Here is a 144,179-nt window from a genome sequence, read left to right as displayed (position 1 = left end):
CAACTTTTCAAAACTGGGGATATTTACAACCAGGTGTACAAGAATATCATCTTAAATAGTTTAAGGTATAGAAAACGTGGTTCACCCAACAATGTACATCAAAACTAAAAGAACATTGATCATGTGTCAGTCACTAAAAATTTGAGATGCTAATATTGCAAAATGTCTTTTTGCAGTTTATTAGAGAAGTTATATTCTATAATTTAGATGTACTCAAGTACAGCATACATGACAAACGCTTTTTAATATAGAATTTTAAAAATGGTTTCTACTTCAACCATCAACATTAGTCGTTTTTGCTTTTTAAAGTTTTATTAACATTATTTTTAGTAACAGTAAAAAATAGGCAAGTGATAAAGAAGAGCTGTTGTTGTTCCCGTGCTGAATTTTACAGCTTATTAAATAAGGGTTTGTCAGCCTGAGCTCGTTTTCTGTCATACAATTTGGTTTTTTCCGGGGTTTAAAAAATAGAAGGAAAAAGAAAATAAGCTTATGTCGGCCAGTGTGACGCCTCGGGGGAAAAAAACGCCTTTACGTAAGCAGTAAGCAGACACACCCTCTTGATAACGCGTTTACTGAATGCACTTATAAGCGTTTGAACAGTGCTCTAAGTTTGCTCTTACCTGTACAATATGATGTCATATAGTGTCCTTCCTTGCACGTTTAGCATGTGTGCGTATAAAGCTCTGTGTTCAGGCTCATCCAGCACCGCCATGTCATTGGTTATAATACCTTGGAGAAACGCGCTCGTGTCTTGTCCCTGAATTTTCAGCAGGCTCCTGTGCGGAAGGTAATAGCACACAAATTGCCCCTGGGAGTGTTTAGGATTACCGGTGTCCTGGCTGTACCTCCTGACACGGATCCCAGCTGGAGCTAACACACTTGAGAGAAGGGTTACACACAAACCTCCGGGTTTTTTCCTGGCGTAAACACCGAGCCCGGAGGCGGACGCCAGCACTCCCCGAGCAAAGCACAAAACCCCCATGATGTACAGTGGCACGGGAGTGTACTGAGTCGTAAAAAGACTGCCTACTCCACTAAAAACGACAGTGGACAGCTAAATACCAAGGATATCACAGCGTACTCTGCACAAACAGCTCCATTTTGAAATCCCACAATGCATTGCTCGATAGCACGTGTGTGTCAGTGAGCGATATTTGTTCCCGTCGTTTTCTCGTGAGGTATGGGACGCTTATTGATAGAATAAAAGCTCTCCTACTATCTCTTTATAAATAGTTATCAGATTGTAAAACATAAAAACGACACACAGAACAGCAAAGCAGCAAAAATCAAAGTTATTAAAGTTGCTTGTTTGCGAGTTTTTTGCATATTCCTCAGTAATGATATCATTTTCAAATTTTGAGTGATAGGTAGACAACAAGAACAGCTCGAGCTGATTTAATTTTGTCAAACGTCTCACCAAATGTAAAAATAATCAGTAAAAACTTTGTATTACACACATTTTTTTTATTACAATCTTCAAACTTCACAAAGGCCTTGAGGGACATGAGTACCTAGGTTGGCTAAATATATGACAGATAGTGCTCAAGGTCAAAATCGACTTTGAAAATAAAATGTAAAGAAACCATATTGAGTAATATAGCATATGAAAGGGCATGGAGAGAGCTGTACAACCCTCTGTAGAATGACACCATAACAGGCTGATACCAGTTTGTAATAAAAACATCAAAGTTTTAGTCTAGGCCAGGGGTGTTGAACTCCAGGCCTCGAGGGCCGGTGTCCTGCAGGTTTTAGATCTCACTCTGGGTCAACACACCTGAATCAAGTGATCAGTTCATTACCAGCCTCTGGAGAACTTCAAGACATGTTGAGGAGGTAATTTAGCCATTTAAATCACCTGTGTTGGATCAAGGACACATCTAAAAACCTGCAGGACACCGGCCCTCGAGGCCTGGATTTCGACACCTGTGGTCTAGGCCTTGGCCTTCAGGGGGAGTAACGCTCTGTGAATGTTCTTGTTTTAATACTATCGTGGTGCTGTGAATCTGTAAGTCAGCGGAGTAGCCAGCTCCCACATTGTGATGTTGATCTTTCATTAGCTGTGATTTTATAAGACAACAGATTAAAATAATTAAATGTAGGGCAACTAATATTATTTGGGCAAATGGAATGAGAGATAGTCTGAAAATTTCCTATATGTACCTTAATAGATGCATATGCACAGTCTGTAGAGCTTAAGGTTTGGCATTGATTACATAAAAAGGAGAAATAGCCTTTATTTTATTTGAATGCAGTTTGCCCAGATTAATATGAGCACAAATAGAAATGAAACTATGTCAGTAAGTAAGTGAATATACTCATTTATTTACTTAAGTAAGAATATCTAAAAGCTAAACAAACAAACAAAAAAGGTATCTCTTCAGCTTAGGTTTAAAAAGGTTCAGAGTCGATGCTTGTCTGAGGTCACTTGGGAGAAATTCCAAAGTCCTGGTGCAATGACAGCAAAGGTATGACCCCATTTTAAGATAAGGCTCAACCAGCAGATGGTCAGAAGTGATTGAGAAGGACCTGCAGTAACATCCTAACTTTCTTCAATGCTCTAATTTTTAGTCAGACTTCAATAAAAAAAACAACTTTAAAACGTTTGCACTTTTAGAAACACTTTCTTTATTAGCACAGAGTGACAAAAGCAGAGTGCTGCTGTAAAGACAGAAATCTGAGGTTTCAAACAAGTTTATCTTTGTTTCATAAATAAAATACTTGAACAGTCTTTTAAGGTTTGAGGCACTTTGTTGTATGAAAACAGCGAAGGCAGGATTAACCATTATTATGAAAGCAATTATAGAAACAGAAAAAAGGTAATAATCTCATTTAACATGCCAAGACTTAGGAGCTTATTGAATAGCTAAGGACAGGATTTGTACTATAGCCTATGTCTATGCTGTATGTTCCCAGCTGCAAAGCATGCATCATCTGCTTCAGATTGCATAAAATCAGTATTTAGTCTATTTTCTATTTACTTACCTCTTTCTGTTCAAATGTGACACTGCAAGGCTTTGGGACACATTGATTGGCGATGACACTAAAAAGATTTAAAGCTTTCAGTGTCAAACAGTTATATGTATATAATTTTACATTTAATTTTCTTGAGGGGACACTCATCCATACTACATCCAGAAATACTTCTAATTTTAAACATGCATCTTTCTAATAATAATAACATTCATCATTCTTCAGAATGAGCCATTGTGCATGTGTACAGTGTCTTAGACTGCATTTTCAGGTTTAGATCCACTTGTGTCCTTTCAAAGTAAAATTTCTTCAAATCAGTCATGGTAATTCGCTTGAAGCAGTCTGTTTATGCTTTGACATTTTAATTGGAAGTAGATGAATAAACTGAGCAAGCATTTGTTAGCCTATAACCAAAATCTATTGCAAGAACAATATGACACGCTACAGTAACAAAGAAGATTTATGATACTGGAGTTAATAATTCCTTCGTGTTTATTTTCTATTCCCCCAAATTGTCTTCCTACTTTGTACTTCTTTAAAATAGTGAGACTGAAATTTCACTTGTTATCGTCCAAAGTTGTATCTCACACAAACACATCCTCCACCTGGGTCACTTTGAAATTCTGGGGACTTGATAGTTTTCACTGTTATCTACTAAAGGAAATTTATCACTAGATCCAGACAGAAGTCTTCCCATTTTTTACAATGGATGCAGCCTTCTCTGTGGCTGACTTGGGTCTTGCTCCTTGTTTCTCTTGGACTGTATTAACTCGATTCTGCTCAGCCATAGTGCCTCCCGACACAGGACTACTGGTTCTGGAGGTTTGTTGGTTGTTTTTGGTTTGGTAGGTTTGAAAAGCCATATCAAGCTGCTCTTGTGCAACCCGTAGATGCCGGTGCAGACTTGCAAGATCAGAGGGGATATTCTCATCTGGGCTGGTGCACTGCTGCTCCTGGGCCACATTGGCCATATTCTGCTCATGTGTGATGAGGCTGTTGGGGATCCTGCTAGGCTTTTCTGTCTTCATCACAAGATTGTACCCTGGAGGGGACGCTGGGATGTTACGGGAGAATGGGTAGCCGTATGACATCCGCTGGCCACGGTTCCTCTTCATGCGAAGAGTATCCCGAAAAGTGCCAATCCCCAAGTGAAGCATCTCACAGACATTTAGCACGAGACAAAGACAGCTTACCACATACATAATTAGGAGGAAGATTGTTTTTTCTGTGGGCCTGGAGATGAAACAGTCCACTCTGTGTGGGCAGGGCACCCTGTTGCATACATACGAAGGATTAACTCGAAAACCATAAAGGAGGTACTGTCCAGCAAGGAAAGCAATTTCAAAAATAGCTCTTGACATGAGTTGGAGGACATAGATTCTCATCAGGCCTTCTTGCATTATTTTTCTGCGGCCATCGTATTTTGGTGGGTCTTTGCTAGTACTGCTTACTGGTTCAGGTTTGGCCTCCTGCACCTCCAGTGTATCCTCATAGATCATTGGCTCCGCATCGTCATCTTCCTCCTCCTCTAAGACTTCCTGCAGATGGTGGCTCTCTCTCCATCTCAAGTGAGGAGGTGGCTTTTTGCGAAGTCTTTGCTGCTTCCTGCGCTCCTCCTCTGAACTTCGGGCAATCTTGTGGATGGCATAACCCATGTACATGACAGAGGGAGTGGAGATCATGATGATCTGGAAGACCCAGAAGCGAACATGCGAGAGGGGAGCGAATGCGTCATAGCATACGTTGTCACAGCCTGGTTGCTTGGTGTTGCAGGTGAACTTGGTCTGCTCGTCCGAGTAGATGGACTCACCTCCGACTGCTGTGAGCACAATGCGAAAGATGATGAGCACAGTCAGCCACACTTTCCCCACGAAGGTGGAGTGGTTGTGGATCTCTTCCAGGAGGCGAGTGAGAAAGCTCCAGCTCATGTTGCTCTAAGAAGCTTTTCAACTAGAATCTGTTAAAAAGAAAATAAGATAAGTAATAATTAAATGTAAGTAAGGAACTATTCAAGAGATGTTTTGGACTGATGATGTGAACATTTTACATTTTAGCAAACTGTCATTTAGAACTGTAATGAACTCGAGTCTTTGACTAATCAACCCATTGTATTCATTGTGTGGTGTTCTCTAACTAAAATGGTTTTAAGTGACAATTAAATTAATTTTTTTTTACTCTGTATAAAGATACAATTACCAAAAATATACCAAAATATTATTAAAAAAACCCCGCAGCTTTTTAGATCCCAGGAAGACGATGACAAGAAAACAAACCCAGAAGTAATTTACAGTCCCTGAACAGCAAAGCATCTGAGTTTCCTTAAACTTAAGACCAAATTATAGTCTTAAAATATTTTCTGTTAGTGAAGTTTTTGCTGAAAAGTGTGGCGTCATTTTTCAAGAGAAAGGCAATTATTGCAAATTAATTTTAATTTTATAATGAAGGTGTTTCACTGATTTTGTTGCTATCTCAGACTTAAACAGTCACTTTGCAAGCATACTTGCCGAAACATACAGTGTGGACCTGTGACCAGCTCACTTGGCTACTTCTTTTTGTAAAGGCTATTTCTCTTTTCAAGTGATTGCACAGCCACAAATAAACAAAGGCTTGTGTTGATGCATAGGGTAAAGTCATTAGGACATCCTGGAATAGTTTTTGACATGGTTGAAATAGTACAAAATAGCTCAGGGAAGATTAAAAGACAAAAAGAAAGCATTCCATCAGCCAAACAAACAAACGCGCCATCAATCATTTGATTAGACAGAACAAAACCGATTGCTACAAGAAAAGAACTCGAGCCAGTTCGGAAACCAAAGAGCGCCTCTTCAGAAACATACTGCAAGCTTTGTTTTAAAACTCCACGCCAATGATCCTACACAGAAATGAGATCTCACAGTGTCATACTCTTCTCATAGCCTGCATCACAACTGACTCAGTGAGGCAACTGTAATGGAGGGAAACAGCGTAGTACTTCTGTCCCTTCATTCATGGTTCACGGTGATCTCATGAATGCAACACTGCATTCCCTGGCGTGTGATGTGCCATCTCTGCTGCCATCTGAGAGAACAGGAGAGGCTTGTTGCTCTGCCACGAGGCCTCCCCTGCAGATCCAGCACTGCTGACGCTGGGGAGGGCTACGGCGTCATGGAGGCAGATGGCACCTATGGTGGGCAGTTCACTTCTGCCCCAGGATGGCATGACAGAAGGGCTGTTTCATGTAGGATGCAATGAATTTGCTGTGTAGCTTAACATCAACCTTATTCGTATAACAACTCCTATACATTTACACTCGCTGCTGATGTGTTTTGAAAACCGTTTTAGAAAATTTTATATAAGTTTTGTGCAGTTTTGTTTGTATTGCAGAGCTGCAGCAATTTCAGCCCAATGAGCCCCTTGAGCTTTAAATGTCTGTAGAACCTGATAGATTTTCTTAGGTTATTTTTTAGGATTAATATAAATTGGCCTACATTAGTAGTAGAGTAACTATTCTTATTAATTACATGTAAAAATTAAGGTTGGATATTTAATTTAATTTAATTTAATGCTGTAATATTTTTCCAAATCATTAAAAAGAGGAAGAGCTGCCATGTTTTTTGTCAAATGTCCCAGAATCTGTTTATTGTGTAAATAACAGGGAGGTATTTAGTGAAGCAGTTAGAGGTAGTTATATAGGACATTACACAAAATATTTAAAATGTGTGGTTTATGCATCTTGACAATAATGTTTTACATAAAACCATATTATGAATGGGAACTCTGGCTAAATTAGAGTAGTATCGTAAAATATTTTTAGTGACGAGCTTCCTCTTGGATTGGGACATATTTTTTGCACTGTACAATATAAAACAACTGCTACACATTTTTCCATTTAGTTGCTTTGCATATGTCAGAGTGTTTGATATTTGAAAGACTGCTGCAGTAGTGTCAAAATGTCTTTCAGCAAGGTTTTTTTTTTCTGAAACACGTCCACGCAAACACATCCATGCTGCCATGATGCAAGTCTGTAGTTGAAAAAATACTAAAATATCTAGTTGGTTTAGACTAGAGAAGAAAGTCGGCTAGAAACAACTCACCTGGAAAAGTTGCACATGTTTCCCCCATCCTGAAGGTCTCCTTTGCCCTCTCTAGATATCCCCTCCACAGTCTGATCCATGGAATACCACTTCCATCCTAATGTCCTGGCCTTCTCCGTCTTACTGATCACTTCCAGAATCACAAAAAAATAAGAAAAATGACTAAACCTGTTGAACTGGAATTTCTTTTCATCCCGTTTTTCCACTCTGTTAAGAAGTGAAGTCTCGCCGCTGTGAATGCCTCACATTCTAGCCTGTGTCTGGTTTCTATTACACCAGCCTCCTGCCCAAGAAGGAAGTATAAAAAAAACAGAGAGGCAGAGAAGAAAAAATCCTCCTCTGGCAACTGACCCTCATCCAAGGGTTCAGACTTGAGGATATGGTACTGCAGATTGAAACGAACACCCAGCTGAGGGAGGACGTTAATCTCAACACAGTCAACCTCCCCCCAACGCTCGTGTGCAACATTTGTAACACAGATGATGGAAGTATCGCTCTCTCTCTCTTTCTCTACTTTTTCTCACTTTGTCATCGTCTTTATCACGTTCTGTTTCCGACAACATACAATAAGCACCTCAGCTTCTAGCACCTTTATATTTTAATGACTGATAAACACTTTTAGTTCTCTCAAAAGATCATTTAAGACATCACTACATTTTCCTCTATCCCACTCTTTCTGTCACATACAAGCATATCAACAAAAAATAAATGCAGACAGGCAACCTCTCTATTATCAATTACATAACAGTTTACAGTGGGTGACGGTCATGAAAAAACAACTTTGGGGAGGCCAGTAAGTGTAAGGACAGCAGTGTCACTGAGATATAAGCCACCTTGCCTCAATACAGATCCGCTAGAATGTAACCAGCAGGTATGCTCAGTTATATCAAGTGTCATAATATTTAGATCTTCTGTCCAGGCAGATGGCCAGATAGAAGCAGTGGACAGGTCGCAGTCATTGCTGCGGCTACACGTCTTTTCCCAACTTGGTGTTTATACTTAAAGCTTTCACCTTGGTCTGTGAAGTGCAGCGGCATACATTGTTACTAAAGAGACGTAATGGCCTTTATTTTATCATGATAAAAAGACTTGTGCTATATGAACAGAAATCTCACACACATACACGTGCATTACATTAATTGCTTCAGAAATGAAACACCAAAATACAGATGATGAAGTGATTCATGGAAGATTAGAAGTAAGAATTCTTCCATCAAGTTTTGGAAGAGATTTAAACTCGACTACTTTTAATAGAAGACAGATAAACTGGTTAGTGTCTGGCTTGCATTAATGAAATGTGCCTGGTCATTGTCACGTTGGCCATATTATTATAAAGTTACTTTCACCAGATCCCCAATAACTCTTTAATTATGATCTGTGTACAGCTATAAAGCAGAGAATAACGTTCAACAACATCAGCAAGTCCACCATCAATCAAATCACAGTTTCAACTCAGAAATGATGCAAAATTCTTGATCTCCAGTGTCTTTAAACACTGTTGCAATATTATGAACGCAGGAAGCCAACAAAAATAAATGCCCAGATTAAAACAATAGCAGTAAAAAAGAAGTCTGCATTAAAATCTCATTCTTTTTGAGTCATTTGTGGTCTTAATAAATCTTTGAGTGCTAGCCATCTGGGCCTGTAGGAGCCTTCCTCCAGAGGCCTCGCCTTCAAGGCTCGCCTCTCCATTTGACTGAGGAGATGCGGTGTAGCAAGCACCACTGGTGCAGCAGTGAGGAAAAGAAGATAGGGGATGCTTCTGGAATGGTTTGAGCATTTGGCGTTTGGACATGTGCTTTCCCTAAGGGACCATTAAGCACGTGCTTTTAAGTTGTAACGCACTGCTCTCCCTCTAAAGTCCTTCCATCATCCAGAAGACGCAGATGGTCCAGTGAAGATAGCTAAGAAGTGAACATTTGTGTGACTTGAAATTGAAGTCAGTTAGAGTTTATGTTCCTCAACAGTTGTATAAATTGCTCACTGTTGATGTGAACTGCATTTATCACTCTGGTATCATAACATTCTGAGCAAAGGAAGCACTCAGAATATTAGAAGAGATTAATATGCAGATGTATTCAGTCAAGATATTAGAACCATTATCTACTAAAACACCTTATGTAATCAAAAATATATGCCTGAGTATTACCTTTTTCATTTTATTTATAAATAACTGTTTGCAGGATTACTGGTTTTACAGCAGAAGATTAAGAAAAAATTGACATGATATGAAAATTGATAGTGGCAGTGACAAACAATAAAAACTCAGCTTTTGCGTGCATTTAAATGCATGAGATGCACAAAGTTACTGAATAAAAACAACCCATAGAGTCAACCCATTGGCTGTTTAGCTTTGGATACACAGTCATTGTGTCCTTGGACAAGTCAGACTGTTCTAGCTTTGGGAAACTGAAGTTCATGTTGATAAGTATTGATTGGACTGCCCTGAGCCAGGAAAATATTACAGTATTCCCCTGTAAGACATTGTTTGACTTTGCTGTTGTTACAAGGACTGGCCACATGTAACAGCCAAAAGAGGGTGTTTAATATTCATTAAGGTTATATTTATTGTTATATGTTAAACAGATCACTTAAAATAAAGAGAAAGACACTGGAATGTCTCATGAATTTACCAGATTAAAAAAAGGTTTTAAAAATACACTGAATTGAATACTCACTATATAAACCATTTCATAACCATTTTCATAGCCCCTGGTTCATGTATACTGTATACTTATACTTCATGCATCAGTATTCCAACCAAATAAATGTAAGTTTTGAGTCGCAGACGGTTACGTCTTAAGAGGTCACTGCAAGCTTTTAAGTTTTGTGGACTAGTGACTGCTGAATGATGCAGCATGGAGGAGCGAACATCTCAACAACTGTCCTTGGACGCCGCTGATGACATCACAACAGGTTTATCCGCATGTATTTACTGAACAAAGTTGATGCGAGTAGACTGGGGGCTGTGAAGGTCTGTGTTTATGTAACAGATCGAGCTCCACCATGTGACTTGGATGTGTCCCACCCTCTGGGAGAAAAGAGTGACACAAGACACCCGAGCAAAAACATGCAACTTGGCTCTTGGACTCCTCCTCTCTGATCCTCTGCTACCACTATCATTAAACTACTCTTACCAGGCTGTGAAGGGCTGTCCCACAGGCAGCCTGAGAGTGGTGGCAGTCCCATCGCATTTGTTCATTTTTCTCCCAGTTTCTCAGCTGAGCATCTCCTACCCCCGGGGTGAGTGCGTCCCGTGCCAGTTTCACTAAGGCTTGACTCCACTGAAGCGACTGCATGAAAAGCCTTGAGGAGGATGCCAACAACTTCCCTCAGACAGGGCTCTGCGTCCCCCACACATGAGCAAAGCAACTCGTATTGAGTGTGCATTACATTACGCTGACAAAGGAAGTGAAAGTTCATATTTGTTTAGTTTCAATATTAAAGTGTCGACTTGGTTATTATTTTTGAATGTGTTAAATGAACAGAGAAAATAAAACATTAAGAGTCCGATATGCAGGTAAAAGCTCTCGTCTTCATGCACGTCCATATTCACTTAAAGATAAATATGACAAATAGCATGCAACACTGCAGCAAATCTGGCAGTCACAGGGATTTTAAAGAGCTCTATTACTAACAGAGATAATATATCCACACTCCCATTGATCTATAGGGGGAAGATTAAAACATTATTATTATGTAAACTTCAGAGCTATATCAGGCCAGCCTTCATTGCCAGTTAAAAATTAACTCATTAGTAGTTGTCTCATTAGGTAGTTTACAATATTGAACTATTCTCACCTGTAGAACTGACTGTATGGCTGTGGTGAATGTGACACGGATGAATTATGCAATGTTTTTAGTTAAATCTTCTCAGATATGTAATTTGATTTGAGTTTAAATAAAAATATTTGCATGGAACCAGTTGTCTAGTTAAATTTGAAAGTGAGTAACACATCTTAACACAGAGTAATCTTTATTAACCAAAAGAGCTATAGAGCCCTATAGAAGAAAACAAAGCAGCTGAAAAGTTTGGAAAGCAGAAGAAAATTTGCCGTCTTAAACAAGAAAAGAAATGAAATCGTAGGTTATCCAGTTCACAATCCCTCACAGTTCACAGGTTAGTATCCATAAAACGACCTTGACCTTGACCTTTATCTCAGGCACAGTTTGGATGAAAACACACTGGGAGATTACTGAGTGCAGGTTTCACAAAAATCTGGCCAGTGCCCTGGGAGGAGCAGAGATTCTTGTGAAATATGACCTTGAACTTAACCTTGATTTGTGTAACAACTGATTAGGTGATCATGTGTGTTTATTCTGACCGATACTGTTGAGGAAGTATTGACAGATACCTCCTCCATGGGCATGAGCTCATAGGTCTGTTTGTAAGCTATAACCTAATACAGAGTTTCAGTGTTAAATTCTGAAAGATAACCGAATTTTAGAGAAATTTTAAAAGTTTTCAAAATGTTATAAAAAAATGGTAGCAACATAAAAACTTTGACTAATATTGTAAAATTCAATGTATAAACATAACGGCATTCACTGTGTAACTTGACCACCGTTATTCATATGATGACTTTCTGATTAGGTTTTCCATCAGAGCAATACAATCCAACTCACAACTAGCCATCAAAAAGAAAGAATTGAAATAACAGTGCTTTGCTTGCAGAGCTGTGAGGCCTTGATCTTTGACATTATCTTGTCTTAAATGTCTATGTCAGGGAATGAGCTGGGGCAAGCTCAAAGGAGCAGCAGACCTAGTCAGGGTTCATTTGCACTATCAGGGGTATGTTAAGGCAGCTCCTTCCTTCTTCTGGGCATCTTAGTGCCGTTGCCTTTCTCTAACTGAGTGAACTCCAGACACTGATAGCAACGCTGCAGGACATCCTCAGATAACAGCAAGATACTTTTTTAAAAAAATCTTTAATCTTCTAATGTTGTAAATTAATACAATCAGGATCATAACTCCACCTATGGTTACATTGTATAGTACTTAACACATATAACAATTAAAGTCTTAATCTTGTGATAAGAAAAGTTAATCTACTCTGGAGAATATTAACCTTCAAGGTCACTGTGATTGTTACCAAGTAAATATGCAACTATTCATGCAGCTATTCATTATACCACTGAATGCATGTTAAGTGTACAGTAGTATTCATATTTTTTTAGATTTGAACAACTACATGTGTTAAATCTTGTTCATTTTATCCTTCTGGCATTGCCATTATTAGCCACTAGATGGCAAGCATGTACTCATTTAAAACACACCAAGTTTGACTCCTGCTGAACTCTTAACAGACATTTAAAAGGTGTTTGACTGTTGCACAACCTAAGGCAAACAGGTGACTGACCTATTTAGGCTTTGATTAGGTGGAATACTAGCAGCCCTGTTTCTCTAAGAACTTTGAAAGCGTGTGCAAACAATAAAAATAACCTGTTCCAGAGTTAACGACTAAATCTTTTACGGAGGGCTCTGGAAGAATATTTTAAGGCATTTAATGCATCAGATTATATACCAAGGAGTGCAGAACAGTTGAAATTGATGTTATTATTTTCTATCACAGTCTATGTTAACATGGCACAAAAACTTCAGACGGAAATCCCTGCAGAGACTGCCTAGCAATCAACATTTAGATTTAGAGTAGAGCAAGCGAGGTTGTTAGGCATGACTGCGTGCTTTTTCAGGCTTTCACACATTGCTTCCCTGAGAAACTCCCCACATTTCTGCACTATTGTTTTTTTCTTGTTGTTCAGTTTTTCTGTTTAAGAAAAGTAGGAACTGCAATATAGCACAAAATATTGAAGTAACAGTACTGTGAAAAGGTTTTGAGTCATGTCTCATTTCTCTCTTTGGCTCTCCGAGGATTCGGACGCATCTTTCACCCTCTCCCTCCCTTATCTTCCCTGCTGCTGCTTCTATGTCTTCGTCTAGTCTCGTCTAACTCTAACCCTCAAATAGTTTCTCAGTCTTTGTTGTCTAATACCTAAAGAATTATGGATTTGATCAACTGGTCCCATAACAAAATTCACACCCTCCTGGGTTTGGGAGTGCCCGATTGTCCTGCGGGGACGATTGCTGCTGGATATTCGATGGTCAGTTGCGTCGTGTGTCTGGCGACACTCTTGGTGGAGGACATTGAATGACATCTACCAATTCGGAACCACGATAACAGAGTTCTGGCTGATTGGAGCTGGCTCGGACTTGGCTTGTCGAAGAACAAGAAGCGGCTACAGCTGTTCAAAATCCCATAAAGCTGGCCGACATGATAGACGATGGGCAAGGCTGTGAGTAAGACTGTGTTAATGAACACAATATGGATAAGATCTTGGAGAAGAAGAACAGGAATTAAGGGAATTGAGAGAATTGGTGACCAGTGACGGACATTAGACCAACTATAAAAATTGGATGCAGTTGTTCGCACTAACTCAAACATTCACCATCTTTACTCATGTGGCTATCCCACTGGCGCCAGCTGAAGACCTGCCAGGGTCGAAGCGGACTGGAACAAAAAATTCTTCCCATTATAACAGATTGTTGTCAGAACTCTTTGTCCCTCCATCAAGGCCACCTACACACACACACACACACACACACACACACGCACGAAACATGTACAGTGATACTGATACTATCACCAACCCTCCCCCGAATCTAACGCCTCCTCCCATGCTTACCTCCCATGGACAGCGCATCAGCTGGAGGCGCGATTGAAGATTGCAGCGGTCCCAGATCCAGCTGTACACACTGGAATATTCTCCCATGTTGCTTGTCTGTGTTTTATTGTGTTATGGTGTGTTGATATCTGTGCATTCCTAGATTATCCTTTTGTGTTACACATTTCAATGTTTTTTTTTCCCGTGACCCATCTCCCCAATGTGATGTGTGTGTATTGTATGTACGGTTGGTAAGGTCTGTCATCTCGATTGTGGGCAACTGCAGTTGACAAATAAAGGCTATCTCATCTCTCTCATCATCTTCATATTTTACTTCTAAGAAGCCAAACTTTCTGGGGTCATTAAAGCCATGTAACACTCACCAATGAAGCCTTCAAGCATAAAAAGATACCTGAAGCAGGGATGAACGGTGTTGTGTCTACACATAAACAGAAAATGTAAAGAGACTCCCTTTTAAGTTGTATCTTTAGGCACTTTGTTATTAGTAGCCTCTTGCAAAACACATATTTTTTATCCCATTTCTTTTGTTGAATATATCAAATATAAAAAAAGATAAGGTAATTCACCTGGTATAAAATAGTATTTTTCCATCAACAAGTGATTCCCAATGTGCAAACTTGTCACATCTCAGTACTTTTCATAGTGTGTTCCTAAAAATCAGAGGAAATTGGATGTGTGGAGGACAAAAGAACAAGTGGCAGGCCTAGAAAACTACAGCAGATGAAGAGTATCTGAAAGTAATGTCTTTAAAAGCTCTGACACAGGACCTGAGAGATGCAGCTAGCCCTGCAGTCGGTCCATCAGTTGTTCACTGACACCTCAAAAAGAAATGATCTTGGTGGAAGTGAGACCATTTCAGTATTGAAAATCAGTGTAAAGAAGAGGCCAGCAGAGAAGTACAACAGCAGTGTCTACAGTCATTGGTAAAATATAGTTCAGTCTTTGGTTCCATTTCAGCCAAAGTAAATATATTGCACCTTGAAGCATGGTAACAGTCACATAGTGTGAATAAACGGTAGTGTATCAATTTCTTAACCACAGTATGATGTTACTTTGCCTTTTGACGACAAAAGGCATAACGGTATCTCACTGGTGTCACTATCACCGTAAAAGAGGCTACAGTGCATAATTTTTCCAAGACTATTATAGCACAACAGCAACAGTATCATCCTGAAGAACGGTAACTTACCATAACACGGTGTCACGGTATGACGCTGGCAACAGTGACTCAAATATGTTACCGTAAAGTGGAGACAAAACTACGGTGGTGTTGGGGATCTTGTAAAAAAAAAAGATGGAATTATGAGCCCAAAAAGATACCGTCAGATTTTGATCCACCATGTATGCAAGCATTTAACTGACAACAGCTTAATTTTTCAGCATCACAATGATCTCAAACACTACCAATCCAGTAAAGCATACGAGGACAGAAAAACACACAATGGAAAACTATCAGTCATGGACTGACCTCCCCAAAACATTATCAGTATTATTATTTAAGAAGTGTACAATCATCTTTCCAGAGGATAGAACAAAAAACAGCCAACACCCAAAGAAGAGCTTTTAAAATCCTTCAAGAAAACTGGAGAACTATCATGAAGGTTACTGCCCAATAGAAGCTTGAAGCCCTTCTCCTCACATACAAGATTTTGAATTATCAGGCCCCAACTTATCACCTGATCCTTCACAATAGGTGAAGGAACTAATTTTCTACAACGTCTTTTAACTTGAGAAGGCCAGCGGATGTTTTTTCTCTTGGTAATGGTTAATTTGATAACATTCACTCGATTGACTAATACTCAGAACAATGGGACACAATGAACTCAGCAAAGACGTAAGAAGGAGAACTTGTTGTGCACAAGTTGAAAAGGTCACTTGAAGCATTTTCTAAAAAAAACTGCAGAATCCCAGATCATCAGTTCAAACAATTATGCATAACTGCAAGTTATTCAGATGTGTCACCACTTTGCCAAAGTCTGGTTATCAGTAGTTATTATTCATCTTTGGCTCTCTTCCACAGCGTGTCTTTTTTCCTGTCTCCTATTTAATGAAGCCAAAAAAGCTATAAAGTACAAAAAAGAAAAAAAGAATTGACTTATTCTGAGGGGATCAATGGGAGGCACTCACTGATTTCCCGTCTACTGATGCATAAATTAATTTTTAAGCTTTAAAACTAATGTTCAGCATAATCCACAGCACTACAGTCAAAGGACAATAAAAGACTTGCACCTACCTGTCCATGTGGGTAAAGAAGAAAGTGTGTTTAGAATTTATAGTAACGCACGCTGGGCAGGCATCCAGAAGCATCCTTTCATTGCTAAAGCTCAGAAGAAGGATGAGCAAGACAATAGGGGCCTTTTTATCCAAAACCCCTCACCACCAAGTACAGGCAGGACACTCAGGAAAGCAGCATCCTGCCAAAGGCCCCATTGTTCCCGGCTCATGTGCCTCTATTGCCATGACCATCGACAGTTTATTTTGTTTCCAGGAACAGGCCTATTTAACTTACTGAGAGATTTATCAGTTAACATTAAACCTAAGAAATATTTGTGGGCGCATGAGTCAGATTACTTCCCCAAATTATAAACTGTTATCTGCTGGTTAAAACAGCAGATAACCAGTGTTAGTCAAGTTACTTGAAAAAAGTAATCAGTAACTAATTAGTGATTACTTCCCCCCAAAAGTAATCCTGTTACTTTAGTAAGTAATTAGTTACTTAGTTTCTTAGTTACTTTTTAAAAACATGATTTAGAACCTGAATAGGTAATAAAGCGATAGATCCTTCAGCCCGATTCTACTAAAATGTAATCAAATGAAGAAGTCTCTTTTTAAAACTTGTTTTATTAGTTTTAATATTTTAACTTTATGCATCAAGCAAAAATTAAATTATGTGCAACATTCTCTGACTGGAAGAAATTTGTTTAACATTTAAACCTATTTTCTGCACATTCCAGCACATAAAATAAAATAGTTTTTTTGTGTTTACACTCACTCTTTCAAATAGAAGTAAGTAAAACACAGCAGAAAATAAATAACATCAAAGACTCAGCGGTCCTGTTGCTCTATTTTTTATCTGTTGAGCAGGAGTTGAGTAAGGAGTGGGGCAGGCGGATGTTTGCCCTGGTGCAGGTGTGTCGCAGCCTTTATGTCAGTGGAAGAATCCACGAGTTTCTCTGTGAATTTCACATTCCCGTGGTAGCGCACTCGGTGCTTGCTTGGAAGTTTAGGGGGGTTTTTTCGCTGTAAAAAGAAGTTATCTTCCCACGCACGATGGACGCTAATGTTTTTGTCACTTTTTACGGAATTAAACTCAAAGTAAGGTCAGTACTTCCACGCTTTAAACGCTGCACGCTCATACTCTCGCCGCACTCGATATATTATCCATTGTTGATCTGCACACAGCTGTTGTCACGAACGTCGCACTCGCTTACGTCATTGACATGAGACACTCTCGCAAAAAAATCACGGTTTTAGTAATGCAGTATCGCAGCGTGCTTACGGGAAAGTAACGGTAATCGAATTACCTTTTTTGCAATAGTAATCCCTTACTTTACTCATTACTTGAAAAAAGTAATCGGATTATCTCTGCAGATAACACTTATCACTTTGTGTTGTTTTAAGCTGAAGAAATTGTGATTAAGTATGTAAATGTCCTGAGCTTTAATAACAATAATACTTTGAAATATATATGTGCCTCATGTTAATTCCTCCTCAGTAGCTTTTCTTTTTGTCTTTTTTTCTGTCAGAAAGGTTAAACAAGAACTAAAACCTGGTGGCAGCTGCTTACCTATTTCCCAACTAGCTGCCAGATCGGGTGGATTTAGATGTGCAATTCTCCCATTTATCTAGGCTTGGGACCAGCACTAGGAGTACATTAACCCTGAGGTTGGGTAAGAACTACCAAGCCACAGTTCATACAAATTAATGCAGATGTGAAACACAGGCAAAGGAATAATCGAATTATTGACTGGTGTGGAATCATTGGCACAGCTTCTTTAAAACCGTCCGATAGGGCCCTGCTTTTTTGTCATAATAGTGATTAGATTTATTTGGCTATTCCTGATCATGGTGTAATCACATAGTACACAGTTACACAGTATTGCAGTAATGTAATCTGTTATTGTATTAAATTCAGTAATTGCATTACAGATACATTTATATCATTTATGTCATTTATTTGAAATGCATTTCAACGGCTGTACAGTCATGGGCACTCTGAGCGGAGAGAAAGGAAAAAATTTGTGTTCAAGACAGAAACAACTGCTGACCCCAGTCCAGCAGCCAGACCCTAAACTTCAAAAGGACACAAAAGCAGTGACGAGCAGTCAGGCTTGCAGAACTGTGGCCTCCATTTCTACCTGTTTCTAAAATATTACATGTTTATAACATATGATATTTCTGTTCATACCTAAAGCTTGTGACAGCAAATGTGTCAGCTTTTTTCTTTTTCAATTCAAATGTTTTGTCCTGTAGACATTACTTTGTACTTTATGATGTGTTTTTTTGCCCTACATTTAGCCTAAAGTATATTTTTTATGTATAAAGTCTTACTGGGTGATCTCTTTTCTTGCCTATGTAAATTCTTTGTTTTATGTGTATATGTGTTGATGCTAAGCTTAGTTTAAGAGATGTTAATCTCAGCAGACGTTTTGTTTGAAATGAAGGCGTAATAGATAAATAAAAAACAATGTGAAATAGGTCCGTGAAGGTTCTCAGTCAGCCAGGTCTGTGTAGTCTAGATGCTTTTCTTTCCAAACTCCTTAGATTACAATGTGAAATAGGTGTAAAAACAATAGCAGTGAGACTCAAAGAGAAGGACTAACATGGATTGGGAAATGTACTCCTGATGTGAGAACTGCATCTGAAATCTGAACCTCCTTGCTTTGCTTTGATAATTATGACCACTTTTAGGTGAGTATTGTTCCCTACAGTTGAAATAGATCTAAACACCAAAACAGAGCATATAGCAAGCAGATCTCTGATGTGTGTGCTCAGCAATAAACAACACTAAATATTTTAACCCTCAAGGAGCTTGTAAAACATAGTGTGAGAGTGAAGTTAACCTCTCCTTTCTTCAAACTATTGAGGCACTTTTGAGTTTCTAAATGAGACCTGTATTTACAATGGTAATGTGAATTTAATTTATATAGCACATTTCATTCCAAGTAAACTCAATGTGCTTAACATATAAGATTAAATCATTAAAAAAATCTATGTAGGTCTACTATGCCTTAAGGCAACGAAACAACAAAGCAAGACCACCAAAAAAATCTTGCTTAACAAGGTTTTATATGTAAGATTTTAAACACAAGGCTGTGTGTTATGTAACAATATAGTGGAATTTAGGGTATAAAGTCACTTCCTCTGTGTGTGTTGTTGTGCATTTGATCCCCTCACAGCTTTAATAAATACCTGAAACATTCATTAATATGATTTTTACACCCAACACTTAGACATTTAGTCCATTTTAAACCAAAATCTTAAATCAATAGGATGAAGTTAAAGATCTCATTGGACATAGTAGCCGGGTGGAAGTTCGATATTATGGGACATGCCACTGGATGGCACTGTTTTTCTTTTGGGGTACCTCTGAGAGCGGAAGGGATCATGGGGATCTACGGAGACATGCACGAGTGCTAGCTTGCATTGGTGTTATGTGGGTGTGCAATGCCTTTTTTCGCTGCGTGATCTGTTTTGAACGCAAAGTGTGCAACAGTTAAGGCACCAGGAGTAGCTGCCACCAACTTCGCCGTTCGTCTCAGAGGGATCCATATTCCGTTTTCTGCTGGATTAATGCACTGTATGTATTTGAGTTCACACTTGTATTATACTATCTCTGTGGGTAAGAGGGAAATGTACCGTGTTAACTGTTTAATCTTGGCTCTGTATCTATGCAGGAGAAGCCACTACAGTTATTTTTGCACTGCCAAGTTTTGTTTTATTTATGTTTGGGTTTATATCAGACACGAAATGACGCTAGATGTCCTTGAGTTCCAGATGCTGATAAAGTTGGGGAAATAACCTGCAGTAGCAGTGGGTTACCAGAGCACAAAGCTGTTACTGGATAGGAGCTGTCTGTAACAATTTTATTTCTTTATTTTTACAACCTTGTTATTTTCTTCTGAGCACTTACTTTATCATTCAGATTAAAAGAACCCCAAAGATAATCTGTGTTCTGGGCTGGTTAATTTAGCCAGGCTACACAATTTGGTACCAGGAGTGGGGTATCTGCAAAAGTGGCAGCTCAGCGATTTTGTTTTTTATGGGTTTCCGTTTAAGTAGGTTATTTTACGGTGCAAGAAATAACTGTAGTGGTGGTCACCTGCGACGCGAGGGATTGGAAAGGATCGGACGATTGAGGCCATACCAGAGGTGTGCAGAGGAGCAGTGGCCAGTCTTTCCAGAAGAGGGTGATTTCGATCGAGGGAAGGATTCTTTCCAGAGGAGAAGAGGACATCAGTGGCACCTAGCTGAATAGACTGCTAAGGCAATTTCTGCATCCTGACCAAAGACTAATCTGGACACAGACATTTCATTATGTCAGACACAAACAGTGACGATGACCAGGGTTTGGCGGGGGCCACCGCAAGGGACCCTGTCACTGAGCTTCAGGCAAAATTGTCAGAACTGAGTAACAAACATGACCAGGCTATGGCCAGGATAACTGCTTTGAGTGACGGGGCAAGTAGGTCATATGTATATCTGCCGCGAGAGCGACCTATTCAACCCTTTAGTGGGGATGCAACCGTAGATGGACGTTCTGTAGAGGAGTTTATTGATGAAGTACAGAGGGGTATCAGAACTAGAGGCTTGGGTAATGATGATCAGGTTGACTTCATTTTTTCCCTCCTCAGGGGTTCTGCACTTGAAGAGATCAAGTTATGTACTGGGGGAGAGCAAATTGAACCCGAAGAAATATTTTGTTTTCTCAGAGAAGCTTATGGTGAGAGGCGCAGTGTAGCACAGTTACTGCAAACCTTTTTTAGCCGTTTCCAGCTAGAAGGTGAAGATTTCTTTGAGTACTCACACGCTCTGTCCCAGATCCTCAGCTTAGCCCTTAAACAAAGGCCTGATGCAGTACGAGACACAAAGATGGCAGTTAGAGACCAGTTTGTGGAGGGAGTAAGAGACTCCACTCTGCGAAGGGAGCTTCGCAAGATGGTGAGGGAAAAGCCAGAGTCTACGCTTTTTGATGTACGTCAGGAAGCAATTGCTTGGTCGATGGAAGAAAAACCTAGTGGCACCAGAGTTGCCAAGAGCAGGCCCATATTAAGTGACAGTGCGGTTGCAAGGGATCAGAGTACCCGTGAAGCTCCAGATAGGTCATCTGCAACTCTAGATGAAATCCTTAAGGTGGTTTCTGAGCAGGGCAAGGCTATTGGGGAGTTACTCAGTGTGGTTAGGGAGAGTGTTACATCCGGAGAAAGGGCCCCTAAACGTGGGATTCCCAGATCAAAGTTCCAGTTCACTGATGATGGGAAGCCCATCTGTTTCAAGTGTAAGGGAGTTGGACACATTGCTAGGGAGTGCAAAACCCTTAAGCAAGGAGCTTCTCCAGTTTCTGTTCCTGCACCTGGTCAGGGAAACTAGCCACCTCGGTTGCCAAGAGCCGGGCAATTCGAGGGGAGACTACTGGCTCAAAGACCCTAACTCGTGAGAGATTTTTTGACAGAGCAGTTGGTAAATGTCCTGAAGTTGAAATTGAGGTGGGAGGGATTAAGGCTAGAACCCTTTTGGATACAGGGAGCCAGGTTAGCACCATCTCAGAGGCATTTTTCCGACAACACCTAATGGGTGAAGATGATGATGTAACCCCTACAGCTAAATGGCTTAAATTGACTGCAGCTAACTCATTGCCAATTCCTTATATAGGTTACATTGAGCTGGATGTGCAGGTCATGGGGTTAACAGTGCAGGAGTGTGGGTTTTTGGTAGTCAGGGACCCCGCCCCAGAACCAGGAGGGCCACAGGACCAAGAGCTAATGTCAGCTAAAGTTAAGGTGCAGGAAAATGATGTGGAACAGCAGGTGGGAAAAGGTGCCAGCAGACTAGAGGGATCCCCCCCTGTTCTTGTTGGAATGAACATAATAAAGAGATGTAAGGAGCTAGCCATTGCTAGTTTTGATTCAACTCTCGGAGGAGAGTTAAATGCTGCTTGGGGAGAAGCTTTTCAGAGGGTGCAAGCCTGCGAAGTATTAGAGAGGTCATCCATCGCCCGGTTAGCTGGTAAAAATACTGTACACGTGCCAGCATCATCCGTGGCCACAGTATTTGCTAGAGGGCTTGGGAAAGTTTCAGATGACCAGACCTTAATGTTACTTGAGCCAACCAACACGCTCGTTCCCAGTGGTTTGGTTGTTGTTCCTACTCTTGTTGAAACTGACAGGCACGTGTTTCCAGTTCAAGTTGTGAACTTCTCTCAGGAAGATGTGTGGTTGGCTCCCCGGACCAGACTTGGTATGCTTACTGTAGTGGAGTGTGTTGAAAATGCAGCTGAGGTGCAGTTTAATCGTATCTCTGCTGACCACGAGGAAGTGTCACTGAATAAGGAAGGGGCTAAAGAATCTGATGGTGAACTGAAATTGCTGATAGAGCAGCTGAGCATTAGTGGCTCCCAAGAGGAACAGACCAAATTAGCTGCACTTTTGGCTCAGTATGCAGATGTTTTTGCTTTCAAGGATGAAGATCTAGGTTATACAGAGAAGATCAGTCATGAGATACACCTAGTCGATGATGTCCCGGTCACTCAGGCCTACCGACGGATACCTCCAACACAGTACAAAGAGGTGCGAGAACACATAACCCAGCTTCTGAAAAAGGGTGTGATCAAAGAAAGCACTAGTGCCTATGCATCGCCCATTGTGCTGGTGAGGAAGACAGACAACAGCTTGAGGTTATGTGTCGATTACAGGCGGCTAAATGCCAAGACCAGACGTGATGCCTTTCCTTTGCCCCGTATAGATGAATCCTTTGATGCATTACATGGTGCAAGGTTTTTCTCGACTATCGACCTGGCAAGTGGCTATCATCAAGTGGCAGTTCACGAAAGAGACAGGCACAAGACTGCTTTTACAACCCCATTTGGGTTGTTTGAATATACCAGATTGCCCTTTGGTGTGTGTAACGGTCCAGCCACTTTCCAAAGACTCATGCAGGCCACTATGAGTGACTTAAGCCTTCAGATCATGCTCGTGTACCTAGATGACATATTAGTCTACTCATCAACTTTTGAAGACCATTTGACACGTCTTCAGACAGTGTTGCAGAGACTCAGGGAAACTGGGCTGAAGGTTAAGGTGGAGAAATGTCATTTTCTCCAATCTAGTGTACGCTTTTTGGGTCACCAGATCTCAGCTGAAGGGATAGGTACGGACCCAGACAAGATAGCTGCAGTGAGGCAGTGGCCAGTACCCACCACAGTTAAAGAGCTGAGATCCTTCCTGGGTTTTTGCAGTTATTACAGGAGATTTCTCCATGGATTTTCGCAGCTGGCAGGTCCTTTGCATGATCTGATTAATGCATGGGGCAAGGAGGACAGTCCAGCTAAATATAAAAACTTGCTGGAAAGTGTGTGGACGCCATCTTGTCAAGAGTCATTTGAACAGCTGAAAGAGAAGCTCACGAGTGCCCCCCTACTTGCTTATGCTGATTTCTCACTGCCATTTGTTGTTGAGACGGATGCCAGCAGTTTAGGACTGGGAGCAGTTCTTTATCAGGTGCAGGGTGGCAGGAAACGTGTTATAGCATACGCCAGCCGAAGGTTGAGAAATGCAGAGAGAAATGACAGAAACTATAGCAGCATGAAATTAGAGCTCCTCGCCCTTAAATGGGCTGTGTCTGAGAAGTTTATGGGGTATCTCTTAGGCTCCAAATTCACAGTTGTGACAGATAACAACCCCCTCTGCCACCTGAACTCAGCAAAGCTGGGAGCCATTGAACAGCGCTGGGTTGCCCAGTTAGCGCCATTTGACTTTGAGGTGCAGTATCGTCCTGGTCGGTGTAACACAGCAGCCGATACCCTCTCTAGACAGCCATTAGCAGGGGAGCCCCAGCCTGCAGGAGATGAGGAGTTGTTTGATGGATGCATATCCATCTGTAACCTTGTCAGCAGAGGGACAACGCTAGGCCTGGACTTAGTAAGTGCAGGTGTAAAATGTTGTCAGGTGAGGCAGGCCCGGGTCACAGCAGTTGAGCAAGACACCCATTTTACTGATTCCCAAGGGAATACACCCACTCTGCCAGGGTATTCTAAGGAAGAGTTGCGACAGTTTCAGTGCTCTGACCCTACTATCAAGTCCTTTAGGCAGTTTTGGGACAAAAAGAAGAAACCCACACACCAGCAGAGGAGAGGTTTGGCTAAGTCTGTGATTTCTCTGCTCCGGCAGTGGTCACGTATCATGGAGTTGGAGGGATTGTTGTATCGGGTCATTGAGGATGGACATTTGGGGAGGTGTCAGCAGCTCCTTTTGCCAGCTTGTTTAAAGGAAGCTGTACTGGGGAGTGTGCATGATCAGATGGGGCATCAGGGGGTGGAGCGGACCCAGAATCTGTTAAGACAGAGATGTTTTTGGGTTGGTATGTATGAAGAAGTGGACCAGTGGATTAAGAAATGCTACAGATGTGTGCTTACTAAGTTGCCACAGCCCAAGATTCATGCCCCTGTCAAGCCTTCTTTGGCCACTAGACCTCTTGAAGTGGTTGCAGTAGATTTTAGCATGTTGGAGCCAGCCTCAGATGGACGGGAAAATGTGTTGGTGGTTACAGATGTTTTCACCAAGTTCACACAAGCTTTCCCCACACGCGACCAGAAAGCTGATACAACTGCTAAGATTTTGCTTAGAGAGTGGTTCATGAGGTATGGCGTACCAGAGAGGTTACATTCTGATCAGGGCAGAAATTTTGAAAGTGATGTGATTCAGGAACTGTGCAAGTTATATGGGGTTAAAAAAAAGCCGTACTACACCACATCATCCCCAAGGTAATGCACAATGTGAACGTTTCAATAGGACACTTCATGACCTATTGCGTACCCTCCCACCTGACAAGAAACGCCGTTGGCCTGAGTATTTGCCAGAATTGGTCTATGCATACAATGTGACTCCCCATGCCACCACAGGGCACTCGCCGTATTACCTCATGTTTGGAGTGCACCCCCACCTTCCTGTAGATGCTTTACTGGGGCAGGAGCAGGTGCTTGATAAGAGACATGACTGGCTGGTTGTGCATCAGCAGCGCTTAAATGAAGCACATAACAGAGCAAGGCAGTACACGGAGCAGAAAGCAGCGGAAAGGCTTGAGCTGGACAAAACCCGAGTCTATTGCCCCCCTGTTGAAGTAGGTCAGTTAGTTTATCTGCGACACTGGCCCCAAGGCAGGAACAAAATTCAGGACGCCTGGAGCCCTGTGGTTTATAGGGTTGTCGAAGTCCAGGGCAGCACACATGCAGTGGAGCCGGTGGAGGGTGGGCCAGTAAAACGGGTTCACAGAGCTAACCTTAGACCTTGTATTGGCCCAATTCCTGCACCCAGGAAAAAGAAAAATAATGAATCCCCTGTGGTAGTGAGTCCTAGGACAGAAGAGAAAACAGGCTGTTCAGATCCAGATCCTGAGTATGTGTTGTTCGGAGAAACCTCATACCCAAGTGCAGAGCAGGGGTCTGATGAAGCAGTTCAAAGCAGTGACATTTCTGAGTCTGTAAACACTGATGATGCTCGTGTTACTGTACCATCTGACTCTGAGCAGGTGTCCACACCAGAGACAGTTGCTACTGAAACTAACAGGGATATTGGGGTCATTCCACCAACACCAGTGCCCCGTCGGGTGCATTCAAACCCTTACCATGTCCCTGTATCAGCATGTCATGCCATCACCTTGAGCCCTGAGGTACTGTCTCAGTTGTTGACTAATTTGGGTACTGCTCTCTTTAAGGAAGCAGTGCATGAGTTGAGATATACCAATTGAGTCACCGGGGACGTTGACTCTTAAGCAGGGGAGTATGTAGCCGGGTGGAAGTTCGATATTATGGGACATGCCACTGGATGGCACTGTTTTTCTTTTGGGGTACCTCTGAGAGCGGAAGGGATCATGGGGATCTACGGAGACATGCACGAGTGCTAGCTTGCATTGGTGTTATGTGGGTGTGCAATGCCTTTTTTCGCTGCGTGATCTGTTTTGAACGCAAAGTGTGCAACAGTTAAGGCACCAGGAGTAGCTGCCACCAACTTCGCCGTTCGTCTCAGAGGGATCCATATTCCGTTTTCTGCTGGATTAATGCACTGTATGTATTTGAGTTCACACTTGTATTATACTATCTCTGTGGGTAAGAGGGAAATGTACCGTGTTAACTGTTTAATCTTGGCTCTGTATCTATGCAGGAGAAGCCACTACAGTTATTTTTGCACTGCCAAGTTTTGTTTTATTTATGTTTGGGTTTATATCAGACACGAAATGACGCTAGATGTCCTTGAGTTCCAGATGCTGATAAAGTTGGGGAAATAACCTGCAGTAGCAGTGGGTTACCAGAGCACAAAGCTGTTACTGGATAGGAGCTGTCTGTAACAATTTTATTTCTTTATTTTTACAACCTTGTTATTTTCTTCTGAGCACTTACTTTATCATTCAGATTAAAAGAACCCCAAAGATAATCTGTGTTCTGGGCTGGTTAATTTAGCCAGGCTACACATAAGACAAATGGACTGTTAATATGACCACACTCTAAATACTTTCAGAAATCACTGAAAGTTTTTTAAGCCATCATGTTTACAAACAGAAAGATTGACGTTCATTCAAACGCTACCAAAAATATAGTCTCCATGGTAGTGGAAGGAAGGAAAGTTTCAGGCCTGCTTTAATGAGCAGACCTTTGCTCCTCCCCCAGCACGCAGGATGGGTTTCTGGAAATTTTTCACTAAATAAAAACTATGTCCTCAAGTAAACAGTGTTAAAACCTGTTTACTTCTTAGTTATAATTTGCTAGAACAACATGTGATGTTGATGTCCAATTCTGGTGAAAATAAACCAGAATGAAGGACTTGTCACGCCTTCGCTGGCAGATCCGTGGAGTGGAGAGAGCGTGGACCCAATTGCAGACAGTGACGACAGACTGAAACTCAGTGTATTTTTATTGGCAAAAAGAACAGAATACAAAAAAAGCAGAAAGCAACAAACTTTTTTTCTGTCCTTCGACAGAGCCACCATCGAGTGTGTAATAATCTATTGCATCTAGCTGCACGGTGGCTCAGAGGAAAGCACTCCAAAGGGGTCATTAACACCGCTCAAAGGATCACTGGCTGCCCTCTCCCCACACTGGAAGATCTTCATAATACCCGCTGTATTAAAAAAGCTCAGAACATAATAAAAGATACCCCACACTCCCTGTTTGAACTGTTGCCCTCGGGCACACAGTACGGAGCAATCAGTGTAATGACAAATGGACTCAAACACAGCTTTTACCCAACTGCAATAACATGTCTGAATGCTGCTTCTGAAAAAATCACACCACTTTTATAATGATCTATGCACTGCCTGAAGCATGTGTGGGAATGTATGTGAATGTTTGCTCATACTATTTTTTTTTTAGCACTTTAAGTATTTTTTTCATTGATTTTATTCAATTTTGTTGTTTTTTTATATTTTTATATTTCTATGGATGATGCACTGATCAGAGACCACGTTTAATTTTGTTGTACCTGCGACAATGATAATAAATAAAGGGTGGGCCATTTATATGGATACACCGTAATAACATGGGAATGGTTGGTGATATTAAAGTCCTCCTCAAGGGTTGCATTGACAATCCAACACAATGGGCAGCACATTGAACACATTTTATGAGTGGTCAGAAACTTGTAAATAACTCATGAAAGAATAAAGTTACGTTGAAACCAAGCACACCATTGTTTTTCTTGTGACATTACCAATAAGTTTGATGTGTCACATGGTCCTCTTCCTATTGAAAAAACAAAGTTGTATCCAAGATGGCCGACTTCTAAATGGCCACCATGGTCACCACCCATCTTGAGGAGTTTGCCCCCTCACATATACTACTGTGTTTGCAGATACACCATACTGCCAAAAGTATTTGCTGGTCTGTCTTCCCACTCATATGAACGTGAGTGACATCCTATTCTTGATAAATATGGTTTAATATTAATTTAACTCCCCTGGGAAGGCTTGCCATATTGTTTAGGAATGTGTTTAGGGGAATTTTTGAGCATTCTTGCCTTCTTTCCACTGGATTTACGGGGGAAAGCCCAACTCCTGAGAATCACCCCCACATCATAATCTCCCCTCCACCAAACTTTAGATTTGGCACAGTGAGAAAGGGAGAGACTGATCGTTAAGACACAGAGCAAAGAACGAATGCATTTCAGCGGTCTTGTAGATCATCACCTTCACAACCAGAGAACTAAACTGGTGCCTGATTTTAATCTCTGAAAAGAAAAAAGGCATGGCCCGAATGAGCTGATATTTTATATTTTTATTTAGCTATCCTAAACTCTTCTGCAAAAAAAATAAGGCCATTTGGCAGGCCTAGTGTCAAAACCTGTTTTTTTCATGGTTGGCTGTGTGGCAGGCAGGAAAAAGGACCCAAAATGCAGGACTCTCAGAGACAGGACTTAAACTGAAAACGCAGCTTTATTGCTGGAAAAACTCCTCAAAATAAGACTCACAAGAACAGAACAAAAACTCTGAACAGAGGTGCTGGAATACTGGACCACAACAAACACACAGCATGGAGAAAGTACAACACGACAGAGAGCACAGGAAAACACAGGGCTTATATACACAGGGAAGTAATCAGGGAATGAGAAACAGGAGGGAGACACAGCTGGGAGAAATTAGGTTAACAAGACAAGGGAGAAGTAAAACTGAACACACTGACATGAGACATGAACTTTCAAAGTAAAACAGGAAACCAGAAACAATTCACAAAGATGCGGACTGAGAAACATGGACTTTACACAGAGGGACACACGAGCAGAGAAGACTAAGCACAGAACTAAACCTATACTAAACATGAGGGCAAGAGAACAAAGCCTAAATCAGAATAATTATAATAAATGTCAAGAGATTTATTCTAAAAGACACTTCTTCAGCTGAGAGTCTAAGAGTGAAGACACACACACGCTGCAGATTTTTCTTGCAAGGGTGGTCGCAGAGCGCTCACACGAGAGTGGGGGCCCTGTGATCAGCGCTCTGTTCTTGCACTTGTCTTTATTTAGACACAAGAAAAATAAAAACATTTGTTCAGTGGAATGTTGATACGTGAGCGTGTGTGTGTGTGTGTGTGTGTGTGTGTGTGTGTGTGTGTGTGTGTGTGTGTGTGTGGTCAGAATTGGGGAAGATTCAGATAGAAAAATCAGAACACGTTTTATAAAGGACAATCAGTTCTAAGCAAGGAAAAAGTCATCATGCAGTATTCTATCACATGTAAACTTATATCACTAAAAGCTTATACTGGCTACTTAGTACAATTTTCCATTGACAATAATCAACACAGGATAGCTAAGGAATCAGAACATAAATATAATGAACATAATCTAGAAAAACACCAAAATAAAAGAAACCGAAAAAGCTGGGTCAAAATTACCCAGAACAGTGACAGTTTTCTTCTTAGTTATAATTTACTTGAACACTGACTGACTGTTCCTAAACAATTCTGGTAAAAAATAAACCAGAATCACGCATCTAGTGTCAACAGCATGCAATGCCATTGACCCCTCAAAACTTTATTTTTCTTACTTATGATTAACTAGAGTGATATTTGTTGCCAGTGTGCACTCATTGCTCCACAATCTCTTCATACCTGCTGTCATAGAGCTGTTAACATAAACATAATATCACTGCAGGCTACAGTATGTTCTTTTGGATTTCGAAAGAGGGGAATCTCTAGGACAATTGGAAAATCGTGTCCTCAATTGATACTTAAGTACATTTTTTTTTTTTTTTAGTAAACAATTCCAAACAAATTCGCAGAAACCTATCCTGGGGGAGGAGAAAAGGTCTGCTCATTATAGCAGACCTGAAACTTTCCTTCAGATGAATCTGTGCTGGTTAACTGAATCAGTCATGGAGCTGCTGCTGCCGATACTTCTTGGCTTTCTTGCTTGTCTGGTCGGAGGGCTGTACCTTCTCGGAGTGTTCAGACAGCGGCGACCAGGAGAACCCCCCCTCGATAAAGGGCTCATTCCTTGGTTGGGTCATGTCTTAGAGTTTCGCAGGAACACCTTGAAGTTCCTAGAGAGAATGGAGAAGAAGCACGGTGATATATTTACAGTACAGCTGGGAGGGTTTTATATTACATTTGTCCAGGACCCTTTTTCATTTGGGGGATTCCTTAAGGAGAGTCGGGACAAACTGGACGCTCGAAAGGTTGCTCTGCATCTGGCGCACAGAGTGTTTGGATATAAAGCTGTTGAAGGGTGGCACGGTATTCTCCGCATTACCAGCAACAAGCACCTGAAGGGGGAAAGTCTGCAAGAACTGACCCAGTCTTTTATGAGTAATTTGCAGAACATGATGTTGCACAACATTGGATCAGCTGCAGAGGACAGGACCTGGAAAGAAGATGGACTGTTCAGGTACAGCTACAATGTTGTTTTCAGAGCTGGATATTTGGCCTTGTTTGGCAATGTGCCACCCAAGTCAGAACAAAGTGAGGAGAAAGCCAAAGAGAAAGACAGAGCTGAATCAGAAGCTTTGTTTCAGGAGTTTCGTAAATATGACCAGCTCTTCCCCAGACTGGCGTATGGGGTCCTCCCACCGATGGAAAAGTTGGCTGCAGAGAGGTTGAAGGCATACTTCTGGGATGTTCTGTCAATACTGAAAATGAAAACCAAGGACAATATCAGTGGCTGGGTGTGGGACATACAGCAGGGTAAAGAGGAGATGGGCATCGATATGTCAATGATAAACAGATACATGTTTGTGCTTCTTTGGGCCTCTCAGAGCAACACAGGGCCTTCTTCATTCTGGCTGCTGCTCTTCCTCATGAAACACCCAGAAGCCATGAAAGCAGTGAAGGAAGAAGTGGATAAAGTTCTGAAAGAATCTGGACAGGAGGTCCGGCCTGGTGGTCCTTTGGTCTACCTGACCCGTGAAATGCTGTTGAAAACACCGATCCTGGACAGTGCTGTCGAAGAGAACCTCCGACTCACTGCTGCACCCCTCCTCACCAGGGCAGTGATAAAGGACATGACCTTCAAGATGGCTGATGGGCAAGAATATTTACTTCGCAAGGGTGACAGAATTGCAATCTTTCCTTTCAGTTCTGTCCACCATGATCCAGAGATCCATCCTGAGCCGCATTCATTCAAATATGACCACTTCCTGAATCCAGACGGGACCAGGAAAACTGATTTTTACAAAGCAGGAAAGAAGGTAAAATATTACACCATGCCCTGGGGATCTGGGGTCTCCATGTGCCCTGGCCGTTTCTTTGCCACCAATGAGCTGAAACAGTTTGTTTTCCTCATGTTGGTCTATTTTGAACTTGAGCTGATAAATCCTGATGAGAAGATTCCTGAAACTGACCTCAGTCGATACGGATTTGGAACGATGCAACCTGTCAGAGATGTCCAGTTCAGATACAGACTCAGATATTAAGCCAATCAGATAAAAACAAAAGTCTTATCTTTAAACACCTTTTTTTGTATAATTCTTTGGATGATACATGGAGACTTATAAAATGAAGCATGGGAACACATGTATTGCAGATTTTCTGTTACATTTTCCATATCCAAATTAAGTAGAATTTTTCTGAAAATCAGTGCCAGCCGTCCATCTCCTTCTATTTATCCAGTCCAGGATTGCAGTGGAATTGGAGCCTTTTCCAGCTGTTATAGGGCAAGAGGCTGGATACACAATGGAGAGAAAACAGATTTGTTTTTTTGTTGTTAAAATTTCAGATTTTTGAATTTTTTTTTGATTCTGCTTCTGCACACTTTGTTACTCTGTGAACAAGTCTTTAATTGGAATAAGTCTACATGTGTATTGCATTTGTACTGGTCTCATTACATATGTATATCTGTGCATTTAGTCTGGTTTGTTGAGGTTAGCAAAGAGTTTCATATGGAGTTCTCTTGTTTTCTTTGATTTGATTTGTTATATTTGTTATTTCTAGGGCTTTGTATCTTCTTCAGTTTTACCCATTGCCATGCAGAACTGCACACATCTGCAAGCCACATGGTCTGTTTTGTCATTTGCATTATCTATAACTGAACTGACTCCTCCCAGGTGCCAGCTTCTTTATTTTGATAGTGCAGCAGTCAAAAGTATATAGAAAAGAGGGGAGTGATAACAGGGAAAGACACACAGCAAAGGGCCAACATTGAGCTGTATAGAATATGGTCACCTGCTCAGCCAGTGGGGTTTAATCTCGGAATTCAAAACAATAAAGTCATGACCCAAACCTTTTTTATCTCTTGTGCAGAAAATTACCCGAGTCGAACTTGTTTTCTTAATAGAATGAACTAGAACAACAGCTGATGTCAATGTCCAACCCACTTGTCCTCATTTTCCTGATACCTGCCGTCTGAGTTGTATGTTTTGAGAGAGGGGAGACAACCCCCCCACCCCCCACCCCCACCCCGCAAATTGCATACATATGCAATTACAAGGAGAGCATCACAAAACAAGTTAAAAAGGGTCACATATAACCAGGCTGAACAACAACAACCCAAATTCATCAAGAATCTAATATGGAATCGCGTCATACTGTATCACTGTCATCAGGTGGGGTCAATGCAAAGCAAACATAGCCTATGTTTCACCTGATGGGGTAAAATGTTGCTGTCGATCTGTGACTGTAGACATTAAAAAGTCCATAGGAAAGATGGTAGCTGATTAAACAAGTGCACACACGCATGCGCATACAGTGACATTTTATACCTTCTCCAGAACACTGTATATACTATGGCCAAAAGTTTCGATCATGATGCTGATCCAGAATTCTTCCCTTTTTATATAAAAATAAAGTAATAAAAATTTAAAAAAAAAGCAATAAATATAAAATAATGTATTTATGATGATTCAATTTGTACAATATTTAAACCGTAGAGATACAATAATTTTTCTGCTGAAGAATCATCATTTTGTTATATTTGAAATATAAATCTAATATAATCTGTATTTTCTTTAAAATACTGTGTGTGTGTGTGTGTGTGTGTGTGTGTGTGTGTGTGTGTGTGTGTGTGTGTGTGTGTGTTTGAATATCGTAATTATAATAAGAGCTACAAACCTCTGACACCCTTACCCAGTTAGCTAGCGGCTAATGACTACCACTACTTCTGTAGTTAATAAAAGGACAGGTAATGTTTTGTTGCTCTGTCGCTCAGTGCACATACAACAATGCTCATTTGTTTCAATTCATCAGTTGCCACAAGAGAACTTAACCACGTGTACATAACAAACGAATACTCCTGTGGGCTGTAGACTATAGTCAGTGTTGGGAAGGTTACTTTTAAAATGTATTACACGACAGATTATAGAATACATGCCCCAAAATGTATTCTATAATGTATTCTGAATACTTTGGATTACTTAATATATTATCATGCTGTTTACAACTACGTGAATGTACTATTGCTGTGATTTATTACTGTCACTGAAGGTCCGCGGCTCCGAACGTAGTAAAGGGACCTCTGGCTAATATGGTAATTCTGTGTCGGGCTCGTAGCCGAAAAATAGTTTTACTTTGTTGTCTGGGTCAACTTTGCTTGCGAGAGACAGAGAGAGGCGTTGAAAGGCTGCTCCAACAGAACTTATTGTTTTTGGAGGAAAACACGAACACAGTGTACAGTCGAGTCTTAATAGCTTACTTACAACTGGGCTCCTCAGGCACTCTTCTTGGCTGCAGTGGTTATTATTATATTTACATGCTTCCAGCTCCCGTTTTTGCTTGATGACAGCTTTTACTTTTACTTTTTCTCCCTCCCTCGCTCACAGACACATAACGTGTATGGCAGTCCATTCTCCCTGCAGCACGGACTACACTGCCTATGATGCTACATTCTTTAGAGCTATACCTGTAGCATTCTGCCTGTTAGCTTAGCACAACAACAACAAAAAGGCGCTCTCTCACCCAGGAAACACGCAGAGAGAGAGCGTCACCCTGTAACCATGGCAACCGTAACGCTGCCGCCTGGAACAACAGAACATAGCTGTCGAACAAAACCCAAACAGTCCTGACCCGCGACAATATGAAACAGGGAAGTACCGCCGTGTAATCCATTTATTTCAACAAAGTAACTGTATTCTAAATACCACATTTTTAAACGGTAACTGTAACAGAATACAGTTACTCATATTTTGTATTTACACACACATTAAAAAAAAGGCTCAAGAAAAGGGCACCCATCAGGAAAGGGGCAGATGCTCAAGCCCCTGCCGGCCCCTCTGCACATGTCTGGTAGATAGTCGAGACAGTCTGCTGAAGTTCAAAAATGATTGACTGGCTTTGCATGTTTTTACATATTTGATAAAGATTTCATTTCACTTTCTTTTGCAGTGATGAATCTGTGTTATTAAAAATGTCTCAACTGTTTTCATTAGTGGTGAGATTGAACTTTCCTGATGAGAGCACCAAAGGGATCAAGAAAACACGTGAAAGCTAAAAATCGATATGGTGCAACATCGGGTCAAGGTCACGGAGTTCAGGGGGAATTGCACTGTCGGAGTGTTTTTGTTGGTTTTGCTAAATGAACTTTACAAAAGATGGTTCACAGCATCAGTCATAGACCAAAGAACACTAAAGGCAAACAAAAACATGTCTGGCTTACTCCAATTAGACACAGAAACTGTCATGTTTTGGCCTAAAAGAGCAGCACTGAGCTGAACCACAGAAGACAAACTCCTTGTTTTTTTTTCTCCCCACGCTGTCCTAGAGATTATCTATGTGTGCGTGTTTTATGGTTGTAAAAAAAATCTGACCCTGATTTGCATTTGAAATCAGACTTGCCTTGTGTGAATGACCTTGAAATAATTTCTGTTCATGATTAATTTGTGTTTGAATGTCAAAATCCTTCTTATTATAACCTTCTAAGTTATTAATCAGGCAAATGCATTTATTCTTACTATTTATCTGCAACTTCAGCAAAATTCACAAAAGCATTTTTGTAACTGAGGTTTCATCACTAAAGTGGTGAGCCAGCCATTCTGTGAATGGAATTTTTTAACCTGTAAAGCATGAACAATAAAATAACTGCCAAAAGTTTCTAATTTTATTTTTATTTTTAAACTGGAGTATGTATTTAAACTCCTGACATTCATTTTAAAATAAATTAAATATAAAATCACGTATATTAGTTTTCATTTGTATCATTCTTCTAAGATTCTGTGTTTTTGTACAATTTATTGTTTATTTTAAAAACATTGGGAATGTGGGAATCTGCTGCCATCTATTGGATTTTGTTGTAGGGAACAAGTAAAAGAATCTATGTCACTGAGTTGACTGAAGTCAGCCTATAACTTTGTTTTTGTTTGTTTTGGTTTTTTGAGTTTTAAAAGAGGCTCACATAAAACTCCAAAATCTGACATTTACAAAAAAAATTTATTTTGGAAAAAACAAAAAGCAAAAACTTGTAATGTACATAGAAAATTGAACTAAAAATTGAAACTGACTACGATATACATGAATCGTCTCAATTTCTAAGTGCACATGTCACATCAATTACAGAAAAAAAGGGAACATTCACAATAATAATTAATAACCAATAATCATAATTGTTGTTATCTTAAACAATGCCCATCAATATCATTTCTAACTGGATTTAATCTGATTGCTGATCTGCAAATTACTTAAAGAAGAAGAGTTATGATCAGAATGTGTTCAATATACATATACATGTCTAGAATATCAGTGCATTTGCATATTGAATTGTTACAGTTGACCAACACGTCAAAAACTTTAGATTTAAATCTGCTTCCATAGTTTGGAAGTGCTCATCAAACCATCTTGATCCAAAGAAAAAGAAAATCACAGTTTTATTTTCATCTGACTGTCTTAATATCTGAGTCTGAATCTGAACTGGACATCTCTGACAGGTTGCATCGTTCCAAATCCGTATCGACTGAGGTCAATTTCAGGTATCTTCACATCCGGATTCATCAGCTCAAGTTCAAAATAGACCAACATGAGGAAAACAAACTGTTTCAGCTCATTGGTGGCAAAGAAACGGCCAGGGCACATGGAGACCCCAGATCCCCAGGGCATGGTGTAATATTTTACCTTCTTTCCTGCTTTGTAAAAATCAGTTTTCCTGGTCCCGTCTGGATTCAGGAAGCGGTCATATTTGAATGAGTGCGGCTCAGGATGGATCTCTGGATCATGGTGGACAGAACTGAAAGGAAAGATTGCAATTCTGTCACCCTTGCGAAGTAAATATTCTCGCCCATCAGCCATCTTGAAGGTCATGTCCTTTATCACTGCCCTGGTGAGGAGGGGTGCAGCAGTGAGTCGGAGGGTCTCTTCGACAGCACTGTCCAGGATCGGTGTTTTCAACAGCATTTCACGGGTCAGGTTGACCATAGGACCACCAGGCCGGACCTCCTGTCCAGATTCTTTCAGAACTTTATCCACTTCTTCCTTCACTGCTTTCATGGCTTCTGGGTGTTTCATGAGGAAGAGCAGCAGCCAGAATGAAGAAGGCCCTGTGTTGCCCTGAGAGGCCCAAAGAAGCACAAACATGTATCTGTTTACCATTGACATATCGATGCCCATCTCCTCTTTACCCTGCTGTATGTCCCACACCCAGCCACTGATATTGTCCTTTGTTTTCATTTTCAGTATTGACAGAACATCCCAGAAGTATGCCTTCAACCTCTCTGCAGCCAACTTTTCCATCGGTGGGAGGACCCCATACGCCAGTCTGGGGAAGAGCTGGTCATATTTACGAAACTCCTGAAACAAAGCTTCTGATTCAGCTCTGTCTTTCTCTTTGGCTTTCTCCTCACTTTGTTCTGACTTGGGTGGCACATTGCCAAACAAGGCCAAATATCCAGCTCTGAAAACAACATTGTAGCTGTACCTGAACAGTCCATCTTCTTTCCAGGTCCTGTCCTCTGCAGCTGATCCAATGTTGTGCAACATCATGTTCTGCAAATTACTCATAAAAGATTGGGTCAGTTCTTGCAGACCTTCCCCCTTCAGATGCTTGTTGCTGGAATTGTGGAGAAGAATGTGCTCCCCTTCAACAGCTTTGTATCCAAACACTCTGTGCACCAGGTGCACTGAAAACTTTCGAAAGTCCAGTTTGTCCCGACTCTCCTTAACGAACCCCCCAAATGAAAAAGGGTCCTGGACAAATGTAATATAAAACCCTCCCAGCTGTACTGTAAATATATCACCGTGCTTCTTCTCCATTCTCTCTAGGAACTTCAAGGTGTTCCTGCGAAACTCTAAGACATGACCCAACCAAGGAATGAGCCCTTTATCGAGGGGGGGTTCTCCTGGTCGCTGCTGTCTGAACACTCCGAGAAGGTACAGCCCTCCGACCAGACAAGCAAGAAAGCCAAGAAGTATCGGCAGCAGCAGCTCCATGACTGATTCAGTTAACCAGCACAGATTCATCTGAAGGAAAGTTTCAGGTCTGCTATAATGAGCAGACCTTTGCTCCTCCCCTCTGACAAGCCCAACGGGTTTCAGCTTTCCTGGAACTGATAACTAAATAGTCCTGGGGAAAAAAAGCAAAGGTCTCCTGAATACAAGCAACAATTCACATCGGAGGTCGAGGCCAGCTGATTTTCATTACAGACTGAATGTTTCATAGCACCAAACAAAGAAAGAAAAGAAAAACTGCAGATTTCTCAAGGCAAGCAAAACAAACCAATACTCAGAAACTGTTTTGTCCAAAAAGGAAACTATTGAGCTGAAACATGTAGGAAGGACGCTGTGAGATTATTCTGTTATCATATGTTATCTTATATCTGTAGTTAAAGTAGTTGAATTATGTTAACTGCTGTAGGTCATATAATATCCTTTAGTCTAGATTGTGTGCTGTGTATGTAGCTTATTTTCCATTATATTTTTGGGTTAAAAGAATGTGACCATTTTTGGATTTGTTAGACAGGTGTGCATTACCCTGTACCCTTGATCTGCTGTGAATGTGTTACACTGTTTCTTGACATTTCATACTGCTGAATCATGAAGAGAATGTTGTGTGCAGAGGACCTTGTGCCGATAATAGAAGAGACAGACCACATTCCATACCCCCACCTTTACAGAGAGCAGAAAGACAGGGAGCCGAGGTCATAACTTAGGCGCTGTAACAGAGAAAGAATGTGAATGTTTAGGCTTTTACGACTAGGTGGGGGCCACTAGAGGCTATAAGAAGCTGAGTAACCCGTCACCATTTTGAGATTTGCTGTGACCCTCTTCATGCATGTCTCCCCATCATGATGGCTTATGCTCATAAGTGTTGAATTGTATGGAAATAAAAGAATTGTTGATTGAGCATTTATACACCGAGTATTGTCCTTCCTTAAGCCCAAAGATTAAAAGAATTGGGAGATTTCAACAACGCGTTTTACAGATTTTCCTGGAGATTATACATGTTCTAGTTTCATGGTTGCGATAACTAGAAAGAAAAAAGAAAAAAAAAAGATCACTTCGGCCTGCATTTGAAAGCTCGCATGCATTGTGGGACTGACCCTGAAACCCATTACCGATCATAAATGATTAGAGATTTGTCTTTGAACGTTAAACTCTATTAATTTAATTGCACGCTGATCTACTGAATTCAGTGGGAATGTTGCGCCATCTAGTGGACTTTTGTTTTAATGGCGAACAACAAAAAGAATCAGCATAATTGAATGCTTAACTGTTTTTCAGCTTGCCATTTATTTTATTTTATTTTTATTTTTTATTTTTTTAAAAAGAAAACAGCACAGGTGTTAATCTAAACATCAACACAAGTGACAATGTGGCTTAGAAGCAGGGTATGCTGCTATATCAACTGTATAATGTAGCATATATGAACTGTATGTGAACTACATTAATTGTCTGCCATTAAACACAACTGTGCACATTTCTGTGTTACACTGTTTAACCGAAATAAATTTTATTAAAATAATCAAAAGAATAGAATATTATAGGGATGCTTAGCCTAATATGTGCAAATTTATGTGTACTTTGATAGTTTGCATATCACAAAGATATAAAAGTGATATAAGTGAATGATATCAGTTTCCCAGAGGTGCAGATAGTTACAGATTAAATCTCAGCCACCGTCCCCAAATGGCTGAGGATAGCCTTAACAACACAAAACCTTTAAGTCTGGCAACCATCTGTTTTTTAAGGTCAATATAGAATCCTGATAGCTCAGCAGGGCAGTTTCTCAATACCAGATGAAAATCGGTTGAATGTATGTAAATTCCAATTCTTACATATGGTGAATTTTGGATGGAAATTTTAAATTCATTCATTAATCCTGGGGATGGCCATTGATAAAGCCCTTTTCAGAAGAAATTCCCAATTCGCTAAACTCTCAAAATTTGCAAAAAAAAAGAAAAGAAAAGAAAGAATTAATACTGAGCTTCCCTTGCAGTTTTCCACTTCATTATTAGGAAATATCGATTTTCAGCTGAGACACCCTGATGAATGCATATTTGGTGCTCTGATATGTGTGTAAAAAAGCACTCATGTGATATTGGTTGCAAAGGAGGAATAGTTGATATACTGGCCACAGGAAGTTAAATATGGGGCTGCCAAGCAGAAAGAAAAGAAATAGACCACAGAGAGATTCATGGATGTAGTGATAAAGGACATGGAGAGGGTTGGTGTGACAGAAGAGGGTAAGATCAAGGCAGATGATCCACGGTGGCCAACCCCAAAGAGATCACTAAAAGAAAAAGAAGAAGAAGAGAATTCTAAAAGTAGTTAGAGGTTTGTACCTTTGGGATTTCAAATCCATAAATAGGTCTTCCTCTGCACTATGCCATAAACTTAGTTTTGCCTAGCTTGTTTCCTACTTCCCTGCTGCTCTTATGTTCTGGACTGTCTCATCTTTGCAGGGCCTGAAGCTTGGGTTTTGTCTGCTCTATGGATCAGATATGTAGCCTCCGTGCTGCTCACCAGGCTACCCATTTCTAACCACTGGGAGGATTTCTTGATGTCACCCACTTCAGCTATTGAGTCTCACAGAGGTGGAGATATTCATTCGTTACAGGATCTGATAAGAAACCCTTAAGTTAAATTTTGCACAGGGTCCCCTTGTGGTTAAGAACGGCCTTAGCAACACGAGAAATTTAGTTCTGGCATTTGTCTCATTTATTAGAGCTAATATAAACAATTATGTCACCCACTTCCACTACGTCCCAGTGATATATCCCAGAGACTTGGTTTTCCACTATATTTTTTTATTCCTTCCCATCATCATCTGTCATCCCTCTGATGAACTCCTTATTTCATCCCCCATTGTGGATCCCACCCTTGCTAAACCTTACCCTATCTCTTTTTTATTGCAACAATGTATAGTCTTAGGGTGCTGGACTTTGCATTATGTCTTCATATCTGTTTTATCTATGTCCTCCTGTGGCTGGTAGGCCATATATGTAAGGCTGACTAAGCTCACTTCAGGAGATGTTTGTATCTAGCTGACATCTTCAGTATCTCCATCGTGATTTTCACTGACTTGTGGTCTAGGAACTTGTAGCCATCTACTGTAGGAAGGCTTTCTGACAATCACCAGAGTTACTATATCTTTAGGACATCCTGATATCCTTGCAGTAGATCCTGGTGAGGTCGATTTGTGATTTGATGTCTTGTTTCCTCTTTGTGTAAAGCTTGGTGTCTGCTTCTAAATCTGTATCTGTATCGAGTCTTTGCAATGAGCTGGATCACGGGGTTCAGGTCTGTGCTAAACAGCATCAGTGACTTGTCCTGGTCACTGATAAGAGTTATAGTATAATAGTATATTAGTCATTAGTTCTTAAAATAAATCTTTTTTGAAATCATGAGAATCTTATGGGTTGTATAGCACAAAGGACTTCAGAGGGTATTAGACTAAAGCTCTAAAAGGAAATGGGAATGAATATGAACCATGTTTATTTAATTGTGCTGTCATAAGGTTGTCTGGAAGGCCGATTGCTGCTCTCCCACTTTTGTATCTCTACTTTAATCTCCTGTGTACACTCTGTTCTGGCATATAATTGGTGGTAACTGGACCATAATTGCATGAAGGAAATACCACAGGCTCATTAGGACTTGAAAGATTCTTTTGATGTTCATTCTCAAGAAAGCTGAACACAGCGCAGAAGCTTTTGGAGAGGCACGGCCAACTACTATTGTTAAGAAACAAACAATTTATTCCTCTGCTTCAGATAACGGGCTTGTTTGGGGTGTAATTTACAAAAAGTAAAGTGCAGTGAAATCTTTTACATCAGGAATATAGGCAACTATTTTTTGATACAACAACAAACCAATCATAGTATATAAATTGAGTTGATGATATTAAATTCATCATAATAAGTAATTTTCTAATCAAATACTGTGATTTATTCTGGCACAGTGAAGCCTCCACAGTTCTCGTTCTCAGTGTATTGTTATTAGATGGAGAGGTTGGGTTCACAGAGTTCTTTTTCTTTCCTTTTTTTTTGTTCCAGCAGCATCATGGAACAGCATATGCAGCACGTTGCAGGCGTTGCACGTGACTTGAGGCCACAGTTACGTCATCCCCGAGATTAACACGAGAAGCAAAAGGATTCCCTTACACCTACTTCCGCGACCGGTTAAATAGAGATTAGTTCACACCATACAGCTCTCTCGCTTCGTTAAAACTGCAACCCAATAACACACATTAGAAAACAACAGGCAGAGAGCTATTTTGCATCATGTGTCCCCATTTTTACTTTTTATTCAAAGGCGTTTTACCGATCTCACGTTGCATTTAGGACACCTCGGAAACAAAACGTTTCCTTACAGCAATTCAGTGAATTAGTGTCAGGCGTGGCTCTTTTGTAGCCCCACCTCCTCACATGACCAGGAGAACAAATCGAGTGGGAGGGGTCATCATGATGTCTATCATTGGCTATCCGATTGTTAAGTGATGACGTGACGAATCCTACTTCCGGGCCTAAAGTAGTCTGCGTTTAATATGACTTTTGTGTTGTTAACATGTTTAATGTTATGTATTTTCTTCTATTTAATCTCAAAAAGCTCCCAAAACAGTCAGTGATCACTGTTGACCTCCCTCGGCTTTTATTACCACTAATCATTTATTTAAGCTCAGTTTTTAAAACCTTACGATACAGCCCAGCCCATGCAGCATATATGAATGACTAACTATCTCAGTTGTTCTCCTGGCTGAAGTTTGGTCCTTTTACAGCATCCTGCCATGCGATTACATTTGTTCCTGACCACCGAGAACACTCACGTTAACTTTTATCGAGTGGAAAAAAAGTTTGCTTGTTTATATTATGCTAACATAGCTGTGTCGCTAGCGGTCACGTAGCACATCATTATATACCAGCTAGCCAAACTTCAGTAACCCTACAAACGTCACTGCTGTTTAGTTTTCTGTCTTCATTTATGTTGGAAGTGATAGCAGAGCTGTACGTTTTCATTTGTTTCCAAAACCCCGCAGTCAGGACATGCTATATTGTATTTAGATAGAAGCTAGCGAGCTAACTATCTGCTAACTTCTAACTCCGTTAAATGTCATAAATTCCGTTTTCATGGATGCCTGGATGTTAAACTCAATTGTTACACCTGGTAGAGCAGAATGCTGATCATTTTATTAAAGATGAAAGACTTTAGACAGTTTTTCAACTCTCAGTAATGCCATAGTGATCGTTTGATATATGGACCTGCAGCGGAGTTTAGGTCCAGACACGGCTAGTGACGTCAGACTGAACAACCGGATTGAATTTACTACTCTATGTAATGTTTATACATCTCTCTCTCTCTCTCTCTCTCTCTCTCTCTCTCTCTCTCTCTCTTTTTAAACTTTTAGTTCTTGCCGTTCTGTTAGCCGAGCCACCAGAGTGCACCAGTTGTCCTTGTCTTTATACAGTCATGGAGCCTCTTATTCAGAATTCATTTAAGCATTTTCTTTGTAATCTCATCAAGATTTTCGATCTTTTACATTACTAACATCCCCCCCCCCCCCCCCCCCCCCAACAAAAAAACAACAACAACATCAAAATATTTAATTATTATTAAATAGTGATAAAGGGTGGCATGGTGGTTCACAGCAGGTTCACTTCTGTGTGGCGCTTACATGTTCTTCCAGTATCGAATGACTTATCATTTCAGTTTAAACTGTAACATACTTATCCTGTATTTCAGTGTACTTAGCATTGTCCAAAAAGAAACTTGATGTACGAAGGTGTGCAAGTGTATGCGATTGTTCAAAAAGGTTCTTGAAATTCTTTAACACTTCTTTTGCCATATAATAAAATATCTCCAGGATTAAAGGGTCTGGCCCACTTATGTCCCACACCATGTAAAATGAGTTTGACATCCCTCAAACACAGAGGAGCTCCCTGACTCGTCCGCCAGACTTCTGTTTGCTGATTTCTCATCAGTGTTCAACACTCTGCAGCCTCATATCCTGGCCACTAAACTTTCCTCCTGATTTCACCTGGATGATCAGCTAATCCTGTGGATATTGGACTTTTTGACCAACAGGACTCAGAAAGTTCGGGTCAACAACTCTCTTTCCGGTCTCCGTTCCACCTCCACTGGCTCCCCCCAGGGCTGTGTGCTCTCCCCCCTGCTCTTCATCCTCTACACCAATGACTGCAGATCCACACAGCCCAACTTTCACCTGGTGAAATATGCTGATGACAAGGTTCTCCTGTCACTGCTGTCAGGCCCCTCACAACACCATGGGCCCACTCTTCAGGAGTTTGTAGTGGTGTGACAGCTCCAAACTTGAACTGAATGTGAGCAAAACCAAAGAGATGGTGGTGACCTTCTCCAGTCCTATAGGCAGAGGGAGCTGGCTGCTTCAGTCCCCACCACCATCCATGGGAAGCCAGTGGAGGTAGTTGAGGAGTACAAATACCTGGGAACCATCTTTGACAACCTCCTGATATTCTCTGCCAACATAGAAGAGATTTTCAGAAGGTGCCACCAATGGCTATACCTCCTTGGGAAACTCAACTCCTTTGGAGTCAGCACACCCATCATGATGACTTTTTACTATGCCTTCCTGGAAAGCATTATGACCTTTTCCATCACCTGGTGGATCCACTCCCTCAGCCTTCAGAAGAAGAACAGACTGCAGCACACTGCATCAGTGTGCTCTAAAATCATTGGCCTGCCTGTCAGAACTCTGGTACAGGTTTTCAGCCAACAGGCCCTTAGACAGGCAGCCTAAATCATCAATGACCCCTCTCACATTCTTCACCCCGCATTTCAATGGCTCCCCTCTGGGCGACGCCTCCGCTGCATTTCCTGCAGGAGAGGAGGAGAGCAACCTTTGTCCACAAAGCCACCCTGCTTTTTAACTCCAGCCAATAAGACCATTTTCCACACCCATAAACATAAACTACTCTACACTCTTTTTATACTGCCAACACTTTACTCACTTACAGTTATTTATTCAGCTTTCAGTCACTTTAATTTTAAATCTGTGTCATTTTAAAACTGTATATATACTGTATATTCTGTGTATTTATTATCTCACTACTATTGCCTGTTTATGACCTGTCCTTATCTTCAACGTCATGCTGCTCTATTGTGTCTTAATTGCCCCTTGGGGATAAATAGTCTTTCTGATTCTGATCCCTGACCAACAGCAATGACAGTATAGTAAACTGAAACAAAACCAGAGCACATTAACACATACAGAGAGTGCTCCAGCATATCCTTTGTAGACACACATTACTCTAGGTCACACTGGGTCGTGTTCCACATGTTGTGAAAATGCTAACAGGACCTCATCCACTTTCTCCGCCTTCTTGAGCTTGTAGGTCCAAGGCTTTCGAAGATGTTGCCTGTATTTACTACATTCTCTTGGAACGTGAACACAGCACAGCGGTTGCTGACGTCAGGCATGCGTACGAGGGAACTGTTATGTAGCACGCAGAATGTATCACGTAGATGCCGGCTTATTACTTCCTCCATAACTACAGGCTGCTGCTCGGAGGAGACGTAGATCTCCGCGGATAATTCTTTCACTGGTGCTTCCAGCTAACGACACCTTAAAGCAGGTAAGAGGGAGCCCTCTTCAGTTCGGTGGAAGTGTCTTTACGTGCTTTTTAAAGTGTAGCTCATCTTAACTCTAGAGTTGTTGCTTTTCCACATTTTTCTCCCGCACCACACGGAAAGGCCTCGCAGCTGAATAAAAATTCTTCCCTTTCAAAATATCTAATATTTAAATATAATACTACTTAAAAGTGTCGCGTCATATCAGGCACAGTTGTTTAATGTTAGGTCTGTGAAAGATGGGTCTAGTCCGTGCCCTTCATCTGTCACCTCTGAAGTTTTCATGTCCTGTTAATAGCGACTCTCGGACCTCTTTCGTGGGAACGACTTTTAAAGCCTGATTTTGGAGATTTTTTTTTTGTGTGAGGCACAGCCTGATACTTCCTGACATGTTTCTCTATGCGTTTTATTGGTTTCTATCAGCACTGAATTAGCTTGCATGCTGTACTGCTACACGGCCAACAAACGTTTGAACTCAGTCGACCTCGTTCTTGTTTCAGGCGAGATGTCTTCTTATGAGGAGAGTGAGTCCAAATTCTGGCGAAAGGCAAAGGAGAATCCATTTGTCCCAGTCGGTGAGTACATATTATGACAAGGACAAATAAAATATGTGCTCAGAAAAGTTTAAGTTTTGGGGTTTATTGAGTGAGTTTTCAGAGGATTTGGGGGATATGTTGCTGTCTTATTTTTGTTTTAGTGACTTTTGCTTTTTGCAGGGATGGCTGGATTTGTTGCTATTGTTGGCTACAGGCTGATGAAAATGAAAAGTCGTGGAGATACAAAAATGTCGGTGCACCTGATTCACATGCGTGTAGCTGCCCAAGGCTTTGTGGTGGGAGCAATGACTGTTGGTGGGTCATCTTTCAGTTCTTACTGCCAAACTGCAACCAGTTCTTTATTTGTGGTTTGAACCTGAAATCATAATACTATAAACACGAGTCATTTTACATGCTTCTTATGTTTTGTTGTTGTTTTCAGGTGTCCTGTTCTCCATGTACAGAGATTACTTTGCAAAGCCTATTGAACAAGAACAGAAAGCAACCCAACCCAAGTGAACATGGCCTCTTGGACTCGTATTTTATGTCCCTTAGTATTGCCTCATATTAAGGTGTGCACAAGATTTGTTTCACAGATGTCCTGACTTTTTTTATGCACATGTCTTCTGTAAATAGCTGAAACTATTTGATGACACTGTGCATAGTAGGAGTTGTATTGATCCCATCAGATTTTTCTTGGTGTTATTATCCCTGATAGTTTGGGGGCATTACTGAAAGTTCATCTGCTCTTGCTGTGAGTGAAATATCTACAAAATAACAAAATGAAAATGTATAAACTTTGCTGAACATGTGTGTTACTAAGTTGGGCCTGGATTAAAAATTAACCACCAAATGCTACATATTTATTTTTTGTCTCGTATCAGCTAACCATCCCTGTTCATTTCCTGTACTAATACTGGGATGTTTGCCAGATTAAAATTGATTGCACCTGAGCTCATATATTTCTAAATGAGCATCTCAGTGCATTTTGGGTATTTAAAGCCGTTCACAGCACTTGGCTGTCAGATGGAGCAGAGCCCTAAAGTAAAAAATAATGATAGTGATAAAATAACTGATACTGGTGGTGTTGAGCTATCTTATCCTATAGAAAAAAATCTATATAGCCATTATGTTGAAACTGTGGAGAAAAAGGCTTTAATTCTGTAGCTTTTATGCAGTTTCATTGTAATGGTGAAATTCTTTTATTTATTTTTTCACTTCAATTTAGCACTGGCTTCCGTGGAACAGCTATACACTGTGTAGCAGCCTTGTGTTTAATTAGTTGCCTTGTGAAGTTATTCTCTAAGCTAAGTTGTACACAAGTACAGGATGTCATTTTAGAGTTGTTTTTTTAAGTGTTAAAGAAAAAAGGTTTTTTTTGGTGTATGGATTTTGGTACCTTGATGTGTTTTGACTGTTAAATGTTGTCTTTGTGCCATTATATTGTTATTGATCACCCATCTTCTGGGTTGTGTAGTACACCTACAGCAGCTAAAACATTTACAGTTAACAGGAAAGGCTCACAACACTGTAAACTAATGAACTCAGCAGCATGAAAGGACAGACTCTACAGTGATCATAAAGTTCTCCCCAAGTTTGAACCACAATATAACATTGCAGCTTTTTGTTGTTAGGGTCTTTTTTTTTTTTCTTTTTTTTTTTTGAGCTTCTCACTGACAACACAGTTTCTAACAGGTCAGGTAATCTTCTAACCCTTTCTAATTCTACCAAATAAAGCTTCTGTGATTTGCTCAGTCATATGCTGTTTCTATTCACTTTCTTATCAGGGAATGCCTGGCATCATTTTAAGCTGGGAAAAATGCTTTGTCACTGTGACTTTGGAAAGTGTGTAAACAGGCATTTCCTTGATATTCTACCTGACGCGTGCCATGTATCGTGTTACATCCTGTACCGAAAAGAGCACACCTATCAATGGCATGCGTAAACATGCACAGATCCTGCTGTTATCTTCATTTAGTTGTCTTGCACAAAATTATGCAAAAACAGCATCAGTAAGAAAGGTGGTAGAGTGGTGACCTCAAACAGACTCCACATCTGAATGTATGTGAAGTGACACATAGTTAGGGTCCCGTGGCACGGGTGACTGCATAAGGTCCAGGGGCCCAAATCAGCCTGGCTCCAATCTGGACAAAGCTATCCAGTGGGATACTAGAAAATGCCAAGGAGTGCATATATTTTGAACTACAGAAGTTTTAATGCTTTGCCTATTCTTACAGATCCCCACCACCTAGTGTGATCCGTAACATACCAAAGTACAATAAAAAAATTTGTGAGTTCATAAAAAGTTTATATAATAAATTTATAATTACAACAAAGTCTGAGCAATAATCTACCAGAAACTGCCGGGGTTCTCTGTGCACCGCGCGGACAGGTCACAGGATCTTACTGGGAAAAGCAGAGGCGGTGGTGTGTGTTTCATGATCAACAACAGCTGGTGTGATTATGCGAACGTGCACCCGGTCAAATCCTTCTGCTCACCGGACCTGGAGTACCTGATGATTAAGTGCCGGCCATTCTGGCTACCGAGGGAATTTACAGCAGTGATTATTACGGCTGTTTACATTCCCCCACAAGCCGACACTGACCGTGCACTCAGGGAACTGTACAGCGCGATCAGCAGCGAGGAAACCGCACACCCAGAGGCAGCGTTTATCACAGCCGGAGACTTTAATAAGGGAGACCTGAAGAAAGTCTCACCAAAACTCCATCAACACATCCTTTTCAACACACGTGGAAACCGGCTACTCGACCACTGTTACACCTATTTCCGGGATGCGTACAAAGCCCTCCCCCGCGCCCCATTCGACCAATCAGATCACTGCTCCATCCTGCTCCTGCCCGCCTACAGGCAGAAGCTGAAACAGGAAGCTCCAACCCGGAGGGCGGTGCACTGTTGGACGGACCAATCGGAGTCTGCGCTGCGGGACTGTTTTGATCACGCGGACTGGGAAATGTTTCACGTGGCCGCCAGAGACATTGATGAATACACAGACTCAGTCTGTGGATTTATCAGGAAATGCGTGGAAGATGTCGTCCCATCCAGAACAGTCAAATCCTTCCCAAATCAAAAACCCTGGATTAACGGAGATGTTCGCGCGGCACTGGTGGCACGGAACACCGCCTTTGCCTCCGCGAACACATCGGACTACAAACACGCACATTACCAACTCCGGAAGACGATCAAAGCAGCCAAACGTGAGTACAGGGACAGGGTGAAGCAACAGTTTGACAACCCTCGGAGTATGTGGCAGGGACTAAACACGATCACAGACTTTAGAGGGAAAACCAGCACACCGCAGACCACGGCCTCCCTGTGTGAGGATCTAAACGTATTCTACGCTAGATTCGACACAGCGAACACCATGAGACCGGACAGTGTGCGCACCGCGGATGACGTCAGTGCGCACACTGTGTCTGAGGAGGATGTGCGGAAGTGCTTCAGGAAGGTGAACGCACGCAAAGCTACTGGTCCGGACGGGATTCCCGGCCGCGTCCTCAGGTCATGCGCGGCTCAGCTGGCTGGAGTGTTCACGCACATCTTCAACCTTTCCCTCTCTCTGTCTGTAGTCCCAGCCTGCTTCAAAATGGCCACCATCGTCCCTGTACCCAAATCCTCCACCATCTCCTCATTGAACGACTGGCGACCTGTAGCCCTGACCCCCATCGTAAGCAAATGCTTCGAGAAGCTGGTCAGGGACTTCATCTGCTCTGCACTACCCGACTCACTGGACCCTCTACAGTTTGCATACCGCCACAACAGGTCCACTGATGATGCCATAGCCCTGACACTACACACTGCCCTGTCACACCTGGAGAAGAGAGACACGTATGTGAGGATGCTGTTTGTAGATTACAGCTCAGCATTCAATACCATCGTTCCCTCGAAGCTGGACAGGAAACTGCAGGATCTAGGACTGAGCAGCTCCCTCTGCAGCTGGATCCTTAGCTTCCTGTCTGACAGACGCCAGGTGGTCAGACTGGGCAGCATCACCTCATCCCCCATCACACTGAACACTGGTGCTCCACAGGGGTGTGTACTGAGCCCTCTCCTGTACTCACTCTACACCTACGACTGCACAGCCACTAACAGCTCCAACATCATTGTGAAGTTTGCGGACGACACTACAGTGGTGGGTCTTATCACCAACAGTGATGAGACAGCTTACAGGGAGGAGGTCAGCGCCCTGACCCACTGGTGTCAAGACAACCATCTCACCCTCAACGTCGCAAAGACAAAGGAGTTGATAGTGGACTTCCGGAGGTGCAGAGAAGTACACACCCCCATCACCATCAACGGCGCTGCTGTGGAGAGAGTGAGCAGCTTCCGGTTCCTTGGAGTACATCTGGCTGAGGATCTTACGTGGTCAGTACACACAAACAAAACAGTGAAGAAGGCGCAGCAGCGCCTCTTCTTTCTCAGGAGACTGAAAAGATTCGGCATGAGCCCCCGCATCCTCAGGACCTTCTATCACTGTGCCATTGAGAGCATCCTCACTGGATGCATCACCACCTGGTATGGCAACAGCACCGCCTACAACCGCAAAGCTCTCCAGCGAGTAGTGCGGTGCTCTGAACGGATAATTGGAGGTGAGCTTCCCTCCCTCCAAGACATCTACAGGAAGCGGTGCCTGAGGAAAGCGGGGAGGATCATCAAGGACTCCAGTCACCCCAGCCATAAACTGTTCAGACTGCTTCCATCAGGAAGGAGGTTCTGCAGCATCCGGTCCCGTACCAGCAGACTGAGAGACAGCTTTTTCCATCAGGCCATCAGACTGCTGAACACGTCATAGACACCTCAGCTTCACTACTGGAACTTCAACATTATGCACTCCACACTGTATATAAATGCCACTTGTTTTGCACATATTCAACTCTGTATATTTTATATATTTTATTATTATTATTATTATTATTATTATTATTATTTATTTGTTTTTTTAATTTTTTTTTAACTATTTAATTTGTAAAAATGTGCATACACACACACACCACACACACACACACACACGTAGGAAAATATTTAGTATACACATCCAGAAATGCATACACTATTATATATTGTACATATATTTATTAGTTTCAGGTTGGCCATTCTTGTATTTTGCTCGTTTGTGTTGTTGTGTTTGCACATCTCTGTTGCTTGTGGGGCTCGCACACAAGAATTTCACTCGCATGTGCTGTGCCAGTGTGCCTGCACATGTGATGTGACAATAAAAGTGATTTGATTTGATTTGATTTGAACCTTTTCTGTAACATTACATGTCTATAATGTAGTTTACTGGTCCAGCCCACTTCACATCAAAGTGGGCTGTATGGGCCCACGATGTAAAATGAGTTTGACGTCCCTGCCATTTGGGAATCCATGCCAAATGATCTCTACTAAAAACATGGACTGGATGTAAATACTGGAAATCTTCCAAATGGAAAAAACTAAATAAACATGTTCTTGTGTGTTACCTGTTTCAAATTGCAAAGTCACATCACATTTACCTCTTACAGTTCAACAAAAACTGCTTTGTATAGCAGCTCAGTTCATATATTCACGCAGGATGTTGCCTAATGATGGCCTAAAGCAGTGGTCCACAGAGGCCCACTGGTGTTTGAGGAATGTCCGAATGGGGGAGGTGGGTGGGTTTGTGCAAGCTACAGGTCTTCATTATAATTATTAATTGACAAAATCAGTTCTTTGTATGCAACAAAAATGAAATGCATTATGAAATGCTGATGATCCAAAGGTAATTTTGCACACTGGATGAAACTTTTCACTGGGTGTCCAATTCGATTGGTGATTGGTGATTGGTAGTTCCCTGCTCTCTTGGTGGGCAAGCTGCTGTTAGGGAACAAAAACAGACCAAGAACACTCTCAGTCATGGATTGGCCTCTCCAAGAGGGCGGTGCTCAACACTAATGAAGCAATGCAAGAAAACGGAGCAAAAGCCAGCCAACATTCACAAGGGTTGTGAAGAAGAAGCCTGGAGACCTTTTCCCAAAGACTACTTAAAGAAATGACAAGAAAGCTTGCCTAAGAGAGTCATTTAGGGATGTTTGCCACATTCACATTGTTTGCACCTGAGCCCATTTATTATTAAATGGGCATCCCAGTACATTTGGAACATTTGAGGAAGCTTTTCACAACATTTAGCTTTGTAGAATGAGTAGAGCTCTAAAATAACTGGCACTAGTGGCCTAATATTAACCCGAAGGAGACATTTATAAAGCCATTACAATAAACTGAAACTGGAAAAGAATTTGAGATGTAATTCTGTAGCCTTTATGTAATTTAATTAAAATGAACTCTCTTTTTCATTTTTTTCAATGATTTTAATTTTGTTATTTGTGCTACTTTGATATTATATATATACTTTGTAGTAGCCACCAAAATGTTGTTTAACCTGTTTTGTGCTTTAATTGATGCCTTGTTAAGCTATTCCGAATATGTCATTTCTGGTCTTGAAGTCAGAGTCTTTCAACTCTGTTAACTGATACACTATTATATTATTTGTATTCATTTTTCCTCTAAACGGGGAATTAACTGCATCATTTTGAGGTATGAAAATGCTTTGTCACTGTGACTATGGGGCTGCTGTGAAAATAGGCATTTCCAAGACATCGTATAAAGTCTACGTGACATCTGCCGAGTATCATCTTACATCCAGTACTGACAGTGTTGGGAAGGTTACTTTTAAAATGTATTCCACTACAGATTAGAGAATAAATGCCCCAAAATGTATTTTGTAATGTATTCCGTTACGTTACTCAATGAGAGAAACGTATTCTGAATACTTTGGATTACTTAATATATTATCATGCTTCTTTACAACTACATGAATGTACTATTGCTGTGTGATTTACTACTATTACTGAAGGTTACTCTCCATACCAACACCAGCTAGATTTTTTAATCTTAACATAAAATGAGCAACAGTATGGTGGACATTAGGTAAGGCTGCGCTTTTGTGTACAACCCCCCCAATACTGTGTTGTATAGTCTGTCTGCTGTCAGGATGAAGGACATATGATAGCGCTCAGTCTTACATTGTAGCTTTAACAGTCTACTGTTGAAGGAGCTGCTCAGGGACAGATGGTGAGAGTTGTTGTCCATAATGGACATTAGCTTGGCTAACATCCTCCTCCCATCCACCTCCTCTATGGAGTCAAAGTGTCATAAAAGGTCCTTGTAATGTTCTGCACCTCTCAAAAGGCTTCAGCTGACCAGCAGATGAAGACAACTTTGGTCGTTCTTGTACACAGGATAAGAGTTATGACCACTCCAGTTTCCTGTTAAGATTTGTATGTATCTATCACTTCCAAAACTATCCAACCCGTGGATGTTACAGTTACAGGCCTACATTATCACTGCAATATACAGCTAAGCAAAGAGTTATGCCTTTTTGCTTAGCTGTATAGCAACATGAAACAACAGCAAGGATAGGAAGGGGCCTGCCAAATCAAATATGTGGAGCTAACTGCTGTGCTGACCTCTTGTGACTAAAGGAGTAACTCAAAGTAGCTTTGATCTGATCGCATGCTTAAACACCATAGAAGAGTACCTCTGGCTGTGATTAAAACCACATTTACAAAAGATCGTAATTAAAATTAGTTAAAAACACTATACTGGGATGTATGGTGACATAACATGAAACAAATTGAGCCTATCCAAGCTGTCTGAGGGCAAGAGCTGGGGTACACCCTGGACAGATCTAATGTGAAATATATTAAACTAACTAACTAAATTAAAATTTCCAATTACATTTTTTTGTAGTGGTGAACAATCTACAATCCACCGGAGGGAGCTGCAGTACAAGTAGCCTCCTTATTTTCCACTACACTGGAAAATAAAAACAAAAGAGCAAAAGAAGAACAAAAACAATGGAAGTTTCGCAAAACCTAGGCTATACTGAACGAATACTAGCACAGTGCCCAATAAGTTTAAGAAGCACTGCAGATGCAGAAGGTGCTTTTATCTGTCAGTGCAGTTAAAAAAAATGAAGTAAATACATTTGTGCCATAGAAAGTCAGACTTTGAATTAAAGGTGACATATCCAGGGCACAATTAAAAAATATGTTTTAGCCTTTATAAGCGTCCCCTGGTCTCTATGACTACATTTCTGCTCCCGCGAGATGTTGTTTTAAGCTGAGCTGAGTCCCCGGATGGCAGTTGCTATGGATACAGGAGTTGTCTTCACCTGTGGTGAAGTTTAAAACCAATTTGTTTACACGGACCCGACTAATTAACAGGTGAGATATTTTCTCTTCAACTTAATCTCTCTTTAAGGGAACTTTTCGCTTAGGCTCAGAAAATAGTCTTTCGGTACGTACGTACGGTTTACGTACCGTAAACGTCGACTACAGACATCGTATTAAGGGCATTCTCTCTGTGTCAGATAAGAAGCACAACACGACATAATAGTTTAAGCCTCAGCATTGATTCGATTATAATATCAACCTTTAACTTTCCAATGCCATAAATCAGAGATCATGGAGTCTGAGGATCAGCTGAACGAACTGCGGCTTCAGTTTCAAGCACTGCAAAAACAGCAGGAAAAAAGGAAACAGGAGAGGAAAAAGGAAACACAGCCAGACAAGCTCAATGACAGTGGCGCTCAGGATGATTTGGATCTGTCTAACCAAGGTGTTCAGGCAAGCTGTGATGCTCCCCAAAACAGGTGAGACTTAAATTAAATGTTTTTCAAGGTATTTTCCATAAATGTTGCTACATAAACCACTATGAAGGAATATATTATTCAAGACTGGAAATCTTTGTCATCTGCATGCAGTCATGTGAAAAACTAAGTGGCTTGCAGCAATAACTTCGAGTAATCATTTTCTGTATGATGAATTTTGGCTCACTCTTCCATACAGCAGTGCTTTTGTTCTTTGAGGTTTGCAGGGTAGGTCCCATGGCCTGATAAGTCAGGCTGAGGTCTGAACATTGACTTGAATTGCAACACATTCTTTTGTTGTTGTTCAGTCAGATTTGCTGCTGTGATTGAGATCATTGTCCTGTGATTGCATGATCAAATTTCAACCAAGTTTGAGTTTTCAGACAGATGTTCTCACATTTGACTCTAGAATACTTTGGTACTGTATACAGAGAAGCAGTGACTGCAAAGTGCCCAGGTCCTGTGGCTGCAAAACAAGTCCAAATCACCACCCCTTCACCACAATGTCTGACAGTTGGTATGAGGCGTTTTTGTGCTGATATGCTGTGTTTGGTTTTTACCAAACATGTTGCTGTGCATTATGATCAAACACATCCACTTTGGTGGACATTGTTCCAGAAGTTTTGTGGTTTGTTGAGATTCAACTCTGCAATGCCATGCCATGTTCTTTTTAGAGAGAAAAGGCTTTCTCTTGGCCTTTCCAAACAAGCCATACTTGTTCAGTCTTTTTCTAATTGTATTGTCATGAACTTCAATATTTAACATGCCAAGTGAGGCCTGTAGATTCTGAGCGTTGCTAAGTCTGTCCTTGGGATGAATTTGCTGGGACACCCACTTTTTGGAAGATTGTGGCATCTGAATGGTCCGGACCAGTAAACTGCCAAAATTTCTGCTTTTCATAGCGCTCACACTTTCTGATGATCAGTTAATTGCACATGGCTGCCACTAACCCATTTAAGGTAACCACTAAAGGTGGACTCAATTTTTCACAGGACTGTACAGAATCCCATGAAAACTGTCATTTTCACATGGTTGTAAATAACCATTCTGTCATGTTACATTCATCCTTGTTCATTTTGTCTACCATAGGCTGTTGCACATTCAGAATAAGGCCCTCCTTGACCAATTGAGAGAGCTAAAGGATGAAAATGGTCGGCTCTTCAAACTTCTGAGCGAGAAGGATTTTGAAATTAAGCACCTGAAGAGGAAAAGAGACGAAGAAAGACTGGCTTTAGCAGGTATAATGTAAATTGTTTTACTCTTTTTTTTTTTTTGCATTGAGATGTTACAGACATGTGACAGCTTCTTCCTGCTTCATCAACTCATCTGTTTAGGTACTTCAGGCTTGGCAGGAGCTGTAGCTGCCACCAAGATTGTTGAGCTATCCAAGAAGAATAGAGAACTAACTGCTGAAATTGAGCAAGAGAAGATTAAATGTAAGCAAAACGGCAACAGAATCAAAGAGCTTGAGAGAGAGGTAAAGTTTTGCTTTATGTGTATCATTTGAAATAATTTGATGCATGAAAATTTGTCCTTCTCAGAAAAACTGTTGTGACTTTCTGTAGCTGCAGGCCATGCTGGTACATGGTGTACCTGGGCAAAAAGTAGATTCAAAGTCACCAGTTAAGATCTCATCTGAAGAATGTGAGGTAAGGAATAATAACAAAAGGAACATTTTGCTGTAGGGTCCTAACTAAAATAATGGCATCACTGAAAGGATCATTTATGACTTGTTTCTGAAAGCAGGAAAGTGCACTGGTTAAATCTCTGCAGGAAAAATTAGCAACTACCCAACTGAAGGTGACTGAGTATCGCAACCAGGTGCAGTCTGCCAAGCAGGAGTTGAAAATGGCACAGAAGGTAGGAGACTTACTTTATTTTCTGTCTTATATGCAATCACTCAAGAAGAATATTTTATATCTGAATGATTTTTCACAAGTGACTTATAGATTCTAAAATATGAACTACTTCAGGTTCTGATTAGTGAGATTGGAGAGGAGGTCAACCTTCAGCAATTACTAAGCTGCCCTGGGAGCTTTAGAGGTCGAGCACAGCAGATACTGGCTCTGCAGACAAGGGTAGGTTCAAAATTGAAGTTGAACTTGATTTTACATAAATGTATTTTAAAGTTACAACATTATAACCAATGAAGTGCTTTTCAAAATAGTGAGTTCACAGGAAAGCATAAAAAAAAAACCCCTGAAACTGAACTGATGATGAACAAAACTTGAACAACAGGTACGAGAGCTTGAGCAGCAGCTGAACAAATCAACACAACAAAGGCAGTCAAGTGTTCTGAGTGGAGAGGAAGAGTTTCTGGGCATGGGTGTTCTTCAGAAAACTCCTCCTCAGGAAAGAAATGTCAACTACATCCGCACTATAGAGAAAGAGAAGAGGGTAGCCCTTGAGGTATGTATAGCCACAACCACAGAGGCCTGCAGACCAACCATCAGTTGCTTGGCGAAAGTGTGTGTGTGTGTGTTTTTCTTTTTTTTTTTTTTACCAATGCCAGCCACTTATTAAATGAAAATTTGAATTTCAGAGATATATAAAAAGTTCTTATTTCAAACTGACTATGAGAAATGGGTCCATGCATTCATATCAAGCAGGTTAAACTGTATTGCTGTAAGAGAGTCCTTACACATATGCTGTAAGTTCAGCATTTTATTAGCACTCAAGGAGCAAAGTCACAACAGTGGTTCCAAGTTCAATGCAGAATTACATTTAAAACCCTTCTATTAGTTCATAAAGCTCTCAATGGCTTGGCACCCCCAGTACATCTCTGACTTGCGCAGCCTCTTTAACCCAATTAGACCTCTCAGGTCAGCAGGTGCAGATCTTTTGGCTATTCCCAAAATTAGATTTAAGTGTGCTCAGGTGCTTCAGGTACTGTGGTCCTGTTGTTTGGAACAAGTATCCCACTGACTTGAGGTCAGACAGACTCAAACCATGTTATCCTCACAGGCTTACAGTTAATAATTGTGTGTGTGTGTGTGTGTGTGTGTGTGTGTTGACTTGTATTTTATGTCTCTGTGTTTTTAATCACCTTGAGCCAGTGCAAACCTACATACGTTTTTCTGATTTCATTTCTTATGTTAAGAAAACAGACTTTACATGTAATCAAAAAAAGAAACTGCCATTTAGTGCCTGCTGGAAGTCACGTGCATGTTGGATTGTGAGAGGGTTGTTGACTGGTCTCTCTGTCTGTTTAACTGGGACTTAGGCAATGATTTTATATGAACATAGACATTACATTGTTAATGTGCTAAGGCCCTTCTCTCCTTCCACAACTGTGCAGAGGCTCTCAGTGGATTATGAGGCGCTCTTGAAAGAACACAAAGATGTGAAGCAAAAGCTGGAAGCCTCTAAAGCCAGGAGCAAAACTCTATCTGCTGAAGTCAAAATTCTGAAGCATCAAATATCAACCCTGATGGAGAAGGGGAAACACGATGATGAGTTCGTGGCTGCTTTGATGGTAAGAAATTAGACTGGAGACAAATATCTGGTTAGAGTCGTATAGATTCTACCTTTTAATAAATGTATATATTAATAAGAAAGTAGGTATTGTAAGACTTTAAATAAGGTATCTCATGCATGATTACACTATTAATAGTTTTGTTAAATACCATGGCAGTTAGTACCTATGCCGGCTTGTACACATACACAAGAGACACGAGAGTTCTTCTTTACTGATGTTTACTGTGCTTCTCTTAACGTACACAGGTACACCGTAGAACTGGTGAATACAAATGTACAAGAAAATTATATTTCAGCATTAAAACATATTACAATATAAAATTCACAAAATATAAACAAACATACTACTTTGGCCTGCAAGTAGACAAACTGGTGTAACTGGAACTTAGGGCTTATTTCTTCTTTCTTAGCTTGACTTTTACACGGCTAGACCGTCACCATGCGCAGCTTCTCTGACCTTACTTCCCAAAACAGGAAGTGACCTCTGCCCTTACCTTATACCAAAAAAGGAAAATGTTAACACAAAAATAAAACATACAAAATAAAATGCGTTAGTTACATTATCATTACAAGAGCTCCGCCTAGTGGTCAAATACTAACATTTCACCAACTGTTACAGTACCAATTTCACTTGACATTTATGAGTTGAAGTCAACATACTGCAAAGTAGAGGATATCCTGTGATGTGTCCATGCTTTACTACTACTGTTCCTATAAAGTGTGTATATCTTTTCTACCTCTGGCAGAAGCAGCAGGCCCAGATGCAGATGGTATTAAAACAACTCAGCCAAAAGCAAAACGTACAGAGCAAGGTGATGCAGCAGAGTGTAGGACAACAGCTGAGCAACATACCTTCAGAGCACAGTGCTATCATCCAGAGATTTAAGGAGATACTTGCTGAGAAAGATGCCATTATCAAAAAACTACAGAAAAAACAGCAATTCTCTGATAAGGTAATCAAGAAATAATTACCAGGGTTTTTTTTGTTTTTGTTTTTTTATTTTTGTGCATTCTCCGAGATTCAGCATGAGATGTCTGACCAGCAATTAAACGTGTGTTTATAGGTGTTGAAGAACGATGATGTGCACAGACAGCCCAGCATCAGGATAACAAACTGTACTTCTGCTGTTTCCCCAGAAGAGGGAGACATTACCAAAAGAATTCCATCTTCAGGGTACTTGTGCTGGTTTAATATCTGATAATCATTAAAATATGCTTATTGTTAGTTTAGCTTAGTGGGTCCCAATCTGTGGGATATGGATCCATTGCACGTGGTGAGAAATAAAATATTTAAGCCAAAAATTACTTAAGTAAGATTAAGCTGGGAACCTTTTTTTTTTTTTTTTTTTTTTTTTTTTAGGTTTGAGAAAGAATTATGACGTGTTGAGTAAGAACTGTTTTAGCTTCATACAACTTTGAGGAACCCTGATTTACTTCTTTAGGACCGATAATTTTTGTTCATCTCGTCTTCTGTTTTGCACTTGAAACCAGCCTCTGAGGCTAAGTGTCACACATAGCACTGAAATCTCTCGTCTTGTCTAGAAACATAAAGCTAAATAATTACCTAAGGTTAACATTGGGGTGCACTGTTATTGGCGTATTGATGACTGTGATGTTAAACACTTCTGTATTCCTGTGGGATTTCTGTTTACCACCTTCAAATGTTTTGTTTTTCAGTTCAATTTCTAAATTTGGTCACAAACTGGTGCTGCCAGCTGTGGGAAGTGGCATAGAATTCACGTAAGTTTAATGTGTACCATGTCTGCTCTGTACTGACATGGGCATCACTATGAAATTAGTAAACAAAATTCCTGACTGTGACATGATAACCCAAGTCCTCTTTGTGGAGAAGGACTAACAAGCTTGAGAGGTCTGTAGAATATACTGCAGATGTTCTTTAGTTGTTTTTTTTTTTTCTCTTCAGTCTATCGCTCACAGTGTAATTCTGTCAGTGGGACAGGGTTGTGAAATGCACATCTTTGTGTGAAAGTATAGATCGAAAAATACCACTTCACCTGAAGGCTTAAAACAGTTTTGATTGATTCCTCCAAAATACCCAAACAAAAAAAAAAATAGATAAAAACATCGAGCAAGCAGCACAGGTCATGAAATGTCTCCAAAAGCGAGATAGTTTTCATTTTCTTACAGAGGATCCAGATTGCTGTAGCTAACAGCTCTCCAGCTTGATCTGGAACGGCATCTTTATGCCACTGCTGCTGGCTCTCTTACTCGTCAAAGATGGTGATGAAGGAGTGCTTTATTGGTGAAAAAAGGCCAGTTGAGTCGATACCCATGTGGTGGTTGTTGGTTGTTTGGTTGTTTTGTTTTGTTGGGGTTTTTTTTGCAAATGAAGTGGTCGGATGATTCACGCAAATGTTCTTTCTTCACATTTCAAGTTTGCACTTTTGCGTACTGCACAAAGCTAAAGTAGCCCATTTTATTTTCTTGTCAGTATAAAAATTAAATGCTATAATGCTGCACAACTAAAATGTTAAATCAGTTTGTATATTTCCATCCCAAGATTACAAACACAGGGAGGCTATTTCTGTTGGTGTTTGTTCATTTTATTTATGCAGTGCACACCACAGTAATGACTGTGGTGTGCACTAATGAGAGCGTGGTGGTTTATTTTACAGTTTTCAATTTAACGTCAGAAATTTAATGGTGCAAAAATGAAACTTTATATAAAATTACACATATTTATCAAGCTAATAGCTTGTCTGGGTAAGTATAATCTACAGTGGGGCAAAAAAGTATTTAGTCAGCCACCGATTGTGCAAGTTCCCCCACTTAAAATGATGACAGAGGTCAGTAATTTGCACCAGAGGTACACTTCAACTGTGAGAGACAGAATGTGAAAAAAAAATCCATGAATCCACATGGTAGGATTTGTAAAGAATTTATTCGTAAATTAGGGTGGAAAATAAGTATTTGGTCACCTCAAACAAGGAAAATCTCTGGCTCTCACAGACCTGTAATGTCTTCTGTAAGAAGCTTTTCTGTCCCCCACTCGTTACCTGTATGAATGGCACCTGTTTGAACTCATCATCTGTGTAAAAGACACCTGTCCACAGCCTCAAACAGTCAGACTCCAAACTCCGCCATGGCCAAGACCAAACAGCTTTCGAAGGACACCAGGAAAAGTATTGTAGACCTGCATCAGACTGGGAAGAGTGAATCTACAATAGGCAAGCAGCTTGGTGTGAAAAAATCAACTGTGGGAGCAATCATCAGAAAATGGAAGACATACAAGACCACTGATAATCTCCCTCGATCTGGGGCTCCACGCAAGATCTCATCCCGTGGGGTCAAAATGATCATGAGAACGGTGAGCAAAGATCCCAGAACCACACGGGGGGACCTGGTGAATGACCTGCAGAGAGCTGGGACCAAAGTAACAAAGGTCACCATCAGTAACACACTACAACGGCAGGGAATCAAATCCCGCAGTGCCAGACGTGTTCCGCTGCTGAAGCCAGTGCATGTCCAGGCCCGTCTGAAGTTTGCCAGAGAGCACATGGATGATACAGCAGAGGATTGGGAGAATGTCATGTGGTCAGATGAAACCAAAGTAGAACTTTTTGGTATAAACTCAACTCGTCGTGTTTGGAGGAAGACGAATACTGAGTTGCATCCCAAGAACACCATACCTACTGTGAAGCATGGGGGTGGAAACATCATGCTATGGGGCTGTTTTTCTGCCAAGGGGACAGGATGACTGATCCGTGTTAAGGACAGAATGAATGGGGCCATGTATCGTGAGATTTTGAGCCAAAACCTCCTTCCATCAGTGAGAACTTTGAAGATGAAACGAGGCTGGGTCTTCCAACATGACAATGATCCAAAACACACTGCCCGGGCAACAAAGGAGTGGCTCCGTAAGAAGCATTTGAAAGTCCTGGAGTGGCCTAGCCAGTCTCCAGACCTCAACCCCATAGAAAATCTGTGGCGGGAGTTGAAAGTCCGTGTTGCTCGGCGACAGCCCCAAAACATCACTGCTCTCGAGAAGATCTGCATGGAGGAATGGGCCAAAATACCAGCTACTGTGTGTGCAAACCTGGTAAAGACCTATAGTAAACGTTTGACCTCTGTTATTGCCAACAAAGGTTATGTTACAAAGTATTGAGTTGTATTTTTGTTATTGACCAAATACTTATTTTCCACCCTGATTTATGAATAAATTCTTTACAAATCCTACCATGTGGATTCATGGATTTTTTTTTTCACATTCTGTCTCTCACAGTTGAAGTGTACCTCTGGTGCAAATTACTGACCTCTGTCATCATTTTAGGTGGGGGAACTTGCACAATCGGTGGCTGACTAAATACTTTTTTGCCCCACTGTATATTTGTCACTCCAAAGCTGTGTCTGTTAAGAAGAATTCCGTTGCATTAACTCTAATGCAATCCAACATTTGTCTTACTCTTCTAGAGAGAAAGTGATGAGCCACACATGTTTGGAGGCACAAGCACCAAGAGGAGCACCACAGGCCAGTGATCCTGGAGGAGTTTGAGAGGCCAAAATTAGATTAAAGTAAACACTGTCCATGCAGCATGGCTAGGACTGATATGCCAAGGCTCAGTGACAGCATGATGCGACAATATCAGGATTTTTTTCTTCTTCTCTTTTTTTTTTTCTTCTTTTTCAATTTCCCCCTTATCTTTCTTGCACGTGGCTATCACAGCTCTGTCGGCAGGAGCAGAGTCCCTGAGCACCATGGAGTCTCTGAGCAACAGGAACTGTCCACAGACAAACCTGAACAGACTGTCCAACAGTCCAGAATTTGTAAACACTTTATTTCTTTGACAACACTGCCTTAAACTGGTTCTGGTTCAGGAGTTTTCTTTCTCCAACCATAAGAGTTAACCAGACGACAGAAATAATGATGTGCGGCGGTAGACACGCTGCAGATAGCAGTGCTCATTCTGCCCGTCACATCAAGGTTGCACGGAGATGTTCATGTTGTTCTTGTATGTTGTCTTTTGGCTGGTCATTCAGCTGGAGGAAACGCGGGCGCTGAGGGCATCCCTAAAGAGCACTCTCCACCATGACCTGCAGCTTTCAGTGACGTGATGAGACAAGTCAGGCATGTTTTCCTGGAGGCTCTGTGACAGCACAGACAAGACACTATCCAGGGGAACTGGCTGGTCCCTGCTCAGCCTCACTTCCAGCTGAGCCCTACCTTCTCCTGTCACATGTGACAAAACAGCAGCCTGCAGGAGAAAGGAAAAAAAAAAAACTCTCCTCTTCAGCCACGCAAACATTATATGCATCTCTGACTTTCTCTCCATTTGAGTCCCCGAAAGACAGTTTGCGACGTAAGGTCGGGTGACCTCGGTTTAACGACTTAAGTACCTTGAGTAAAATAGCTTTCAACTTAACCCTGATGGCATCAGACAAGTGTCCCGGGTGATTGCAGGAGCGGTCGGTGCTGATAAGACGTCTCCCCGTGGTTTCACATCTCGTCTGCTCGCTGTTTTATAAATGTCACTGTCACATTTTATTAAATATATGTTTGTCTTTCCTCGGCTGGTAACCTTAAATGCATTACAGGTATCGAGACCAATGCTGTCTGTTTTCAAAGTAAATATTTTCTGTAAACCAAAGAAACATCCAAATTAATCAGTGAAAAGGAACCGAACCCTCAACAAATATTTTCAATACATTGTTTACCTTCATGGCGATGACTTTGGTTGATTTTTTTTCTTTCTTTTTTTAAGGTTTTTTTTGGCTCCATACAGTTGTAAATAAATGTGCGACAGGCCAGGCTAAATAGTAATCACCACAGTTAAGTTCCCAAATCGTTTCAATATTCCTATTAAATATTAACACTAATCATTTCTGACTTGAAACCAGTTTTGTGGGAATAGCGGTTGAAAATAACTGCAAACTCAAGCTGCACAAACTCCCACTGTAGTCCTCTATACATTCCCCAGAGCAGGTCACACATGTACAGTATATGGCTCTTAATCCAAAGGTTGTCTGGATATGCCCAGTGGGAGTGGCTCTTACATTCATACTAACATCCGAGTTATTTTCTTCCGATGTAGCCAAAAGGGTTTCAGCAGAACATCCCCCCCTTTCCTCCCTCTCCACATCACGCTTAATTTAAAACCATGGCTGAGTTAGTGTGCTGCTTCAAATACCGCACTATGTCTTCCAGGACCCTGTGGGAGATTGGCAGGTCCCCATTGGACTGAGCGAGAAAGTGCCACAAGACAAAAATATCAGAGTTTGGACATGATGAAGAAAGCCTTTATGCTCAGAGTAACAAAAAACAGCTTGTGTTTGAATACCTCCTGGATGGAAGGTGAGGCGCTCTTTAATGCAACAGAGTGAGACGTGTCACCGTAAGAGCAAGATGAGAGACGAGCAGATGAAGATTGCCAGATACGTATCAAGTGAGGAAATGTGCGTCAGAAAGGGTGTTGATGGAGCAAATGCTTGTCACGGTCCCTAACTGCGTCTGATTGCCAGGAAAGCGTTCAACTTCATATGGTTTTTTTGCGGGGTCATTTTCAAACTTTGCCACAAAACTGTACTTTATATGAAGCCAGCGTTTGAGCATTTTCGCAAACCTGTAATCGTATATAATTTTAACGCAGTGCATGACTGCAAGAGGGACATAATTTCCATCCTTTTTCAGTGAGCTTTTCTTTTTCAGACATGTTATACTGAAGTTTCAGTTGACCTAATATCAGGGATTAATGTGACTGCTCATGTTGACTTCAGTTATTTAAGAGTGTCATCACTTTCAAATAAATTACACCTTGCCAGACAATTTTATTATTGTTTTATGTAGCTGTATTACGCAGAAAGGTGTAGATTTATTCCAAAATGCCCAATAACCCACCAAACCAAACACAAACTTATGTAAACACAGCATACGTAAACAGCCTCACCTATTTGTCATTCCAAGTTTGAATGACTCCTTTCTCCATCCTTCTCCTCAGAGGTATTCCCTCGTTCTGGACCAATGCTTCCTGCAGACCATTGACTGCATCCAGAAACTAAAGTAAATAGTGCAGCTGTGAACGCAGAGGTTAAAGTTAGCCATCAGTATATGAGGGATCTGTGAACTTTGCTCAGGCCAGAAAACGGTTTGGACCTCTATGCGTCCATTCATCTCCCAGTCCCTCTCATTTACATGTAATGGAAAGAAAATAAACAGCAGGGTCCTAATGTGCTCATTTACAGTAAGTAGAATTAAAGTAATGAGTTTTTATCTTTTCCAGGTCGCGGTGAGGGAAAGGGTAAAGATCAAAGTGTACGGGGTGAGTTAACGACACTGAAATTGATTTTAAAAATCAGGTGCGGAGGTGTTCACTAAAGCCTCGTGAGGCTCGTGAGCAGATCACCTCAGCGTGATACTCATTTGTGCCTCTTGCACCCATATTTCAAACTTTTTGAGTCTTTTTTTGTTCATTTTCAAACTCCTTCCTTTGCTTACACTTCGTATATGTACAGTGCAGTGAGTCAATACTGCGTGAGCCCTGTAGTAATTTCAGTTTGCTCAGATATGTTTAAATACAAGTTGCATCACTAGATGGCAGTGTGGTCAGTTAAGTACAGTACTTGATGGCGACTCCTATGTTTTGATCTGAAGCCAAAAATGAAATTAAATGGATCCTGCAGGATTTATGTGACACTAACAGCAAATATGTGCATTATCGGTTCATACAGCAGAGTTTAATTGTCGTTATTGTGACACAGTTGTCATTTAATCATTGATTTTTCCAGCTTTTGGAGTTGATAAAAAGAATGAACACAGTTATAATACAGAATTATTAATACTGGAGACTAAACCAGCTGTGATGTTTTGGTTGAGATACTTGAGAGGACAACACACTGATTCTGGATCAGGGGGGCTGCTTACAAAAATGCTGTCTTGTGAAAAACTGTAGCTCCTCACAATCTGTGCTCAAAGTGCTCTGTCATTGAAGGCTGCGTTCCCCCCCTCCCCATTCGCTTTAGTAACCCAGTGTTGTTCTCGACTCATGGCTCTTCCACATCTTATCCTCCCGGCAATTTTCTCACTCTAAATTGAATTTTCTCACCATGTTGTATCAAACTTGGTAGTAATCAATTTCTTCTGGAACCACTCCACCTTATATCCGATGATGGTCATGGGAAATAAAAAAGGATAAAAAAACTTCTTTGTTTTTATTCAGTATTATTTGCCCAACTTCTTTTGAACACGCTTGTTTCGTCATATGTATGCATCACCACTGGTGTAGATATCCTTTATGTTCCTGCAAGCAGACTTTCTGCCTGACTGCAGCTGCGTGGCAGGACGTCCTTTAACAAGCAAAAATTGTTTAATAAGTCCCTTAGTGAATGCTTCCATGTTAGAGTTGACATTTTGCTCACAGATATGATCACGGTTAATGAGATCTGCAGCCTTCTGGAGATGTGTGCGAGAGCATCACTGATAACAAGGGTGTGATTTTCTTTTTCTAGTTTTACCTTTGTGTGAAGGTTTTAAAGAAAGAGAGAGAGATGGAAATAATTGGGGGAGACAAAGGGGAATGACACACCAGCTGAGATGCAGTGAAGCCCCAGGAGGCCAGTTGCTCACAGAAATGCTGTCTGTGTATGTTTTCTGAATATAAATGTATGAATATTTGTTTTGACACAACAGTCACATCCACTAATTAACACTTAACAGGTCCTCAAGGTGTCTGTGCAAAATCATATAATGTAGCATGTAGGCGTGTAAGGGTGGAAAGTGGTTGAATATTCTCAGGCAAGACAACAGATACCCTCTAACTCTTTTCAGCTAATCATTCAGATTATGACTTCATATTGAATTAGTAAAACAGGGTACCACCCTGTGTGTTGTACTACTAACAGTTGCTTTATTTTAAAAAGCTGACACTTTTTAAGAAGCCTGATACATAATAAATAAATACATAAATAAATATATATATTTGTGTGTGTGTTTTACCATTGTTGTTTTCTACTACCATAGCATAATGTCTCTGAGCATGTTTCCTCTTTTGCACTGAATCTAGTTCAGCACATAGCCATAGGACGAAAATGTCAAACATTTTGGGAGACCTTTTGACTCCCTGCATAATAATCAGACAAGCCATTTGACCTTTTCTGAGGCATGAACATGCAACAAGTCATTATTATCATGTTTTTGACCAACACGAAGAAAGCAAAAACAAATCAGCGTCAAACAGTAAATAAAATGGGCAAGTGAATTAATTTTGGTGAAAATATCTGTTTGTCTTCTGCAGCTTATCTGGGTCGCAGGGGCAGTTTAAGCTGAGATTCCCAGACCACCTCCTCCCCAGCCACTTCCTCCAGCTCTTCTTGGAGGACGCAGAGGACAGCTGAGAGATATAATTTCTTCTGGGTCTGCCCTGGGTCGCATCCCAGTTGAGCATGCCTGAACTGCACTGACTCAGTGTGGTGGCGATGTGGCTCTATTCTGAGCCCCTCCCAAATGATCGAGCCCCTTACCCTAAAAGAGAGCCCAGCCACCCTTGGACGAAGCTCATTTCCACCACTTGTGTCTATGATCTAATTGTTCACTACTCACAGCTTGTGCTGCCATAAGTTTCCTCACCAAACTTATGGCTGCATGCCCATTACTACAGATACTGCACCAATCCATCTGCCAGGCTTCTTTTCCTTCCCTCACTTGTGAACAATGCCCCTGGAGTTGATGCTGTGCCTCTGAGGTGGATACAGAATCTGTGACAAAGGGCAGTCCTGGATCCTGAGTCCAACACCCACTGGGAACCAGCATGACTTCTTGCTGGGAATGCAAACCAAACTCTCACAACAGTTGTACAGGGACCAAATAGCCCATAACAAAGGGCCTGACACTCCATACTTCCAAAGTACCCCCTACAGGATATATCCTACAGGTCACCCCAAAGGGTGACCTTCAAATGCTCTCTCCAAGTCCACATAGCACATATAAACTGATTTGTCAAATTTTCACACACCCCTGCATATCCTCAAGAGGATAAAGAGCTGGTCCAGTGTTTTCCAGAAGGAAAACCACATTGTTCCTCCTCAGTCCACAGTTTAATAACCAGTGAACTCTCTTCTCCAGTACTCTGACCAGGGGGCCACAAAGTGTAATTCCCTTTAAGTTGGAAGCGACACTGCTCCCTTTTTTAAAAAGGGAGGACCTCCATCTCAAATTTGTCAATCAGTCCCAGACTTCCATATGAGGCATGTAGAACAAGACAGTTCAACAAGAGCCTTAAACATACATTAAGTCATTTTTTAAAGTTATTTAACAGAAAAAATTATATTGTACTCATGAATATACATTTATTACTGTGTAATTGCATCTTCCAACATATGATCCATTCCTATAAACTTAAAATTAACACATTTTTTTTAAAAAAAGGGAGAGGACACCGGTTTGTGGAAGCTACCATGTAACTTTGCTATCTTGAATACGGTGGCTGAGATGGACATCGCTGTTCTGCCTTATCACAGTCTATGACCAGCCAGTTACGTAGGATGTCTTATAAGTTACTTTTAATTTCATGATCACAGATAGCTTTTTAAAACACTATATGTCCATTTAACATTTGTGAGTGTATCTTTTCATCATTTCTTTGTGATCATTTCTTTGTGATCATGTCTTTCTCCTCCTCCACCACTGCTCTCTTTTCTCCCGTATTTCCATGTCTTCATGTTCTTCTTTCTCACCTCAAACCTCAAGCCCACCGCAAGCAATACTGTTATTTTTAGTCACAAAGGGTAGCGCATTCAACAATTTTTTAGCACTTTGTTAAACTTCAGAAATAATTAGGCAATAAAAAGTTCAGTGACTCTCGCTTGGTCCCCTTTATACACTGTTTGCAGGTAAGAGTACAGGTGTCCATAAGCAAGAAACACTTCTAACAAGCACCATTGCACTACTTTTTGCCATTTTTGCAGGAAGAATAATACACATCTTTGAAGGAATTTATAGTTCTCTTGGAAGTACAAAAAGTAAGCAAGTGTGCCAGCCACCACGGCTATATAGATGGCAATATTGTACTGTTGAGCAGTTTCCTTTTCCTTCCCTTTGTTTTCTTATTTTTGCAATTCATGCTCACATATATCGACACTAACAGTGTTATCTCTAAACACAGATTATGTGACGTGCAAGATAATTACTTAGAATAGATGCACCATGGTAGAGTTAATCCAAGAAGCCAAAAGATCCCTGAAAGCAACAAAACCAAGAAAAAACAGATGTTGTAATCATTGCATTGAAATGAAATAGCATGTGTATATTATCATAAATTAATTAGCTTGTGACTTTGTTTTCTACCACTGTCTGCGATTTTTATCCTGTGGGATTTTTTGTGTTTGTTGCAGGTAAGTTCATTTCCTTACACTTTTCCATGATTCATTTGATAAGAGGGACCACAGGAAGTCTCATCTAATGCATTTGGCACCAGTGTATCAATATTCATTAGAGAAAACAAAGCGATATGTTGTTGTATAAATATTTTTGCTCACCATCAATTACGATCACAGTGGTATAGAATCAAACAAGATTTGGATTTGCTCAGGGCTTTGAGGTGCACTCAGTAGATATGTGAAGTGCTTCAAATGTAAAATATGAAGCTGGTGCTTCATTTTAATACTTTAACCTTGGTTAAAAAAAACAAAAACAAATGTGTAATGGGTGTGAATTGGCTGTTCAGTCTTTCATAACCATCTCATTTTACATATAAAATGTCACAACAAAGCATCATTATCACTAAGGGTTGCTTCCCAGCAGACCTGCTTGCCGCATAAATATAATGCTAAGCTAGAGAGGAGACACTCACTGTGTAATATATATATATAGTCTGTGAGGGGAACACAATTTCAAAGACTTCTTTTAAACTGCCTGTGAGATAACATTTTTTGACGAATAGCAATTTCATGGCAAAAATAAAAAACAACAACAAAAAAGAAGCTTTGTGCAAGCATATTGCATTAAACAACAAGAAAGGCTCTTTCATACACCAGTGGTTGGACCTAACAGATCCTGCACTGGTATAGTGATTACATCCTACACCTCTGTCAGAAAGCCAATCACAGGGAGCTATTTCTGACTAATTCTGCATGCAGATAAGGGTTGTCATTATCACCGAAACCCCCTCAGGATGGGGCTTCTGCCTTCTAAAGTAGTGTATGTTTCTCAGTGATTTTGATCAGGGAAGTCAGATTCAAGTGTGATGGAGGAACAGAAGTGTGTGTTCACCTATCAGTTTAAATAATACACGATGTCCCTGTTTCTTTGGTGATTACAGGGACAATTCAGACTGTTTTTAGCTATAAAGAAAACATTCAAAGACAAGGTACTTTGTCACTGTTAATTAAAGACTTACTCAGGAATGTGAAAAGGGCTGGATGGCAAAAATGGAGCTATAATGACACCGAATCCACTTTGACTAATGACATTTCATGTCAAAGGGCCTATTAGACGTGCCCCGAGACATCAGCATGATACTCGAATCTATTTGGAAAAGCATCTCTCTGCAGGATGCGTCAGTCAGTCTCTTTGCAGTCATTTCACAGAAACCTTTATGTAATCTGTAATTCTCCACTAATAAAGCGGTATATGTGAAATTTGTGAAAATTCACGTTTACAGCAGAAGCAGATGAGAGTAGTGGGATAATTGATAATAAAAGACATATTGACATTATGTTCCATTAGTAATGAAACTGATGACTTACAAAAACAGAAAACCAGATATTGCTGTGGAAAGTATTAAATGTGTTTGAGAGCAAGATCAACAGCCAGTCTAATCAATATTTCATATTAACAATCAATCAGTTGAGTGTGTGTTATCCAAAGGTTCTTGTCTACAGAGGACTATCACATACAGTTTATTCGTCCAGGCTCCACATGGGGTATTACATCATTTGATTTTCACATCTCTTATCTGGTTTACTTGCCAGCTGCAACATGCAAAAACAAAACTGTTAAGAGGCAAACTGAGCATTCAGCAGAACCAGAGCATCGCATTGTTTCAGGGTTTGATGGAGACTAAAGTAGAGCTACAATAAAGGCAATATTGCACTAACAAGGTCGCTGGACAGCAAAGTTTAAAGCTCTTTAACACTGCAGTTGGATATAGAGTTAATGTAGGTTTGTGGTGTTGGCTCTTTTCTCAAGTATTTACCCTGTTGTGTTCATTTTCACATAGAAGTCATTCGTTTTTCCTCAGGCAAGTCCAACTTGAAAACGACAGCTTGGCTCGTCATCTTTTACCACACTGAAAGGATGAGGCTGTGAGGATTTTACACTTCAGCCAGGGGCAATAAAGGCGATGACTCACTCGTTCGCTTCTCTGTGCCTGTGCAGGCCAGCCTCATCATGTTCAACTGCACCACCCATCCCCCCCCCCCCCCCCCCCCCCCCCCCCCCCCCCCAAGTCTGAGTTAACAGCCTGTCCCCAGCAGGATGAGCTGGCTGTAAACCACACCAGGTCTGTTAATTAATTAATGTACCCTAACTGCAGGGCTGGTTCCCTCCATTCTAGTGGAGCAGTTTTCAGCTGGCTGCACTGGTGACTGCCGGTGCTTTTGGGTTCCTGCTCTGGTGTGACATAAAGGCAACAGATAGACATGACCGTGGATAGGAGGAAGACTTCATCACCATAGTCACTATTAATCACCCAGGGCCATTGTGGTCCTGTCCTGTAAACAGCGCAAGTGCAGGCAGAGAAAGAAGAGAGGAAGAGGGGGCAGGGTGGCTGCAGGGAGAAAGAGGGGAGAGAATGGTTGGGGATCAGCCTGTATGCCTGCCTCAGCTCCTACTGCGGGGCTGGGGAACAGTGCTGCTGTCTCAGTGTTTGTCCTCCGTGTTCTCCCAGATCCCGGATCCTGAGGTAAGAACCTGATACATCACCTTGTCCTCCACAGGTTCCTCTCAGAAAGAGCCTCGAGGTTTCTAAGTGACGAGTGTAGGTACATCGGCGTTTTAAGGGGAAGCCTAAATGTGTACGATTAATGCTCCTTTGTATTGCCGCCGTAGTTGTGTCTTGCCTTATTGGAGGAGGAGAGGGTGAACCTATGTTGAACCCTGATATATTATATGGGCTGACATGAACAGCCATGTCACACATGTTTAAATGGGTGCTCTTAGAGGGGAGCTAGGTGACTAGTACTCGAAGGGTTTTCGTGCTTTTGATCGGGATAGAGAAAAAAGAGTTACATTCAGAGAATTTGATTAGACCTGGCTACAAAAATGATCTGAAGTCCATTTTCTTAGGTATGAAACAATAAATGATGACTGCATGACTAAACATTCTTATAACATCAAGTCAATCAGTAGTAGTCAACTACAGGAACATGAAAGTGAATGAATTTTGTGTTGAATACTAATAGTGTGATATTTAATGTGTTCCACAAGGAAACAATATACCAATGTTTATCTATGACTCATTTTTGCATCAACATCCTCTGAACTTCAGTTTGCAGCAAACAGGTTTAAGAGAAAGATGAGAGAAAGCACGAGAAACTTCTAGTAACAGTCTCCCTCTTGGTGTTTGTGTGATGCCTTTTAAGAGCTTGAGACAGAAGATGGTTAATAAATAATAATAATGTTTGTTGTTGCTGTAGAGGACAGCAAAACTATTTTCTAGTAAGCATGTGCTAAATGTAGAATTAAATATAAGGCTTTAGATTTCAGGAAATTGTTTGTCCATATTCTTTGTGCATAATATTGGTCCTGTACTTCATTACTTGAGTAATTGGCCTTTTGCTCTTATATGTTGAGTCATTTTTAACCAAGTGCACACTTTTCTATTTTTAGGTATTAATCCCTTGTTCTTATACTAATGTTCCTTGATTAGTCCCCAGAGGTTTTCCTTAGCGGAGCAAATCAGAACTATTATTTGAGGGAGAATATTCAATCAAGGCTTTGAAGATTTAACATACCAACTAATCAGCCAAACATCCAACAAATAAAAATGTTTTATAGATTTAGGTATGTAATCATTAACATTGGGGTTACTTGAGGTCATTTTGTGCTTGTTGTTTCACTGAAAGAAAAAAAAAGGCAAATAAATAATTAATAAAATAAGAAATGTCCTCAGGAAGAAAGTACTTAGCATTACACAATCACTCTTAAAGAAAAACAGTTGTTTTATTAGATGTGCAAAATATCCTCAATAAGTGAGTTGCACACACACACACACACACACACACACACACACACACACACACACACACAAAACATTTTTTGGCAACTTCTCACAGCCCTTCTTGTATCCTGCTCAGTGCATAAACGGTGCAGACACCCTGAAGCCGTGTACACTGTCACATTTGGCGTGTTTGCTTGTTATCAGTTCTTTTTAGACTAGAGTAAACAAACTGGTCCTTTTGCACTGGCGCTTTTAAAGCAAGCAGAGATATCCTGGGAAGTTGACGAGCGCTTGTTTTTAATTTCTAGTATGATAGTGACATCTCTCATCCTTTTTAGTATTTTAACTGACTTACCCTTCCCATCAACTGTTTCCTTTTCATCTCATCCTATGCTGCTGTTTATCACGTGTATGATATCACCATTTTAGTTTATTTTTGAAACTTTGATTTTTTGTGGTTCATCTCATAATTCTGTTACACATAAAGGCAACAAATGCAATAATGTCCATTTTCTGATCTGTTCTCTGTTGGTTTATGGACTAAAGTGTAGAGTTTCCAAAACAGCCTTGTATCATCCAATCAAGTGATCGATACAGAGGAGACAGGGAGAAATCTACTCAGTAATTTTATCAGGGAACCGGCCCTCTGATGGCTGTGGTAGTACCGATCCAAGTCATTGATCTAGCAGGAAGACAAACGCATACTACAGCCAGTTTCTACACTTATTGTTCCCTAATCCACAGCTCTGGAGAGAGCTTTGAAATCACAAAATAGTTGGTCTTGGACGGTAACAAGAAAAACTTTGTACAACATGCGAGACATCTCAGAACACTGAGAAAGTTTATGGAAAGCAGGCAACTTGTGCAACACATTCACTGCTGTCACTGTGGGTACTTGTTTTTAAGGGGGACCATGTAAGTTCACATCTGGCATGGAAACATACAGGGGGTTTGGGGAGATTTCCTTAAAGAAATACTAAAGATCCTTTTTATGGAGGACTGAAAGTGTCATTAAAATATTAGAGAAATAAAATGCAGTCACACTAACAGAATGTACAATATGAAAACATACATTCAGAATAAAAATTAATCAAAAGTTAAATATTTGACTAAATTACATATTACTTTTTAAAAATTATAGTATATGAGATTTAAAAAAGATTTTGAATATGAAGCAACAATAAATACTTTGCATAAAAATACAATTTGATCATCTTAAAGTGTTACAAATAAATCTAAGAACATAATGAAAATGTATATTAAAATGCAGTTTTTAAAAGAGAGCTACAAAACATTCACAAATTGTTTTAGGAATGGAGCACATGGATCAACATGTATAGGAAAGACTAAATGAGAGGAATACAGGAATAGGAAGCAGGGGGTTCTGTTCAATTTCTCTTTTCAAACTACATTTTATTATTGTAATTAATTATTTACTCACTACATACTTATGGATGGCTTTATGTTTAAATTTAATATATTTTTCATTTAATACATTTGGTTTATTAATATTATTAATTAATTAATTAATTAATTATTATTAATACATTTAGTTTATTTAATTTAATACAATTTTTCATTTTAACAACATATTTATGGATTAATATATTATTTGAAAATGATTTCAACAATTTCTGTTCCATTCACTAAGTTAACAAGGGAATTAGTTTTTATTTATAGCTATTTATTTTCTATTTATTTACTTATTTTCCAAATCCATATATTTATGCCTTTTTATTTATTTATTTATTTTATTTTATTAGCCTTTTTATTTGTACGATAATTGATTAAACAATTTTGTTAGAAAATGCTCTGATAATTGTTTGCTTTGTCTCTTGGGATTTTCTTACAGTACATCTATATATCAAATGTACTGCATGCGTGTGGCTGTCAAAATGTGTTTCTGTGGCCCAGTGAGTGTGATTTCACAGGTGTCATCAAACTGAAAGAGTTCAAAGATAAGACTCAGCACTGCCTACTGATGGAATAATGTTGTAATGACTACTGTGTACTCATGAGTTGGTGGTGACGGCATTTAGGGTTGATACGATCCCAGCACCAGATGGTGTCTATAATTATATGAGTTCATTATATGGGTTCATTTTGATATCAGCTATAAACCTTTAATGTTTTATTATCATGAAATTGTGTTAAGAAAATCTACAATCTGTGGACATGTAAACATTTGCCAAAGTATCCTTGCCAGGTAAATACAATATGAGCTACACTGTAGTTGTTGTTAATAACTGAAATGATGTTGAGGCGCTAACATTGCTCGGAATGAAATGTGAGGCTGTACAAGGACATACAGTACAAGGATGTTGGCAGCACACTTGTAGTAAATTCACAGAAAGGAGGCAGATATTATTCCTTAATGCTTCATCCAGCTGTATGCTGAAGAATCAATGCCCGTCTGACTTCAACCCTTATTTCTTATCTAAATGGTAATGCTTTGTGACAATATGACAGATTCAAAAACTTTTCATTTTACTTTGAGTCAGAAAAGATTGCAGAGTGACTGAAAACTTGAACACCAAGTACTTTACTGACATGCTGCATTGCCTAAAGAATGAAGTATCACAGTGAAAACTAAAAATAGTTCTCTGAAATTTGAGGTCCTCTAACATCGTGTTGCTCCTTGAGCTTTGCACTGTTGTTAATCCTTTTTTTTTTGTGAAGATTTATTTTTAGTTTGTGTGCAGATATATAAAAAACAGTTGATGCTCTCTCTCTCTCTCTCTTTTGCCCACAGCTTTTACCCACAGATCCCCCAAAGAAGCCCGACCCTGTCACTTCAGAGACCGTTATTTTCTGGGGGCTGCGGTTATGGCAGGTCATTGGTATCTTTTCCATGTTTGTTCTGGCAGTTGGTTAGTATATCTCAGGAAATCACTTTGTTGTCACCTTCACAAATCATTCATAAAGAAAACAGCTATCTTGAGATGTAGCCGCAGAATGCAAATGTCCTCAATTATGAGTTCACGATGTGATAATCAAGCACAGTGTGATTGATTATCACAATAATACTGATATTATGTCAGCAAATGGAACAATTTCACTAAGCAGCTGATAAGAACAACTGCAGGATGAGGGCAGAGATACTTTGTTTTGTTTGTTTGTTTGTTTTATTCTGGCAGATTTGTTTCAGAAAACAGTTCAAGTCTTCATTCTTATCTGCATTTTGGCCTGAATGGAGTCTTTGGCATGCTCACATTGGCAGTGGTAGCATAATGACATTTAGCAGGTTACACATTTGTTCCCTGATGCAGTTCAGCCGGGGCTAATCATTAATTGCATATTAAAAAGGAATACTGTAGGGGAGACACCACATCATTTGCTTTTGAGATACTTCACCAATCATTTTTTAGAAAACATGACCTCCCGGTGCATTTAGATGAAATAATAATTTTACCACATCCTAAAGAACTTGATTGATAAACAGTCCTAGTGCCACTGTGAAACATGTCACTGTGCAAGCAAAAAAATAATAACCCTGCTTTCATGCAAGCTCTTGGTGCCATGATGGGTTATGATGACCACTGGCCTTAGACACAAAAATGCCATGGGCCTACTTACCTACTCATGCAGAGAGTAAACACTCCATGTGCCCTTTCTGAGAACATGGATTTTGGTTGCACAGTAACACAAGGAAACTTACAACCACGCAGAATGTGTTATTTTGACCTCATAGTTTTCATTTTGTAATGTTAAATTTCTGCTATTTTGTTATGTTCTATGTATTCTGTATATACAGTATATAATATTTTACAGCACGATTTTACATCTTAAGGATTCAGACATACTTTAATTGAAATAAAACTGGAAACCGGAAGAAATGTCTGACTTAAAGCATTGACTTTCTTCTGGGAAAAGTCACTGCTCAAATCAATCAAGTCCAACTACCAGATCATAAGTGATAGGCTGTTTGGGTGTGTTCGTCTTATCCTTAGATAGTTTCTAACATTGTGAATATTTGCCAAAAGGACTGTTCTCCTTGAAAGGCCCTGATAAGAAGCGACATATTATTATTAGCAGCTTTTTTCTCCACTGGAGTTGTCTTTATCCCTCTTAACCCTATCTGGTAGTGCCACCCCAGGCTTCACCGCTATCACTCATCCCAGAGCTGCAGCCCTACTGTAAACTTGGGCTAGCAGCATCAGGTCCTTCAAGCAGACAGGACTGTAGCACTGACAGAGCAGCTGCTGACAGTTTATGGTTTGTCCACCTACCAAGTCTGCATTTCCCCCATGCACGTCTTATTTCTCTATGTTGACCTTTCACAGAGACATGTATTCAGCCGGCATCACATTGATTTGACCTACTCATCATAGGCTTCTTTTCATAAATAAACTCACACCCATTGTTCATAGACCACTGGGAGTCAATTGACCTAAGTGAAGATACCACAACAGACTCTGTGGGTTATCTGGCTTGGCTGGCTATTTATGAAAAGATTTAGTAAACATGCATTTTCTCAAAAAAAAAAAAAAAAGAAGAAGAAAAAAATGACATCCACAAATATCCATCAAGTCAATTCTCATATTCAAACTACAGTTTTGACTAGAGACCAACACAGGCCAAAGCACTGGAGACACTGAGCAACGGGACTGAATCCTCGAACTATGCAAAATACAGATTTTACAGTGAACAATGCAAAAGGGAACTAAATAAAAACACCGAACAGCAAAATAAAGCGCTAACATAATTGGCAGTACAGTAATACAAAAAACATATGACATCTGCTGCCAGCAATCATCTATCTATCTATCAGCATGCAGACCCACAAAATCAGTGATTCAAAAGTACAATACCTCAATAAAACCATTAAATCCATGAACGCCACAGGTGTAGCTTTTCTGATAAACTCATTTATACACCTACAACTGTTCAATAGGTGATGCTATTCAGTGGTTTAAAAAGTAATTGAGTGTAATTAGTACTGAAAGCTTAATCCATACAGTGTTTAACAAATTTCTTAGACCCTCGCCATAAAAACAAGAAAACACAAATATTTAAGAAATCTTTCAAAACTTGACAAAAATACTTTTTTGTTAAGCAAAAACCAAATTTTGTTCAATTTTTTTGTATCCAAATTTGAGCTGACACACTGCACAGAAAGTAATCAAAAATAACGCACCTGCACGGCATCCGCAATCATGCCCCGCCGACTTAAATATTGTACTGGGTCCTGTGGTTGGGTTGTTGTTGTTGGTGTTATGTTGAGCTGGCAGCGGGAGAGCTGCAGCTCTGAGTGCGAATGTACAGCAACCGTGTAGGGATTAATAAAAACTTATCGAAATGCCACTGGGTCTGCCGTGGACGTTTACAATGTGATGTTTACAACTTATGGTTATTAACGGCGATTCATCTGCTGATTATGTTTTTCTCAATTATTTGGTTTGAAATTATTTAAAAAATCTCAGGGCTCAAAGTGATGTCACCCCAGTGCATGGTTTTGTCCAACCAACAGCCCAAACCTCACAACATTACCCAATTAATGAAAAGCAGGTTTTAAAATTGTGTATAAGACATGTCATCTGCAAAGGCATTGATGGCATGGCCAAATATTTTTGCAATATTTGTGGAATTTCAGTGTCTAGTAACGGTCTCTAAAACATGATTGAGACAAACCAAGAAAACAAGAAGCTGGGAACTTGCAAAGTGGGGCTAACTTGTCAAAGCAGGTGATAGGGAACAAGTTATAGCTTAATGACACATTATTAGCTATTTGATCACCTAATCTACACTCGTTTCATGTGTCTGTGCATGTATGAGAGCCCACTTGCCCTTCATGCATGTGTCATCAAAGAGACTCATGGGGAAAAAGGTACAACAAGAGTAACTAATCCTCCATCGTGTCCACAGTTGCACATGCATACTTCCTGAAATGAATATAATCTCCGCCTGAGAGGCTCTACTTTTATTTTTGCTCCCCTCTGCTCTCTGTTGCACCATTTGTGTGCATTTGTGTGTCCTCTGCTCCACTTGGAGACACGTGGAGAGGAGTGGAGAAGACACAAATGGAGCCACGAGGAGGGGATTTGGTGTGCAGAAGCTTCCCTGACAGTTTTAATCTTTTTAATTGCTTTGTTCTTGATGCTGCTTTTCAATGTGCTGCATATATTTTAAGCATTATGTTATTTTTTTCTTTCCCCTTACCCTTAAAGTCCCGACTGTGTCCTAAACCTCTTGTTTTCCTCTCTTGCTTAAAAAGGCACACACAGTGGCAGTCTCTATGTCTGACTTCATCTTGCAAGAGCTCTTTCCGATACCATGGGAGAGTGTAGGTGGAGGCTGTGGGCAAAAGACGCAGGGAAGAGGTGCAGATTAATTTGCATATTCATCAATGTGCATATACAAAATGAGCCAAAGGTGTTGAGTTACAGCTGAGCCTTTTTAAGACATGAATGAATTATCCTCGTGTACATAAATAAATAAGTAAAAAAAAAAAATCCTAAGTATATACTTTGGATCTTTAATAGTTTATTGAGTGCCTGGGGGGTGGCTGTTTTAAAGCTAGGACTATCGTTTCATGCATGAAATGTTATGGTTTTTAAAAATTATTTTAGAAAATTAACTAGATAGTTGCTAATTAATTTTGTGCTCAATCAACCAAACATTTTATCTCTACTTCTATAGACAATGTAATCTGTAAAAGGGCTCTACATGCATGGCTGCTTCTGCTTCAGTAACAAACATAAAAGCATAGCAACAATTTAACAATACAATATACAAAACCTATTCAATGTGCACACAGCGGTTTGTAACAATAGAAAGCCTTTCACAAACTTACACTTTACACTCGCACATGCAGAGACCCAGACGGGCAAATATGACTAAACCTAATCTAACATTCTAACTAGATTCTTCATAACCAGCATTTTGGTAAATAAAGATTAATTATGGATGTTTCATTCACCGCTCCCTGCTGAGCATGCCATGTTTGAGTGATGAAAGAGAGAGCAAGACTAGAAGTAGCATGCAAGATGTAGGATGCTATTAAACATATCCTGTGGCTGTGTACCTTCTCTCCAGCTAGAATTACAAAAGAAAAAGAAAATACACCAATCAATGTTAAAACTGTCACCAGTAAGGCCAATGGATGTGGGGAACTAACAAATGGTGTCTGCGGGGAAATTGAAGCAGAATTAGAGGGACAAAATAAATAAATTTATCACCATTTTAACTTTAAAAAACATGACCAAGCAACAACTGTCATGAAAAACAAAATGAAATACGGCAACAGACTTTGAAGCTGATCAGCTCAACACATCAATCCAGAAGAAAATTCACATTCACCAGGGAGTAGGCAACAAACACCACAGCTCAGTCCCTGTCAGGACAAAGCTCTCTGGCACTGGCTGTCTTCTCCTCAGCTTAAGTACTACCACAGCTGATTGCTGAGTGGAGCCAGCTGCTCACTGGCTCCACTGGAAGGTGGGCTGTACCGAGACCGGGAAGAGCAACACAGCAAACCAACACAGCAAAACTACAGTTGGCCTGCTAAACATGTAACACAGTTACACTTCATTATGCAGCCATGTGGCTGTGGTGCAACTTCATCACACGTCAGCATCGGTTTCAGTCAGTTAGTCATTGAGGGATGTGTTTAGAACAAGAAGCACTCACAGGCGTTTTTAGACATTTTCTCCCTCTTAGTTTGCATCTTTGTGTAGAGAGATTCATACTGCAGCAGGATAATGAGTCCAAGTGAACCAGGATTAAGGAGCACTCATGGACTCCTCAGTAGCTCGACTTTACTCACCACTGAATATTTGAGGAAGCATTTGTATGCTGACAAAGCAAAACATGTCACAAAACATTCTTTGGAACTTTGTCCAGTAATGGTAGGATAGGGTAAGGTATTTTCTTGCACACACCTCCAGCTTGATTGCTTTCTGTCATCAAAGAATGGGAGGAGGACGACCAAAACACCAAACAAATACAAAGATATTCTGAAATCTATTTATTTTTTAAACATTCAGTCAGAATGTTAATATATATTGTATTTTGCTTATATTCATTTGTAATGTGGAATTTATAAAAATGTACCTTAGTATTCTCAGTGTTTTGGACCCCACTGCATATTGTGACTGCCACTGCCCCTTAAGTTCTTATTGATCATGTAAGGTGTTATTAAAATGTCTTATTCAAATAACGCCACCCTATCTTTATCCTTGTTCTTCTCTCCTTTAGTCATCACTCTGTGCTGTATATTCAAATGCCGAATTCCCAGAACAAAAAAGGAAATTGAAGCAAGGCATGCACAAAGGCAGGCTGCCAAGAAATACGCCAACACATTAGAGACAGTGCCACCTCTTAATGAGCTGACTGAGATCCCAGGCTGTAAGTACCCCTCTCTCATATCTTTCAAATATTAATATGATAGTATTAGATTGGTTTATAATTGAGTTATAATTGCAAGCAGGTACCAGCTACCAGCTGCGGAAGTTCACAAGAACTGTCCTACTCCTTAAATACTTCAACTACCAGTTCCTTCAAATGAGAGAAATGATGGATAACTGCTTGAATTTTCCATGCATTCCTCTTGAACCATTAGTGAAGTGCACAGAGATAGACAGAGAGAGACATCACACTCCCTTAGACCAAAGCACATCGCAGACATGGATGGGGGGGGTAACACTGGTGACTTCAGTTCTGTATGGATGAGTTACAATAGGAATTTGGGTTTCTATCTACAATCACAGAAGTTTTTCTCTCTAGTATTGCAGTTCTGCTTTGTGATTAAGATCAAGGACAGCTCTCTTTTTACATAACTTATTTTCTAGGATAGCTTTGATTTATTAAACTTTTGCTGTCTCTTTTTTTTCACCTCACAAAATGTTTCACACTTGGTTAAAGTCTTCTTCTGATACTTTCATGTACTAAACTCTTCTCTTCTCTTCTCTTCTCTTCTCTTCTCTTCTCTTCTCTTCTCTTCTCTTCTCTTCTCTTCTCTTCTCTTCTCTTCTCTTCTCTTCTCTTCTCTTCTCTTCTCTTCTCTTCCAGCTGCCCCTGATGCTTCTGCAGTACAGACACTCTCTGAGCAGGTTCAAACTCAGAGTGCTAACAACAGCCAGCCCTCAGTTGTTAGGGTCAGTGAGGAGCATCCCAGCTCCCTCACTTTGCCAGAGACAGCATGATATTTTCCCCCTCCTTTTCTTCAGCTCTTATCTTCCTTCAGACACTTCTCTTGGCTAAATCGCTTTAACAAAAAAAAACATAGCATGCACATTGGCAGCTGCTCTAAAAGTCCCCTTCTTGCATTTATCACACATGCATCAGCCTGTTCGATATTTAGTGCATCTGGTTTTCCTTGAATGAAATTTAAGAGAAGCTCAACGAGAAAAGAGCATCTCTCATTCAGCTGCTTACCTCATCACTTTTGAACTAGTCAGAAATTAGAGTACCGGTACAATCTAATCTAACTTCTCCAAACTTTGCTTGATAGTGAGTTTTAATGGAGCTGAATAGTAGGTATTGTGCTGCTTCTGTGAATGTAACTACTCTGGCTCTATAGGGCAGCTTGGCTTTTGTAGTCCATACTGTATGTTCTTGTGTACTTATGTCCCTAAATGTCCCAATATTTTTTTGCTTCATGTTGATGAAAATGTGGATTTCAAGACAAAACGGATTTGATCAGAAATTCTGAAGACAGGATATTGCTATTACAAAATCATTGTAAACTGTAATGAACGTACCACGCCTCGTATCTATTGTTTGTGCTCTGTGTTTGTCCCCGTCCCTCTCTGTCTGTTTGCTTCTCCAAAGTGGTTTTAAATAAAGCAAATCAAGCACGCTCTCTTTTTCTAGTGTATATGGACGATCTGCACGGCACTCCTGGGTTTAATTATTTGAACGATTAAGTGTTCTTATTCTTACAAATGTTCTTTGGTGCGTTTCCTCAAAGATGGTGCTTTCTTAGGTAAGAATAATGGCAAATAACCACAGACAGCTGTCACTTCCTGTTCCTCTAGGTGCTATATCATGTAACAGTACATTAACTATTTATTGTAAAAATCAGAAAAAAGAAAAAACAACACAATCAGCAGTCACTGAGTTGCCAGGTGATCATTTATTAAAATAAGACCTGCATTTGGGCACATGATGACTCTGCTGTGGTCAAAGCATCCAGAGTTTTATACTCTCTAGTGTCAACCAAAAAATGTTGGTCCAATATGCACTGGAGTAAATATTCTGTTATTGGCTATAAACTGAGTGACCATATGTCTTGAAGTGGGGCTGAAGGGAAACAAAAGAGTGAAAACATATATGCTTGTGCTAAAAAAAAACACACCACAGTACACGGTTTACAAAAGAGGAGCACTAACACACAAGCAAACATGCAAATTGCTGCCTCTCTCCGGGGAATATAACCAGCTGACACAACGCCAAGTTTTTAAGCAGTAAAATCTGACAAACCAAATGACCCTGTAAGTAAAGAAAATAAAACGAATCCTGTGTTGCTGAATGTAAGACAGCAAATATGTTAATATGAAGCTCAGGATTAAAAGTTTTGCGAGTTTTTTCTTCTACAATGAGGTTTTGATTATGCAAAGCAACATCAAATTCATGAAATGCTTTCCCGAAGTAGGCTAATCGGTAAAAGTAGCACTGAATTATAAATTAAATGTTACAAATGAGGATCAAGAAGTGTCCACTCCTATTTTTTGGATATGTGTGTGGATATCAGATCTGTTTACAAATCAGGAATAAAATAGGTTCATTGCATAAAAGTAAAAAAAAAAAACCATAAAACAAAAACGCAGCTAAACAAAAAGGCAGATATTGTGAGCATCTGTAAAATGAGCCGAGTTGGTTTTCACGCCACTAAAATGTCGGGCATCCTGTGTCACTTGCATGCACCTACTAGCTTCAAGCATATTGGCTCCAAAAATGAAATCTGTGGAAAGAAAGTAGTGAGCATCTCTGGCTTCACAGCCTGTATCTGTTTCAACTACTGTTACAGTGAGAGATGGAAGCCTCAGAGCGTTAGCGTCAACTTATTATCTCTCTCTCCCCATCTCTCTCAGAAACACTCACAGAAGACAGTTGTGAAACAGTTCCTCCAATTTGTCGTCTTCGCTTATCTACCATCATCTCTCATCCAGAGCTGCTGCTTCTGGAGCTCAAAGTGAATAGTTTCAAGTAGCTGGAAATGAAGACATTCCCGTGTGTCAGCCAGTAGTTGCATCTTTTGTTTGTAAGAAATCAAATGCATTTCTCGCACATCTGCCCCCCCTCAGACAGTAAGGAAAACATAGTTTGATGCGCAAAGACTTCCAAAAACAACTTTAGTCTTATTACAAGCCCATCTCAGGGCAAGATAAAAAGTTATTGTTCTTAAACACTCACTGTTTATGATGTCTTTGTGGCCATTTTTAGCTGAATTTGTCAAAATCTTAATACACTTATTGAGATGGAAGTCACTTTTTAATTTTCTAAATGTCACAACTCTAAAATTCACTAAGCCTTCATGTTTTATCAAAAATTGTGCCAGTTTTATCCACGCTGAACATCTGACATTTAATAGTGAGAGTCAGAGCCTTTCTTAACCTTAAACTAACCCACCGCAGTAAGTAAACAACAGGACACTGGCAAAATGGCACAAAGCCTACATGTCTGACATTGGAATTTAAATGACATATGAGTCTGATGGACATGGGATCAAAATGTTGGAAATTTAAATGCTTGTTTCTGCTCGCCAGGTTCAATCATAACCCGTCTGATAGCTCTAGAAGAAACCAAGAGAAAAGAGCTTTACAGTCGAGGATAATAGCAGAAGACAGCTTCAAAATATGGAAACACAAAGAAATCTATTCACAGACATTCTTATGGTTGCTTGATTATTTTAAGTCAGCTGGATTCACCCACTTCAGCTAAACGGGGGACTGAATGATCTTAGGTTTACTCCGAGTCCCTCTGGCAGCTTTTGACATTTGGTGTGTGTTTGTCATTTGGTTTCTTGGCCTTTGATTATATAGCCAGTGTTTTTTGCAGCTTTTGGAAAAATCATACAAAGAAGAAGAAAAAATAGAAGAAACCATATTTCACTCCAGCTCGTCGTCTGTATGTCCTTTGAGGAATTTTCACAGTTGGTCCTAATGAGTGTTACATTGTTGGGTGCCCATCAATCCTTGTTGGTGGAGTTTATATTCACTTATTGTTGATAAAGTGTGATAACCTTGGATATATCCTTGTTTAGTGTCTGTCTGAGATTAAGATGAGGAGACTTATACCAGCAACACATCTGGCAAAAATCAAACAAAGACGAGGGCTAATATATAGGGCTAGCGAGCCAGGCAGGGTGATATTTAAGATGAGAAAAGATAAAAATACATTTTATTTTACTCAAATGTATCGTTCTCCAATACTAAACTGCTTTTTATGCGATATGCATCTTCAGTAGCTCTGTTGGCCTCAGCCTCAAGATCTCGCCTCCTGAATAATAATGAGCGAAAACAAACCTGATTGTTAACTTTGGCTCTCCTGTTCTCATCTGTTAAGCACTTCAAACAATCCCATTAAAAGAATAAACAGACAATGGTTATTAGAAAAGGTGGAAACAGATGCGCCTTCATTATATTCAACCTACTTAGCCCAACACTCCGCTGGATTAAATTTTCCCACCCAATTAAAATTAGAGGCAGAGAGTGTCGACGATACCTGATGTCGCTGTGAAGCCTTTAACCCTTTTTCTTTTTTTTTCCTGCAGCTGCAAAAGCAGAAGCCACTGAGGAGGTAAAAACAGTTTCTGGGAAGGTGGATGCTGAAAAAGGAGAGAAAAAGACCAAGGAGGGCAAGAAAGAGGGCAAGAGTGCCAAAGAGGGGAAAGGAGATGAAAAGGACGCATCTACAAAGAAGAAGGGTGAAAAAGGCGAGAAGGGAGCATCCAAGAAGGAAGATGGGGATGGGAAAGGGAAGAAACCAGGAGAGAAGGGAGACAAAGGGGAAAAGGGAGCAAAAGGAGGGGCTAAAGGAGGGGGCAAGAAAGCTCAAAAGTAAACTCTGCTTTTCTGTAAATACCGGGAGAAAAAAATCCAATTTTTTCACTGGGAACATTTTGAAACTCTTTTTCTAAAGTGGAATTTGTATATTATATTGATAATAAAATATATGCGGATACATTATTACATTATTGATGTTTGTGTCTTATTAGGATATGAAAAGACAGTAGAATTATAGATTTATTATCTTATTCACAATTCACTGATGAACAATAGAGATCAGAAAGCATCCTCCAATCTCATCTGAAGTTTACACTGGTATCTACAACATGCCTACATCACAAAGGAGTGAAGAGAGAATGACTGAATGATGTGTCACTGCCCGCATTACAGTATCTAAAGCATGAAGACTATAAAGTCAAGTCCACTGAGTACACTTCGGCACAAGATAAATAAATGACAATGGAATACACATTATACTTCCATGAGAGGTATTTGAAACAATGAAATACAACCTTAGCTCTACGGTTATTGGCCCTATTGTACACTTGATTCCAAAACACAATCTTTTTACATAATACAATCAGAACAAAACACCATATTAAAGGGTATTAAAGTGGTCAAAGAGAATTTTCCAAGTGTTCTTGATTTACAAAAAAAAAAAAAAAAAAAGATCTTCATGCTCTGACATTGCCCGACCTCTGAGTGAAAAACTGGATTATACAACAGTAACATGGTATACTCTTTGATGGTCTGCAAATTAGGCTAACTTTCAGTTGTCACAAGCCTGGGAGAAATGCATTAAATTACCCATTATAAAGGATACAAATGGATGATAGATATTTAAATCTTCTGTGGCAGCAAGGTACGGTAACATGACTTTATAAAGGTTTCCCTCAGTCTGTCTTTTTCTATTTTCATCACTGCGGCATGCAGCCACCTGTAATTACTATTGTAGTCAATCCAGTCAAGCTTACGTCATAATTATAGCAGAATGAAAATGTTCCTTTTGACTGTCAAAAGCAGCTAGGAGCTCTATGGCAAACGGGAATTTGTTATATGACACTGAAATTGTAAGTTCAATCATTCTTGGTTTTGGTCTTTTATATATAATAGCAAAATATGAAGCATGTTAAAAACACTAAATACTTGCTAAAAGGGTAAACAGTCGGTGTGTAAAGTTGATTTCATTCTAGTGCTATTGGATCCAGTTTGTACTGTAAGCAGTAACTTGAACAGATGAGAATTTAAGTTAAAGAGGTGGCTAACTAAGTGTGAAATGACCCAAAGAGCCATGCAGGGGAGCTTACAGTTAAATTATATTTACTTGAGAATATGTAGAAATTTGGCCAGCTGCTGCTTGAAAATTTTGTGACATTCAGAATCATTCTAATGTTAGATCTTGAAACATAGTTTCAATGTTAAGGATTTAACAACAAATGTAATATTAAAGGCTTTGGTCTGTTGTTACTCTGTGTCTGGGTGTTTTGAATCTTTCACTGCTATTTACATGAAACGAAAGATTTTTTTTAAAGACAAGAAAAAAATAAAATATTACTGCAAAATTAAGACAATCTGGTCACTGTAAACGTGATGGTGGAGGATAATACAAATAAAATCTTCAGTATAACCTCTTCTCTGGCAGCTTATCATGTCTTTTCTCTTTGGTATAATAGATCATGTGAGCTACCCTGCCAATCATGCAGGCTAAGTATAGTAAATTACAAAGATATTCAACTGTTCTGTTTTGGCCTATGTACATAACCAAATATTGCCAACATCCCATAAACCAATACATGAAAAAAACAAAAACATCAAAACAGCTTTATAACATATAACATATCCATACATAGGAACACTTTAAGCTCACAATTAGAATGTATCTCTGATTTTTGTAAACATCGTGACTCGTATATACATCATAGAAGCAGCACAACACTGGACTGACTACCTGTAAAAAATACTGTGTAGTAGTAACTTCAGTTTTTTTTCTCTAGAGCATCACAAATATCACTCCTAGAATCCCACGGGGAATTTAAGACTCTTTGTTTCCTCCTTAAATTAATATTCCTCTGGAATATTAATAAGACTGTTGCCTCCATCCTGTGCCTTCTAATAGGGCTTCATCTTTTGACAACTTTGAGAATATATCCAGTATATACAGTTTTCCTTTGAGTTACATGACGTTACTCAGAGAAAAGGGTTGTCTGCAAAGACATTCTTACTTTGGTGTTTTTAGTTTGGCCGTGTGAGTATTAACATTTTATATGGACAAAAAACTAAAAACTAGTACATTCATTTTAACCATTCAAAATCTGTGGAGTCAGAGGACTGAATACTGGGTGGGGGGAGCGGTGTGTGAACGGAAGAGAAACACAAAATAATCTTTTATGACACACATGGATCCTCTGGAGCAAAAAGCTGACTATGCTAAAACACCACTTGAACAGTATAAAAATAGGTGTGCAACAACAGAGGACTTCAATTACCTGAGTAACTTCCCTTCTACGCTGAAGTGGATTTAATCCAATGCAGAACAAATGAGATTCCACACCAGGAAACATGAACACGTCTCAACAAGTAGGATTAATAGTTTTAAAGCCACACGTAATCTTCATTCAAAACTTCCTGATTAAATTGCCAACATTTTTGCCTCTGAGAGCGCTCAGTACCCACCTGGCTTTACTTTGGTGATTAAGGGTATTCTTGGCCATTGTAGTAACTACAAAACCCCAGTTTTTACTTATGCACAAAAAAAAATGACCACAAGATGATTGCTTCCAGAGGAAACATAAATGAAGGATAACAACAGTTATGGCAGTGAATAAGAAGTAAAGAACGGCAGTCCTCTTCTCAACATTTTACACATTCAGTGTGGCAGGCGGTTGGTGAAAGAGTTATTTGCTGCAACAACGACAGTCATCACCCATCAAATAAGCCCGCAAAAGCGATACGGCCTTTCTGCCTCGAGCCTCATCGCTTGGCAATGTTCCGGCTCAATTCACAGGAGAAAAAAACTGGCAGTGTCGATGCATGCAGGCATCCTGAGACTGTTTCGTGATGATTTTCTTTCCTCGATTTTCACCGACAAAGACAGCGTCCTGCAGGTCACATGACTGTCTCCCTCTCCTCCTCAACCACGGGCGAGGGTTTTTCGTCCTCACAAGGCCGAGTATGCGCAGAATGCTCTTCGGCTGGAATGTGGAGCTCCTGTCCCGATGACGGTATAGAGTTCTCTGACACGGAGCCATTTTTCACATACCCAGGGAGGTTCCTGTGCCCATTCACAGGCGCCGGTCCCAGCCTCGTGGTGAGGTGGAGGCCCAGCGGTCCTCTGGCAGTGACATTGGTAACACTGGTGTGTGATACCATAGGTCCATAGCTGTAAGTGTTACTGCCGCTTCGAGCTTTTCTTTTGAAGTCCAGGGCTAGAGTTCTCCTGCTCCAGGACTTTTTTATCTCAGCTTGCACCTTAGAAGAGAAAATACTTTTTTTTATGCATAAAAGCAGAAGTAAAAATGTGTAAAAGGCAACATTTCTGAGTTCTTACCTCTCCATTACAAAAGCAGTATATAATTGCCACTAGGAATCCCTGCAATATAGAAAACAGTGATTTTTACTCCCATTATCCGTGAGTGAAATATCTTTGCAATGCACTTTAATTTAACATTTTAGCTGTAAAATTTGGCATTTTGTTTGATATTTTCAGTCATCAGCTACTCCTGTTGTTCTTTTAATCTTGATTAGGATCTAACCATAACTCAAGAACTAAACAATAAGCAACAACTGGACATTCACTAACTGGTTTTTGGTGATAAGGTTAACCCTTAGGACATTTAAAATCCTGAAAAATCACGCCTATTAGATTTTTTGAGCACATCATTATTTATATCAGAATAAAATGAAATTTTCATCACAGGATTTTTACCTGGAAGGAGTTTGAGAGCATCTCGTAATGCATTTGGATCAACCATGGAATCCCATGCACCTCTGTATATGGCATGGCAATGAATATGATGTAGTGGACGCCAAACAGAGGCATCAGCACCAGCGTGGACTTCAACAGTTTTCTGTAACATTCAAAATCGTAACACAATACTTTATAAACATCTCATTTTGATAGATCAACAATAAAGATGAGTTGGTGGATTGAAGGTTAAAGTCATTTGTTAGCAAAAAATAAATAAATACACAAATCAAGCTTAATTTCCAGCTTTTTACATGCAAGGGTTTGATGATTTTTTTGATGATATTTGAAATCATTTGAAATTGAATGCTGAACAGTGCAGAACAGTTGGAATGCAATTTGAAGATGACCTTGTAGTCTGTGTTGAGAATTTCCCACGTTTAATCTCCCTGTGTTTGTGTGGGTTTTCTCCCACATTTGTAAGACTTAGGCTATGTGGGGAAATTCACTGCAGATAAAAGTGTGTCGTTTAGGGTTAGGTGTGTTTGTACGTGCACTGTGATGGACTAGAAACCTGTCGAGTATGTTCCCAGGATTTATTTTACTTTGACAGTTGGGATAGACTGTCACCCCGAGAAGCATAAGTGATTACAAAAATGCATTATATGGACAAAGGTGCGTACAGGAGCTGCTCTCCCATGAAGTTCTGGGCGCACAATTTTTGTGTTGATGTTAATGCCAGAGGAGGTTGCGAGCTCTGCAGTTACAGAGTCAGCAGAGCTGTGGTGACTTTTACGCACTAAACCCCTCAGCGCTTAGCAACCCTGCTCTGTAACTTTACTGTGGTTGCTGTGGTTCCTCAGCTCTTCCACTTTGCAGTAATATCACTTGCAGTTAATCGCAAATATCTAGGAGGAAAGAAATGTCACAAACTGACTTGTTGCAATGGTGACATACTATTACAGTACCGACCCATTAATTCACAAATGCCTGTAAAGGCAGACTGCATGGCTAGATGCAGTCTAGCCATGATTTTACAAAGAGATGTGGCTCAAGACTTTTGTCCATATCGTGTGCATCTCATGATGTAGCTAAATGTTACCTTTGCTGGTTGCAGCATTAAATTTCAAATGAATCGTAACATGACTCAGAAAAGAAAATATTGAAAAAAAGAAATAATAATTTTGCACTTCGCTAGTACGCAGCACCTGTACTGTTGTCTGGTGTCACACCTTCTAGCATTTGTTTCTCGCAGTTTAGTTGCCAGGACTCGGACGATGTTCAGAAATAGCAGAAAATTAATCTGAAGAGGAAATAGAAACATAATGTTAGAATTAGATGTAATTGGAATCACTGAAAGGTGTCTTATCCATCAGCTGTGATGCCACAGGTGCAGCGAAACACTGTCATTTCGCACACGGTAGGGGAAAGTTGAAATCAGCACGTACTCACCACTACAGCAACCACGATGGGCATTTGATATATCCATTTAAAATTGCCTGCGCTTAGGTTCCAACACCTGTGATAGACAAATAATAACAAGGCATCAATAAACAAGTGATATGACAACCTTCTTTGTGGGGGGGGGGGGGGGGGGGGGGGGGGGGGTATTGTTTTCTGCCATCATGTCGGATATACAGAAAGGGCACAAACACAACATCAGGTCATGTTTTATGGCTGTCAAAGAACTTTAAGATTTGCAAGGCTTTGAAATAACAAAATCTGCTCTTTTTATTTGGAATTAAAAGTTCACTTGACCCCAGATGTCATTTCAAAGATTTATAGACAATGCACAATGACAGCATTTGATTTAGGTTAAGTATGGTATTAACCATAGGCCGGTTTTACTGCTAGATTTTAAGCCATATGGATATTATTATGTTTACTCAGTTTCCCAAATATATTGCAAAGGTACATATTGTGGTTATCATCATGTATGGTAGGTTTTTTTGCTAAAAAAAAAAAAAAAAACAATAAAACAACCCAGACAGGAGGCAGAAATGTTCTGCTGCTCTCTCACCGACAGAGAAGAGAATTATGTGGTTTAGTTCCACTCTACAGCTGCTGGATACTAGCTTAGTCGCGAGCTCCCAGCTGCAGAAACTTCATGTTTTACTGTGGTACAGGACCAATGTGGACACTGCAGATAATGGTAGTTGGAGGTGGTTGAAGTTCTGCCCGTCTGGTTTGGGAGTTTTGGCAGTTTTGACCCAGGTGAAGTTGCCCATTTGTAAATCGAATTTGAATACACTGATTTTTGGCCACTTTAAGCTTTATTGGACACACTAATACCAAATATGTGCGGTTAATTCATACACAACTGTACACACACACTTAATGGGAAAGTAGTGAAACTAAATTGCTTCTATGGATCACTTACTCTGTGTCTGCAAACATGGCTCTCACAGTTGCCCAAATGGTTACAAACACAGCTGGTACACCTGCAAAATAAAATAAAAAATGTCTAACTTGGTATCATAAAAAATTTATCAAAAAGACAAAAAATAATTTGCTCATGTGAGAAGAATCCGGGTAGCACAGCATCCACATTGTATGCGCTGTGCTTATGACATTTATACGCACAGTGTGTACAATGCAGGAACTGTAAAGCCCATATTCAAAATCTTTTTCTTTTTTTTTTCTCCAGATGAGTCATTCTCCATTGTCCTTTCTTATTCATGAGAATTTCATCAGCAGATATGGAAGTACCTCAAAGTGTTCCAACTTATTTGCATGCTAATTACACCATCAAAAATTTAATTCCTTTGATAAGAGCTGCGTTGCAGGTCAATGGATCTACTGAACATGCAAGTACAATGTAAATTAAGCAAGCAAACTCACCCCATCCAATCACAGTAAATCCCCACAGGCACTTTCTATTGGAGAAGAAGGTCATAAAAATGAGACTGTGGAGGTAGAGACCCTCCACGAGAATCCAGTAGTAATTAGTTGCCAGGAAGTACATAAACAAGGTCACGACCACCTTACAGGTAATCTATAGAGAGAAGAAGAAAAGAAGCAACAGATTTAAAGTTTAAACACATACCTTATAACTCTAACATACACCTATGGTACTCTGATTTCAGCTACAGGTGATAAACTAGAAGGGCACTTTCAATAGGTTTTTATGATGACACTGACATGGATTGTGGGCCTCTACAGTTTTCTCATGTCAGCGCTGGTTTCCTATGTGCCACAGAGCTGAATATCAAATACTGCTTGGTTTAAAGGCCACTGGAAGGTTTGGGTCCAAAATACATTTCACGCCTGCTGATACATTATGGACCATTCACGCCTCTCAAGTTGTCTGGGTACGGTTTTACTCGCTATCCCCCAGGGTCAGGACTAAGCATGGAGAGGAAGAATTTGGTTTTTATGCATCACACAGCTGAGCAGAAAAACACTTTGCACATGTATTTCACGAGACAGCTGAATATGAGCAGGGGAAACTGATCTAACATTGCAAACAAAGTCCTGCACACTGTCAAAATTGCATTGAGAAATGAATATATTTTTGCAATACTGTGCATCAGCGCTGAAATGAGCTCCCAAAAAATCCAGATAAGATGAAAAAAACTCAGCAGGACTGCTCCACTGAAGGCTTAGATATTTCTGTTTGCTACAACCTTGTAATAAATAAAATTAATTCACACATTAAGTGCTTTACCCATTTTTTTAAAATATATTTTATTTTTTTATAGTCTCCCATTTAATAATGCTCTAATTTATCTGTGTCTGCAGCTGCAACTTTTGTCTTCATGCATTTTTATGTCATGCACGTTTGACTGACCTCTTGTTGAAAGGTGCAAAACAATATGGCTTATGTTACTCATGTTCAGATTATTCACCACAGGCATGATTATTTTTCAGGCAGGATTCACTCCTGCTGCTTTTCGCCACACCGCTAATTGTTGAGCAACTTTAGAGGCACGAACGAGGTTAAAATCTTGTTAGCTGACCTCCAGCTAGTATAAACATGAATGATATATTGGCAATTTACAACTCTGATAGTGTCAGAAAAATGAAGACTCTCTCACCTGGCATTTCATTAGGTATACCTGTTCAACTGCTTATTATTGCAAATCAGTCAATCACATGACTGCAACTCAATGCATTTAGGCATGGAGATATAGTAAAGATGACCTGCTGAAGGTCAAACTGAGCATCAGAATGGGGAAGAAAGGTGATTTAAGCGACTTTGAATGTGGCATGGTTTTTGGTGGCAGACAGGCTGGTCTGAGTCGTTCAGAAACTGTTGATCTACTGGGGTTTTCCGACAAAACCATCCCTCGGGCTTATGGAGAACGGTCCGAAAACGAAAAAAAAATCCAGTGAGCAGCAGTTCTCTGTGTGGAAATGCCTTGGTGAAGCCTGAGGTAAGAGGAGAATGGCCAGACTACTTTGAAGTGATAGGAAGGCAACAGTAACTCAAATAAGCACTTGTTATAACCAAGGTATGCAGACGAGCATCTCTGAACGCACACCGTGTTAAGCCTTGAAGCAAACGGGCTACAGTACTCTAGCCCACATCGATCTCTAATCACATTTTCTTGTCTGTAATTACTGCAGATTGGTTAGCACACAAAGTGCTCACAGATCCTTGTGATGAAGGATGGTTCTGAACAAAATAAAGACTTTTACTGGGAATCATGGGACCTCTTTCTTTTTCTCTAAGTGCGGTCACAGCAGCTCGAGAGGAATCTTCGTAGATCTTCTGACTAGCCTCAGTGAGAAATGTAGCCAGACAATGTGACAACTATTTACTCATAGCAGAACAGCTTTATGAGATTTCCCCATCTTCAGGTGTTCCTTTTCTTTAGGACTGTTAGAGAAATTGGACATATTTTGACAGCTGGGTCATATGTTGTGAAAGCATGGGCAAATGTAATAACACATAAAAGTTTCTCATTATCATTAGATGTACCTCAGGAACATCTAAATTTGCAGCGCTACTGTCATTGCACCCACCCAATGGGAAAATACTGCTCTGAACTACATCTGTAACCGAGTTACAATGCCATTTTGTTACTGTGGAAACAACACATTTTGCTCATGGATCACTGTGTGAGTTTAGGCTCATTACTGTATATGTTGGTTTTTTTAGCCAGACTCTTTTTCTGATAAAAAATAACATGTCTTTTTTTTTTTTTACGGGTGGGGGGGATGAGAAAATTTCTGAAAAAACAAACAAACTGGGGCGAGTAGTTACAGAGATATGACTCCTTCCCAGACATAACCCATAATAGGGTGCTAACAATCCATTGTACGCATTTGAGCATTAATGGATTGCTGTTAAATTTTGTTGGTCCCCAGAGGGCGTGGATCAATTTCCTCCCACCACCAGCAAGTATACGTTTTCACTTATTAAGAAAGCTTCAGGTCTCAAGCGTCGTGGCCATCTGCCTTTCCCATTATAGGGTTGAGATTCTTGATTACAAAATTTAGCAATTATTCGATTATTAGATGGGTATCAGTGGAATTACAGACAAAAAGAGGTTAGCGTCTACCACGACTGGCTTTGGTAATCTTTTGATTTTTTTTTATTTTTTATCTAGTACCTTCATAAGTTTCCATGTGATCAGTAATTGTCTATTTATTTATTTGTTTGATTATTTTGATCATTTCTAAATATTTAAATAAAATTGAATTGAATAGAACTGAGTTTGTTTATTTTTAACAGGGACAGTGTACATTAATAAACATTGCTGTAATTGTACTAGAGTTAGCAACAGGTTAATATTCATCACCTGCAAACTAACAGCATTTCTGTTAACCTCTGCTGTGTTATGTTTGTACTGTAAATGAACCAAAACATCATCATGCTAGCGAGTTAAGACCAGATGATAAGTCTGGTAAATATGCTGCATGTTAAATATGCAGATTAAAAGCATGCAGACAGCACATACAGAGTCCACTGTGGAGTTTTTTCACAGCATCTGCGCTTCATAGTTACGGTGTTATATGGTCGACCAATGGATTATTATTGCAGCTTTCTGAAATGCGTCTGTTTTATTAAAACATTCAATTAAATAATAATTTAATTAAATGTTTGACTTCTTTTTATCTATATATATTTCTACCACAAATAAAGAGAATGGATGTAGTTCACTGGCTTAACTCAGTTCTTACGCAATGTCTAATTATCAGTCCCAAGCGCACTAATTCACAAATGTTGTTCCTGTGTTATTCGCAGCCTCTTATTTTCTGTGTCCATCCCAGTGTCTTAATCCATTATCTGTATTTGTGTGGAACAAAGCTTTTGAACCCACTGTTTCAAAGTTCTGAGTGAAAATGTTTTATTTCATGCACAGAATAAAGTTTTGAAACTAAGTGCGTTATCACCATGCAACATACGGGAAGCACATTTTATATGTGAATGATCGGTGTCTCTCATGCCAATTGTATTAATCTTTAAAAGCAATGTGACATAAATGTATCAATAGACTACCAACAAAATTAACCGCAAACACTAAAGTTGGGACTCAAAGCACAGAGTACTGCACACAACTCAAAGGACGAGCGAGTGTTGTGTCTACAATTAACTTGCACTTAGCAAAGAACCAATTTTAAACAGTATCATTAAACCCATAATTTCTTTCCATTTCTTTAGCTGAATATACAAACAAAAAGTACGCAGATAACACAGTCTGACAGGTATTTTTGAACCAACAGGTGATTCCCAAAGCTGAAAACTTGACATATTTCAACTGGTTTGCAGTGTGTCAAAAATTCTGCAGCAATATCTTCACAGAGAACAGAACAAGCATCCAAATAGGAATTTTGGAATCTCTTTAAGAAGCCTCGGGGACTATTCATGAAGACTACTTAAAGTTTGAGTAAGAGAGCTCAGACTGAGTTGAGCTTCCATACATCCTTATTAATAAAGTGCAATAAGTTGCTGCACCTAATTCCAATTTTGCTATAAAGAAGAAGGCTTTGCATTATATACACATATTCAGCCTGTGATTTCTGCAGGAGCGTCAGACCTTTTGTGATCGGACTGGTCTGTGGTTCAGACCTTACATTTTCTTTTTCTTAATTAAGAAAATAAGTGGTTGAAAAAGGTTATTTGCTCCATACATAAAATGATGAATTATGCCAGAGTACACACACCTAAGTTCCCTCATTGTGTCACACACAATATTTCACTTACTAAGCAGTTTGAATACAGTATAAGTCACTTTGCAGAGATACAGAGGATGAAAGATATCCCTAAATATATAGTGTAAATTGTTTGTGTATTAAAGCATCCGTGAAAAGTACACAGTCTTTACAAATTTTTTCAGACTTGACTCTGTTCAGGAAAGCCAAGTCCTGGCCTAGTAAAACCTTGGCACGGTGACAAGCAGTACAGTTTATTTGCTGCAGTACTGGAAAAGACTCCTGCAAAACTTACCTAACACTTCCCATGCGGAAACACAACTCTTCACACCAAGCAACACTAATCAAATTATGTGTACACGTAAAGCAAACAAATCCTGACATTATATTTTTTTGTGAGTACTGCACGTTCACTGACTACGACAACAACTTTATCTGCTGCTTCTGTTTCTATTTGGTTTACTTACAAAATGCGTTTTGTCGGTTTGTGAGGCTTCAGAAATAGACTTGATGTCTTCCACACTGACTCCTTCCATGTCTAATGTCGATCCGGAGTAGAGAACAACGTCTTTTACAAAAATGCTTATAGCTCTTAGCATGTAGGACACAAAGAGGTGCATGTGGATGTAGTTCCTGGTACAGTGTAACCGTCTAAAAAAGAGAGAGAGAAAAAAAAGAGTGGTATGGTCAAATATCAGATATGTGAGAAATTTTTCCTATTTTTCTTTTTTTTAGACAGTTGGTACACCTCAATGTTAAGTTTGTGCTCGACTTTTCACACGCACACAAACAATACGCATCTTAATTAGAGCCAGCTGAATTCCACGCTGACTACAACACATTCTCAAGAATTAGGAGCTTGAAACACACAAATATTAAATCGTTACACTCAAAGTGAGCAGTAAAAATGAAATTGCAAGCATGTGTTGAAAGGGATCCAAATTTGCTTCCACGAAAGCACAAGTTTATCAGTCAAAAATTCTTCATTCTTAACATTTGTAGAAATGTTAACATTTGCAACTGTGAAGTGATTCTGGCACTGTGCTCCAAAGGGAGCTGCAGGATCAATAGCCATAAAGGCTACATTATTGCAGTCAAGACAAAACGTCAATGCTAAAATTTCTTGAATATTTACTAGTGCAAAAAAAAAAAGACATGACAGTTTAAAGTCTAAATTTGTCAACATTTACTTGACGCTGACATTAGATCAGTGTAATTTCTACCCACTGTTTCTTTCTCTAAAGACTCTTTAATGAGCTGAATTCTTTGACGAGCAACCCTCAGAGAGCTATTGATTGAGAAAAACTAATCTAGCGTACATTTCCCCAGTGAAAAATTCTGAACACAAGTGGTAATGCAAAATATCCCCTCTTCTCTCTCCCTGGAAAACATTTATGAACTCTCCTGTCTAAAAGCTGATGTGTTAAAGAGGAGACATGGCTGGAGTGCTCTGAGCACAGAGCCAGAATGTCAGATGGGCCCCTGGGACAACTTATTAAACTCATTTTGCCCGTAGATTTCCTGGTGCCAGTTGGGAGCATTCCTAAAAACCTTCTGACTGCCTGCCTGTACAGTAAGTCACGCCGGTTGGAGCATTGGTAAATAGTTCCTTCCCATTGATTAGTGATAGTCCCTGTGCTCAACTAAATAAGCAAATAATAACAAATCTGCCCCGTGTTAATCAAAATGATTAAAAAAAACAGACATTTTCAGACTGAATTCAACCTTGTTTTAAGGTTTTTTCCTTTTTCATTTAAGAAAGTAGCCCTAAGGTAAGGCTGATACCTCTTATGTTTGTACAGTAGGAGGAGAGCTTTTCAAACACAGCACTTTGCTCTGAATTCACATCCCTTCACTCCCTTGTTTAGATGTTTACATGTGGGAAAAGGTGGATGTTGATTAGGAAATGTAATCTTTGTAAGCTGGGAGGAATAATAAAAAATAAAAACTCAGCATACACACTTTGGTTGTGTGTCAGCGAAATCTGAAATCAGCATGAAAATAACAAAGAACCTAAATGTCAGGCAATGAGGCATGCATTACAGCACGCCTGAAGGCAGGCTCCTCCTCAAAGGCAGTCTGTTAAAAGTCAAAGTAAAAGTCAAAGGTAATGCTTGATATAGATTGTGTGCTCCGTGCCGTCGCTGTGACACAACACATATATTGCGATGCACGATTATCCGGTGGAGTTGGGGTGGGGGTGATGGGGGATTCACAGCATGCCATCATGCTGTGAATCATTTGGACTCCCTGTTTTGATCCCTTCTCCAATTGCTCTAACCTTAATTTCTGACCTGATCAAACGCCCTCTCTTTTGGGAACATTTGTAGTTGAAAGTACTGATTGAAAAAGTCCAGCAGCAGCATCGACTCACCGAAAATATCCCAAAATGACCACAGCCACCATGAGCGACCCCAAAGAGACCGAGTACCCAACCGTGTAAATGAGATACAGACGGTGAAAGACGTCCTGTTGGAAAAGGATAATTTGTTAGAATATCAACAGACACATTATCCCCTCCTAATTGCATTGTTTGATCCGCTGTATGTTTTAGTCAGACATGCTAATCCTGTTTGTTGGGAAAATTTATTTAAGGATGTCTCCAAATAACCTGGTTTGTCACTGGAAAGCATCAGTACACTGGGCAGTAGTTTAATCCTCCAGCAGAAGAAGCCTGGCTGCACGTCACCAAGTTAATAAGTGCCAGGACCTCCTTGTGATGTAAGTTGATACTACACTGCTGTTATCATTTAGCATCAGGATCTTGTGCCAGAAAAAAATGTGCGTCTGCAGTATTGCTGTTTGCTTTAGTTCATGCACACATATTTATCATTATCTACTGCAACTGCTCCTCTGTTGGAACATCGATCTGAACATTCGACGTCATACAGATGACAGCGGTATCGTATCGTTTCAGGCCAGAAAAGGGTGACGATCAAAGCATGACAGCTTTCACGGCTTTCTCACAGCCTTTGAATGTTTTCATTTATCAATATTTTTAACAAGTTTTCCATCCTTCTTACAAGAGCTATTTACTGCCAGCACTGACATCTAACACCCCGAGCGATGGTAGAGGAACTCTGCACAGGCACCTGCGATCAAGGTCACATCTAGCTGTCAGTCACACTGGGTTGTAGTAGTTCTTCTTCTTTTAACTGTTTCCACACGATGCTTTGCAGTGTAATGGTGCTGTTGGTGCTCATGGTATTACAGATTATGCAACACATAATCCTCTTTATTAAAGTTAAAGATTTCCATTTTGTAAGACGTGTACGCCCGCTTAAAATGTGCAACTGTGTCAGGATACACAGCAAAGAAACACTATCAGCTGACAGGTCTGCTATGAAACAATGAAACAAATACAACAACTATAAAGACCTCATTATGATAATTAATTATAACGTCAGGTAAATGACAACAAAGCTCTAACATTAAAACATTAGCTGAGCTAAATATACAACACACTCCACCCTGGGCCTAAGTATGTCAATTTTTATGGTTTGGCCTTAGAGAAGAAAAATAATAATTCTACAGCATAAAATGGTCATAAGAAATTACCTTTCACTGCAATAGCCTCAAATCAATGAAATAGATTGCACTACAGTATGAGGTGCAACTTCATTAACCCTTTCCAAACCATCCTAAAAATTTTGTTAAAACCTTCTCAACTCTTCACTCACTGACTTTTATATTATAGATTTCATGCACACACTTGGAAATAGCATATTATATATTTTTTTATATGTGTGTGTTGTCAGACGTAACTGGCCTACACAGGTCTGGCCTGCCCTGACATATATCCTATCAAACACCTCGAAGAGACCTGTAATAAGGTGGACCCCTGACTAGCATCCAGGTCTCGTCACCTATTAGTGATGCTGTTGAGGTTATATCAAAGATTTGCAGCAAAGTCTTCCCAAAATGGTCGAGGCTGTTGCAAAAGCATAAAAATGTTTGCTAATGCTCCACACTAATGGTTTTCAAAGAAGATGAAAATCTAATCGGTTCTTCCTTAATCCAAGAGAACATTTGTGCAAGATTTGACGATACTGCATTCACAAGAAAGGATGCATAAAAATCATTAAAATCGACGAATGTAGCTGCATGACTCAACTGTGCAACTGCGGGTCTTATTATTGTTAAGTTACTCAACTGAGCCATGTCTGGTGAGTTCTTAGTGGTCTTAGATTTGCGAGGGAATGACTCAGTTCAAGACTAATCTGGCACTGTTTTCACTTTGTATTATAACATAAATTTAGCCAGTTACAGCCATTTTATCACAAAGCGACCACATGAATATCCTTTCATTATCCCCTCATCATCTTCTCAACATTTCAGTAAATACGATCAGACTTTATTTGCATTGCACATTACTAAGAAGGCATGCTGTTAATTTGTTACGCATTTCAAAGGAAGTATAATTGCAGGGTACATTTTTTTCTTAAATACCTTAAGTGAGACAATTTGCTATGGTGCTGCTGTTAATTATTTTGGTGGGAGACAGTGTCAGCATGTAAATGGAAATCAGATGGATCTTACCATTTGATAGCTTGGGTTATATTCGGGGAGGTGTTTTGAACATTCAGTATAATCGGCCCATGTTCTGTTGGCTGCTGCCAGCTGCCATATCCCATTGCTGTCACACTGACGGTGTGCTAATCCTAGAAATCAACAAAAGAAGTCTGTTTTTAATTACAGATTTAAAGCTGCATAATTCAATAAATTGCCAAAGCAGGTTCAGAGAGAGCTCGAGTTATAATTTGCAATGAATTTGCAGAGCGCAGCCTAACTCATTTTAAAATTCAGGGATTTAACTGCTTACTGTATCCAGGGCCAAGCTTACCTTTATGGTTGAAGTCAAAGATATACTCTGGACAGGGAGTGGATATTTTCCCAGGAGGCCCTTCAGGCCAACAAACAATGCCATCCCAATCTGGTGAGCAGAAACCATCTGCAGAGAAAAGAAAAGAGTTGAATTAAAACCAAATCCTGTCATGACTATAGCACTGCAGTAATGGTCAGTAGGCATTTCCAAGATCTGCTTGTTTTCAGGGTTTTTGTTTGAATTTTAAAAAGCAGACACACGATACATAAACAGCACTGGAATGGCACTGCAAAAGCAGCCTTGTAATTTCATGTGTGGCATAACTGACCCCCCCCCCCCCTTTTTTTTTTTATTCATATTTGTTCTACTTGTGGGAAACATGGGTCACCAAAAGAAAACACATGCCTGTCCACTTCCCATCTATTGTCACATAATTAAGACTTGCAACCATGGAATTTCCCGCATGCTGACAACAAGTTGTCCATTGAATCTGGTGTGGTGTGTTCATTAAGGCTTGTTTGTTAGCTGCCGGATATTTCCATAACTGCTCCGTTGTTGATAACACAACAACCATTATAATGTTGTATGGAATTGGTTTTAGCATGGATCTTATTTAAAGACTTCCTGCAACACTAGCTGCATTGTAGTGCCCTAACTGGCAAATTATGGTTAAATAACAGCACTATATTATATAATTCACTTTCAATATGTATCATATGTTTTGAGGGTTTTTTTTAGATGGATCACATTCAATTAATTAACAACATCCAATTTGATTATTCATTTACGTACAGAGTTATGTCTTGCTAGGGTGAATGAAATTTTAGAGAATGGGAAAAATGGTGATAAGATGTAAAACAAATGTCTTATTTGGCCAATCATTATACCCAGTGCAACAATTTTATGTATATTTAAATTAATTTTTTGAAAATGTAAAATATTTATTTTAAAAATTTAGTAATTAAGTTGAAAAAAAAAATTCAAGTTCTCATTACAATTTACAGTCCTCAACATGTTTTAGACCACCACCGACTAAAAGGTTTGTGCCAGTCCTTCCTTAAATTAACAGTATTTATGATTACCAAAATATTGTTTTATGTTCTATAACAGCTAATCCAACAGTACAGCTGTGCTATTTAATCAAAATCACATTTTTAGTGCTAAAGTATAGTTATTCTTAATATACATGAATTTTCAGATTCACTGTTTTTCAAAACAACCATAATAAAACATGTAATTTTGTAATAAATGATTAATTTATGGTTCTCAGAATTCTCTTTTTTTTCCTGTTCAAATTTAGGTAAAATTTGAATTCAGTCATTTTTAGTTTTCAGTTTTGTTTTGTTTTTTTGGGTTTTTTTTTTATGAGACGTGGTCTAATAAATGTGTTAGGAACTACAATTTTGTATCAGTCTGGACTTAGGTGACCATAGTGGTTTGGGTGATTTCACTTTATTAATAACAATAAATTATATAGTAAAGAATTGACTAATAATAATAATAATAATAATAATTATAATAATAATAATAATAATATAACAACAACAATAATAATAATGATCATGATCATGAAATCCCATATTTGCATTCATTTTTTTACATATAAAAATATCACATGAAAAACAGTTATTGCATATTTCTCTTTGAACAACAGAATTGGTTAATGATAATAATTCTCTCTCTCTCTCGTTTTTTTTTAAATGAGGCTGATTATGAATGCAAAATTTTTTACCAGGAATCATTAAAGCAAAAAAAGTTTTCTCCACATTTTTACAAGATGCATGGTGATCCCGGTGATCACAACAGAAAATTTTGTGTCAAATTATTAGCAAAGACTGTGCTACATTAAACTTTGCCATAATGCATCTGTGCTAAGTTCAGACAAAGAACTTTACGTTCAAAGTGGGGGGAAAACCTATGAGTGCACACAGTCCCCTAATTCTCAGCTAAACCGTGGAACGGAGCCTGCTGATAGTGTGAGCGGAGTCCCTTTCACCACAGATTCTTGGCAAAACCTCTCTTATGGCTTGGCATTTATGTTGTATTATTGAAAACATCTGCCCCACTTTGACCACTAATAAGTAGGTAAGCATAGAACTAAAACTCTCCTCTCTTTGCAGTAGATCCATTATTTTCTCATTCCTGTAATCAAACTTACAAAGAAACATCTGACAAAATGACGACTTGCTTTTAACTGCTTGTCACTGGGAGCACAAAATTAAAGAGTAGACTGAGTGGAGCTGACTGATTCTTGCAGATGCATGGTGGGAAAAAAATGCGTTTAGTTTTGAAAATCACGCTGACCACACATCCTGGGAGTAAAAGTGGAATTGCTGCTTGCTTTTGCCATAGGTTTTACTACCATAGGACCACCTACTAACAGGCTTAAATTAAACACACAAACACACAGACACACACACACATACAATTTCCTGTAAATTTTTTGACCACAATTTAAATATAAACGTGCCTACGGGGGGACTTTGGTATTTGTGATGTCACTGGGGTTTGAAGAATGTTTTTTTCTCCCCCAACTCATGTGATTCTGACCTGCAGATGTCAAAACACTCACTGCATGCAGTTCCTCCTGATACATGCAGCCTTTTATAATGATTCCCCAAGTTATTCTACACCCAGACCACAAGCTTGAAGGTTGAGCTATTTTCACACTGCAAGGTCTGGGGATTTGAACCCACATCCCTCCACTGTCCTCCCCAGGCAAACCTCACTGCATCCCTCAAAGAAAACCTTGTCCCAGGCATCAAATGGTGAATTTTACACATTTGAAGCCCAAATGAAGCACAACGGCTTTTCCTTTCAAGCAGCACTCAAAGCTTTCTTAATTAACACATAATTTTGGATAGTTTTTCTACACTTTCTGCATTTTACTCTGCTGCCATTTGAAGCCGTCGTAATTCCTAATCTCCAATAATAGTTCAAAAAGCCACAGGATTACAGTTAAAGAGCCAGAAAAAAAATCCTGGGAGATTAGGCAAAACAATTACAGATATAAATCTAAAGCTAGTAGTTGGTGCAATCAGTTTATCTCAACCCATGGTTTGAAGTTCACGCCACAATGCAAAAAGGAAGGAAAATGTCTCTTAAAAAGTGATTTCTGCTGAAATCTTGATGACTTTTTCAAGGAAAATACTGACATCCTTCATCAGAAAGCGCAAGTTCGGTTTTCTTTGAACTTAATGGCAAAATCTTGACAATATCTATAATTTTACTCAACATCACAGCAAACCCACTACCCAGATTTTAAATGACTTCCACACTGCATAATTACAAACAGCCAGATGTGGCTCTGGAGTTCAAATCAAATCGAAATGAAGGTTAAAGCAATTCATCTGGCATTACAGGGAAAAAGAAAATCTCAAAACAAGTACATGCAAGGAGCACATATGTGCTTCTCAAGCCGTTAGTCTCCACCACACTGGGGGACTTAACTGAGGACTCTACTCTATATTAAGGTAATAGGGTTATTCTAATTTCTTCATCTGTAATGTGATTGAACAGACATGTGCAACCTTCCAAAAGAGGTCAGCAAAAAACCACTACATGCAGGATGAGTCACATTCGGCACACCAGCATCATCAGGTATGCAGGTCAGCTCTCTTGTGCTGATGTACCCCCTAAACAGCACCTCAAGCATTTCACAGAATCCCAGTCAGGCATTCCCGATGGGCTTGTTAGAGTCCAGATTGAGCGCCAAAGTCTCCCCTAATGTGCAGACACAGGAACATGCGAGTGCAATAAGGCCGTGGTTATCAACTATTTATACCAGATTAAAATATAAATGTACATATAGTCCCATATGTCTAGTCAAGATAGTGCAAAATGTTAGGTTTTATCCCATTGTTCGTACTGAACATAGCATGCGCTCGGAGGTGCATGCGGACATGTGACACCAACCTTTCCTGTCACTACAACATGTCAGGATAGATTCTCGTCTGCGAGATCTCTGATGTTTCACTGATTGCTCTCCTCTGCATTGGCGCCTATAGCCATCTTGTTAAGCGTGCTGTAAGAGCTGGAACATAAACCCTAAGCAAACAAAATCTGCTGCTCGGCCCTCTGCAATTCTCAAAAGTAGCAATTCTGACTTTTTTTTTTTATCTAATTTGAGCTAGTGGATATTTATCAAAACCATGAAAAGTTGGGACATACCACATGGGTAATGTAACTACAGGGAACAGTCAACAATAGCTTTTGTGTTCTGAGCCAGGAAGTAAACGTTTTTAATTATGTGTTTCATTTACAAGGAGTATCGTTTGGAGGGCAAAGAATTTCATGTGACCACAATGCACTGGGGTTAAAGAGAAAATAATATGATTGGTTTGGCTGTGGAATTCCTCTCCAATCAACTGGGAGAATGACAGCAACCACATGACGATACAGTGTGCTGGGGTCTGCAGGAAAATGGCATTCTTCAGATAGCCATAAATATTGAAAAACACCCCAGGACCAGGTTTGCCTTCGAGCTCAGCCTTCGGAAAGCCACAGAGAAGACAAAGGAAACAAAGCTGAGGTTTTAAATGTAACCATCAACTTACAGTTCACAAAAAATGTCTTGCAACTGCTCCAAGAATGGGCCGTGATTTTAACATATCAGCGAAATACAGGCAAAACGGTCCCTTTAATTTAAATATTTACTTATTATGGTGAAGTATGAACATCATCAGTTGATTAGTTTAAGCTCTTATAATCAACAGTCACTCTCAAACAAGTCACCAATCACATTCAATCAACATGGCGTCTCGATGGACTCTTTACTTTCAAGCTTGTGTTCATCATGTTGCTGGTTATGCAGTTTACTTCCACAGTTCTTGGTAAACTTCACTGTTGATTGGTTTCTCCCTCCATACACAGCCTTCTCTCGGTACACCTCCCGTGTCTGATGGCATCCTCCGCCTCATACATTATATTTCAGCTCGGCAGCCATGTGCAGCCTCTGGGGGATTTACTGCACTCCACATTGAACCTCTAGCTTCAGCTAGAATTCACTGGGGAGCTTCCTCACAAGCGGAAAGCCCCAAACTATTTTTAAGTGATAACGCCTTTGACAAATGTGCCTGTGACAGAAATCTTTTAACTAAAAAACCTTTAACAGGTAGTGGAACATCACACTATTGGAAACCAATAATAAAAGGCAAATAAAGCGGCACCTTCCAAACGCATGATCCCATTTCAATTTCACGCATTCTGCTTGATTAGTTTCCTCCAGTTTTTAGCTATTAGTTATCTTGTAATAATAATCTGTAGCTAAACAAGACATGTTATTCGATATACAGAAGCTATTAGGGACGACTTATGGATTTGTATCTGTTATCTCTCTAACACACCCCTTTTACTGGGTGATTTGCATGACAAACATTGAATCTGTGATCCCTTTGTTACTCTGCTTTGGAATGAGGAGAATCACAATCCTGCTAACAGAGTAAACAATGAACCAAAAGCAAACAATGTCCTGTGCATGCGCTAAATGTTAATCAAATCTGCACTATCATGCACACGCACACCTGGAGGCAATGTTCCTATTTTAAACCACAGCACACCTTGATAAGTGCGTACATGTCCCACACCCCACCCCTCACACCCCACTTTCACCACTTTCCCCAGTCTAAAAAATGGAAGGGGCTGGGGTCAGGTGTGCAGATATGCCATTTAACCTAGTTTTTGTTTTTTGTTGTTTTTTACAGATTTCAGCTTTTGCAAGAGAAGCGGTGCACATCCATTTCAAGCCCCAGGTTAAAAATGAGTCTCCAGCTAAAAGACATCCTACAGGCGATTTAAGGTTTAATTCTGGATTTAGGGATCTGTGATTTTTTTTTCACATGACTGCACTCAATCCACAGCTGTAGCACACAATGGAATATGTGAACAAATATTAAAGAGCCATGCTGGTTTATACAGATATTCCTCCGGCCCCCTGATGATGAATCCTACTTAAATCTCCTATGTGGCTGTTGACCATTTTGCCATGAAATTCAATACTGAAAGTTCAAGTCCCCCTGAAGAATAACAGTATTGTCATTACAGACTCACAAAGCCACTCATACGGCTAAAGACTGACAGATTTGTTTCTGTACTCACCAGGAATCCTCTGCTTTGCCTTGATGATGGCCTCACATTTTTGCTTGGCTCTGTACAAAAACTCTAACTGTTCCTCTTTTGTCAGCACATCATCGGTGTAAACCTGCAAATCAGGGGGAAAGCCTCAGAGTTAACGGAAGGATATGGAAGTGGAAACAGGAATAGTGTGAAAAATAGATACTTTCAAAGAAAATTTCCAACACAAAACATCTATTACAACTCAGCTACATGGCAGTTAAAATGACAAGAACAACATAAAAGTGTAAATATTTCGCTGCAGATGTAGACTCTCCTCTGGATCTGAAATGAGCATGAAAATCAGTTCAGACTTAGACATTAATTTCTCTTTACAGCTGCTTCAAAACTGTCAAACTGTCTGGAACCCTGCTCCTGGTGCTGTGGAGAAAAAAATTAAATCCAGTTTCCTACCTCCAAAATTCACCGGATATGAGTGACAGTAATACAGTGGATAAATATTAGAAAGTCCCGTACTTTGACCACATCAGTGGATTCATTGAAGAGTTCTATCAGTCTTATTGTGATAAAATGAAAGCTAAACTTCCCTGACTCAACAGCATCAGTTTCACTCGCAGCATGCAGGCTTATTCCAGCGGTAAACTGATCGACATGAGGAAAATTTTAACACTGACAAAAATTACATTTTATTCCATGCAGTTTTTTTTTTTTACCCCTTATATATTTTCAGGTTCTGAACGTTTTATATGAGGGTGACGTGGTAACGCAGGTGTGGTTTTCCAGTCAGGGAAACTTTTTCCATTCTAATAGGTCACACTGACTGACTTGCTGTTTGCCTGTGGATCACCTTCGGGCATTGACAAATGTGACTGTACTGAAAACGACAACATTCATTTTTAACAGAGCATGACAAGAAGAGTTGAAATGAAAAAACAGGCCGCCTAAACTAAAGGCTAGATCGCCAGGATATTTAATGCTGTCATGTAGGCAATATCATTGTTCTCTGAGCCACACTGCAGCAAAACTATAAGACGCACACCATGAGACATAAACTAACACGTATGCCGTACAGAGCGCCTGGAGGTGCGGCTAAAAAACCCCCACACACACACAGTCTTGTTTTTTTGGTCCAGTGATCCAGAGCAAATAGTGCAAATTAAAGACAGACGTTTACTCAGAGCAGCTGACTGCCTGGCTGCAGTTGCATCTGTCAGTTTCAGACACAAATTACATGTCTGGATGTGAAGAAATCAAATTTTGCTTCTATGAAAGCAAGAAGCAGAACACTTCAAATAGTAACGAGTAATTGTTTTACTGATGAGCAAGAGACAGCAGGGAGAACAAGGTAAATCTATGCATAAACAATTCACCTTTCTAAACATTTATCACAGTCATTTTGGATCTAGAATATATATTTTTTAAACGTGACACAATGGAATATATAACCATGGACAGATAGCTGCAGGTACAAAGTAAAGGCGGTGTGGAGACTTGCTTGTCGAATCTCATTGTGATATAATGATCATGCCTGATTCTATCTCTAAATATAAGTAATATAATTGATTTTCTCTTGTTGCCCTGAAAAATCTTATTTTAGTCTCTACAATATTTGTTAATTTGTTCAGACAGATGTTAACTAAATAATTTGTGTACCTTATTTTTAAGGTATGCTTGTTATATCTAATCAGTCAATCACATGGCACCAACTCAGTGTGTTTAACCAAGTAGCCATTATCAATTGAGCATGAGAATGTGAAAGAAAGGTGATTTCAGTGAATTTGAATGTGCCAGATGGGCTGGCCTGGTTATTTCAGAACCTGCTGATCTCCACAGAAAATATCCAATGTTGATGTCAGAGATCAGAGGAGAATGGCCAGACTACTTTGAGCTGATAGAAGACAGCAGCAATTCAAATGACTACTTGTTACAAACAAGGTATGCAGAAGAGCATCTTCGAATGCACAACATGTTAAAGCTTGAAGCAGATGGATACAGCACCAGAAGACTGCACTGGGTACAGCTCCTGTCAGCTAACAACAGGATACCGAGGCCATAATTCACACTGGCTCAACAAAATTGGACAACAGAAGATTGGAAAAACATTACCTGGTCTGATGTGCCACATGAAACAACATGAAAGCTGATGTTTGCATTCTAATATTTGTGTTCAAGCCTCTAGCTATAGATAAAATATCTTATGAAAAATAAGTTTTAGTAATAAGACTTTTACTCTTATACTCTTTTTTGTGAGTATAGAAATACTGGAAGTGAGCTTACTCATTCTGCAACAGTATTTTATATTGTATTCTTCTTATTTATAATTTAGTACAGCCAATTGCCATGGTGTTTATTTAAAGTATATGAAATGCTGAAATTTTACAGCAGTAACAGCAGTATAAATGTTGAGAACCAACCATAAAAAGGACAGTACCGAAACACTGCAGTACTGAAATAAATTACAAGAATTTTACACTGGTTCCCGAGTACAACATTTAAGAGAATGTACTTATTTACTATAACAGTTACTATAGTAGATGTACAGTCTACTAAGAAGTATTTATATTTTTGCAGTTGGCAATACAGCTCCGTATAGGAACCAACTGTTGTATAACCTTTTTCAAGACTTTTTCAGCCGTCTCTTGTGCCTGTTCATAATGAGAAATATAATAAATAAGTACAGATAGGAACAAAGACATGTATACTTTGTTTCTAACAGAAGTACGCAACTTCACGAGGTTTAAATTTAACTGTAAATACCAAGCCGTTGTGGGTTTGCTCCATACAAACCCACAATACCTCAATCCATCAATATTTTCACTACTTTCAGCCCTGAAATAAGGATGTCCAGTCTGAGAACTGAATAAGGTTACAGAATGAAGACGTTTATGGCTTTGCACAGTAAACAACCACAGATGGAATAACATTTTACCGCAGGCGAACAAGGATAGATACTACCTGTTTACTGTACTAACTAAGCCAATATAGAATATTCCACTGACAGCTTCTGAGACGTTCACACTATTTTCATCTGAAAAGCTGCCTAGTCTTACTTTAGGTAATGACCAATAGGTAATCAGAAACAGTGGATGTGGAAGTTATTCTGGTAAGAATAACACCACTATCATTACTCTTTCTATTTGCGGACAGGTGACAAATTAAAGGAAAAACACTGAACGTCTAACCTCTACATTAAGGGGACTGTTATGCTGCAGAAGGCGTTATCACGATCAGCTTTATCTTGAGATCATATATTTCTTTTCCGATACGAGCGATCACTTCCTGCATAGTTATTAAGGTGCAATAACATGCACCAGGTTTTAAGGTAGTTATAGCCTTATGAGAGAATTTGTACTGGCAGATAATTTTCCTCATCACCACCGTAAAACACCAAATGAGGGCTCTTTGGGGAGAATAAGATTTGGAGAATAAGTGACAAGGCTAGCTGAAGCTGCATAATGTATTTTCACCATTTAAATAATTGCATGCATTATGCTGATATATGTTGAATTTTTCCACACACTTCAAATCAGTGTGAAATATTGCAATTTCTCTAAGTTATTTCTGCCATTTGAGTGAGACTGCTGTTCCAGCACATTAAGAACAAACATCCCAGCCTTTATAGTGGTGTTTAAGCCCCTGTGAAACAGTAAACCAAAATGAGGCATGGAGTTTCAGCTTTCTGTCTTAAAAACCAGACTCCTGCATCCAGGGATATAGAGGAGTATCATTTACCATTTCAAGAGGAGAATCTTGGGTAATATGTATGCCCCGTGATTATTTCTGAAAACTATTCCTCCTCCACTGGCCAGAGTCCAAACCTCCAAAGTAAACACACCTCTCACAGGGAGAAACGTGGACATTCTTATTTACTGCATTGCATTCAAAACACAGTATTCTTTTTGTGAAATGCTTTTGAGTTTGTGCCAAAATGAGAATTAGAAAAATACACAACATATAAATATGTGTGTTTTCATCACCGGTCGCTAGAATACAAACTCCACTTGGATAAACCACAAGTTTCTATTTGTCTTTGCAAACTGCAGCTTGATGACTTAAACTGCAGCCCTCTGCAAGAATATAAGACCAATATTGAGAGAACTGTATTTAGGGTGCTCAGTCAAGAGAGCGTTTAACCGCTAGGATGAAATGCTAACATTATACAGTGTGGGAGTGAAGGCACATTTACAGTTTAGTTTTAGTTTTCTATTTTCAGCATTTGGTCATTAATGCAAGTTGTATTTATCTGTCAGAGATTGATTTGTCTGGCATGACAGTTAAATATTTTCAGTGTCCATTTGTTGATTTTCAAATAGTTTGCACCAAAGGTTAAAAAAAATTCTAATAAACTGTCCATCAGAAATGTGTCATATGGCTAGACGCCATGCATACATTGAGTGGAGACACTGGGTTTCCACTGCATTACCAACAGCCTTCATTGCGGACTGCTTTGCGCTTTTTATTTCTTCTTCTTTCTTTTTTTGAAGAAAGTTGTGGCTAACCAAAGTCATTTCCTGTAATGTCCTACACGGAATCAGAGAGTCAAATGGTGGAGCTTGTGAGGTAGACTTTCATTAGAAAAAACAAAACAAAAACTCGAGTATCCAAAAAGTTTAAATGAACCACAAAAACCACTGGATTCAGTGGAGTATAATTATCTGCAGTGAGTCAACAGTGTATTTGGATTCAAAATAAAGCTCAGTGATCTCATTAGTACTATCTCAGACCATGAAAAAGTTCTATCAAAAACACAACATAAAGCGAGTTCCAATCATGACGGCAAAGACGCAAGCATTTTTGAGCAAAACACTACAGCTTCGAAGTGGCTTGAACTTTGTACTGATCTCCCAGAAAGTTGAATGTAGGGACAATTCCTTTGCCAAAATTAATATACTTTATCCTCAAGCTAAACTCAGTGGGCAATAAAAAATGCATCCCAACAGCTTTGATTACTTTCAGAAGTTTGTTAAAATTGAATTGTTGAAATCCTGTCTATACACGAGCCCCATCTATGCATTTTGGCTTTTTACATGCATGTAGAAGGTGTTGTAGGTCTCTGAAAAACTTCTTCCATAGTTAAAGATGTTCCGGTGCTCCATTTCAGCATTTACACTTGAACTAGACACTGCAGATTTTAGCTTTCAGTATCGAAGGTGTGCATTTTTATCTTCTTTTTCAACATCAGACTGTCCCCGTGTTATTGTTTAAAAGGCTTATGAAAAGCCAACATTTCTGTGGAGTTGGGGTTATATCCAGTTTACGCTAATAAGACAACAGTCGAAGAGAAAGGATTATTAATGATCTGCAAGAAATTATCATTGGCCAGAATGTTTGTTTTTTTACTTTTTTTTAGCAATAAACAAAAAATAAATCCACAAGACCAAAAGTTCCAAAGCAACCACTCAATGCATGGAGGTAAACAGACACTACATAAACTAGCTATGAGCTTTTTTTTTTTTTCAAATCAAGAAGAGTTTTTGATTTAATATAAATGAATGTTTATAAATATATGTTAGGTGAAGCTGGCTCAAAATTCAGTCTGCACAATTGTTAAATATATATATTTTTGTGAGTAATTTCTTTGGTGAAGGTGAGTAAAAATGCATCAACATCTTAGCTATTCCTAGAACTGTACTCTACTGCACAGCTGCCTCTGATGTGCCTGGAATCTGCTGGAGCCACTCTTCCAGCTTGGGCGTTATTGGTCTTATTGCTCCTATCATTGTGGGGCCACTTTGGTCTTTACCTTTCACATCTGCTCCAGTTGTTCCTTCAGCCCCTGTTACTTCCCTGTTTTTTGTGCTTTTCTAGCCACTAGTCAGATTACTTGATGTCAACCCCTTCTTCAATCAGTCCATGATATATCCAATGCAGTGGCTTGGTATTCCATGATAGTTTCTCATCACTGTTGTGTCTTCAGATATCTGAGGAAATCTTAGAGCAGCTTATCCCTGGGGTCATCTTTCTAAAGCATTCATTGATTTTTCATCTTTCTTCCTGGATTCTGGCTCTGCTCTCCTACTTTCTGTTGGCTGTAAAGCCTCCGCGTGTTGGACTTTGGGTAAAAAGCACCATATGTTGTAAGGAGTTTTTATGTCTTGACATCAGTGGCATTTATGTTCTCCTGTGGCCAGCTTATTATTCCAGTTGAGTAACAGTCTGATGAGTGGTAGGTCATATGTATTGATAGTTCAGCTCTTATTCCTACTGCTACCTTCTCAGGATCTATCTTACCTACTGAGATATTTGACTGGGGTTGATCTTCATGGATCTTTATTGCGGACCCTGTTGGCTTATAGGATACCCATGTATTTGTAGCTGTCCTGTATATCTGCTATTATACCTTCTGATATCTTAACCCCTTCAGCCTTGATCACGATACCTCTCTTTGCAATTTTCCAGCCACACCTATCCAGCCAAATGGCCTCAAATGTTGTCTTCCACTGAGTTCCTGATTGATGTTATGAACACACTTTACCTTGTATAGTGCCAAATACTCCACTATCAACGTGTGGGGCATTGAGTCGTAGGTTTTCTTGTAGTCCAACCAGACAGTGCTGAGATTAGTCTTCCTGGTCTTACAGCCCTGGTGTAGTGCTCTATTAACCAGCAGTTGGTGTTTTGGCCTTCTGGTATTATTTTCAATGCCTTCTGAGCTGTGCTTATATGTTAACTCATGTCAAGCCTACTCAGCTTGGTTGCTATGATGCCTTAGAGGAGCTTCCATGTTTTAGAGAGAGAGCTAGTTGGCATGGTAGTTTCATGGTGTCATAAACTTGCAGGGATCTTTCATGATTGTGTTAGCAAGTCAAGATGAGTACCTGCTACTAGCAGCCTGCTTCTTTGTGTTGCCAGGTGTTTGTTGATGGAGTACCACTTCTTCAGCCAGTTGGTGTGGATATCAGATCCTGGTGCTATCAGCATTTCATTCTTGAGACACCTTATAAGATTTTTGCCTTTGTGTTGTTAACTGGTTCTTTTTCTGGGAGGTTGCTGCTGGATCTTTGGCAAACAGACCATTTATTCTCTTGGCCTTTGCTTCTCTGGTGTATCTCTTCAGCCTAGTCACCATAGTTATAAGCCTTTGCTTGGTAGTTTGTAGAGCCCCCAATTATGGACATTTTTTGTCATTCCCATCCATCCAGTACCCACATCTCATAACTTTTATAACATCCTTTCAAGTTTCCCTGATTTTGGCTTCCAGCCTACCTTTCCATAAGGGCTTTCTCTATATGCATTCCTGATCTTATACCCAAGTGTATCTAGGATTACTGTAGCAGTGGCATATATGAGCTCATTGGTTACAGTGATTTCATATTTAAAAATACTACCAAAATTGTGGGTAAAACCTTAACAACCATGAAAGCAGAAGAAACTCTGAAACAAAATTTCTATAACTATTATTAGAATTATTTTAGGCCAAACTTCACATGACTTTAAAAGCACTGGACACATATTCTGTGTTATTTCAGTTCAGTGTTTGCAGATGTTTTCACTGTCAACATAGAACCTCTCATCACAACTCTGGCAGTGTTTTCAGTGGGAACCATATTAATTTTTCTATAAGTTCAGAGACATCCAATAATGCTTCTCTGTTAGACAATCCCTGTGCGAAGATAAGGGTTTTTTTTAGGTAATGGTCATAAGTAAGGCTTTCCATTCCAGATCACACTTCATCACATGAATGATAAATACTACACATATAATATTTACTCTGGTTGCTGTGAAACGTCTCAATTTTAGGAATACAGCTGAATGTTTGTTTTATGTACTTGTTTTGGTCATTTGCCATTCTTTACACCATAGGCTAACATTCACTTCCTTGTTGTTGGCATGTGCTCAAAATTTGATCCCAAGGGCTTTTGGACTTTCCTGCATGTTTTTTCTTCACAAAATAGTAAGGTTCTAGAAAATTATAACTTCGCTGAATCTAGTGTTTAATGGGCTGTCTACTATCTGGAAAAAACATGAATATGTTACTTTTGACATATTGCGCCGCATGAATGTTTTAGCGGATGAGGTTCCTGGATATTATAAACTCTATGAGTCAGTGCCACTCCTCTTCAACTGTGCAATTTGCATTTGATGATAAAAACCACAAACCACAAGACTGGTTGTCCTTTGGAAATGCTCGCAGACCACATTCTGACTTAAAGCAGCATTTAGTTCCTAATTATACCCTGCTCTGGTCGTAAGCCTGAAGAACAGCACTTTTGTCCTTGATGGAAACATTGTGTGTACTCCGAGAGGCTGCACACAAGGCAGATAGCTGTGACTGTTGTTCTCACAAATTAAAAAGGGATCATTCTTGCATTATATAAGTGATTTAATACAGCAACTACAGACTGTTGCTTTAGCAAAGCAATATAAATGCACTATTTTAATTTTCATCAAAAGCTTAAAAACAACTAATGGTTATGCAACAGTCAAATGCAGTAGACATTTCATAATGTCTTAACGGATGTCACAAAGCAACTGATGAAACAAACAAAACAACGCTCACAGGTCACTGGGCCTCAATAGCAGAATGATGCACTGCCATAAATGCAACTTTATGCATGAAATAAGAGGATTATAGGTTAAAATATACATTTTAAAGTAGATTTAAAACCCATAAAAGGCTTATTTTGGATGTGTTTTTTCAGACCTTACATATGTGGCTTTATAGTGCAGATCGGCATTAATGGATTATGAGACCATCTCAGTCACAGCTTGGCATTACAGCTATTACCCCTTTAAATAACATCAGCTGATGTAAAACATTAGTAGGGATTAAATGCATGACTGAAAACAGGCTTCAATCAGTCAAAACTGATTATTCCATTTTTGTCATCTGTAACAGTAATGAATGATGTCAGGTTTGTGGGTCAATCCAATCATATACCTGCAAATAGTTTTTACAATTACTGTAGGGCAAGGCTAACTATGTGAGGTTGCAGAAAGTAGGATTATGCAATATTTATTACCATGGACAGACTCATCCATTTTTAAATGAGACTCCCCACAAAACTACATACTTTAGCAAGAATAAAAGTCACAGGTTAAACTTTGAAACATCTCAAAACTTTCTAAAGGTAAGTTTATTCAGGCATTTATGAAAAAGTTTCATCAATGAATGATGACAGTGAGAATACTCAGATGAGTTGTCCAGCTGTCCAGTGAGTGTTTTTCATTCAAGTCAACTCACTCATATCAGCATCTTTTCTACTGCTATATTTGTTTTGCTGCTTGATCCCATAATTAACAGTGAATTCACATAATACGCAGAGCCTTGTCTATCTCGCTGTCAATATTATGCCTACAGGGAGTTTTTCAATTAGTATCACAAAGCCAACTTTTACAATTCCAAATGAGTGTGAAACACCACTGAGCAATCTCAGCATGCATGCTGCATGTAATGCAGACAATGTGTCAACACCAAACAATGTAATACTGTCTGTTTAACACAGTCAGGTAGGGCTGGGTAAAGGAGGAGGGAGACAGACAGACAGACAGACAGACAGACAGATATATTGAGGCAAGAAAGCTTTGTCTTGGTGAAAAGGGTAAGACAGCTTATCCTTTTAATAAGACTAAAAGTAATTTATGGACATGCTGGAATTTTCACAGTCTACCTTGAATAACTATGAATTATTATAATTTTAGTGAGGAAGGGGATGAATACAAAAAGACAACACATATAGAGGACAGCACTTCAATCAGCCCCTTTCCACTGTTAACCAAAGGGACACCAAGGGGCCCGCTGCCCGCTAAGAACTAGGACAAGGGCACTTTTTGCATAAGACCCCTCATCATAACTGCCTTCCCAATAAAAAGCTCCAAAATTGTGGACTAATTGGACATAGCTTAATCACCCAAGGTGTCTCTCTTTGCCTGTTAATATTGCACTCTTCTGATTTGCTGAAGGGGGCCACTTAGAGTGAACCTCTTGCAGATGGTCACCTTGATTGAAGTGCTTTTCAGGGCAGTCAATAATTTCAAATCAAAAGCAAAGGAAAAGTCATGCTCTCAAATTGAATAGAACCACACAGGGTGTAAGAATTATACTCCACGCTAATAAAATAACAATCAATATCAAATACGTATTCAGAATGTAATTAACACCTATGTAACCACACTAAATGCAGTGGAATTATTTCTAGATCAAGACTACATAATGTGCATTTTTTCATATTTCTGCATTTATACAATGATAATAATCAAATCTGACAGCAGTAAATTTTCATGACCTGCAATATGATAATTAAAATAATCTTGTGTTGCATATACAGTTGTAAGAGTTGAAATAAAAACTGACAAGGCTTCCAGGAAAAATACCTATACAGCAAAAACACAAACTATTAAGAAAGACTGAATAAAATTCAAACTGCATTTTCAATAAAGCCGTAATTCATACTCCTGAATTTTCTAAATACATTAAAACATTTATCTAATTTCTCAAATTTTAACTTCACTAGAAAATGCCTGAATGGGTTTTCTGATTCTATAAAACCTTTAAATGAAATGCAGATATATTTTATTGCGGACTTATTGGCGATAAACATATACAGAGGATCTCTTTAGTAAAACATTTAAGGATTTAATGTATTTTTTAAACACTAACATTAATGCACGTGAATAAGATGCACTTTATTTAGCAGGGAAAATTAAAGCAGACACAGGCTACACTGTTTGTGCTGTACTCCAGCTGAGAGGCCTGCAGCTGACCTGTCAGCATGAGCCGTCCACACTTTCTTACAAGGCCAATGGTGCTGAGGCCTTCGAACCACGCTCCTGTTTCACTAAACATTACTTGAAACTGTGAATAAAAGGTCGGTGGCAAAACAGAAAAAAGTCAGGATTGTCATGGTGCTGAGTTTTTGTCAAGTAATGGTTTAATTTGTCTAATTATATGTTTTCTTTTGAAAGCATTACTTTAGGTCTGTTTGTGCTTGAGCGTGTATGTGTGCGACTGCAGGTTTTCTCTCTCTTCCTGTCCTTTGTCGGCTTATCTGTTCATCTGCATGTGTTCCTACTTTAAGTGGTGATTATACTCTGTTGTGAACATGGGAAGCTGGAGGTCTTGTGATACTTCACTAAAGCCTGACTGAATGGCACTTATCTAATAGCTGAATTTTAATGTTGTTACGGTCACAGAAAATTTGGTAGCATGTGGATGTCCCCTCATAACCTAGGACTCGCTGTTTGATAACATCACTTGGACCAAAGTGAACCATAGCAGACTCACAAACATGGGTGCAGATTTAGCTTAGTTGGATGTGCAGCCAACCATATGGCACGTGGCCGAGAGCAGCCGGCCCGGATTCGAGTCCGACCTGCAGCCCTTTTATCTACTGTATTTCGTTATCCTGTACATGTTCATACATGTGTAATGACAATTAAGTTTGAATCCTAAAGCTAACTATAACATACCTTTTAGTTGCTGCATGGTTGTTTCTGTTCATCTGGACGTAGCGTTTTCAGTGGGAGAAACTGAAAACGCTACGTCCAGATGAACAGAATGAACCTTTTGGGATTGCTGTAATATTATTCTCACTGCATTGTTATGTGTTTTATATATATTGCAATGACAAAACTCATCATTCAGTTATGAGCTCGACTTCAACGCTAGTTTACTGACTTTGTAAAAGAATATGTGAAAAATAAACAGATCCAAGAATATCAATTCCCTGAATTTGTGCTTACTATTAGAATAGCCAAAGTCCACGGGTCATACATAAAAAAATGAAAATCTATTAACATTTTTAACCAAACTTTTTGACTTAGACTCATTACAGCCCAGTCTGAGACTCATTACTGCACTTTTCTGTCATCCTGTCACACACAAGCCACAAGTGAAGATTGGCAATAACAAAAGTAAAAGCATGTGGCCAAGAAAGAGACACTCTTCGAGGTTTTCATTGGTGTAAACTCACTTGAACACATGTTTTAAAAAGCTTACAAAGAAAAGCTGGTTTAATTGCTGCAAAGTAAGCACGAAACTGAACTCTGACGAGATCAACCCCATGTAGCATTTTGTCACTGACAAACTGTTCTTTCAGTCAGGATTGGAGCAATAATCAATCTAAATATCAAATTGGTACTTCACCAGAAAACAGCAATAGAAAGTAAAAATAAGCTAATAGAGATAAAAGCAACAGCTGTGCTGCACATAAAGAAATATATATTTTTGACCACTTTATTTTTAAGGAGACAGCCACTCAGTCCAGTTCTGAACCTTCGAACCTTAAACTAAGTTTGAATTGTTGCACAATGGGAAAAGGCTCACATCTTTGAATTAAAATGCACCTACTGTTGCAGTGCAGTGATGAATTAAAGGACAGCTGATCCTTTACATATCAATACTGTTTTCAGAGTTTTTCTCTCTAGCTGATATCGATCCCTTTCAAATTCATCCCAGACAAAACAACGTCTGTCCTGTCATATGCTCTAAACTGAAACCAATATTTTCCATTGCAGATCAGATAAGCTTAATTGCCCCCGCAGAAACCTTAAAACTTACATTTTGATCTTTAAAAAGCACCCGTCTGATTTACTATTGAACTCCGCTAAAAGACAGACAATAACAACGGGTAAATCTTATTCATTATAGGTATGCTTCTTTCTTGTCAAAAATCGGATAGTTATTCAGTCAGTGTATTGTGTTTGTAATGGCTAATGTAGCTTAAAGCAGTGAGTAAGAGCACGCTAAATAAATGATGTAGACCCTAATGTCTACATCATTTATTTCTCACTATAATAAACAGCCTTCCTTGCCCATCAGGTCAGCTCAATACAATCAGCTATCACTCCAAATGCTTGTATGGGAGTATGTATGATTGAATGCAAGACTGAGACTAACCCTTACCCTCGACAAAAACAATACTGCCACACTTGTTGGTATATTTTGTTTTCTCTTTGTTGTAAAAATGGCTGGTTGAAATATATGTTTCTTACTTAAATAATTGCTTGTTTGTTTGTTTTTTTTACAAAGAAACACAATTTCCCACGAGAGAGGACACGTGCATATCTCTTTAAAATGAGATAGAATTGAAATGATTTTATGAAAAGAAGGTAAATTTATTACCTTCATTTATTTTTGATGTATTTTAAATCTTCATTGCATCATGTTTAAAGTATAGTATAGCATTTCTGTAGCCATGAATACAGCTACATCACACAAGGACATTTTGTATAAATACACTTCGAATATGGAACAATAAAGCTCTGAATAATAGTCAGTGTATATGGAGATCATACACCATGCTACATGTTTAAGGATTACATTTTAAATATTGCATCCATTGAAGTTAGTCCACATATGGATGCAGACAGTTCAATGACTGAGTGCCAACTATGCACCATCATCCGCTGTGGGACTCATACAGTGCACTAATTCAATATTTTTGGTGTCTTTGCAATTTTAAATATTTAATAGTAACTGAATCCACCAAAATAAAACAACAAATAATTGTAATAAAAAAACTGCCTGTACCAATAAAATAACCCAAATTATATAAAAAAAAATATTTTAAATGTAATTAATTTTTGCAATATTTTATTTCTATTCATTACATTAATAGGGCCACATTAATCACAGTCTAGCAAAGAGAGACACAGTGAACCTTAACCAATGAGCAATAAGCTATAATGCTGGAAGAAGAATTCATGCAAAATAATTTGTGACAAAACTTGAAATTAATCATGTGTCTGACCTTCACTACACAATGAACGGTACTTTTTGTAAATGTCAGTCTGAAAACATTCATTAAATCTCTCCACGACCAACAAGTATCTTATACGAAGCACTCAAACTTGAGATCTGTGATGACTCAAACTATAACTTTTTAACCGCATTGAGAGGGGCTTGTCTTTAAATGCCACCAATTTAACACAGAGAAAAACCCATCCACCCACTGTTATCTGAATTTAAATTGGCTGAGATTTCCCCCTGTACTGCAGTGTAAGGATTTTTTACTTATTGCTGGAAAATCTGGAGCTGTGAACTGCATACTTACAAACCCATAAGCCCCTGAGTTTTGCAATGAAACTAATAAAGGTCCTTTTAAGAAATCCAGCCTCCTCTTAGCCATAAGCCATGTGCCAGGGGAGTATTCCTACCCAAAATTTGAACCGCTTCCAAATTACGCAAACAACTGAATCACGTGTGAAATCCTACTCTCTGTGCCCACAGTAATTAAGGAATTGACTTGGAACTGTCTACCGACCTAATTTGTTGTTGCATTTAAAAGGACAGAATGAGACTGGAAGAGTCTGTATATTTGAAATTCAATCCGTTCGCTAACAGTGGGGGTAGGGCTGAGCTGAACTGTCGGTCAATGGCAAAGGCATCTGCATAGCTGAGAATTTTCACATGTCAACTCAACGGAGGTGCTCTGGGATTCCAAGCATATTGCCCGCAAAGAAGTCTGCACCACAATATTGATACAGCGGGTAACTGATGAAAAAAGACTGCATAGGACTCAAACTCGTCACAGAGCTGACAATCAATCAGCGTGTCCCTGACTTCTAGCAATGTTGAGATTATAATACACTGTTGGTCTTAGGTCCAACAATTTCTAGTTCCAATGCTTAAATAAAAAAAATGTTCATATTGGTCATTCTCAAGACTGTTTGCATTTGAATTTTGCACAGACTTAATCTTATCAGAAACCGACACGAGAGAAAAGACTATCGCAATGAATTAGAGTACTTCAAAGATTCAGCTTCTCTTTGATAAGCATCACCACAGTGCATGATGCTGTTAGTCAGCTGAAACTCCACAGGAAAAAATTATTAGAGGTTTTTCTGCTAAATTGTTAAATGCAATTGGGTGAAGCATCACTGACATCACCAGCTGGTTTCTCGTCAGTATCTTTGTATAACTGCTGCTCACTACTGTTGCTTTTGAAGAAGCATCAAGAGAAGCATCACTGAGTTTAAAGAAGCAGATTTTTACGAGTTGCCATGGTTAAACAAATGAAGCTGGAGTTTAAAAAATAATAAATAAAACAAAATGCAATGTTTTCACTACAACACCATATTTTTGTGGGTGCTAAAGTCATAGGAACATAGGAACCATCATAAGAATATCAGTGAGAAGTGTAACTTTTTTCATTGAGGTGTAAAAGTGGCATTGAGTTACACATATTCTGGCATTCTTCAAGTGGAAAAGTTAAGAAAAAAAAAAAAGCAGAGGTCATGGTAAGTCAAGAAAACAACCCCTTTCCTGAGTCAAATACTGCCATGGTGTTACCTTACCATGCTGGTGAAACTGAAGACTCGCGTATTAACACATGCGTTATGGGTCTGACTCACAGGCCCTCTGAAAGCGAGCAATGCATCGGTCAATACGCCACACAGATGAATGCACTCCTGAGAGAAAGTTACAAGAATTAGATTATTCTGCAGTTATCTCAGGAGGTGGTGTCAGCTACTGAGAGTAAAACTCTCAGCGTGAGGAGAGTATGTGTGTGAAGGTTATTTTTCCCACTACAAGTTGCCTCTGTGAGGTAAATCTTGTGCTGATCGCACGAAAGTTCCGGCAAACATGCAAACTGACGACAGCAAGCGCATATAGCAACGAGCGCTTACTGAGGTTACACCTCCATACTGCTTAAATCTACAACACGTGCTGTAAAAACCAAATTACAAAACAGGATGTCTCAGATCTGCCATCCTAATCTTATTAGGATGGAGAAATTATATCCTATCCAAGTTGGGTATAAATACCCTCTGTGCACTAGAATACCCGCTCTTAAGTCCTTCAGCTTCATGTGCTACTGTTGATTTTTCAGTCCATCATGCACAATTAATGGTAAATGGTAAATGGCCTGTATTTTATATAGCGCTTTACTAGTCCCTAAGAACCCCAAAGCGCTTTACATATCCAGTCATCCACCCATTCACACACACATTCACACACAGGTGATGGCAAGCTACATTGTAGCCACAGCCACCCTGGGGCGCACTGACAGAGGCGAGGCTGCCGGACACTGGCGCCACCGGGCCCTCTGACCACCACCAGTAGGCAAGGGGTGAAGTGTCTTGCCCATGGACACAACGACCGAGACTGTTCAAGCCGGGGCTCGAACCGGCAACCTTCCGATTACAAGGCGAACGCCCAACTCTTGAGCCACGATCGCCCCAATTACACGATTCTCTCTGTTGTTTGAGGTATAAATGTGTTATTTTTGGTGTTTTCAGTGACTCCACTCAATCAGAGTGCAGTGTCACTGAGCCATCTCCACTCAGCCTCATACTTCCAGTGGTTAGAGCATCATCCATGACTATACCTCCAACACAAGTATAAAAGCCCCTTTTCCCCCCTTTTCATTATATAAAGAAAAGGGGGGAAAAAACCATAAAGACTGTGTTCTTGTGATTTCATCATCTTGAAGCAAAGAAGCATGATGCTGAGTGTGCGCAAAACATTTTAAGGCTGTAAAAAAGCAGTGAAACATTGAATGTAAAGTAAGAATACATGCCCCAAAAACTGAAACCAAAAACTGGCCTCCTGTGGCTCTCATGAGGCTGATGATTCTGATCCTTCCCTCACTCTCTGTTGCTCACCTCACTGTATATTAAATTCAAAATCAATGTATGAAAAATTATTTGGTCACACAGTGACTCGCTCCATACTAACACCAGGTTCCAACAGCAAGAAATCCATTATTTCCCCCACTCTGTTGCTCTATAGCAAAGATCCAATGCCCAAGAGAGGAGTAATGCATTTAAACTCACTGATTAGAACAAACATTTAAGGGCTTTTTCACTAACTAGATTATATTATTTTGCCCTGTGGCCACAGACAAAAGGTAGCAATTTCAGAAGCAAGTATTAATTTGTAAAAGGTATGAAAGTGAAGCAAAAGCAGAGAGGCAGACTGAGAGCACACACAGTGCAGCACCTCGGTTAGGTGTGGGCACACAAGGCACAGTGACTGATGTTTAGAGATTTCATGTAGCACAAATAGTGCCTGGTTAGAAATTGGGTGTAACTTCATCCAGAAAGGCTCCCGTGCTGTCATCGCCGTGGACCGGCTCTACGTGGACGGACAGCTTTACCGCGACCTCGGCACCACACCGTGGTTATATTAACTGCACTCCAGATAAGAACCCGCTACACTCTTTTCTTATTCATTCACACTCTCTCCTTTAACATGAGTTTAAGCTAGTAATATCAATATGATGTCATAGCAGATATAACACCGTCACCCTCCGTCATTGCTTTAATTGGAATGTTTCCGTTTCGTTTCTTTTTTTTTGTTGTCGCTCACAGTTCATGTGGTTTCTTTCTTTCTCTTGTCTTTCACTGCTATGGTCACCTACTTCCCCACTCACCTACAAACAACACCCTCTATTTCTCCATATTTTCACAACACGATCACGCAAACACATCAGCTCAACGGCAGCACATTCACAACAGCCTCACAGCACGCACAGACTTGCAGGACACATAAGCAAGCCACGCTTGTTCGTATTAGTGAATATTCACACACATAGTCAGACTTATGGAGTCTCTCACCACACTTCTTTTTCCCTTTCTATTTACAAACAAGGGATGTTTCCATATTCTCTCCACCTGTCTAAATGAAACACCCAGCATACATCATTAGACATACACGCACAATTAAGGGCATGCTGAGGTTTGTCACATGGAATGTAAATGGAGCTGGCACCAGAGGAAAGAGGTTAAAAATATTTAACCAGCTTAAAAAACTACAGGCAGATGTTGTTTTATTACAAGAAACTCACAAACCTGTCACAGGTTTAAATGAACTTAAAACACCTGAGTTTCCTAACGTGTTTGCAGCCGGTTATAATTCTAGACAACGGGGAGTAGCAATTTTAATACATAAAAATGTTAATTTTACAGTACTCGATACAGTTATAGATCCAGAGGGTAGATTTCTAATTATTAAACTATCAATATTGAACAAAAAACTATGTATTGTTAGTATATATGGTCCAAATGTTGATGAACCCTCATTCTTCCACGGTTTTTTTAGTGCACTCTCTGAACACCTTGATTGCACACTCATTCTTGGCGGTGACCTCAACCTTGGACTAAATGAAGAAATGGATAGGCTCAACACAACAGGAACTCAGCGTAATTGGCAGTCCACAAATATAATCAAACAGTATATGAACGACTTTGGTCTTTGCGATGCATGGCGCTCTCTTCACCCCACCAGTAAGGAATATACTTTTTTCTCGCATGTTCATCACTCTTACTCTCGTCTGGATTATTTTTTGGTCAGCAGCTCACTGCTGTGTGACATTTCAGACACTGAGATTCATCCTATAGCTGTCAGCGATCATGCTCCTGTATCTTTAACACTAATGCACAAGAATAATACTACGCCAAGTAAAAACTGGAGATTTAATATATCACTACTTAAAGACGAAGACTTTATTAAATACTTTAAAAAGGAATGGACTTCATATTTAGACTTTAATGACACTCCCGGAATATCTGCTTCTGTTCTATGGGAAGCAGGGAAAGCTGTGATGAGAGGTAAAATAATTTCTTTCTCATCACACAAAAAGAAAGAAGAAAACAAAAATATTCAGGAATTAGAAAAAAACATCAAATCACTAGAAGAAGCCTACGCGTCCCACCAAGATCAGGAAACATTGAACAAAATATGCAAAACAAAACTAGAATTAAATGAAACTATTAATAAAAAAAACACAATTCCTTATACAAAGACTTCGCTTGCAGAATTTTGAACACAGTAACAAATCAGGTCGATTTCTAGCTAACCAGCTAAAAATAAAGAAAGAAAAAATAACTATATGTGCTGCTAAAGATTTATCGGGGAACACAATATATGATCCTGGAAGAATAAACAACATTTTTAGGGATTTCTATGAAACTTTATACTCACCACAAATAAACCCATCTAAAAATGAAATTGATCTGTTTCTTGACAACGTAACTCTTCCAAAATTACTAGACAGTCAAGCAATGGAACTGGATTCGCCACTGACACCAAGTGAACTCCAGGAAGCCCTGATAAGTATGCCCAATAATAAGGCTCCAGGTCCAGACGGCTTCCCTGCAGAATTCTACAAAGAATTCTGGACAATTTTGGCACCAGTATTCCACAGCATGTTGCAGGAAATCGAGGAAAAGGGCAGACTACCACCAAATATGAATTCTGCCAACATTAGTCTCCTGCTAAAACCAGGCAAAGACCCTTTATTTCCCTCAAGCTATCGTCCAATTTCTCTTTTAAATGTAGACCTTAAAATAATCTGCAAAGCTCTCTCAAAGAGATTAGAGAAAATGACCCCCCTCTTAATTCATCCTGACCAAACTGGTTTCATAAAAGGTCGGCACTCCTCAACAAACACTCGTAGATTACTTAATTTAATAGACTACTCATACGATAAAAACATCGAAACCATAATATTATCTCTAGATGCAGAAAAAGCATTTGACAGAGTTAATTGGAAATTTTTATTCGCAACTTTACACAAATTTGGTTTTGGAAACTCTTTCATAAACTGGATAAGAATATTATACAATTCCCCAACGGCTCGTATCAGAACAAATGACCAGACATCCTCCAGCTTCTGTCTCCTGAGGGGCACCAGACAGGGATGCCCACTCTCCCCTTCACTTTTTGCAATTTTTATCGAACCTCTAGCAGCAGCATTTAGACAGGCTACAACAATTAAGGGCATAAAATGTAAGAACATAGAACATAAAATCAGTCTCTATGCGGATGATGTGTTGCTTTTTCTGCAAAACACACAAACCAACCTCTCTGAGGTAATTACTTTAATAAACTGGTTTTCAAGAGTTTCAGATTATTCAATTAACTGGCCAAAATCTACAGTTCTCCCCATTAACTGCTCCTTCCATAATTCTTCCTCTGCCCCACTGCAATCCGGAAATATTAAATATTTAGGTATTAATGTCTCTCCTAAGCTTTCAGACTTAACTAAACTAAACCACATCCCACTTCTAAAGAAAGTAGAAGGCGATCTGACTAGATGGAAATCTTTACCCATATCACTCATGGGAAGGGTCGCCACTATAAAAATGATGATCTTGCCAAAAATAAATTACTTATTTTTGATGATCCCTAACAAACCATCACAAGATTGGTTCAGATCTCTGGATTCATATATTTCCAAATTCCTTTGGAAAGATAAACCCCCGCGTATTAGCTTAAAAACGCTACAAAGAACCAAGGATAGAGGAGGATTAGATCTGCCTAATTTTCACCAATACTTCTTAGCCAACAGGCTTCAGTTCATCTCAGAATGGTTAAAACATACCTTCCTAGTTGAGCCCTGGCTAGATGTTGAACAGGCACTATGCAAGGATCTAGAGATTTCAGACCTACCATTTATTAGCTCAAACATCAAAAGACATGAATGCTTTAAAAGTATCAACATCAGCTTTTCTCTAACAGCATGGTGGGAGTTTCTAAAAATAACGGAGTCTTCATTAATCCCATGCAAACGCACACCTATCTGGAATAACCCTGACATATTACAAAACAATAATATGATTAATTTCCCAGAATGGAGTTGTAAAGGAATTAAATACTTAGAACATATATTAGAGGGAACAGAATTTATTCCATTTGACAGACTAGTTGAACAATATGGGATCAACAAGACAAGGTTTTTAGAATATCAACAAATTAAATCCATAGTAAAAAAGAAATTTAACCTCAGTCAAGTTGAATTACAAACACCACTAAGTGCGGCACATTTTCTTACTCTTAAATCCCCCAAATTATTATCTAAAATATACAGAACATTTTCTAAATTAGATGAATCAATATCCCTTCCTACTGCAAAGTGGGAAGCAGATTTATCAGTCAACCTAGACCAAAACTTCTGGTCTCAGATTTGCTTAAAAACTTTTAAATTAATTAAAAATCCCAGTCTGCAATTAATACAATACAAAATACTTCATAGAGTGCACTATACAGGTCATCGGATGTTCAAGATGGGCTTTACATCTTCCAACAACTGCTCACACTGTCAAGGCAATACACCAGACAATTACATCCACGCTCTTTGGTTCTGTCCACCAGTGCAAAAGTTTTGGCGCGAGATATGTGAAGACTTATCAAAGTGTCTGAAATGTAACATTCCAACTTCCCCCTTAGTGTGTCTACTGGGCAGCTTAGATAATGTCACTTCAGAAAAGAATATAGCCCATATGATCTTCACTGCCCTATGCATAGCCAAGAAAACAGTCCTCATGAACTGGAAAAATAAAAATAATCTTAATTCTAACCAAAATAGAAATTATCTATTAGATTACATTAGTCTTGACACAGCCTCTGCCACCACATTAGATCAATTGCTCTGGGCCCCTTTTATCAGCTCCATCACCTAGTGGGGGTGGGGGGTCATAGTTTGGTCCCGCCTTCACTGTTGTGATTGGTGAGGGGGTAGGGACAGGCTTAGGGCGTCGGGGGGTTCCCCGGAGGCATCTTCCTTGGGGAGCTCAACCCGGGGTAGCGGTCACGTCCGGTTGGGGGCTCTGTTGGCTCTCAGGTGACTGTTTCCTCGCGGCTGCGTGCAGCGGGGCTAGGGGAGGGTCTGTGCTGACGGACGTGGGTTACTGACCTGGCAACCTGGCTGCCCCTGGGTGGGTCCGGGATGGGCGTGAGGTTCTGGGGGCGCTCCGTCTCTGGGCTGGGGCCCGGGCCGGGCCTCGGGGGCTTGGGTCCTGGTTGGTGTGTTGCCGGGGTTGTGGGCAGGTGGGTGCATGGGGGCCCGGCCCTGGAGCAGGGTGCCGCCGGTGCGTCGAGCCGCCTGGGGGGCTCTTCAACTGGTGGGGGGGATGGTCACATCTTGCAGGAGCTTTCTTCTCTTCAGGAACTTTCTGCAGGAGGGGGAGATACAGGAGAGGTGGAGGAAGATCTCAGCCTGGGCGTTTACCGTCTTATGTAGTCTGGAAGATGTGTGGATGGTGGGGTGGGTGCAGTTTTCTCTGTGGTGGGGTTGGGTGGACTGTCCAGGGCTCTGTGGAGCCGGGGGGCGCTACTGCACTGGGCCCCGGTCTGATGGGCCTGGGCCCCCCTTCCCTGGCGGGTCGCGGAGGGTGGGAGTGCCTACTGGGGTCAGCGGGGGAGCTGGCCCCAGGGAGGGGTTACCTGCCCCTCCCTTCCTTCCCTCCCCATCTCCAGCTGCCTCCCTCTTCCCGCTCCTCCACAACCACCCACACATGCAGGGCCTTGGAGTGGGGATATGTCACCAGGGTGCAGAGGAGGCTACCCCCCCCCCCCCCCCGTCCCCTTCTGGCTGCCTCTGCCTCAATTTTATCCCACAACTTAGACATTCACATTATTCACACTCTCATTACACATACATATAGGATCTTGGGGGTGGGCACAATCACGGAGTCCAAATCACCATCAGGGTGTATACCTCACCCCTGACGTCGTTGCCCACCTCTCAATTTTAAATACACTTAGTCATTGAGGGCTAGCAGGAGGGACTATGCGCTTACCTGCTGCTCCTTGGCAGGTAGCTCCATGCCCTCCTGGGTTTTAATTGCACCTTAGAACACATATGCATCAACACTACAATGAGCGGGTGGAGGGAGGTTTGGAGTCTTCTCCCACCCCCATTCCCTGCGGCCTGCTGGAGCGGGAGGGCTAGTAGGAGGAGTTGGCCGTCCGACTGCGGTCTGGGGTGTGGGGCCTCCCTGCTGCTGCGGAGTCGGGGTGGTCTACCTCTCCCCACCGCAGGGAAAAGGGTAACACCACCTGGGTCTGGGTGCAATTCCCCCCTCCAGGGGCAAGGGTACCTAGACCCGGTTTGTAGAGTACGCTTGGGGAGTGTGATTGTGTGTACAGCGTCTCTTTATGTCTGTCTCCACGTTGGTTGAGTGTGGAGTGAGTGCATATGAGAGCATGAGGGTGGGAATGGATGTTTGTGTCTGTGTGTGCCTGTATGTCTGTGTCTATATGTCAGGTTGGGTATCAGACGCCACCTCTCTGGGGACACCTCAGGCCCTCCAAGGTTTGGAGGCCTATCTCCACCCACCACCACTTCCCCTGCCGGTGGCGGACTCCCTCAGGTGTCGGTGTGTTGGTGGTTCTTTGTGTCTGGGGGTGGGCGTCCGGGTACACACCGGCTCACTCCTTGGCGGCCGCTTGTCGGGGCCTGGGGCCTGGGGCTCGCTCGGGCCCCTTTGGAGGTGGGGTGCCCCCGGCCTCTCGGCCTGGGGCTCGGTCACTCAGGCACAGCTGGGGGCCGGCGGAGCTCACGGGCGCGTCACTGCAACTCCCCCTGACTTCTGCTCCGCGGCTGCTGGGCGAGCCCTCATCTGGGACTCTCCTCAGCTCTTACTGGAACAGTGGCGCGGCTGCCCCTCTGTTGGTCTTCCATGGTCTCTTGTGTTCTGGGGGCCTCTGGATGTCTGGAGTTTTGATCTCCTCCATACCCGCTTCACACCCTGGAGGACGGGGCTGTGGCCCCCCCACACTCCCTAGCAGATCATTACATGGAGAAACCTTTGGAATGCAAGCATGCTGATCCACACAGGTATGCACACATGGGTATTCACAGACGCGGACTAAAGCTTTCTTGGCTGCTGCCTCAAAGCACACTGTGCGCTGTCTATCTTGCGTGCTGCACAATATCGTTTATTATTTAGTAAATATTGATATCTATGACTAGCTAGTTTATTGTGATGGTGCTTTGTTTTCTCTATTATTATGTTGCTCTTTGTTGTTTGCTGTCTCCTCTGTTTGTTTTTTTTGTTTGTTTGTTTTTTTTTTCTCCATACAGGTGACCCAGGAGTTCTTTTTTTTTTTCTCTCTTCCCCCCCCTTCTCACCGTCTCTTCTCCCCTTTGGTTTTCTTTCTTTCTCTCCCCCTCTTTCTCTCATTCATTCCCCCTGTCCTATTTATTAAAAAAAAAAAAAAAAAAAAAAAAAGACAAAGGATGAACTGAAGCTCTGCCATCACGTAATGTCGCATACTGCTGTTTCTGATGTCATTTGGTAAAAAAAAAAAAAAAAAAATTGGGTGTAACTCAGAGAGGTGCATTAAATGATCACTAGGAGCTCACTTCAGTGACAACCATTTAAAATGGCTCCTTATCTCGCCTTTAAATGCAGTTATTTTCTGCAAAGCTGCACTTCTAGTGATAAAGAGAACAAGCTAAAGTGGATCCAATATAAAAGATTCTGTGTTTGAGTGGTAGATGGTGGCACATCACAAACTCATGTGAACTCACGTGCTAGATTATTAATTAGTGTTTTGTTTGTTTGTTTGTTTTCCTCAAATGGATTTTAATGGATCCACATAGCTTGCTTGGCAGTCCTCCTTTAGCCTGTCCAGTAGTTTTTGATTCACTCATGATTAGGAGCAATTAGCAAATCCCTCCACTAAGCATAAGCTGCTGAGTTTAAACTAACTGAAAAAGTAAGATGTAAACTGTGTTAAGGCTGAATGACTTCCTACGGTTATTTTTCTGAGTGCTAAGCAGGTTAATTAATAAGCAACTTATCACAAATCCCAGTGAAAACGGATGAACTCGAGCATAACGGTAGTGCTGTAATGGATTGCTTAAAGAAGCCCCTTTGTTGTAAGCAGTAGTCATTTCTTCATTGTGTGTAAGGTTAGATAACAAAGCGTGTATCACATGATTCAGATGTAGACTGAAACTGGGTAACAAAGTTGAGTAAATTTTCATGTTAAAACCTCACTTCACTATTTAATCATTGCTGACACACCTCCTACTTTCTCTCCCCGCCATCTTGGGAAATGTAAAGGTCAGAAAGTCCAGCCGTGCATCAAACACACACACATTTCCATGCCTATCTTTGTGAGGACACTTATTGACATGATGTATTCCTTAGCTACTAATCCAAAGAGTAAAAGAATGCTGTACAGTGGCCCTGAAAGCTCATTGTACTGCAATTTGAACAAAAACCAAAGAAAAAAATATTTTAAAAAAGCAAAAAGATACCATGCAAGCAAATTAAGACAACATCTTCAATATTTCATCACATCACTGCAACATGTTTTGCTCTTCCATTGTGTTTCCTGTAATTGAAGCCTTTTATTTTATAAGTGCTGCCTCTGTGTTGGCAAATTAGTTATGATATGTTCTTGTGCTTTTCAATTTGGATTTGTTTTCTTGAGCTGCAGTGCCTTTAGATGTCAGGGCTACCTCAATAACTAAGTGTTTATATAATCACACCCCTTGCTCTAATTTACACCGCATTCCAGCTCGAACTCTAAATCCAAATCTTAACCCTCAAGTAGCCCTTTGAAAATTTGTCATCAAGAAAAAAAAGCAAGCGAGCCTTTCATCATGAAATATTCAATATATGAAGTATAAGATATATATATATATATATATATATATATATATATATATATATATATATATATATATATATATATATATATATATATATATATGACAGGAAGGTGGTTTTCCCATATAAAAAGGCTTCAGTCTGGCACGCGGTGGACAGTTGTCAGTGAGGTGTCCACTGACATGTGTAAATGGGCCCTGACAGGCTTTGTTGTCCCTCTCTGTCCTAATGGAGGCTAAACAGAAAAGGCATCGAGATCAAAGTCGCATCCAAACTGTTTGAACTCTCTGAGGAAATGAATTAAAATAGTGGCCGGTGAGGCCAGCATTTTCATCACACTCAGTGCACTGATGGTAATATAAGCAGAGAAACACACATGCAGACAAATATTTATACACTCACTGGCCTCTTTGTTAGGTACACCTGTTCAATTGCCCATTAATGCAAATATTCATAAATCACACGGCACCAACTCAGTGCACTTAGACATGTAAACATGGCCAAGGTAACCTGCTGAAATTCAAAGTGAGCGAAAGAATGGGGAAGAAAGTCACTATGAACGTGGTTGTTGATGGCTGACAGGCTGCTCTGAGTATTTCAGAACCTGCTGATCTAGGGGGATTTTCCTGCACAGCCGTCTCTAAAGTTTACAGAGAACGGCCTGAGAAAGAGAAAATATCCAGCGAGTGCTCCCAATAAAAATGCCTTGTTGACACCAGAGGAAAACCTGAGCTGATAGAAAGTAACTGAACCATTCATTACAACCAAGGTTCACAGAAGAGCATCTCTAAATGCGCATGTCAAAACTTGATGCATCTGGGCTAAAGCAGCAGAAGACCACACCGGGTACCACACCCACAGCTAGGAACAGAAAACTAGTGACTACTGTTCACATGGCCTCTCCAATATTGGACAATATTGTCCTGACACAATACCATTAAAGCATTGGTTACACACCACAACCTACCTGAGTAACATTCCTGAACATGTCCATTCCTTTATGACCACAGTGTATCCATCTTCTGATGGCTAATGCACCATATCACAACACTCAGATCTCAAATTGGTTTCTTGAACATGACAGTGAGTTCACTGCAATCACATGCCCTTCACAGTCACCAGATTTCAATCCAGCAGAGCAGAGAGGAAATACAAATCTGCAGCACCTGTGTGATGCTGTCATGTCAATATGGAGCAAATGTTTTCAGCACCTTGTTGAGGCAGCTGTGAAATTAAAAGGCAGTTACAGTACAAGCAAGATGTAACTAATGAAGTGGCCAGTGAGTGTATAGATGTAGACAAGCTGAGTGTGAAGAAATAACTCACACAAACTATGAACAGTTGGTGAAAACACGCAAAAAACATTGTCTCTATATAGTATAATGTCTCTATATAAATTTATCAGCATTCATTATTAATTAACAATACATAGTGAATAAATAGAATTACCACACTGGATCGGCTCTTATCTGAGAAAGTTTGGAGGCTAACTCTGTGCATGAAGCTGCATATGAAGTAGAATTAAAAGCAGCAATCAAACAGTCTGTAGTTTCAGCAGTTTTCTCTTAATGACTAAGTGAAAAGCACATTTCTGGAATAAATTTAGGAGGACGGCTCATTTCATGCATCTTCAGACACACATATATTCGCGCAAACACAGACAAGTGGGAGAAAATTATCATAAGTCATATTTGAGATCAGTCAAATGGGTGTGCAGAAATGAATTTCAATAATAAAGCCTATTTCACAGATGCAGCAGCAGTTCATTTGAATCAGTAAGGCGATATCTGCTGCCCCTAATTACCAGTGACAGATTGGGATGAGATTATCCGCCACTCTAATCTATGTTATGAATCTCTATTGAGGATGATTCAACAGAGATGGATAAAGCTACTTTGAATGATTATTGGGAAAAGGGGGGGGGGGGGGGGGGGGGATTCAGGTATTCATTGTTTGCTTTTTTGGGGGGATCAGTAACTTTAAAGTCTTTTAACTGATGACACAGGGGTACTTTATTATGAAAATGTATTTTCTGTGTGCTCTGCTCTCCTCTTGGATGCATTCGGCTGTCGACCACAACCATGATCCCTTGATTTCAAATTGATCAGCCATGTCTATGAATATCAATTGAGCTGTTCTCTGGTGAGAAAAACACAGACGTCGTTCATCTGTGGGGAATTTAAGAGTTCTGCATCAGTCAGTTCAGTTCGGTATAACTTTGAAAAATATCCTCAGGGAAATTGGCGGTCTCTGGTTTAACACAACATTGATTGAACTACTTAATCTAGAATTTTAGCCACAAGGAAAACTGCTGATTCTCTGCACAAAAAATAGGAAAAAAAAGAAACGAAAGGAAAAAAGTTTTGGCTAAAAATGTCAACAACTGATATTTTCCACACCTTGTGAAACTAGTCAAAACTGCCTTGTGCAATACTAAACATGACAGCCGTCACAGTCAGATTCTGTCCAGAGCTGACATAAACCTTGACAATGTCATGCAGCTGCAGTTACAGTTTTTCTTCCAGTTAGGATCCGAACACATGCAAGTCATCACAGAGGGAAAACAAAGTCATGAGGTAAAAATTAAACGCTCACCAAGCTTTCCTGAAAGCAGTGCTGCCTCTTAATAAATGTAATAACCGAGTAAGTGAGGCAGGCAGTCACACTGAACAAAGGCTCTATGAGGCAGTGCTTTGTCTGTCAGCTGTCACTACAGCTTGCCTGCTACGGTGTAAAACACAATTGAGATATTCCTTGTCAGTCCCCGTATCAGCCAATTTCGTTCAGATAAAAATAGCAAGTACACATTTTGATATTTGTATTTTTAATACGAGGATTCGCAGAGCCTCTGGGAAAGTTGTAAAACGCTGTATTTTGAAAACAGCATGTCTCAATTTTTAAAATATTCCTTCATATTCTTTCTTCAAACACAGACCCAGATTTTTCCGCTCTTAGTTTAGATTCAGTGAACATCTACATCCCGTTTGGTTACAGTCTGGAAAAAAATAAATACTTTTTTGTGGAGAGGAACACTAAGCAAACACCAAACTTAAAAACGGGTAAACACCATTCACAGACAGAGCCTTTGAACGACTCAGTGTTGAATCAGCTATAAATACACAGCTATGTTATAATTGTTTTCCTCTGCCATCTAAACCAATGAGCCTAGAGGTCCTGCGGTACAGTGATGGACCACATCACTGGGAAAATGCACTGTACCTCAGAACCTGGGCGAACTGCCTGTTGAATGCACAACAGCCTCAGCCAAAACACACAGAACCAACTTCGTGTGCTGCTCTGCCTGCACAGTGTGTTTGTGTGTGTGTGTCCCTGTGTATGCAGACATTATAAATACAACTGTGGCAACGTTTGAAAGCTCAATACTTGATCACCGTGTTGGGCGAGTTGTTCGGCCGCTGCTGCTGCAGATGTGAATGAAAATTTCTAGCCCCATTTTGACTGCACGAGCTGCATCAGCTCATGCGGGTCAGAGCTTTTCCGAGCTTACAGCATGAAACGTGATGTAGTAAAACACAATGCTCTGCCTTTTAGGGCAGCTAGGTTACTGTGTGCTTACACAAACCCTAATTGTACTGTTAGGGTGGGAAGAAGCACTTAATGGAACAAGAGCGTAATCACTAATCACAGCTGCTTTTTGTTAGCTGCCATCCTGTTAGGGAACTGACAATATGTCTGTCATTAGTCAACCGTCTCTCTTGAAATTTCAGCTTAAATGTGTTGTTTTCTTTTCACTGAATCTGGCAAAACAGCCATGTGGTCCGATAAAGCAGCAATTTCAAGAGTTTGACTTCCAGCGCAGAGACAATTAAAGGTTTTGAGCAGATGCGAGTAAAAAGCTTTTGACAACAGAGGCACTTAGTCTCTCCTGGAGGACGCACTCTCTCCTTAACACTGAACACATTCTTCCTCAATCATGATTTGCAAAAGAAGCAATGGACAAATTTTGCGGAAATCAGAGTGAATTTTGCAGATTTCATCAATATGGGATGCAAAAAATAATCATCCTAAAGGAGGTACTTGAGTTTTACTTGGCACACAGCACATGCAGATATCTCTCTGACAACCTCTCAGTGATCTGTGCACACTTTACCAACATTAAAGCAGCATCTTGTCTATCAGGCAGGGTAAATGTGCTTATTGCATTTTTATTTTCATTTTGAAATGACTTACCAGGCATAAACCGCTGAGTAGAGAGATGAGTAGAAAGTCCAGATTGCGGAGAAGCAGAGAGGATCCCATCCCTGACCTGAGGCAACTCTACCTCCAAGAGTCCTTGCAGGGCTCAGACAGATGCTGATTGAGCTCGGATGAAATTATTTAATCTACTTAACTCTCTTCAAAGTGGAACGAGTTGTGTTTTTTCACTCCATCTGGCCTCTCGATGCTTATGATGGCTTGTGAAATCATAACTCTGTAATCGCCTCGCTCTGCCCTCGATTTAATTTCCTATAATCTACTATATGCTCCGGCTCAGTCTGCTCTCTTTATTTCTCTGCATCTGTCTTTTTTCCTCTTCTGAAATTACATCCACATGTCAGAACTATTTATGTCGCCCTAGCTCTGCGGTGGGAAGTTCAAATGATTCTTTGTAGGGAAGAAACCGACGCTGTATTTTTAGGTCTTTTAAATTTCCCCCTCAGACTAACTTAAACACTTCAGTATGGAGCTGTGCGCCTTGCGGCTTATTCCAGTATTCTTTTCCAAGCGTTAGATCAGCGTTGTACAAAAATAAGCCCGAAACGTATCATTCCATCACCAGTCGCTGCTGAATTTCACAACTTCAATCCTGTGACTCATGTCACCATCAACAACGCACGGATCTATCGTGCAGGGCGGCAGTGGAGCAGAAGGATCGCAGACAGGGTCTACTTTGTGCATTTAACAGTAAATGGCAGCCAAGTGAAAGAGCGGAGCGTGAAATTTCAAACTTTTAATAGAAGTGTCTGATTTGCGTGTTTCAACTCAATCACTGTACGCGTGTTCGCTACCCCTGGTTACCGGTCTTTTTCTTTCTTCTTCTTTTTTTCTTATAAATTAATAAAAGCACAAAACGGTAGTGTATCAGTTGTCATGTCCACAAACCGTGCCGAATTATAAATCTATCCACCGTGACAGACAGAAACGGCATGTATGGAACTCTGTGGATCTGTTTAAGCTACCGATGGTGATGTGAAAAGCTTCAGAAAGGAGGAAAAACGCCAACTTGGTCTGAATAATTTAGGCTACTTACTATCAAGAGAAACCCAAATTCACCCTGACGGACAGATAATTCGCAAACGCGTGTTTGTTCGCAGAGTAAGCGCAAAACTTGAAGTTCCTCGTGTTGAGAAAGCGTCTCCAGATGTGGCAGGAGGCAGGTCGTGCTCAGTAGTGAGTATGTGGATGGAAAAGGAGGGGGGGGGGGAGGAGGGGGGGGCGGAAAGGAGGCAGGTAGGGTGGAGCGTAAGAGCTTTTCATTGGTGCGCTCTCTTACGTTGGAATAAACCACGGCTCCGAAATGACATATTTTCTCACCCCTCAAACAAACTCCACATTCAACAGATCGCAGGGCCTTTGCCAAACCGCTTTTTTCCCCCTGCACTCTCTCAAAAGTTGCAACTACTAGTAGGATTGGATTACTGAGACATAATGCAGGAGAGCGTGCACAATTTTCTTTTAACGAATCGAGATTTTTGTTTGGAAATGAAATAATAGAGGATTTGTGGACAGTCTCATAGCAGTTTGTCTATACTTTATACTTTATGCTTTTTCGCGAATATGTTTGTGTGACACTGTTATTTTAATCGTGCAGGCAGACATAATTATTACTATTATTGTAATGGTGATAATAATATATACAAAGTCGTTCCTAATCAAATACCTGTTTATAACTGATTATCAGGTTAAGAGACGATTAACCCTTTAGTGTCCAAATATAATACAGGCCGCCTGGTCTTATTTGGTAACTTTGGGTGTAAAAGTCCGAAATCATACATGAGTGAACGCTTTTTCCGCCGTTCTTTCAGATTAACCTCAGCTTTCAGCTTTGCAGTTGTTTTATATTACTGACTTTTAAAATTGTTTAAAGGGGGGGAAACAGTTTTTGTCTTCACGGTTATAATTAAGTGAAAACTGGTATTTAACATGAACAAAATGTTAGACAACTTGAAATATGAACTATAAATGTTTTTTGTACGTTTTTTGAGCCTTGGTCTCTCTGTTTTTCATAATGTCACTTTTATATCCCAAATGTCCAAGCGCTTTATGGACTCTGTGATAGATACTAAAGTAGTTCCTGTCCACCTGGAGACAGAGACCCACATTGACACTGATGACACATGATGACACTGCCATGCCAAACCAGGCATGAATGCATGCAAACATCACATATATGTTTTGACTATCTTCCTTGTTCCTTCCTTCCTTCACATTTCATTCTGTAATGAAATTATGTAAGTGTCCCCATCCCACTGAAAATTTCCACTTTCTGATTTTGAAGTCTTTCAATCCCGCTGTGATGTCCTCATTTGACCAAGGCAAGTGGGAAGATCTCCAGCTGTTTAATTTTTTTAAGTGTTTTTTCTCAAAAGTGATTCTAGAACCACCAGTTCAGCAGGTTATGATGATGGTTTTCGGGGAAAATGCTGGCAAACACCATTGGAGCTGCTTATTCCAGTTGCTATGGTACTCTGACAGCAGAATGTACAGTGCTGTTTTTTACAGTGTGGTCACAGTTGTGATCAAATGGCACAATGACTGAAATGCCCCAGCTGTTAAACCATGCAGAGTCCCAGCTATCATAGAATAGTTGTAGGATTATAAAACCACCTCACAGGCTCCCACAAGCAGAGATATAGTAAAAGGCAATTTCAGTCCTGCTGGGTGTAACCTACAGTGCACCACCTAGAAATACCCAGCTACAAAAGGGTACATATTTGGGCCCAGGGAGTAAAAAGGTACACGCTGGCACCATTTCATCTAGATTTTAAAACAGGATTACTTTTAAAAAGATTGTGTGTGTGTGTGTGTGTGTGTGTGTGTGTGTGTGTGTGTGTGTGTGTGTGTGTGTGTGTGTGTGTGTGTGTGTGTGTGTGTGTGTGTGTTCAGGGATATGCAAGGTCTTAGGTGAAATATAAATTTTCAAGATAATTTCGCATTAAACACAGGAGCACACAGAAACAGTACATGGAGGTTGGGGTGATGGGGATAAGGTTGTATGTACCGATCATGGTGGCCAGCCTTAGCATGTGATTTATATTATCTTGTTTGTGTTTGAAGTACATGCCGAGTATTATAAAGGGAATGAGCTCTAGGCGCAACATAAGCATGGAGGCAGTGTTTTTGTTTTAACTGGGTCAAGTTTTTCTATAAAGTTGAAGTCAATTTATCTAAATTTTCATGATCTGTTAGCAAGTTGAGCCAGTGAGTTATTGATCATTTTGTTTTTTTTTTCCAATTAAGAAAAAGAGCTTTTAATGCAACATTTAAAGGCATTAAGCTACAAGCTTGGAGGTTCTTAGGTACAGTCAAAGAGAAGAAGTCAGATCCAAGTAAAACAGAGGAGGTGAGATGCTGAGGCTAGCTCTGTCGAAGGTTCTAGCTTTAAACTTTTCTGAGGCATTTGTTCTCCAATTTGTTTTGTGCTCTGACAGGGCATTAAGATATAGACACCAGAGGTTCAAGACTGGTTTCCACATGGTACAAACCACAAGTATGCTAGCAAGTACAAATATCAAGGGTATCAAGGGTACAACAACAGCACTTTAGATGGTACTGCCCCAGCTACATGCTACTGCGCCCATTAAGGCAATTTCTTTTCTGAGAATATAGTAAGCACTTTGATACAACTGTTATTCTGATATATATAAATAAAATTCTTTTGTATTGATACAATATATCAAGCATCAAGCAGTGACTCACTATAAAAGCCATCAATGCTGATAGACAACCGTGATTGGCTGCTGTTGTGGATGAACATCGTGTGTATTATCCATCAGAGAGAATAATGTTTCAGCAATCAGCTTTAAAGTCATTAACTGCCATATGCTTCCGCCACACAGGGCACAGGCTGGCATCTCATGCTGACATTGTTTTCATGCATCAAATCAAAGTTTAAGTCGCAGCAGCACTCATCACGTGTGCAGTTATACTTGAATGTACGTGTTTATTGTGGGGTTTAAAATGCTCCAAATCTTTGTAGTTTGGCGTTTTTGCTCATGTCTTTTAACCAGCTGATTAACTGTACGTTTTGTTAACAGTGTGAAACTAAGATAGAATAATGACTCAGTGGACAAATTCATAGCCCCAGTTCTCTGTGTACTAGGATGGATAATGGGTATTTAGTAATTTGAGCATAAAAGCTCGCCTTAACTCAAGGTTCACTACATTTGTGGAGCTCTCAAGCCTTTTACAGTTGTCCCTAGAGGATACACACAATACGGTTCTTACATTCGATTTTCATGTGTATCATACCTGCTAAGAAAGTGTTGTTGTTGCTGCTCAGTGATACGTTTTTGAAAAAGTCAGTCAAAGATGGTATTTATATATTGTTCACTTGCAATTAAAATATAAGATATGATAGGACCTATAATTCAAGCTCTTTATTTGCCGACAGATTCAGTGAGGTGCAGTTGATGTCTTTGTTTAAAGCTGATAAGAAGACCAAGCTTTGCTATATTCTTTCTGCCTCTTCACGAAAAAAGCAACAACATATAGCGATTTAGTCTCTTATTTTTTATAAGGGCTTGATGTCAGGTTGTTGCTGTGTCACTTTGCTCAGTCAGTCAAAGATAAAAGAAAAAAGCCGCAACATAACGAGAAGTTGTTTTTGCATGAAAAAATCAAAAAAGATCCAGTACCATTTTTATAACCCCTTAACTAAGCAGCAATGCACTATAGGTTATGAAACTGTGTGTCTTTGCACAGCATTGAAAAATAAAGATATATAAATATCTTTCCCATTTTCCACTTCCTTTTTTTAACTTCCTTATTTTCTTTTTGCTCTGTGTATTTATTTCTTAGAGGTCATGGTACTTACTATAACAATGTCCTCAGTATTAACCAGCAGAGCCTTCTTTTCCATCATAAATATAGGTTAATTCCTGCGGTGCAAGATAATACACAATATAAAAGCGGTCATAAACAAGCAATAAGATGTATCAATATATTTGCTCATCTGCCTTGCAGAAGATTGCACCCCACTGTGCCTCTATGGAAAACTCAAGATACAGTAGGCTGCAGAAGATTAACAGACGAGACTGTGTTTAAGACATATGCATAATCTCCACTCAGTTTTCAATTCATCTGTCAGGGTTTGTCTTTCTAAAACAGAGCTTTTCTTTTGAAACAGTCTCTGGGAAAGGTTAACCTTGCCTTCAAGCCAATTACTGTATCTCTGTGCCAGTTCTGCTGGTTATGGTCTTATCCATGGTACTTATTCTTAATTTTTCACCCTGTCCTGCATCTTTTGCCATCAAATTTATCACAGAAACATTCTGTCCATCTGGAATGATTAATATCCATGTCCAGTAATTGTCTGTTAGGTTCAGCGCTCTGCTGTGACAGCACATCTCGATCTATCTATCTATCTATCTATCTATGAGCGCAGCAAGCTTCCATCATGGTTGGAGCCCAACTCTGTAGGAGACCAACTTGTATATTCTTGTTCTCTCACATTTACAAAAGGAATCAGATATCAAAGTAGATGAAAGTGAAAAAGCTATTAAGAAATCTATTATGGTAAATGGTAATGGCCTGTATTTGTATAGCGCTTTTCTAGTCCCTAAGGACCCCAAAGCGCTTTACACAACCTGTCATCCACCCATTCACACACTGGTGTGTAGCCACAGCCACCCTGGGGGGCACTGACAGAGGCGAGGCTGCCGGACACTGGCGCCACCGGGCCCTCTGACCACCACCAGTAGGCAACGGGTGAAGTGTCTTGCCCAAGGACACAACGACCAAGACTGTCCAAGCCGGGGCTCGAACCGGCAACCTTCCGATTACAAGGCGAACTCCCAACTCTTGAGCCACGATCGCCCACGATCTGTTACACTTGGAGGAAATTAGCTGTTCCCCTTATCAGCTCTCATTATCATCCACTCATGTTAACTTTCTCTACTTAGAAAAAAAAATAAAGATAGTTTTGGCTTCTCCACTTGTCACAAGGGGTCGCCACAGCAGGTACCACTGCATGTTTGATTTGGCACAGATTTACCCGAGATGCCCTTCCTGACACAATCTCAAAGGGGACTCTACTTACAAAAAAATAATACGTTAAAAAAAACACGCCAGTGTAACATATGGCATGTATTTTGTATTACGTATTCACCACTGAAATGATACTATAAGCTATATGCTGCACCCTATGCAACAATCCAGGAATGGGGACACTGAAATTGTATATCTGTGTGACGCATGTCAAAAGCCATGAAAAAAGCCAAAAATTCAAAGCACATGTATGTCTGGACACACGATACTCCTCATTCTTGTATGGTTTCATATAGTGTGCTGGACTTCTTTTTATACATCCAGTTATATCTTTTCCATATAAACATCGTTTTGTTTTGGTTTGCTTTGCCCTGACTTTCACGTACACGCGTGACCCTAACAAAGGAAATTGCAAAAGAAAGCTTTAAATGTACACATATAATTTATTCCCCATGTTTAGAAACATTTTGGAAAATTCTGACACAATTACCAAGTGCTCCTCAGAAATCACCAGGGATTGTAATTGGAATAAAATCTTGGCTTCCTTTTTAATCATTTCTATTTACTTTAATCATGATTCCAAGGCAGCAAATGTCATATACAATATAGTCAATACCCAGTTTTTGTCACAAAACAATTGGTGAAGCCCCCCAGGGCCAGACAAAGTTTTTTCAAGTTGGATTAGGGTCAGCTCATCTTTCCTCCTGCTGTCTTGACAGCTCACACACTCAGGTCTCCCAGAGGTATAATCCAGAAATAGAATAAAGGAACAAATCTGGTCAAAGAAACTTCATACCTGACACTGTGAACATAGGACACACGTACACACTGTGGAAGTGGAGGAGTTGATGATTACGAACATCAATCTTCCACTTTCATGTCTATCATATTGAAACTACTTTGATGAAAAACATGGCCCGTGAAGATAAGGCGGCATGAGCTAACCAATGACCTTTACTGACCCACATATATATATATATATATATATATATATATATATATATATATATATATATATATATATATATATATATATATATATATATATATATATATATATATATATATATATATATATATACCCACCCACGTGGGTTCTCTCCGGGTACTCCGGCTTCCTCCCACCGTCCAAAGACATGCA

The 144,179-nt window shown here is 39.9% G+C and overlaps 8 protein-coding genes across 9 annotated transcripts in view; 4 read left to right on the top strand and 4 right to left on the bottom strand.

Moving 5' to 3' along the window:
• The window catches only part of iba57 (iron-sulfur cluster assembly factor IBA57), a 4,026-nt gene extending 2,911 nt beyond the window's left edge, over positions 1-1,115 (bottom strand). The window contains exon 1 of the mRNA XM_085388696.1: positions 624-1,115. Coding sequence (XP_085244822.1) covers positions 624-985 — 362 coding nt within the window. The 5' untranslated portion in view covers positions 986-1,115. The remainder of the gene's footprint in view (positions 1-623) is intronic.
• Positions 1,116-2,644: 1,529 nt separating this feature from the next.
• Positions 2,645-7,384, bottom strand: gjc2 (gap junction protein gamma 2). The gene is made up of 2 exons (XM_085389739.1): positions 7,047-7,384; positions 2,645-4,930 (listed from the first exon to the last, which is right to left on the bottom strand). The coding sequence occupies exon 2, from the start codon at positions 4,899-4,901 to the stop codon at positions 3,645-3,647; it is 1,257 nt and encodes a 418-aa protein (XP_085245865.1). The 5' UTR covers positions 4,902-4,930; positions 7,047-7,384; the 3' UTR covers positions 2,645-3,644.
• Positions 7,385-28,364: 20,980 nt separating this feature from the next.
• Positions 28,365-32,712, top strand: LOC146647997 (7-alpha-hydroxycholest-4-en-3-one 12-alpha-hydroxylase-like). Its single transcript, XM_085389955.1, has one exon. It carries the CDS (start codon positions 29,772-29,774, stop codon positions 31,335-31,337), a length of 1,566 nt encoding a protein of 521 aa, XP_085246081.1. The 5' UTR covers positions 28,365-29,771; the 3' UTR covers positions 31,338-32,712.
• A 2,549-nt stretch (positions 32,713-35,261) lies between these two features.
• LOC146647996 (5-beta-cholestane-3-alpha,7-alpha-diol 12-alpha-hydroxylase-like) lies at positions 35,262-37,337 on the bottom strand. Its single transcript, XM_085389846.1, has one exon. The coding sequence runs from the start codon at positions 37,297-37,299 to the stop codon at positions 35,734-35,736; it is 1,566 nt and encodes a 521-aa protein (XP_085245972.1). The 5' UTR covers positions 37,300-37,337; the 3' UTR covers positions 35,262-35,733.
• Positions 37,338-44,706: 7,369 nt separating this feature from the next.
• higd1a (HIG1 hypoxia inducible domain family, member 1A) lies at positions 44,707-47,078 on the top strand. Its single transcript, XM_085389784.1, has 4 exons — positions 44,707-44,885; positions 45,381-45,455; positions 45,597-45,731; positions 45,859-47,078. Exons 2-4 carry the CDS (start codon positions 45,386-45,388, stop codon positions 45,933-45,935), a joined length of 282 nt encoding a protein of 93 aa, XP_085245910.1. The 5' UTR covers positions 44,707-44,885; positions 45,381-45,385; the 3' UTR covers positions 45,936-47,078.
• A 6,505-nt stretch (positions 47,079-53,583) lies between these two features.
• On the top strand, positions 53,584-64,762 carry ccdc13 (coiled-coil domain containing 13). 2 transcript variants are annotated; one of them, XM_085390217.1, is made up of 13 exons: positions 53,584-53,675; positions 53,911-54,103; positions 55,190-55,338; positions 55,435-55,577; positions 55,666-55,749; positions 55,844-55,960; positions 56,074-56,178; positions 56,339-56,509; positions 57,399-57,575; positions 58,324-58,530; positions 58,642-58,751; positions 59,255-59,317; positions 62,009-64,762. In XM_085390217.1, the coding sequence occupies exons 2-13, from the start codon at positions 53,916-53,918 to the stop codon at positions 62,088-62,090; spliced, it is 1,596 nt and encodes a 531-aa protein (XP_085246343.1). In that variant the 5' UTR covers positions 53,584-53,675; positions 53,911-53,915; the 3' UTR covers positions 62,091-64,762. The 2 variants fall into 2 exon arrangements, with proteins under 2 accessions (XP_085246343.1, XP_085246344.1); XM_085390218.1 differs by having other exon boundaries at positions 55,847-55,960; positions 62,009-64,761.
• A 6,313-nt stretch (positions 64,763-71,075) lies between these two features.
• tmie (transmembrane inner ear) lies at positions 71,076-85,815 on the top strand. The gene is made up of 4 exons (XM_085389438.1): positions 71,076-71,427; positions 75,437-75,554; positions 80,881-81,030; positions 85,400-85,815. The coding sequence occupies exons 1-4, from the start codon at positions 71,317-71,319 to the stop codon at positions 85,687-85,689; spliced, it is 669 nt and encodes a 222-aa protein (XP_085245564.1). The 5' UTR covers positions 71,076-71,316; the 3' UTR covers positions 85,690-85,815.
• Positions 85,816-85,998: 183 nt separating this feature from the next.
• pth1r (parathyroid hormone 1 receptor) lies at positions 85,999-138,201 on the bottom strand. Its single transcript, XM_085389437.1, has 13 exons — positions 137,021-138,201; positions 107,561-107,663; positions 101,483-101,590; positions 101,179-101,300; positions 99,014-99,108; positions 97,107-97,290; positions 92,380-92,533; positions 91,919-91,979; positions 90,991-91,057; positions 90,747-90,841; positions 89,560-89,701; positions 89,182-89,223; positions 85,999-89,102 (listed from the first exon to the last, which is right to left on the bottom strand). The coding sequence occupies exons 1-13, from the start codon at positions 137,087-137,089 to the stop codon at positions 88,740-88,742; spliced, it is 1,605 nt and encodes a 534-aa protein (XP_085245563.1). The 5' UTR covers positions 137,090-138,201; the 3' UTR covers positions 85,999-88,739.
• Positions 138,202-144,179: the final 5,978 nt, after the last annotated feature.

This window comes from Rhamphochromis longiceps, linkage group LG18 (genome assembly GCF_057381845.1).
Source record: "Rhamphochromis longiceps isolate RC_006_pf linkage group LG18, R_longiceps_female_GT1.1, whole genome shotgun sequence".
NCBI classification, from domain to species: Eukaryota; Metazoa; Chordata; class Actinopteri; order Cichliformes; family Cichlidae; genus Rhamphochromis; species Rhamphochromis longiceps.
Note: the sequence above shows the minus strand (reverse complement) of the source record. Positions and strands in the feature narration are given on the sequence as shown.

Coding starts and splice junctions, on each gene's coding strand:
- gjc2 (XM_085389739.1), bottom strand. CDS start 4,901: ATGAGCTGGAGCTTTCTCACTCGCCTCCTGGAAGAGATCCACAACCAC.
- LOC146647997 (XM_085389955.1), top strand. CDS start 29,772: ATGAATCTGTGCTGGTTAACTGAATCAGTCATGGAGCTGCTGCTGCCG.
- LOC146647996 (XM_085389846.1), bottom strand. CDS start 37,299: ATGAATCTGTGCTGGTTAACTGAATCAGTCATGGAGCTGCTGCTGCCG.
- higd1a (XM_085389784.1), top strand. CDS start 45,386: ATGTCTTCTTATGAGGAGAGTGAGTCCAAATTCTGGCGAAAGGCAAAG. Junction 45,456..45,596: donor GAATCCATTTGTCCCAGTCG/GTGAGTACATAT, acceptor TGCTTTTTGCAG/GGATGGCTGGATTTGTTGCT. Junction 45,732..45,858: donor GGTGGGAGCAATGACTGTTG/GTGGGTCATCTT, acceptor TGTTGTTTTCAG/GTGTCCTGTTCTCCATGTAC.
- ccdc13 (XM_085390217.1), top strand. CDS start 53,916: ATGGAGTCTGAGGATCAGCTGAACGAACTGCGGCTTCAGTTTCAAGCA. Junction 55,961..56,073: donor AGTTGAAAATGGCACAGAAG/GTAGGAGACTTA, acceptor GAACTACTTCAG/GTTCTGATTAGTGAGATTGG. Junction 56,510..57,398: donor AGAAGAGGGTAGCCCTTGAG/GTATGTATAGCC, acceptor ACAACTGTGCAG/AGGCTCTCAGTGGATTATGA.
- tmie (XM_085389438.1), top strand. CDS start 71,317: ATGGTTGGGGATCAGCCTGTATGCCTGCCTCAGCTCCTACTGCGGGGC. Junction 75,555..80,880: donor CATGTTTGTTCTGGCAGTTG/GTTAGTATATCT, acceptor TCTCTCCTTTAG/TCATCACTCTGTGCTGTATA. Junction 81,031..85,399: donor GCTGACTGAGATCCCAGGCT/GTAAGTACCCCT, acceptor TTTTTCCTGCAG/CTGCAAAAGCAGAAGCCACT.
- pth1r (XM_085389437.1), bottom strand. CDS start 137,089: ATGGGATCCTCTCTGCTTCTCCGCAATCTGGACTTTCTACTCATCTCT. Junction 99,109..101,178: donor ATAACCCAAGCTATCAAATG/GTAAGATCCATC, acceptor CTTTTCCAACAG/GACGTCTTTCACCGTCTGTA. Junction 89,702..90,746: donor GACACCAGACAACAGTACAG/GTGCTGCGTACT, acceptor TGAATGTTACAG/AAAACTGTTGAAGTCCACGC.